Genomic DNA, 138955 nt, shown 5'->3' on the forward strand with positions numbered 1-138955 from the left:
TTTTTTTTTTGAAATTTTTTTCAAAAAAGACGAATGCATGAATGGAGTACTAAACGAAGTTTATTTGCAAAACTTTTTTACGGATGGGTGTAACTTTTCGAGCCGAATCTAATGAACCAAGTTCCACATAATTGGCTACAGTAATACTACAGTAACCATCCCTAATCATCCTCTAATCATGCGGTCAAAGGCCTTATTAAATACAACACATGCTACAGTATCATAGTTTAGAGGTTATTTTATGATTAGATTTTATTTAATACCTCTAATTAGTGGTCAAATGGGTGAAAAGTTTTCATGAAAATATTTTCACCCCCTAACCAAACATGACCATTATCGAGCTCGGTCCATTAAAATTGCAGCCTGTTTTGTGGCCCATTTCTTTTCCCGTTCAGCCCAACCGCCCAAAAAACCTTGCAGAATCTAATCTATACGCCCAGAAGGCCCAGCCGAGGTCTCTCTGGGGGCCCATCTGACATCCCACCTTATTCAACTTAGTCCAACCCCATTTATGGAGGAAAGCAGCTAAGCATGCCATCTTGCTCTTTTTGTTAGAGCTGCAAATTGGTGATATTTGGATACATCTCCAACTCTTTTAGTTCAAATATATATATTTATAATACTTTCTAAAATAAAATATCGTTTTTAAAAATAGTATAAATATTTGAATTAAAGAGAACCGAAGTATACCACCAATTTACACGCTGCTCTTTCCTTTTGCGACTCTCCTCCGTCGTCTCTCTTCCCCAGCTTGAGGTCCTCAAGTCGTCCGCACGTGCAGTCCTCGTGGATGCCACTGACCGTGACTCCACCGTGGCGAGCACGTATGTACCGGCTCTCCCTATCCTTGTATATGTGCTGTACAAACGTTCTCGTGTGGCCGGCATGCACGTCCCATTACCATCTATCATTCTTCTCCGTCGCAGGGCACGCATGCCGGCCAACGGGCAGCCCGGTTCGCACGGGCTGCTAGCTGCCTACACGATCGCCGCGGCATCTATAGGTGCGCGTAAGGATCATGGGCTTAGGCATCAGCATATACAGGCCGTGTTTAGATGTTTTGCAAAAAAAAATTGCGATGAAATCTTGTTAATTTGAAGTACTAAATGAAGTCTATTTATAAAACTTTTTGCACAAATGGGTTGTAAATCGCGAGACGAATCTAATGATATTAATTAATTCATAGTTAATTAATAATTAGTGGATGGTTACTGTAGCACCACTGTTACAAATTATGGATTAAGTAGGCTCATTAGATTCGTCTCGCGATTTACAGCCCATCTATACAAAAAGTTTTATAAATAGATTTTATTTAGTACTCCATGCATGTGTCGAAATATTCGATGTGACTTTTTTTGCGTTTACAGAATTTACGGGGTGGGTAAACAGGGCCATAATCGATCGCCTGAACGACCAGCTGATCGCACGCTCGCTCCTAGTAATACTAATCGAGAGCGAATCATTCTAGACAAACACCACTTTGCAGTCTCCCAATATATACTGTCGTTGTCGTTGACAAATGACACGAGAGGAATCGTGTCCACTTGCTTCTCGTTCTCGGCCTGTAGCAGTTGCACGAAGCCCCCCTTTTGACAATTAGACGCCGCGCTACAAAGCTATAGTAGTCGACAAGTTCGCTTCGCTGCTGACGGCTGCTAGCTCCGCGCCACCCCCAGAAATTCAACGAGCCCTGCGATCTCGTGCTGCTCATGGAACACAATTCGTCCTGGACTTTGGCTGCGGCGTTGGTGAGTCCCCCTGCTGCTGCGCTTAGAAATTAACAATGGCGGCGTCTCATCACCGCGCGTACACCTGTGCGGTAGGCAGTAGATTTACAGTGCCGGGGTCTCCGTCGACGAGATGGACGTGTCCGGAGTGAGCAATTATATAACAGCGCGTTCACGTTATCATCAGCAGTTAACCGGCGAGTCAAAGCCCAACCCGGACCGGATGCGCCCGCGGCCGGGGCGGAGCGGCAGTTCGCGATCGACGTGCCCCCCCCCCCCCCCCCCCCCCCCCCCCCCCCGATCGCGACCCGACCGCACGCGGGAACTGAAACGCAGGGCTAAACCGTTTGGAAATTCCAACACGGAAAACCGTCGTTGTTCAGACGTCGTATACGTGATACTGAATACTGATACCATTGCTCTTGCTCAGCAGGAACTGCTGACCCTGCAAGATTCTGCGTAGGATTCTGAGATTTTTCCTGTCACAAAGATGGCGAGATGCTAGCGCGCCCAGGTGTCCGTGTCACTCGTCAGCGACAGCGACTGCATTTCTGCAGAATACCTTGTTCGCGCAGACAGTTGGGTTTCAGGTCAGGGGGGTGTGGGTAGGGGTGGTAAAGGGCCCAACATTTTGAACTAGAAAATCTAAGGATCGGGCCCTAAAAGGGCCGGGCTCTAAACATATGTATTTTTGAACTAAAAATTTTAAGGGCTTTATTAGGCTGTGAAGAGGCCATTAGGGCCATGGCCCATTACCACCCCTAGGTGTGGGTTCAGATGGCGGACTGAACAGTGCTCCGGCACCGGCGGCGGCCACCCTTGCGTGCAACGGCGCATCAATCTCGTCGTCCGGCAACACAACCGGCGAGGCGGCGATGAATCCATTAGACAACGAGGGCCGCGAGCTCGCATAGTCGCATTCATCTCCGAAATGCGGGGGATAAAATAAAATCTCTGGCGTGAGCAACGTTGCCAAATCAGTTTTTGCGGCTGCGGCCGCATCAGGCATCACGGGTAGGGAGCTGGCATGGATTTGGTTTCTGAATGTTCAGGCTAGCGATGTGATCTGTTGACTGAGAAAACGTGCGAAAGGAAATTAAAGATGTTGGGGAGGCTGGATGAAAGAACGTGGCGAATTGAACTTTTGTATCCTGAAGGGAATTGGAGTACTTATGACCGGTCCTCAGCACACATGTTTGCACGGCTGTTTGCGTTCCTTTCTCATGGATTAAGCGTGTCTGATACATACTTTTTATTTCTAACTAGCAAGGTGATGGATTCTTTTTTAGTTAATATGGTAATTTTTAAATCATCTTGGCGAATGTGATGGCTTCTTTTAACACTTTTGTCGGTACCCTGTAACAGGGATACCCACTCTTACTGCAGCAAGACAGGACCCGCGTAGTTACCCGTAGCTGCGCGGGAAAGATGGAGTAGCCAGGCCCCACAGGCCAGGTTTTTCCCTCACCAGGCCAACGGCCCCGGACCGTTCCCCGCCTGAGGATGGGTCCGGTGACGCCACGTGTCTACACAAAAGGGAAGCTCCGAGCTGACCGCCGGGGCCTCGGACCCCCAGAGGGGTCCGGAGCCTCCTGCGCCCGTCCGGACTCCCCTCACCATGTAGGGGTCCGGAGCCGCCACGTGTCCCGGAGACGTGGGGTTGTGCGCGAGTCTTCCGCAGGAAGACTCGCCCACCTACCGCATTTAATGCGATGGACAAGGCGTGCTCTGCCACCGCGGTACACAGGACAGCCTTTTGACAGGCCCCGCTGCGCGCCGCGTATTACCAAGGAGCACAGTGGAGCCGCCTGAGCCGCGCCGCGCAGAGCCCGTCTGCCGCATTAAATGGATACGACGGCCCGACACTTTTCCATCATGCCGCCTACGCCGCTCCCTACATAGCCGCTCAGCTACATAACAGGCGATGCTACTAGCTGCGTCGCGCACCGTCTCGACGAGACAGCGCCAAGACATGATGGACGGAGGGCTCCGGGAGCAGGCGAGCGAATCCAAGAGAGAGATCTCCCTCGCCTGCAACGCCATAAGGTGTGAACACCTCGTTATTTTATATCGCATCGTTGGGCCCACCTGTCGGGGATCCAACAGCCGTGTACGCGCCCCCTTGAGATATAAAAGGGAGGTGCCCGCAGTGCACAGGACAATCTCCACAATCCAGACAGGCTGAAACTCTCGCACCTTCTCACTCTCGTGGAAGGCAATACAACACACAGTGGACGTAGGGTATTACGCTCCGGCGGCCCGAACCACTCTAAATCCGGTTGTGTTCATCGAGTTCTTGAGGAAGATTGATCTAAGACTAGCTAACCCCCGAGTACACACCCTCTGGGCTAGGGCGGGTGCCTTCCGCCACCCGGCTGTGGTTTGCAGCACCACGACAAAGTCTATATATAGTCCCGCTTTTGTCCCAGTAGCATAAATAAAGGATGAGGGGATTCAACTTCAAAGTAAAACAAGGAAATAGTACCAAATTACAGTTCAAAAACAATGAATTCAAACATACACTAGATGCAAAAAAAAATGCAAGTTCTTCTGTATATTGTGATAAGTATTAGCACACCACACCACACAAGACGAATTCTCATTTCAGCCAAGTAAGTACAGCTGGGTATGTATGGTGTTTCATTGCTGAATTAAGCAGTTTCATTATGAAGCTATTCAGTCTAGCCATAAAAACTGATTATCAAGCAATTTGTAAAGCAGCAAGTGGTCTGTAACCACACAGAATTATATCAAGAATGCATATAAGATATCAACAACAAACTTCAAGCATGAACACCATGTTTGCCGGCTGGTAACTGGTATACAAGTCCAAAGTCTGAACACACAAGAGTGCCAAAAGAAACGGTAGATCCAATTGCCAGGCTTACAATATGCAGATATGTCACGATGCAAACTAGATCCTAACTGAATCTTAGGCGTAATTTGCTAACAGAGATATGCGATTTAGCATCAAGTAACCGTCAGTACAATGTACTGACGGTTACTTGATGCTAAATCTATACTTGCAAATTTGGTTGGAGAAGCAGCGAGGACAAAAATTGATCCTGCCTGGAACAAATCTATACTTGCAAAAGAGAAAAAGAAGAAATAGCGGTCTGTACAGTGTAAGGAGCATGCGAGAGAAAGAAATTAGTAATCAAGTAGTAATAAATCACCTGTAGTCACATCACTGAAGTTTATAAGATGATGAAGAAGAGGTAAATGTTTATGATATGCATTAACATTATAAACAGTAGGCACAATATTACCAGTGGCAGTTATCTTCCTATGATATACTTTAAGCGTCTCTCATTGTTATCTACTGGACATATTATTGCATTAGCATATACTATATCCCTTGTCAGGCCCCATTTGATAACTCAAACAAGAATAACGTGTCCCATGCCAAAATAAAAGAAACATGCATATGTTTCTGCCACTTCTCCAAAGCAGAACAAACCATGAAACCAGAGCATGCCATTAGGTGATCAAGCCAGGTAAAATAGGCAGTGTGAAAAGAACATGCTGGAGTCATTTAGTACGTAGAAAAAAGTGCACATGGACTGCTCTACTAGCAACTACCAAGTAAGCAATGTGTTAAGCTCAATTGAACTGTACAGTTTTATTCACAGAAAGCAATTTATAATAGTATCATATAAGCTAATGTGCATATATGCACAAATTTACTAGTAACATGATTGCAATCGACAATAACGTGCAAAAAATCGTTCAACGATCATACAGTCATACTACGAGCAAAGATAATGACCTCAACAACAGACGTCAGATAGTGGGGTGAATTGGATACAGATCAGAGAAGACAGGAGGTCAGGAGGTGTGCAATACAAGGGTTTTGTCTTACCAGAGGAAGAGGAGAGAGAGGGCGGCAGCTCCCAAGCGTGAACGAAGCGGGTGGCCACGAGGTTCCTGTCCGGCGCGACCAGCTCGTAAACCTCGCACTCGACGACGCTGCGGGAGCGCAAGTCGACGCCGAAGAGGTGGTCCTTGAGGAAGAAGTAGACGACGGCGGGGTCCTTGGGGTGGATGAGCGCAAGCACGGGGATCTTCATAGGCAGACCCGCGGCCTTGTAGCTCCGATCGGCCCAGATGTCGGGGAGGCTGACCTGGTGCTCGAGCGTCCACTCCGTGGCGTCGGGATCGGGCTGCGTCCACACGCCGACCTGGAGAGCGCCGCGGGGATCACGGTTCCTGTACATGTCGACGAAGCGCAGCTTTCCGGCGCTAAGCCCCACGACGCGGTACCTGTCGAGCACTCGCGCAGCCTCCCCGTAGCCGAGCGCCTTGCCCGGAGGGAGCGGGTGTAATGCCCCGTGGCCGTGGTTGAATCGCGACGTGAGATTTCACAAGAGGATCAAATTCGGAGGGGGAAAGCGGGCAGGGCAGAGGTCCCTGTCGCCGGCAACCCAGACCGTGTTCTTCACAAGCAAAATCATGTCCTCTCCTTACAGAAACAGTGGGGGTTAAATCCCTCACCACGCCCACGCCACACCCGCGTTCTAAGGAGTAATACGCCTATTACAAAGTACGTTTTCACCTCCCGCACACACACTCGGACAGGGCATTACATCTCCCCCCGCCGAAGAACTGGCTTGACCCCAAGCCTGTGCACCTGGAAACCGTTGCTGCACGACGTTGTAGTCCTCCCACGTTGCAGATGAAGCAGGTAAAGTTGTCCACTTGATCAGCACCTGGGGAATTACTGCGTTCCCCTTCTTCACGAGCCGTCGATCGAGCACCTCCTCTGGCACCACATTCTCAGCCAACAAATCAACAGAATGAGGAAGGTTAGAGTATACCGGAGTAAAGTCAGGTCTGAAAGCTTTGAGTTGGGAAACATGGAAAGTAGGATGAACCATACTGTCTGCCGGCAGATCCAGTTTGTATGCTGTATTACCCACACATTCTAGTATTGTATAGGGACCATAGTATTTCATGGCCAACTTGGGAAAGGGGCGACTGGCTACTGAAGCCTGGACGTAAGGCTTAAGTTTCAGAAAGACTTTGTCCCCCACTTGAAAGTTAACATCTGTTCTGCGACGATCTGCGGCCAATTTCATGCGAACCTGAGCTCTGGCAAGGTGATCACGCAGGACCGATGACTGAAACTGCCGGTCAGCGACAAACTCCGCAATGGAAGGGTGAGGAATGACCGTGGAATCTGGCAGGGCACCAATAGTAGGATCATAGCCATAGAGGGCCTTAAACGGTGTGCAACCCAGAGCAGAATGAAAAGTAGTGTTGTACCAAAATTCCACTTGAGAAAGCCATGACTTCCATTGACGAGGAACCTCACTGATAGCACAGCGAAGGTACATTTCCAGACATTGATTGACGCGCTCCGTTTGGCCATCCGTCTGCGGATGATATGCTGTACTGTACTTTAGCTGAACTCCCTCCATTCTGAATAATTCTGACCAGACAGTACTAGTAAACACCTTGTCCCTATCTGACACCATTGATTGAGGCATGCCATGGAGTTTAATCACATTGTCATACAACACCTTGGCTACTGACAGTGCTGTAAATGGATGTTTGAGGGCCATAAAATGAGCATATTTTGTAAAACGATCCACCACCACAAGGATAACACTAAAGCCTTCCACTTTAGGTAAACTTTCCACAAAATCTAAAGAGATATCTCTCCATGCACCTGCAGGAATAGGTAAGGGCTGTAACAGACCTGCTGGTAGACTATGAGGGTGCTTAGCTTGCTGGCAAATGCTACACTGTTGGACAAAGTTGATGACATCTTGTTTCAGCCCTTTCCAGTGAAACAATCTGTGAACTCGCTGAAAAGTGGCCTTTTGTCCAAAATGACCCCCAATTGGACTGGCATGTAGTGCAGCTATAATCTTGGTCTGGATAGCAGAATTCTGACCCACCCAGATTTTGTTGTGAAGTTTGATAATTCCTGCCTCCAAAGAGAAACCCTGCTCATCTGGGCTGGAAAGGGACAGTTTAGCCAAAAGAGACTGAGCTTGCTGATCAGTTGCATAAGAATTAGACACTTCCTGAACCTATTTCGGTTGCACAGTGGAAACAGCTTGTATAGCTAACATGTGTCCTACTCTAGACAGAGCATCAGCTACAGCATTCTCCTTGCCCTGCCTGTAGATTACTTTGAACGGTAACTCCATGAGCCGAGTCATTGCTTTCCTTTGAAGATCAGAATGCAGATTTTGCTCTGTTAAGTAAGCCAAGCTCTTGTGATCAGTTCTGATAATGAATTCTTGCCTCTGCAAGTATGGCCTCCATTTCTCGACTGCCATGATAAGAGCTAAGAACTCCTTCTCATAAATAGACTTGGCCTTGTGAGACTCTCCTAAAGCCTTACTCAGAAAAGCAATAGGCATGTCTTTCTGCATTAGCACGGCGCCAATCCCTACATCAGAAGCATCTGTCTCCACCACAAACACCTCATTGAAATCAGGTAAAGCTAACACAGGTGTAGTAATCATAGCTTGCTTAAGAGCCTCAAAAGCTTGTTGGGCTGCATCAGTCCAAAGAAACTGTTTGTTCTTCAGCAGCTGTGTGAGAGGTTTAGCTATGCTCCCATAGTGCTGCACAAATCTCCTATAATATCCAATCAGCCCCCAAAAAGCTCTCACTTCAGTAACATTTTTGGGTATTGGCCAATCCCTCATAGCCTGAATTTTGTCCACTGATGTTGCCACTTCTTGTTCTGAAATGATATGACCCAGGTATTCAACTTGCAACTGAGCAAAGGAACACTTACTTTTCTTCATGTACAATTTATGTTGTCTCAGCACTTGTAACACTTGTTCCAGATGAGATATATGGGTAGAGAGGTCAAGGCTGTAAATTAAAATGTCATCGAGGAAAACCATCACAAATTTTCTGAGAAATGGAGCCAACACTGCATTCATAATGCACTGAAAAGTGGCTGGGGTATTGGTTAACCCAAATGGCATAACTTTAGACTGATAGTGGCCATGATGGGTTTTAAAGGCAGTCTTATATTCATCCCCTGGTTTCATACGAACTTGATGGTACCCTGACTTCATATCCAGCTTTGTAAAATATTTGCTACCCCCAGCTCTTGAATAATCTCTTCAATCAAAAGCATGGGAAATCTATTCTTAATGGTGAGGTCATTCAGTCGCCTGTATTCAATGCAAAAACACCAAGAACCATCATTCTTCTGAATTAATAGCACTGGAGAGGCAAAAGGACTGGTACTTGGAGTAATAATCCCAGCAGAAAGCATATCTTTCACTTGGCGCTCAATCTCATCTTTGTGCATTGGAGAATATTTATAGGGTCTAGAGTTCACAGGGATAGCATTGGGTAGTAAGGAAATGGTATGATCATACATCCTTTCAGGGGGTAAAGTATGTGGATCCTCAAACACATCTTTATAAGTCTCCAGCAGTTTATCAATCTCAGGATCAATTGTAGGTGGAGGAGCTAGCTGGGATGGTGTCACCACAACCAATGCCCATATATCATTGCCCTTGAGCCATTTATACACCTTTTCAGCAGACAACAGAGAAACATCCTGAGTGGGTGGTTGCACCCCCTTCAACTTAACTGATACATTTTTGTGAGTGAATTCCATAGTTCTGGCTTCCCCATCACACACCATAGGACTATGAGCTTGCAACCAGTCAAAGCCAAGAATGGCATCAAAGGCTCCTATGTCCAAAACTTTCATGTCAGGCAGTAGGGTAAACCCATCACACCACCACTCCATTTGTGGTACCCATTTATCAGATACTAACACCTGACCATTTGCTAGTTTGACTGAAGTAGGAACTGTTGGCAGAGGTGTAATACCCACCTGTTGCAAAAATTGAGAGCTGACAAAGCTGTATGTACTGCCACTGTCCACTAAAGTGAGCATAACTTTGTTGTGAACCAATGATCTCAGCTTCATAGCTGCCCCTTCCTCAGTTCCAGCCAATGCATTCAGAGAGAGCTGACAAAATTTAGTAGTAAGGGAATCTTCCAATTCTAGTTGAGCTACTACTTCTTCAGACAATGGGAGGTCCAGGTCATTGACCACCAAAGCATTTACCTGAGCTTTTGGTCTCTGAGAGCACACAGCAACATGAGCCGGCTCATACTTCTCCCCACAGTAGTAACAGAGATTGTTGGCTTTTCTATAGTTTAACAGTTGCCTTTCCTTGGACATGGAAGAAGAAGATCCCCCAGGTTTGGCATCCTGACGAGGAGGCCAATGCTGCTGCCTAGGTGTACCAGCCAACTTCTGTTGTTTAGCTTTGCCTTTCTCCAGAACCCTTTGCTGAACTTTGGCAAGTAAAATTGCTCTATCCACAGTCTGTGGTAACTGGGATTGAACCACTGCTCCTATGTCATACCCCAGGCCTCTCACAAACTGAGACACAAAGAACAAATCATCAAACCCTTCATTGTGCATGCATATTTCATACTGCAAGTTTTCAAAATCAACAACATACTGCTCCACAGTTGTTGTCTGAGTCAGCTCAAAAAGCTCCCCCATAGCATCCCTGTAATCAGCAGCCCCAAACTTTTCCTCCACCGCAGAAATAAATGACTTCCAATCCGTGAGACCATATTTCCTCTTAAACACTTGCAACCATTTCCCAGCATTGTCATCCATATGAAGAGAAGCAAAAGTTGCTTGCATAGCAGGCGGAACATTGTACAATTGAAAGTAATCTTGACACTTGGAACGCCACACACGAGGGTTGGAACCAGTGAAACGTGGGAAAGCTAACTTAGGGAGGGCGTGCTTAAGACGATGCAGCGCATCAGCACCACCGCGCTGACCACCTCTATCATGACGATGGGGAAGGACAGTATGAGATGTACCTTGGGGACCTTGGTGAAAAGGGTTGTTTGTGGAAGCGTCGGAGACCGTGGGGCATGGTGGCTCGCCGACGGGCGGCCTCGTGGAGTTCAGCGTCAATCGACCCACTGCTTGTCCCGTAATCTCGACTTGTTGTGCCAACACCTGTTGATCCTTCATCATCTGTTCGACCACCTTGGTTGTCATATCGTATTGTGCTTCTAACTTGATCTGAGTGCCGAGGATGTCGTCGACCCTGGCGAACAGCAGATCGAAGTTATTGGCGACCTGATCCCAGCGTTCCTGCGTACGCAGCACCGATTGCTCCATCGCCGAGAGCACAAACTGAGTCTGAACCGAAGGCTTGGGGGCGCTGTGTTGACCACATCGGAAGCAAAGCGAGCGCGACTCGAATTGATGTTACCCCGAGGGGCTCGAGAGCGTCACTAAGCCGACGGGATGCAGCAGTCACACACTGGAACCCACAAACCGTGCCGAGGAGTTCGACGCAGCGCCGCAATTTAGACCCAATTCACGAGATCGCTCTCTGCTAGATCCCCCAATTCCCCAAACTAAAACCCGAAGCGGCGAAAACAACTCTGTGGGCGACGGCGCAGGAGTAGCTAACCGTCGCTTGGCAGTGGACGCCGAGCTCGGAAGGGAAAACTCGGCGGAGCAGATCGGGATCACAGCGATGGAAGATCCAATCGGGGAACGGGATAAACGCAAGCGATTGGAGCGGTAGTGTGGCTAGGATAACCTGAATCTGATACCAAATGTAATGCCCCGTGGCCGCGGTTGAATCGTGACGTGAGATTTCACAAGAGGATCAAATTCAGAGGGGGGAAGCGGGCAGGGCAGAGGTCCCTGTCGCCGGCAACCCAGACTGTGTTCTTCACAAGCAAAATCATGTCCTCTCCTTACAGAAACCGTGGGGGTTAAATCCCTCACCACGCCCACGCCACACCCGCGTTCTAAGGACTAATACACCTATTGCAAAGTACGTTTTCACCTCCCGCACTCACACTCGGATAGGGCATTACAGCGGGACGAACGCCAGGACCGGCGCGTCGGCGAAGGGGTCGCAGGTGACGAGGCCGAAGGAGAGGTCGGCCCACCAGAGCCTCCCGTGGTGCGCGATCACGGCATCGGGGACCCACAGCCGGTGTGGGATCGTCCTCGGGACCACCTTCTCCACCCACTCGCTGACGTCGGAGCAGAAGCAGTAGAGGTAGGTGTGGTCGCGGCCGACGACTAGCCGGAGCTCGGCGACCACGTAGCGGTGGCCGCCGCCGGGGTGGAGGAGGAGGCTCAGGAAGGCCCGCTCCGAGATGAGCTTGGGCTCGGGGATGGCGAACGTGGAGGGAGGAGGCGGGGTGACCAGGGGCCCCGTGGCGCGGACCTGGTTGGCGTGGAGGAGGAGGCCGGAGGGGTCGGCGGCGAGGACGGCGGGGAAGTTGCGGGCTGTGGGGGCGTCCGGGAAGAGGCGCGGCGGGACGGTGAGGAGCGAGACGCGCGGGGACGGCGCCAGCGCGAGGGAGAGGTCGGCGCCCGGCGGGAGGTCGGCGTCCGCGGCGCAAACGCGCGCGATGCTGCCCAGAATAACCCACGACGGCGGCGAGGAGGGAGGGGCCGACGCCAGCTCGTCGCGTCGGAGGCACGCGGGCAAGACTAGTGGATGAGCGAGCGGAGCCGTCGAGGCGTGGTTGCGGTTGGGGTTTGGACCGCCGAATCTATTTCTCGCGCGAGCGATTTTTCGTCGCCGTGTCGCAGAAGCCTCCCTGTTCTTCTACCTTGCGACAGGGGAGGGAGCGCTGCCCGAGCGAGAAGGGGGAGGGGGAGGGGGCAGGAATGGGTGGTAGGTGGGCGGAGTGGCCGCCGGCGAAATCGCCGGCGGTCGGGGTGCTGGCGGGAGACGGCGGAGTTTTAGGGTTTCGGGTTGTTGGGGGTTGGGGCGGGCTCCATGGCTGCCGGACTTAGAGGAGAGAGCCGGGGGTGGCGGCGGCGGTTCGGCTGGCGAAGGGCAAGGCGCGCCGCCGGCCGGGCAGGGTAGGACCTCCGGTGTGTGGAGGCTGGTGGCGGGGATGAGAGAAGACTGCAGCGGTGGTGGATCGACGGTGCGGCGGCGAGATTGGTTAGTGTGGTGATGGTGGAGGGCGGTGGCGGAGGCGGCGGAGGCCGCCGGAGCCAGGGAGGTGGTCGACGGCGTGGACAGCAGGGGTACTCGCTTCTGCTATGAATTGGTCTACTCTTGTATAGTACGAGGAATAGACACCGCCGGTTTGGACAGACTGGCGGTTGGGCGTGGTTAGCAGTAGCAGACTAGCAGGGCTGCAGCCTGCAGGGGAAATTAAAATGAGCCGCCGGGCGCCGTTCCGCCGCATATATGGACGACGTAAGTTGTTTCCGCGCGGTGAAGTGGTTGTCTTGAGATTTGTGAAAGAATAATAAATTTTTTAATTGAAAATAATATACGGTGCATTATAATACAGAGAATATGGAGACATACGGACCCACATTATCATTTAAAAATAGAAAAGCGCTGCTAATGGCTATTGCTCCCTCCGCTCCCCCAAAAAATCTAGAGCCAGTGTCCCCATGGCTCCCTCCGCTCCTCGAAAAATCTAGAGCTAGCGCACCAGAGCTTTCCTCTTTCCTTTCCCTTGGCTGGGATCCATGGAGGCGGAGGGGATCCTGTAGTCCTCATCTTGATCCTGCACTAATGGATCCAAGTCTTGTAGGATGGGATCTTCTCGGCAACGACCGCAGTGATAATCGGCCCTTGCCGGCGCTCACATGGCCGGCCGCTCGCACCTCGGGCAGCCGCGGCCGTGTCGCTGCTCGGTTCGGTCGGCCGCGCCTCGGGCCCCCGCGGCCGCGGCGTTGCTTGAATCGACCGGCGGCGCCTCGGACCTCTTCAAGAAGACGCTCGGACCCGTCAAGAAGGCCATCGCGGACGCCAAGCTCAAGAAGACCGACATCGACGAGATCGGGCTCAGCGGCGGCAGCACCAAGATCCCCAAGGTGCCGGAGCTTCTCACGGAGTTATTCGACGGCAAGGAGCTCAACAAGCGGATCAACGCAGACGAGGCCGTCGCGTACGGCACCGCCGTCCAGGGTAGCATCATCAGCGGCGAAGGCGGCGCCGACCAACAGGGCCAGGACGACCAGCAGCGGCTCTTGGCGCGCCCCACCGCCGTCTTGGACTCGGCTGTATGCGCCTGGACGCGGTGGCGCAGCGTGCCGGGGCCAGCGCCGGTGGCCTCTGCAGGTGGGCTCTACGGCTCGTGCTCTACCGCGATGCAACCACGGGGGAGCCCACCGTCGTCAACATGTATGTATGTACGCGATGCAACCCATAATATTTGTGTTTGGAGATTTGTGATACTGCACAAGTTTATGAGTAACCAGTTGCATTGGTCATATGCAATTTTTTTTACTTCTGCAGTGTTCATCTTCCATTGGTGATGTTGAGCATTTTTCTTCAATCTTTGTTGATGTATACGAAGACCGGTGTTTCTTTGCAAAGACTAGTGCATTTCTGTTTCGAAAAAAAAGACTACGCACAAAAATATGTGCACGTCAATATAAACATCCTCATGTGCTCGTATATACTAAATATAATTCTTGTGATTTGCAAAAAGAAAAGTGCATCAGTTATGATTGGGTCATCAATTTGTTTCCATACTAAATATATAATACTATTTCTTACTATGTGGTTTCTATAGAACGTGCATCTAAAGATTTCAGGCAACAGTGCACACAAATTTGTGCATCTCACATGTTTAATAATTTTGACATTTTCTATCTGCATCAAAATTTATGCATAGTATGTACTGAGATAATTAAACAAAATATATGTGCATCTTGAACATGTTGCAGTAATTAAATTAATTCACTACGAGTTATAAAAATTATTGTAAATACTTTTTCCACAAATATATATGTGCCTATATTTATTCAACATTTATTACTTGTTTGCCTTGCACAAAAATTTATGCATCATTAGATGATTTTATTAATATTTTACATAGTACACAAATTTATGCAGATTATGTGCATCTTAATTTAGAGTGTCCCGTATGTGTATCTTGATTAAAAAAATATAAAATAAATATGGGCCGCAACCGCAATTATGTGCATCTTAATTCTTAATCAAGAATCGTGTGAGTGTACACCATGTATCCCCACTCATATTTTTTGCACAGTGATGAATATTTCAGCCTACGTACGCCGGGTTCATCCGCGTTTAGTTTAATCCTATTTGTGCCGTGCTGTTTAGTTAAATTTTGTTTGCGCCGTACGTGAAGTAACAAGATACATGCATCATGTATGTGAAGTAACAAATTTGTTATGTGCATGAACATGTACACATGTACGTCATGGTACATTATTGGAGCTTCCATCTCTAGAATACACGATGCACTGTTGATTTACAGTTTCACAATAATAAGTGCACCGTGTACTTTATATTTTTAGGATTTTTCTGTTCACTGCTTTGTTAAAATTTTATATTATTTTTTAAGCAGTGCTTACAAGGAAAATATATGTGCATTTTAGACCCTTTTACTTATTTTTTTCAAAGAGTGCTTATAAGGAAAAAAAATATATGTGCATTTTCTTTGCTACTTACAAAAAAGTGCATCATCAGACAATTTTGTTAGAAATGTACATACATCTTGAATAAGTTACGTTTCTACCCAGCTCTCTCTAGATTATTTGCTGTGAAAAAATATTTTACAATTTTATGAGCAAAAGTATAGATATCACCTTTTTGTGCATTTTCATATTTTTCACAAGAGAATGTGTGAGAACTTTTTCTCGTAAAGACTAGATGCACAACCATTCATTGATCAGTCCCCTAACTTGTTTTCTCAGTTCAAAAATAATTCAGCGCCATATACACGTGTAAATGTGTCCTAGACTTTAAACCTATTTGGAAGCAAATTGTAACTTTCATATTTTTTTTATTTTCCTTCTATATTTTTTTAATCTATTTGTACTGTTACAAGAAGAGGGACCGCGGTTCCGTGTCTCAGGGTCCAGCCACCAAATGTACTGTGCGAGATTCGTTGTCTGGAAGCCTCCAACCGAGCCCTTGGCTCCAAAGCCACGCGTCCACCTGCAACCTCGTTTCTCGTGCTTCAAAATATGACGTTTCCAGTGAAATACGAAGCATACTGTTATTAAGTACAGATCTCGTACGTTAGCTCGTAGCTCAAATCGCCGATCTCAATGTGATCCACGCCGTACAGATATCCGGCGCATCGGCGCCGGGCGGCACAAAATCCGCGCTCCTGCCTGCAGGGGAGCGCTGGAGGCCCGCCTGGAATCCTGGGAGCAACGCAGCAGAGGCAGGGCCTGAGAGCTGCAGCTTTTTCGAGTTTTCGTGCATGCAGTTGCGCACGGCAGCGTTGTTTTTTCTTGATCGCCACCGTACCCTTCCGCCGCGTCGTGAAAGCTGGGTGGCACGCGCCGGTGCGGTGCATTGGCACGGGTCAGTCGTGCCATATATCCCGCTGCCAAGGACCGTGCACTGGAGAGATCACCACCGAGGGCCGCACCAAAGGTCCCCGCCAGCCACCATCCGACCTGCTTTGCTTTGCTTCCCTATCCCTTTTGCCGATGTGGCTAGTAATTAGCGAATCGGCTGAGCGAGCCTCGGTTGGAGGGTCTCGGCGACCCAGGGGCCAAATGGGGAGAGTCCGGACGTGCTGGGCGTTTTATCGAGTTTTGGCGCAGTTACCTGCTTAGATGAGAGTTTAGGAAAGGTTGATTGTTTTGAGTTTTGTTATGTAAGTACGCTACCGAGTGAGCACGCTTCAAATACGTGAATGCTTTGAACATGTGCGTTTTCTCTCCTTTGGATAAAATTGAGGAAACTTTTTCTCTAAAAAAAATAGCGAATCCACTGCGCGTTGTGAACTTGTGATGGATCTGCGCGTAGTAATTATCGAATCCACTGGGAGTAAACAGCAACGCATTCCGCCGTGCCGCATGCGGCATGCCTTCGGAGTCCGGACTTCCGTTTTGGACTCGGTGCCTCGCTGCAAGCTCAAACTTTTTTTTTTTGAAATTTTTTTCACAAAAAGACGAATGCATGAATGGAGTACTAAACGAAATTTATTTGCAAAACTTTTTTACGGATGGGTGTAACTTTTCGAGCCGAATCTAATGAACCAAGTTCCACATAATTGGCTACAGTAATACTACAGTAACCATCCCTAATCATCCTCTAATCATGCGGTCAAAGGCCTTATTAAATACAACACATGCTACAGTATCATAGTTTAGAGGTTATTTTATGATTAGATTTTATTTAATACCTCTAATTAGTGGTCAAATGGGTGAAAAGTTTTCATGAAAATATTTTCACCCCCTAACCAAACATGACCATTATCGAGCTCGGTCCATTAAAATTGCAGCCTGTTTTGTGGCCCATTTCTTTTCCCGTTCAGCCCAACCGCCCAAAAAACCTTGCAGAATCTAATCTATACGCCCAGAAGGCCCAGCCGAGGTCTCTCTGGGGGCCCATCTGACATCCCACCTTATTCAACTTAGTCCAACCCCATTTATGGAGGAAAGCAGCTAAGCATGCCATCTTGCTCTTTTTGTTAGAGCTGCAAATTGGTGATATTTGGATACATCTCCAACTCTTTTAGTTCAAATATATATATTTATAATACTTTCTAAAATAAAATATCGTTTCTAAAAATAGTATAAATATTTGAATTAAAGAGAACCGAAGTATACCACCAATTTACACGCTGCTCTTTCCTTTTGCGACTCTCCTCCGTCGTCTCTCTTCCCCAGCTTGAGGTCCTCAAGTCGTCCGCACGTGCAGTCCTCGTGGATGCCACTGACCGTGACTCCACCGTGGCGAGCACGTATGTACCGGCTCTCCCTATCCTTGTATATGTGCTGTACAAACGTTCTCGTGTGGCCGGCATGCACGTCCCATTACCATCTATCATTCTTCTCCGTCGCAGGGCACGCATGCCGGCCAACGGGCAGCCCGGTTCGCACGGGCTGCTAGCTGCCTACACGATCGCCGCGGCATCTATAGGTGCGCGTAAGGATCATGGGCTTAGGCATCAGCATATACAGGCCGTGTTTAGATGTTTTGCAAAAAAAAATTGCGATGAAATCTTGTTAATTTGAAGTACTAAATGAAGTCTATTTATAAAACTTTTTGCATAAATGGGTTGTAAATCGCGAGACGAATCTAATGATATTAATTAATTCATAGTTAATTAATAATTAGTGGATGGTTACTGTAGCACCACTGTTACAAATTATGGATTAAGTAGGCTCATTAGATTCGTCTCGCGATTTACAGCCCATCTATACAAAAAGTTTTATAAATAGACTTTATTTAGTACTCCATGCATGTGTCGAAATATTCGATGTGACTTTTTTTGCGTTTACAGAATTTACGGGGTGGGTAAACAGGGCCATAATCGATCGCCTGAACGACCAGCTGATCGCACGCTCGCTCCTAGTAATACTAATCGAGAGCGAATCATTCTAGACAAACACCACTTTGCAGTCTCCCAATATATACTGTCGTTGTCGTTGACAAATGACACGAGAGGAATCGTGTCCACTTGCTTCTCGTTCTCGGCCTGTAGCAGTTGCACGAAGCCCCCCTTTTGACAATTAGACGCCGCGCTACAAAGCTATAGTAGTCGACAAGTTCGCTTCGCTGCTGACGGCTGCTAGCTCCGCGCCACCCCCAGAAATTCAACGAGCCCTGCGATCTCGTGCTGCTCATGGAACACAATTCGTCCTGGACTTTGGCTGCGGCGTTGGTGAGTCCCCCTGCTGCTGCGCTTAGAAATTAACAATGGCGGCGTCTCATCACCGCGCGTACACCTGTGCGGTAGGCAGTAGATTTACAGTGCCGGGGTCTCCGTCGACGAGATGGACGTGTCCGGAGTGAGCAATTATATAACAGCGCGTTCACGTTATCATCAGCAGTTAACCGGCGAGTCAAAGCCCAACCCGGACCGGATGCGCCCGCGGCCGGGGCGGAGCGGCAGTTCGCGATCGACGTGCCCCCCCCCCCCCCCCCCCCCCCCCCCGATCGCGACCCGACCGCACGCGGGAACTGAAACGCAGGGCTAAATCGTTTGGAAATTCCAACACGGAAAACCGTCGTTGTTCAGACGTCGTATACGTGATACTGAATACTGATACCATTGCTCAGCAGGAACTGCTGACCCTGCAAGATTCTGCGTAGGATTCTGAGATTTTTCCTGTCACAAAGATGGCGAGATGCTAGCGCGCCCAGGTGTCCGTGTCACTCGTCAGCTCCAATACCCCGATACGCCGGTGCATGGGCGTATCCCGTATCGGATACGTATCCGATACGGATACGCCATTGATACGTCACCGATACGTATCGGAGGAGTATCGGAAAAAATAATAAAAAAATCGGATACGTTATCCGATACATATCGCACACGCACACCGGCCCCCGTTCCGCCGCGGCCTCGCTCCGCCGCCGGATCCGCCCGCGCCGGGGCTGGATCCAGCCTCCCCGAGCACCGGCCGAGCTCGAGCTCAAGGGAGAGGAGCCGCTGCCGCCGTCGCTCGAGGGAGAGGGAGAGGAGTCGCGCGCCGCCGGATCCGCCCGAGCTCGAGGGAGTGGAGAGGGAGGAGCCGCCGCCGTCGCTCGAGGGAGTGGGAGAGGAGCCGCCCGCCGCTGCTTCCGCCCGCCCGCCGCTTCCGCCAGCCTGCCGTCGGTGCCTCGCGCCGGCCGCCGCGGCTCCCGCGGGCCACGCTCCCGTGCGCCATGCTCAGGGGCGTCCGCGTGGGCTGTGCGGCTGCGCCGCTGCGGCACCTCCCAGGCTTCCCGACCGCCGCGCACGGGTCGCCTCCTCCCCGCTGCTTCCGTCGCCGCCGCGCCCCGTCGTCCTGTGCGCGGGTCACCTACCAGAGGTAGCAGGAGAGGGAGGAATTGAGGTAGAGGAGAGAGGGGCAGCAGGGAGTGAGAGGGATCAGGGAAGAGGAGAGCTCGTATGAGGGAGCAAAGGCAGAGGATGCGATGCGGCTGACAGTCACCAAATGAGTGGACGAGAGGGCACTTGTGGCTGTGGGTAAGCGTCACTTGATTTTTTTTATTTCTTTTTTTTCCAACAAAGCGGTGGGCGGCTCCTGCAAGTGATGGACTTTGAGGAGTGGATCCCACATAAAATGATGATCTTCTATGGTAATTTACTATTTTGATATGTGCCATTATTTATTTATTTAAAAAATAGTAAAACGTATCCGCGTATCGGGTTTTTAAAAAAATTGTCGTATTCGCATATCCGTATCCTTCCGATACCGATACACGTATCCGTATTCGTGCTGCATAGCTGGTCAGCGACAGCGACTGCATTTCTGCAGAATACCTTGTTCGCGCAGACAGTTGGGTTTCAGGTCTGGGGGTGTGGGTTCAGATGGCGGACTGAACAGTGCTCCGGCACCGGCGGCGGCCACCCTTGCGTGCAACGGCGCATCGATCTCGTCGTCCGGCAACACAACCGGCGAGGCGGCGATGAATCCATTAGACAACGAGGGCCGCGAGCTCGCATAGTCGCATTCATCTCCGAAACGCGGGGGATAAAATAAAATCTCTGGCGTGAGCAACGTTGCCAAATCAGTTTTTGCGGCTGCGGCCGCATCAGGCATCACGGGTAGGGAGCTGGCATGGATTTGGTTTCTGAATGTTCAGGCTAGCGATGTGATCTGTTGACTGAGAAAACGTGCGAAAGGAAATTAAAGATGTTGGGGAGGCTGGATGAAAGAACGTGGCGAATTGAACTTTTGTATCCTGAAGGAAATTGGAGTACTTATGACCGGTCCTCAGCACACATGTTTGCACGGCTGTTTGCGTTCCTTTCTCATGGATTAAGCGTGTCTGATACATACTTTTTATTTCTAACTAGCAAGGTGATGGATTCTTTTTTAGTTAATATGGTAATTTTTAAATCATCTTGGCGAATGTGATGGCTTCTTTTAACACTTTTGTCGGTACCCTGTAACAGGGATACCCACTCTTACTGCAGCAAGACAGGACCCGCGTAGTTACCCGTAGCTGCGCGGGAAAGATGGAGTAGCCAGGCCCCACAGGCCAGGTTTTTCCCTCACCAGGCCAACGGCCCCGGACCGTTCCCCGCCTGAGGATGGGTCCGGTGACGCCACGTGTCTACACAAAAGGGAAGCTCCGAGCCGACCGCCGGGGCCTCGGACCCCCAGAGTGGTCCGGAGCCTCCTGCGCCCGTCCGGACTCCCCTCACCATGTAGGGGTCCGGAGCCGCCACGTGTCCCGGAGACGTGGGGTTGTGCGCGAGTCTTCCGCAGGAAGACTCGCCCACCTACCGCATTTAATGCGATGGACAAGGCGTGCTCTGCCACCGCGGTACACAGGACAGCCTTTTGACAGGCCCCGCTGCGCGCCGCGTATTACCAAGGAGCACAGTGGAGCCGCCTGAGCCGCGCCGCGCAGAGCCCGTCTGCCGCATTAAATGAATACGACGGCCCGGCACTTTTCCATCATGCCGCCTACGCCGCTCCCTACATAGCCGCTCAGCTACATAACAGGCGATGCTACTAGCTGCGTCGCGCTCCGTCTCGACAAGACAGCGCCAAGACATGATGGACGGAGGGCTCCGGGAGCAGGCGAGCGAATCCAAGAGAGAGATCTCCCTCGCCTGCAACGCCATAAGGTGTGAACACCTCGTTATTTTATATCGCATCGTTGGGCCCACCTGTCGGGGATCCAACAGTCGTGTACGCGCCCCCTTGAGATATAAAAGGGAGGTGCCCGCAGTGCACAGGACAATCTCCACAATCTAGACAGGCTGAAACTCTCGCACCTTCTCACTCTTGTGGAAGGCAATACAACACACAGTGGACGTAGGGTATTACGCTCCGGCGGCCCGAACCACTCTAAATCCGGTTGTGTTCATCGAGTTCTTGAGGAAGATTGATCTAAGACTAGCTAACCCCCGAGTACACACCCTCTGGGCTAGGGCGGGTGCCTTCCGCCACCCGGCTGTGGTTTGCAGCACCACGACAACTTTGTTTAAAATTCATATACAAATTAACTACTAAGTTTATTAATTGAAATTCTAAATTTAGCTATTTATTAATTAATTGAACATGAAATGTTTGAGAACTTGTAGTCCCGTTTATAATTCAAATTTAGGATTTATTATTTGCATTTGACCTAAACTATTTATTTAGTGATTCTTAATCATTATACAAACTAACTACTAATTGTTTTCTATATTTTAATTCTTACACTTATATATTTATTAGTTATATTCGATAAGGACCCTTTGGTGAACTGCTAATTTTCTTATATATTTAATTTTAAATTTAGCGATTTTTCTAATAGTAACTTTTTTATATCAAGTGCTAATGCTAATAATTCTAATTTTATTATTTTTATAATTACGACTTTATATATTTCATAATTGTATCCAACATAAACTCTTTGGTTAATTCCTAATTATCTTATATTCTTCTAATTCCGAATTTATAGCCGCGGGTAGCTAGTTTTTTATTGAATTATTTTTGTATTTTTACCTTAACAGAAAAGATGTATTTGCTTTTTTATTTACCTATCTTTCGTCCTCATTTAATATTACATGTACCTTTCTATGTATAGAAGTTTATATCAATCATTTATTTCTATACCACGTTTGCATATTTTAATACTTTAATATGCAAAATATCAATTTGAGCATCGCATTTAATATTGGGTCATGTTGAATAGATGTTTGACCTCAATTTGTACCTTGCAATATTTTATTATTCTTTAGCGAAAAGATCTCAAACCTAGTTGTTAGAATACTTAAGTAGCTTCTAGTAGACTTAGGTCTAGCTTATTGTGGAAGCAAATTAAACATAATTATGGATAAAATATTTAGAAAAAGGTTGGGCCTCTTTGCTGGCTTCGGACGAAACATATTATTTTTTATTCATTTTCATTTGTCCATACAAAATTTATATACATGCTATATTACTATATATCTATATATTAATTTCTATTCAGTGAAACCTATTGGTATTTTTCCCATTTATGTAGATTTTTTTATTTATTTTTAGCCCATCTGACTGATTGCATAATTAGTTAACTTCATACTTTTCATCTCGACGAGGTATAGCTCCAGACATATCTTCGCTGTTGTTTCTAACTCTTTTCTTCTGACTTCCATTTCCTTGAGCTATTTCGATTGATTTCTCCATCTTCCGCTTTTTTCTCCACACATTTGAAATCAATTAGTGTATTTCACGTCCGATGTACTTAACGGAGTAGTTCCCTGTTTAGTTCGACTCACATGCTGAGTTTAGATTGTGTCTCTTGCTGTTTTTTCCTAAGCGAAGAGGAGAAACAACACCAACTGGATTGAATTATTTTGTTGTAGGCTATCAACTTAGGGCTAGTTTGGCAGGACTTCGGCTATGGCTGAAACGACTCCGGTTGTAGCTCCGTTGATGGAGCAACTTCTCTAATGGAGATGGAGTTTGAAAAACGTTTGGTAAAACTACTTCTATTTTTTCATGAATACATGGAAGATGTTAAATATGCAAAGTGCTCCTAGGTTATGATTCTTTACAGATAAATTTTATTATTCTCCTACAATTTATAATATGATTTTATAATAATATAATTTTATATGAAGTAACATAGTAGTAATATAATAATAGAATAAGCCAAAAAATTATATTTTCTTCTTTTTTCCCCTCACTTTTGTTATTTTTCCACCCTTTCTTTTCTCTTCTCTCTTTTTTCTAGTTTTTTATCCGATCTACTTTGCTCCTTCTTTATCCTTTCCCCACACAAGTTATGTACAGATTATGGAATATGCAACATTTAAAACATGGTATAAGTCAAGACACTAATGGAAATATGGATTCTTATGCGAACTTTGTATTTGCTACGGGCTCTGTTTTGGTAATACGGACTTTGGGTAATTTAGAATATTGCATATTCATTGAATTCAACATGAACTCTTCTAGTTAGTTTAGACCACGTTGTGTCTCCTTTAACACTATTATATTTGATAATAGATAAATAGTTAATTATTATACTTAGAAAAGTTAATGTTTTCTTCATGTTAATGGAAATTAATGCTGTCGGTACCCCAGGACTGGGGTACCCCCTCTTGATATGTCTGGGCAAGGGTCTTGTAGTTATCCTTAACTACATCCAAACAGCCGGACCCCTGAGGTCCGGAGTCCTGTTCTCCCAGCAACGCTCCGGACCGTTCCACAGTTGGGAAAGGTCCGGAGACACCACGTGTCCCGGAAGAGGCAGGAACTCGTGTGTGAGCAGCCGAGGCTCCGGACCTCCCACGGAGACCGGACCCCCGCCGGGTCCCGGACCCTCATGGGTCCCGGACCCCCTGCATAATAACCGGACCCCTCACTAAGGGAAGAGATCGACGCCCCGCGTCGGGGTGGTCCGAGGCCGCCACGTGTCTGCAAGACATGGCCGTTTGGGTTTCCATACCAACGTTCACCCACCATTGCATTTATTGCGGTAGGTGAACGTCTGCATTGATATGACAGAAGCTGAGGCGTTTCATTGACCAGGGGATACTATTGATCGCGTATTACCAAGGCAGTGGAGCCGCTGGCGCCGCCCATACTGCGTCTGCCAGATGGATACGACGGCTCAGCTTCGCCCATTATGACGCTACATAATAGCCTCAGCAGGCCACGCCGCAAGCTACGCTACTCCAACGGGCGCCTAGTTGACGGGACAAGAAAAGACCCCCCTGAGTCAGGAGAGCAGCAGTAAAGATTCGCTACCACTGTAGCCACAGTCACGTTGGGCCCACCTGTCGGGGCACCAACGCCCTATGTATCCGCTCCCCCTTGATCTATAAAAGGGGGGACGCCGCTAGAAAACCTCAAGCTGAGCAAGAGCCAAGGCCAGCAGAGGATAGGTTCATACACAAGAACAATACATCTCCCAGTGGACGTAGGGTATTACGCTCCGGCGGCCCGAACCACTCTAAATCGTGTGTTCTTGAGTCCTCTTTCTCAGCGTAGATCCAGCCCCATCGCCTAGTACTTCCCCGAGTACTCCCTCACTGGGAATAGGCGGGTGCGTTCCGCCACCCGGCTGTGGGTACCCCTAGAATCCCCACTACATTTTGGCGCCGTCCGTGGCGAACGACCGCACTTCTCCACGCGTCGCACCGGTCCATCTGCTGCGCAAGTGCTCTGGTTTCCAACGGCGACGGCAGGGGGAGGGGGCCTCTTCCATTCAAAGCCGGAGAATTTGTCACATGCCATGTAAGCATGTGACAGCTCTTAGGCAAGGAGGGGTCCCCCGAGCTCCCGAGGTGATGCTGGATGATGCGGTTCAGGCACGTCCATGGCGCCTTCACCTCCGAAGAACACGCTGTATAGCATGCAGCCGTAGGTTACTCCTAAGGAAAGACTAAGAGAATTCCTCCTTTGTAATAACGTGGCGCCTACGTGTGTGTCCAGAGCGGTCAAGATTCGACCTTGTAAACCCGACCTCTGGCCTTATCACACAAACAGGCAAAACGGTCCGGAGCGGTGGAGGTCCGGCCTCGTAATCCCGACCTCTGATGTATACCGTGACAACCACAATAATAAAGGAGATTTATTTTCTCGGTTTTACCTAGGCTCCACCCTGATTACATTTATTCGCCTTGGTTTAACTATTCTTTCCTCTTGAACGGAGTTTACCTTTGTTGCTAACAATCCAAGCTAAGTTGCTGGCTTGTGGTCAGGAGAAGACACCCCTTCTAGCTGGAAGGCAGTCCGGACCCCTAGGGACCTGCTCTGGGGAAGTGGTATTTGTATCCTGGGGTAGAGAAGCTCCGTGTGGCTTAGCCTGGTAATGTACCCTAAGTTTACGTACTTCACTACCCTGTTACAAGTACTCTAGTATCCAAGACTGCTGTCTTTAGAGGTCCCGGGCTCTCTTCTAGTATAAGGCTTGGTTCTTTGCACCTTACTATGAGGTCCGGTAACATGCTTCATCGGATTGTCAGCAACGGTCGCTCCAAGTCCACTCCGGTGGCCCGCTCCGGCGGAGACCGCTCGCCACGGTCGCTCCAAGTCCACTCCGGTGGCCCGCTCCGGCGGAGACCGCTCGCCACGGTCGCTCCAAGCCCACTCCGGTGGCCCGCTCCGGCGGAGGCCGCTCGCCACGGTCGACAAGAGCCGGGTCCGGGAAGTGGTGCTTACTCCCTGAGCGATCCGAAGTTTGTGTAGCCGCTTAGCTTGGTTCCGTACCCTAAGCCTACACCTTCGTCGCCCAATGGGGAGCACTCTAGTACCAGAACCTGGAAACAGGCATGCCGGCCTCAGGGGTCCGGGATGCCGCTCTCTCCGTGAGCACACCAACGCAATCAACTTGCGTAGGAACACATCACGATGGTGGCCCCACCTGCGGGTTCGTACCTCACCCGAGGTGGGCCCGGGGGCCACTGTCGGTACCCCAGGACTGGGGTACCCCCTCTTGCTATGTCTGGGCAAGGGTCTTGTAGTTATCCTTAACTACATCTAAACAGCCGGACCCCTGAGGTCCGGAGTCCTGTTCTCCCAGCAACGCTCCGGACCGTTCCACAGTTGGGAAAGGTCCGGAGACACCACGTGTCCCGGAAGAGGCAGGAACTCGTGTGTGAGCAGCCGAGGCTCCGGACCTCCCACGGAGACCGGACCCCCGCCGGGTCCCGGACCCTCATGGGGTCCCGGACCCCCTGCATAATAACCGGACCCCTCACTAAGGGAAGAGATCGACGCCCCGCGTCGGGGTGGTCCGAGGCCGCCACGTGTCTGCAAGACATGGCCGTTTGGGTTTCCATACCAACGTTCACCCACCATTGCATTTATTGCGGTAGGTGAACGTCTGCATTGATATGACAGAAGCTGAGGCGTTTCATTGACCAGGGGATACTATTGATCGCGTATTACCAAGGCAGTGGAGCCGCTGGCGCCGCCCATACTGCGTCTGCCAGATGGATACGACGGCTCAGCTTCGCCCATTATGACGCTACATAATAGCCTCAGCAGGCCACGCCGCAAGCTACGCTACTCCAACGGGCGCCTAGTTGACGGAACAAGAAAAGACCCCCCTGAGTCAGGAGAGCAGCAGTAAAGATTCGCTACCACTATAGCCACAGTCACGTTGGGCCCACCTGTCGGGGCACCAACGCCCTATGTATCCGCTCCCCCTTGATCTATAAAAGGGGGGGACGCCGCTAGAAAACCTCAGGCTGAGCAAGAGCCAAGGCCAGCAGAGGATAGGTTCATACACAAGAACAATACATCTCCCAGTGGACGTAGGGTATTACGCTCCGGCGGCCCGAACCACTCTAAATCGTGTGTTCTTGAGTCCCCTTTCTCAGCGTAGATCCAGCCCCATCGCCTAGTACTTCCCCGAGTACTCCCTCACTGGGAATAGGCGGGTGCGTTCCGCCACCCGGCTGTGGGTACCCCTAGAATCCCCCCTACAAATGCTTTGCCTACGCATCAAGAATATCACACGTGTGTATGGTTCAGCATGGCGCATGGAGGGTATCGTGCTTTCGTCTTATTATGGATACGGGCTCAACCACATTGGTGCCTTGCTATTCGTAATGCGTGCTGCTAGCTTCTTGCTATTTGAATAGCTCAACATATAGTTTTGCGCACTCCACAGCATCAGAGGACAAACCTGCTAAATGCCTAAGTTGAAACAATTTAATAGGGTGCAGATCGATATGTGTAGGGCGAATATTTGAACCACAATTCCATAGCCTCCAGTACTGGCATATACAAGTCAGGCTGATCAGTTTCTGTACGCATAGCAAATAAAACAAATTAGGTTGTGTTTAGATGCTGAAAAAATTTGACAAAATTCACTGTAGTAATTTTCAACCTAAAGTAGAAGGACTAAACATGATCTAATTATAAAAATTAATTACACAGATGGACGGAAAATGGCGAGACAAATCTATTAAGCCTAATTAATCCATCATTAGAGGTTGTTTACTGTAGTACAATATTATCTAATCATAGTCCAATTAGATTTAAAAGATTCATCTCACAATTACACTCGGAGTTATGAAATGCGTTTTATTAGTTATTACATTTAATATTTTTAATTAGTGATCAAACATTCAAAATTACTGTAGGTCCTAATTTTTTTTGGAATCTAAACATAGCCTTAGGATGGAAGCTGTAGCACTCAAATCGAGCTCCTCATCCGCGGGATCGAGTTATTTCCTGCCTAAACGAAGTTCTCATGACTCAATTTAATTACTTCTTGTCCAAATTGATTTTTCTCATCTGTGGATTGCGGCCTAGCCAACCGTCCAACCCTATCAAGATCTTGTTCTTTATTGGATTGAACTTCTTTTCATCAATAATTATGTTGCTAATTCTTGGATTTACTAGCTTGCATCTATCTAGACCGGGTGTCTCATTATCTAAAATTGAGCTTGCATCTTTTTAATAATGTGAGCGACGTAGAGGACAGGATGGATGGGGGTGCTGTACGTGTGTGATTAGAGAAGGGAAACATAGAATCCATGTCCATGTTATCGTATTCGGCATGAACTCTTTGGTCATGTCCTAATTTTTTTAAATCTGAAAATAGCTATTTTCTAATTGTATTTGATATGGACTTTTGAGTTGATCTAAACCGATAGATCTTCATAAAATCTAACGGTGCAAATCTTCTTTTTTTAGATTAACGTGGAAATTTCTATGTTCTCTCGGAGAACGTGATGGCTTCTTTCGACTTCTTTTAACCTTCTCTTATTAATATAATAGATTAAGTGGCAGCTGCGGCTTTGCTGCACGTTTTTACATCTCTGATGAGGTGAGAGCTCACATAGTCACATATTCTCATATGACCATATCTTCCCTCACAAAAAAAGGAAATGATCATATCTTGAACATAACACGGCGACGTGTGCTTTTTTAGATGATGAGCTCGAGATAATTATTCTGTTCCATTATCTAAAGAAAAATCCTAACAGAATCACGAGTTATATAATGCGAAAACATTCTACAGTCTGGCTGGGATGTGCTCCTGTGTCGCGGACCTGGTCAGAAACGAGTGTAACCCATCGCCACCTAGCTAATAAAATTCTCTCTTTCCCACAGAAAAAATATATATAATGCGAAAACAAATACAAAACCAAAACCACAACTAGCACCAATTGACAAGGCTGGGCAACAGAAATGTGTCTATTTTCCACAGCGGAAAACAGGTACTCAGTTCTGCCAAAACGCTGGCGTCTATGCAGGACTATGGCATGTCTACTACAAGATAGAAAACGCTAATAAGTAATTCAGCCGACCAGGAGTCCATTTCTGGACCCATCCCCACGTGAGGTATAATTTTCCTTGGTCACTCTTCAAGTCAAGGTCCTCCATTCACATGGTGGCTTGAATCCATCGAGCAGCACTGCTAGGACAGTTGCAATGTGCTGGAGCCCCTCCGATCAGAGACTAGGATGCGTGAGGTTCTGATGAGTGGGCCCATGGAGATTGGAGAATTGTCAAAAAGGGCGGCGCCCAATACGTTTTTTTCCAAACTGCTGCCTCTACCATTCTCTTGTTTTCCAAAAAGGAGCTGCGAGATCAAAAGAGTTTCGAACGGATAAGCCATTTTTTTCCTTGAAAAGTCACCGTGCTTATGCTCACACTGCACAGCACTACAGCAGCCACAGGGCCTGCCGCTTTTGGATTGAGAAGGAATCCCGGAAGTCAGGCCCGTGGGCCGTGGAGCCGTCGCTGACTAGCCTAGCCTAGCCTGAGCCAGCCAAGCCGCGCCGGCCCGTGACTAGGGGTGGTAAAGGGCCCAACATTTTGAACTAGAAAATCTAAGGATCGAAAGGGCCGGGCTCTAAACATATGTATTTTTGAACTAAAAATTTTAAGGGCTTTATTGGGCTGTGAAGAGGCCATTAGGGCCATGGCCCATTACCACCCCTACCCGTGACCGGACTTCGGGTGGGTCCCCCCCATCGGTGACGTGGCGGCATCCGGCAGGTCGGATGCGTTTGAAATTCCTCCGACGAGCCGGGCTTCCCCCTCCATATAAACCGGTCCTCTCCCTCCGCTCCGGCCTCATCAGCGAGTGGTTGTGTGTGTGGATTCGAACACTTTGCCCGCAAGTACTTCTTCCATTCGAGATCGAGGGGAGCATCAGAGGTCGCCTCAGGGAGCCAAGATGCCGGCCGGAGGGTTCTCGGTGTCGGCGCCACCCGGCGTCGAGTTCGAGGCCAAGATCACGCCGATCGTGATCATATCCTGCATCATGGCGGCCACCGGCGGTCTCATGTTCGGCTACGACGTCGGCATCTCAGGTACGCCGGCGAGCTCCTCAATCTCATCAATATCTCCGATTGGTATGTCCTCTTCGTTGCATCTGCTCTCCGGATAAGGGTTTCCTTCCAATGGATAATTATTGGATATATGGTAATTAATCCATGGAGTTTTGCAATCTCGTTCGTCTTCCTGAAAACACGAACGGATACACATCAAAGGGAGTTAATGGTGTTTTTACTCTTATCCATTAAGGCGTTCCATTAACACCAGAACCGAAGATATTCCAACTTTGCGCTGCCTCCATTTTTGAATCTTTTTCCCTTTCAAGCTTGCTCTCAAAACGACAAGTACATAAGAATCTGCGAGGATCCCCATCACTATTATTTCTATGGGGGGGGGGGGGGGGGGGGAATATCGTGCTGTGAGCTAGCCACCTGCTTTGACAGCAGGCTGGCTAGTCAACGCATCTGTAAGCCTGATTGTGTGGGGTTTTTTTTCTTTCCTGGTCGATAAATCGTTGCTAAAAAGGAAGTTATTTATCCAAAAAATAAATAATGAACAACTCGTGTCTGAAACCGTGAACTGCTTAGGTCTACAGCAAAAGTATTTCCTTTTTCCAGATACCGCAAAGAAAATCTTGAGCAAAGAAGACATGTGTTGGGACCCCCTAGGTTTCTGTTGAAAATCTGAAGTCTTTTCTATTGTCACTAAATGCACGAACCCCATGATTATTTATTATTGGTGTAACTGACAATTTGTACATACAGTAGATACTACACAGTAGCACATGCCCCAAGTTGTATGCACATGCACACAAGAACACACGAGAAAATTATAATATATTATCTTCATGGTTATGAAAGTAATTGTGTATTGCAAAGGTCAAACGGTGGTACTAGCTAGATAGTATGATGCAAAGCATCCGCCTCATCGGTGAAACAAAACACATAAACTACTGCAATTATCTTACCTCCTTTTCAAGAGTAGTATAAGTAAGCAACAAGCATGCATTTTTTTTATCGTAGATTTTTTTTTGGTCGTTGTCTCAGTCAAACACCTTGAACTATCGCGTTCATGGCAAGAGCAGCAGGAGCTAGCAGCCATGACTAACAAGAAGCTAGTGTCTTTGAAAAAATTGCATCACCAGGACGACGAACTTGGACAAAGAATCGATGAAGTCGATCGCTCTCGTGTTACATACTGGAGTATATAGTAGTTGTGAGAAATAAATTAAATAAAATGTCATGGATAGATATAAATATAATTAATTATATATTTGTACATGTGGCAGGCGGCGTGACGTCGATGGACGACTTCCTGGGCAAGTTCTTCCCGACGGTGCTGCGGAAGAAGAACGAGGACAAGGACAGCAACTACTGCAAGTACGACAACCAGGGCCTGCAGATCTTCACGTCGTCGCTCTACCTCGCGGGGCTGACGGCCACCTTCTTCGCCTCCTACACCACCCGCCGCCTCGGCCGCCGCCTCACCATGCTCATCGCCGGCGTCTTCTTCCTCGTCGGGGTCATCTTCAACGGCGCCGCCCAGGACCTCGCCATGCTCATCGTCGGCAGGATCCTGCTCGGCTGCGGCGTCGGCTTCGCCAACCAGGTAATTAATAATTAACACAATATATGTAGCAATCCATCATCCAGCAATTATTATTACTAGCAGCATTTCTGCATGTTTGCATTATTATTGCTCGGGTGTTTGTTTTTATTTCGTCCTTTAGTTTCGCTCACGTTACGTTTCGTCGCTGTAACGTGTGATGTGAGATGGAAGAAGCATAATTCTCTAGTCAAAAAGTATCGGCAGGAAATACATTTCAGGTCAAACCAGTGGCCGGTTTCAGGATTTGTTAGCACGCGCGAGGCGTTATTTTTCTGCGTCCATGACGAGGACGGCCGTGTATTTTAGTCACCGTCCTTGGTCGGTCACATCCCGATCCGGGTCTTAAATTTGCACACGTCTAGGCCTAGCCAGTTCAGTGCTCCCTAAACTTTTTTTAAAAAAATACACACACACACTCGATGCCTTCGTATTTTATAACATGGCCCCGTCCGTATTTTCCGAAAATTTGGGGTCAAACACGTAGAAACTGCGTACAGCCTAGTAGTGTAGTAGTGCTACTATACCCCAGCAGGCGGACACCTGGGCATCGGTGACGGCGCCGGGTCTGCGTGTTACGGTTGACAGCAGCGGGGTGATAACCTTTTCAAGTTTAAGTTTCAAGATTCGCCTCAATGCTCGCATTTCACAATTGCTGAAAGCAACTACTTGGGCCAATGAGCAGATGATAGGTGTGCATCATGACTGTCGCTGTAAATTGGCTTTGCATCGTTTTTTTTTCTCGGAGAAAAAAAAACACTTGCGGCGGGAGATTTTTTGTTTTTTACTTTGTACTGGTAATACTACCACTGCATAATCCTTGCGCAATTCTTGTGGCTGCTACTAGCCTATACTACCTACCTGCTCTACTCTTTAGCTGTCCCAGTTGCGATCAACGGAAACGACTGAGGAATCTGCAACTTTGAGCTCGATAGCCATGCTGACTCTACGTGTAGGCCACACGGGCCACAGAGTAACTTGTGGTAGTCTCTAGTCCTGCACGAAATTACCTGCCATCTTCCTGGCTGCTAGCCGAAACATGGCTTGAACCAGTACAGTCTGCCTGGACTCTTCTGCTCCCGCTCCTGCCTGTCAAAGATTCTGAACTGAAGACGATGCAGCCAAACAACCACTAGCAGCCTAGCTAGATTCCTGATGAGGTCCTCCAAGGACGGAACCGGGGGAGCATTCGCGCATGGACCATTCAAAACATTGGCAAAATGCAGAGGCAAGATGCTTATCGCCGACGGCTGGACTGCTAATCATCAACCATACCATGCGGGTTCCCAGTGTAAGCCGGCATATAGGACATCCACGGCGCAATTATGTGAGGGCAGGCGAGACTAGCTGGGGCAGTGCTGATGTGATCAGTTTATTCAGCAGCAGCTTTTGGGGAAAACAAATGAGCTTGATGGAGGCATACGATCAGCAAGCAGCCCAAGTAGGAGGGTAGATGTGTTGTCCTAGGCATGTTGTTAAAGATTAGTGTATGCGTGCTTAGGTTCAAACGCTTCAACTGCTACGGTCGGACATATCTGCAGATATGCAGAATGTATGCACGGGTGCACCAACCGCTCTGACAATCTTTTCCGCCGTCAGTAGATGTTCATATGGGATGGTCGCTGGCCTTAGTATTTTGAGACTTTAGACTAGCTTTTGTTTTTTTTTTCTAAAAAAAAGGAATTGGAGTCAGGGCTGAACTGAATATTGAATAGTTGGCGCGTCTCCATTGGATGGTTTGGCTGATCCCCAAGTGGATAATATAGTTTCATTTCCCTATCTATTAGAGATTTAGTTTCGTATGGCCCAATGAGCATTTATTGAAAATCTCAGCCCAATGGACTTCCTTTGAACGAAACCTGACCCAATAGGCATTTTCATAAAATCTCGGCCCAATAGGCATTGTCCTAAAATATCGGCCCAATAGGCCTAAAATCTCGGCCCAATGCTATCGATGAGGTCGTCTCTGCTTTGCATTTTTTGTGTGGCACTGTCTGTCTCTGTATAGATATTCAGCAGCTCTCCCCATATCTGCATGCGGAGAGCCGGAGAATAATAATGTTACTATTTTTCAGAAGCTTAGTTGCATGTGTCGAAATTCTCATGGTATTCTGCATCCCAAACTGAGTGAGCTTCACCGATCCGTTCCTGTCGTGCAGGCCGTTCCCCTGTTCCTGTCCGAGATCGCGCCGACGAGGATCCGCGGAGGGCTCAACATCCTGTTCCAGCTCAACGTCACCATCGGCATCCTCTTCGCCAACCTCGTCAACTACGGCACCGCCAAGTGAGTAGTCACCATGCCCTGCGCTGTGCCGGCACTGACTGATGATGGATGATGGGACTGAACGCGTGCGTCTCTTTCTGCGCAGGATCCACCCGTGGGGATGGAGGCTCTCGCTGTCGCTCGCCGGCATCCCGGCCCTGCTGCTCACCCTGGGCGCGCTCTTCGTGACGGACACCCCCAACAGCCTCATCGAGCGCGGCCGCCTGGAGGAGGGCAAGGCCGTGCTCAAGAGGATCCGCGGCACCGACAACGTGGAGCCCGAGTTCAACGAGATCGTGGAGGCCAGCCGCATCGCGCAGGAGGTCAAGCACCCCTTCCGCAACCTCCTCCAGCGCCGCAACCGCCCCCAGCTCGTCATCGCCGTCCTCCTCCAGATCTTCCAGCAGTTCACGGGCATCAACGCCATCATGTTCTACGCGCCCGTGCTGTTCAACACGCTGGGGTTCAAGAACGACGCGTCGCTCTACTCGGCGGTGATCACCGGCGCCGTCAACGTGCTGTCCACGCTGGTGTCCGTCTACTCAGTGGACCGCGTCGGCCGGCGGATGCTGCTGCTGGAGGCCGGCGTGCAGATGTTCCTGTCGCAGGTGGCCATCGCCGTGGTGCTGGGCATCAAGGTCACCGACCACTCGGACAACCTCGGCCACGGGTGGGCCATCATGGTGGTGGTCATGGTCTGCACCTTCGTCTCCTCCTTCGCCTGGTCATGGGGCCCCCTCGGGTGGCTCATCCCCAGCGAGACCTTCCCGCTGGAGACGCGGTCGGCGGGGCAGAGCGTCACCGTCTGCGTCAACCTGCTCTTCACCTTCGTCATCGCGCAGGCCTTCCTCTCAATGCTCTGCCACCTCAAGTACGCCATCTTCGCCTTCTTCTCCGCCTGGGTCGTCGTCATGTCGCTCTTCGTGCTCTTCTTCGTGCCGGAGACCAAGAACGTGCCCATCGAGGAGATGACCGAGAGGGTCTGGAAGCAGCACTGGTTCTGGAAGCGCTACATGGACGGCGACAACCACCACATCGTCGACGGCAAGATCACCGCCAACAATGGCGCCTCGGTCTAATTGTTAACTCCAATGCATCCATCTGTTGATGCTTCAGAGACTTCATTCGTTCAGACTTGACTAGTGGTGGATCCAATCCAACTGCCGACAATGTACTGAAGGGACAGCACTGTTCGGTTATAGGAATGCGATGGGGCAAGTGTTTCGGCCGGAGTGCATCTCTTTGATTTTCTATATCATTTCGTGTTAGCAGAGCCAGGTTCGTCTGGATCGAAATCTCAACAAAGTCTTGTCACGGCCAAGTTTGTTTTAGCGTAGCTGCTGTGTATGCAAAATTTAAAGCCTGATGTGTGATTTATCATACTTGTAACCTGATCATGCCGCATATATATATATATATATATATATATATATATATATATCTCTGTTTTCCAGTGCCATTTCACAGGTGAATTTTCGTTCACTACACCTGTGCTACTTAATTCATGTACTAGTAAGCATCAATTATTCCATGAGGCCTGACAATCGATTAATCATCAGAAAGGATGCTAAAAGGCTAATCAGACTGGATGTCTGGACTCTGGAAGCTAGATTGACTAGGCAGGTAATGGTGAGAATATTGGCGACCAGTCAATGTAGTGATTCTTCTTGTCTTAAAATGAAAAACTATTCTCATGTGTGTTACAAATGGAGGCTTGTTGTATTGATAGAGGCCCAAAGGGCAATATATATAGAGTACATGAGACACCCCAAACCCTAGAATATGTGAAGTGACTAAACTACCCTTGACACATATATAGTGACTATAATACCCTTAACACCCCCCTCTCAAATGCAACGTGAATGCAATGTCGTTGCATTTGGAGAGTTGATACTAAGCACTAGACTCAAATATAAACATGAAAATAATACATCCAAAGTCCGAAATCAAAAGATGTCGTCGAAGCGTGCAACTCTTGAATTTGTCGATGTAGAAAATGATCTCCTCCACAAGAGGGTATCGCCTTCACAGCCGTACTTCAGCGAATAGCCCGAGTCTTCACAAACTAGTACGTCGACTCTTCAACATGAACCTTACTTTGGAGACTTTGAACTTGACAAAGTAGTGGGATGTGTCAAACCAGCCAAAAGTAGAAAGCACCACTGCAAGACGGCAAGTGGCGAGACAGGAAGGTGATGACGACAAATAGACGGCCATTGATCATGACGTGGAGCAAGACAGCTCCGAAAAGGACCAAGAGGGCATTGTCGCACCAACGATAATGATGTGACTAGCTAAATCGACGGGACTTAGCTAACCAAAATAAAAACAAGATATGGGCTGATTTGACAAGGAAATGGTGGACACGCACGGCATTGACGAACTGGAGATGTATAACTGGACTTGGATTGACACTAATGCAATGTGACACTGACTGAGATGCTAGCAGAAGGATGCAGCTGGGATACGATTCGCTGCAGCAAAGAACACATTTAAGCATCAAGCAAGGACTGCTAGCAGCTAATATGGATGGACACATCACACATGTGGACTGAATATACTGAAGAAAAAGGACTCAAGGCAGCAGCAGGCACAAGCAAAATATGAATTGCAGTAGATGGACACCAACAGCAGCAGAATTACGGAGCAACGAAATTGGACTTGGATTTCAGAATAGCAGAACAGAGGAAACAGAGGAACCTGCTACTCACGAGCGGAAGATGCAGGTGAACAAGCAATGGCGACCTCTGCGATGATGGGCGGCAGGATGACGGAGGAGCAGGCTTCTGCTGCTCCAATCCCGGCCGCAGAACACACTGGCAGCAGCATCCCAGCGAGATCCGCAAAGGCGGACAACAGGAAGGCTATGACGGGGCGAAGACGAGGCGCTGCAGAGGACGGCCGACGACTGGAGGCCGCAACGGCGGGAGCGGACGGACGGCACCGCGCGGGCCCGCGACAGGCAGCAGGCGGGGGCTGCTGCTGCGACGGGCAGCTGCTCCCCCTCTCGCGACAGCGGCTGGACGGGCGGGCGGCCGCGACGGGTGGACGACGACGACGGGGACAGAGGGGCCGCCGCAACTGGCGGCAGCGACAGGAGGCTGCAACGGGCGGCGGACAGAGGATGACGGCGACGGATCTCCCCTCTCCCCACGCCCGACGACGAGCGGGCGCGGCGGACGACGGCAGCGACGGGCCGCGCTGTCCGCGGACGGAGAGGAGCAGGCGAGGACGGTGACGGGACGACGGTGCGGCGGCGACGGATCCGCGACGGGCGGATCTGAGGCGGCCATGACGGCGGCTGGCGGGCGGGGCGACAAATCGAGGCGGGGCGGAGCTGAACTGGGTGGACGACGGCGCCCGACGGGGAAGAAGAAAAAAAAAGGGAATGGGTATGCTGCTCTGTGCTGCTGCTGTGACTCGATCTACGATCTGAACTTGGGTTTGGGGCTGAAGGAGATGCCGCCCCCAGGAGCAAGATCGATGCTCCCAGGGGCAGCGCAGCGGGATGACGAGGGTGGTGGACGGATCGAAACCTAGAGCTCTGATAGCATGTTACAAATGGAGGCTTGTTGTATTGATAGAGGCCCAAAGGGCAATATATATAGAGTACATGAGACACCCCAAACCCTAGAATATGTGAAGTGACTAAACTACCCTTGACACACATATATAGTGACTACAATACCCTTAACAATGTGAAGGGCAAGATCATAATGTGTTTCTCCAGAAACACGGCAAGAATGCCATCGAGCCGATATGCAAACAACAGTGATCATGCAGAAAAGGCGGAAAGCCCTAGAAACAACTGTGATGCTGTCATACAGTCCCAAACCCAGATGCGAGAAAACCACCAGCTTCATAACCATGGTATGCACGGGTTAGGAAACTAAATTTGCTGCTGCAGAACTGATACAACTAGTGGCCGCAGGAGGCCTTTTTACATTTATTACATATCATCATTATTATAAGAACCAAAGCCATACAAAATCATGCACAACGTCTGCTCAGTTGGCTAGAAGATACACTGAACTGTTCGTTTGAAAGGAAAATACAATGTCATCCCACATCTGATACCAATATAATATAATCATCCTCTAATTCAACTTGGGCCTGCCATTTTGAAGTGCAAAATGGCAGCAAATCTAGATTAAAAAGATGGTAGCAAGCGTTGCTGCTCTAAATAAGTACAAGTCTCCTCTCTCCATAGGTAGGGTCTATTAGTTTTGTCAGCAAAGTTTTAAAATACTAGTACATATCTGTAAATAAGGTCGCAGAAAATATTGTAATGGCCCTGTGCAGCTCAGGTCACAGAAAACAAGAACACCATACAGGAAAACATAAAATGTGCAAAATTATTGAGATTATATACAAGATCTAGAGTTTACAGCTCGTCATTTTCCCTGTGACTGAAATGATTGGAACGTTAAGGATCTATCACAATAATAGAGGAAAAGAATAATCTTACAGAAGCTAGTCCTAGAACAAGCGGAAATAAACACAAAAGAAAAAACTTACAACAATGTGTGCAGTCTTCCTTACATAATCTGATCAAACTTTAATTCCAGCAACGAACCATAGGTAGTAACCTCAGTTCATATGCTTCAATTTTGTTTCAGTGCCTCCATTTTTGACAATAATTCCCTAATGCTAGCAACCATCCTAGTTTTCATGCTGAGAAATTCATGATGCGTTCTTTCAATAACTTGGAGTTCTTCAATCCTCCGCTTGCGCCGCTCTTGTAACCCGTCTATGTCCAGATCAGCAACTTGAGTGGCATAATCTTCCTCGATTCGTGCATTTTTAACCATAACAATACGTCTCAGATTGTCATACTCGTTACGTGCATCATTTGCACGTTCCTGGTACATATGCGCTTCAGCCTGCTTTAACCTAATCAGGCTATCCAGTTCATCAATAGAAGCCTTATTATCAATTGTCACAAACTCGGCTTCACCAGATTTTCTATGCAGAGATGGGCTCCCTGTGGTAGAAAGAACAGCTGTTTTGTCTAAAACTGGAAGTCCCTCTAAGGCAAATGGTGTCCATGCTGGCTTCCGACTTGAACTAGGAATCCCATCTATAGCTTCAGCAATGCTGCAAGGTATGCCTTTCAGAGGTACTGATGGATTGATGCCCAAGTTAGTATCATCATCTGAAATTGAAAAGTGAATGAGTGAGTATAACTTTGTTTGCTGACAAATGAGAGCATGTCTATTTATATTTCAACATCATTGTCCTTGGAAGAGAAATTTGCAAAAATGGGACCACAAACATTGGTCTTTGCAGTTTTGCCATTGGCCCCACATTTCGTCCTTAGAACATGGATACAGGAGCTTTTGGCCCAAGGCTCTCATCAAATAGCTTTTATAGCCCTTGCTAGAGGTGTTATTTAGTATGAACTGGATGATGCCACTTTCAGTTGTTCACATTACGTAAAACAGAAATTTGCAAGCTGGTCTGTTACTCTTGCTACATAGAATTAGATCACACAAGTGAAGTATCCCAATTACTACTCTAATTTCTCCCAGGGAAGAAATCGTTGCCCGGGACACCATAATAACTGAACAAAGCAAGAAACTTAAACGAGAATGGATACGATGCTATTATTTTTCAATAATAACTATGATAAGTAGCTTACCAGAGAAGAATGCAATGACACATTTGACAACTTCAGGATGATAACCCTTGTTTTCCGACTTAATTAGCATTTGCTTCACAAAGTCCCTGACCCTCTTACCCTTTACATCATCACTTGCAGAAAAAATTCTTTCCACATACTGTAGCTCTCTAATCAGTGTCTCCATCCTCCAATGCCGCGCACATGTTCGGAATACTTCCTTCACAAAACCAAACATCTCTGATGGATGTCCACAGGCAGCACAGTGAAACTGCATCTCAGTAGAGCCATATGATCTTGAAGCACTTTGCCCCTTTCGAATAAGAGAGTGGCGTAGGCCACAATCCGTGTGGCACCAATGAAGGCATACGTCACAACCAACCCAACTACAAGTATTAGATGCTGAGTCAAACTTTGAACAGACAATGCACATGCAAGAACTACAGAAACCGGTCTTCCTTTGACAAAATTTACAGTCACAGTCATCCACTGGCAGAATGCTTTGGCATGAGAGATTGTGACATTTCAAGTTGAGAAAAATGTCAACCAAATTAGATGTAGCAATGCTGCTACTTTTCTTTATAAAATATGGAAGCCCAGTCCTTATAGCAACAAGTATCTCCATCAATACCCGTGGACACGTTCGCAACATATCACTATTCAAGTCAGATCTTTTCTTAAGTGCCTCCTGCAAAGCAATTATTTGTCCTCTTTTACTGGGATCAACTATGATTTCCGAAATGGCCTCCCTCAAATATGTTATAGAATTTTCTGTCATCTCTTGAAGCATCCTTCCTGTAAGATGCAAAGGTTCTGAAACAACCTTGGAAATAATCCTCTCAATGACACCAGCACCATTAATGACAAGCTGTTCTCCCTCCTGGCGTTCACCCCTTGTAAGGCTTCTGCTACTTCTCTCTCTTGTAAGCTGCCTTCTATGTCTATTATGTTCCAATCCAGAATCATGAGAACCACAACTATATGTTGGCGACAGAACTCCTTGGATGTTTGCATGCCTTAGGAGTTCATTGGATAGCCCATTGTTATATCCTTTTATCCCAGCCAAAGTGTTAGTATCTGGAATATGGTCATTTTGGAGTACTCTCTGAAGGAGTGGGGTAGCACTCCCCTTCTCTCTAGATTCACTAGACAGCTGAGCTTGCCTTCCTGTGCAATTGCTCGTCTGATCAACTCCCATAAAGAAAGGTTTGCTACCTACTGAATGCTCATAATTGTCTAATGACTGTTGGGTGAGTGAGCAACTAGGATTGTGGCCAAGTGTTTGAGAACTGGTCAATGATATGGAAGCTGTGAAACCATCTGAATTTGTGCGGAATGATGATGATGGTAACTGCTGAGAGCATGCTGGATGGACTAGAGAAGCAGGTTGAGGCATTGAATGCTTAAATTCAGAATACTGTAAACAACCTGACAAGCTCAAGGAAAGATCAAGCTTCCCTAGCTTCATTGTGTCCTTTTCCTGCTTTACAGAACTAGTTGAAGCAGATTTTAATGTTTCTGTTGGTTCTACGCCAAGCTGCAATGCTGAATCAAGACCTCTTCCCACTGAACCTGAACGATCTACTTTAACCTTCTTACTAAGGACATCAAATGCAATGCCATTTCCTTTATCTTCAGCCATCGACTCCCTTGTCATCAGATTTGCACCAGAAACATCTTCTTTACTATCCCCAGCATGTTCTTTCATTGATACATGGAACATACGAGCACCATCAGCATTGGCCTCAATATCAAATCTTTTTCCTTGTTTCTTGGCATTTTCGTCTAGAACAGCCACCTCATTTTCATCTATCATGGTTTCCTTTGACGCACTTCTTTGTTTGCATCGATCCATCGCAAGTGCTTCTGCAGGTTGAAATGTGACATATTCTGTTGGCTTATCCATCTCTTCAATCACAGTTAATTTGTCAAATTCCTTACTTCCAGGAGCCTGTAGCTCTAGAGAAGCTATCTCTTCTCTCTGCAGCCCAGTGAACGTTTTGCTCTCACCAATTGAAATAGCAGCATTCATGGTTCCTTCTTGTGCAGCTGCTTTCTCGTACATCACATCCTCCGCCACATCAGATAAATTACTTTGTCCCGCTATACCAGTGGCAATGCCAGTTGCATCCACCGTTGACTCTCCTTCATGAATAGCTTCCTTCAGCATACCAGAATAACTGACCGGTTCCAAAGTATCAGTATTATGGGCAGTTTCATCCAGTATTCCTGTTCTTTCCTGCGTTGCCTCCCGCAGCAGCTCAGAAGAAGTGTCAGTTTCGATTCTATCAACAGCACTGGCAGTTCCATCATGCCGCGTAACTTCTTCCTGAAGAACCTTCTGTGGCATACCAGATGAAGCGCTCTTCCCAACCTCATGAACAGCACAGGCAGCACTGTCTAACGCCAGCGCCTCCTCCTGCAGCACTTCTTGCCGCTTGACGGATGAAGTACTCTTCCTAACATCATCATCAGCGCTGCCAGTCCGGCGTAACACCATCACTTCCTCCTGCAGCACCCCTTGACTAAAACTGGATGGAGCACTCTTTCTGACATCATAATCATTGAAACTTTCTTCTCGTGTTGTTGCTTCTTCCTGAATAGCTTCCTTCAAATTACTAGAGGAGATGCTCTGCTCAACCACATCAACAGAATTATTAGTCTCTTCTTTTTGCTTCACTTCCTCCTGCAGCACTTCCTGCTGAATAGCTGAAGTGCTTAGCTCAAATTTACTTGCGTCACTAGTAGCCACATCTTGCGCCTGCACTTCATGTCTCCCACTGACTTCCTTTTCAACCTTCACTGAAGGCTTCTCCTCATTGTCAATTGGTTTTCCTGCTTCTGCCATCATCATAGCATCGATTCTCCTGCCCTCCTCCTTCCCTGCATTGTCAGGATCAGCTGCACCAGCCGATCCCTTACCTTGAGTTCCCGAATCCGCTGGGGCCTCAGGATCCAGCTTCTTCGCCTTCCCTCGCTCCGGTCCCTTCTCCTTAGCACGGCTTGGTTCAACCTGCTTGCGATGCTCAACAGCAGCAGGTCGGGCCCTAGGCTCAGCATCTGGAGCGACCTCCCCTTCCTCCATCTCACTGACGCCGGCCGTCTGCTTCTTCATTTTCTCCGCCTTCGCGACCTCGAACCTTCTTTTCGGCACACTGGGCGACCGCGATCGTTGCGGCTGCGCAGTCAGCGATGCCGCTCCCAGCCTGGCGGGTGCTTTGTACTGGTCAAAACACTCCGCGTCCCTCCACCCGCTTCCCGGGCGACGCCACGCCGAGCTGCCGTCACCGTCCCGCTGCGACCGGTCACGCTCCGACCGGAAACCCTTGGGGAACTCCCGACGGAAGCCGGAGAAGCTCTCGGACCGGTGCATCGACCGGTCCCCTCCATACTCACGCGGCGAGGGGTACTCCCGGTACCGGCCGTCGTGGAAACCGCCGCCGAACCCCTTCCGGCGATCGAACCTGTCGCCGTCGTACTCTCGCGGCGGTCGCCGCGGCGGCGGCGGCGGCGGGGGGCTGCGGTCGTAGAACCTCCGCCGGTCGTCGTCGAGGCCGTCGCCGTACGACCTCTGCCGCTTCATGCCGCCGCCGCCCTCGGATTCACCGGGCAGGGCGCGGTGTGGTGCTCAGGGGGCAGAGATAAGGAGAGCCAGGAGCAGCGCGCACGGAGGAGGAAGGCGTGCGGGAGATGGCTACCCCTCCCCGCCCGCATCCGCATCCGCAGCCGTCCCTCTCGGCGTCTCCAGGACTCCAGCCGCCTCCGCTTGCTTCCGGGTCACTCCTCTCGCTCGCTCCCGGCCACTGCCTCGCGCTCGCAGTCAACGGCCGTCGCCTGGATTTGGACCCGGGTCGGAGATTTCCACCCGCCCGCCCACCGCGGTAACAAAAAAATAGTATGCCCCGGGATTTCTACCGCCGACGGTGGGTAGGGGCGCGGAGCCGCGGACACGCGGCTCCTCCGTCCCATCGCCAAGCGCTCGGCGCGCCACTGACTTTCGGGCGCGCGGCCCGCCGGGGCCCGCCGTCATGGAGCGAGCGCAGGGCCCCGGTACGGAGAAGATGAGGTGGGGGTGGAGACGTGGAGTCGCGGAGATGTGCAGTCCCCGTCCGCTCCACGTGAGAGCCCCGGCGCGGACTGGCAAAGCGCAGGGCGGGGGGGATCCGGCGCGGGCGGGCCGAACAGGCGGCGCGGATTCGCGGCCGCGGCCGCGCGGCGCGTGGCTGGAGGACGGGGGCGTGGCCGCGCGGGATAGGCGGCGGGTTGTGGTGTGGGTGCGGATGGGGGTTTGTTTGTTCGGTGGTGGATGACTGGTGAGCGGTGGTGGGGTGCGGCGGGGGGAGGTGAGGTGAGTTGATGGCTCGTGGGTGGGAGGAGTCGGAGGGTGGGGGAGGGGTGGGTCAGCTTTTTGACCACTGCTTCCCTAGGTCGGAGAGAAGAGGAATCAGATCGGCGTTGCGCTTGGACCGTTTTGACCTCAACGGATGCGGGCCCGTCATGGCGTCATCCGCACTCTTCTTCCTCTCTCGGTGTATAGGTAATTGGGCCGGGTTCTGTTGGGTGTTGGCGCCCAAGTCTCGGATGGGCTCCCAATCATGCCTGACGGGCCAGAGAAAAGTCATTGGGTTACCGTTTTGAAATGACGGCCCAATCATGTTCTCGCCCAATAAGGTTGGTAATACAATGCTTCCAACCTACCTGGCCACCACTCCGTTCACCAAATAAGTGCTGATATTTTTGAGCCATCGTTTTCCAGTTTTTTTGCTTTGGATTTACCTTTCAGAAAAACAATAAGGACGTCTGAACAAAAAAGAAAAAAACAGAACTTAAGGACGAAATGTTGCGTATCTATGTCTGACCAAGTTTCAAATTTGGAATCACACGATACTGTACAGTGTAAAAGCTTTGCTTGGGCCAACCGCCTGCTCTGCAACTGCTACTGCATGCCCCACATGTCACTATCATTTCTTCTCCTCCTCTCATAGTCTGCAGCTACTTATCCAATCTTCCTGGAAAGATCAACATACGCCATCTCCAATCCACATGCTAGATCTGATCGATCGCCCATGCATGGCTTCCCTGGGCATGCTCACCATCAACGCCACTCCACATGTCCCGCGGGGCGGCAGGCCACGACCTGACGTCGCCGTGCCCAGGCCGAGATCCTACTTCCTCTGCCAAAGCCGGCTCCCGTCCGCGCCGCCGGCCGGCGGCGGCGGCGGCGGGGGAGGAGGAGGTGGGAAGAAGGGCCCGTGGTGGGCTGCCACGGCCGAGAGGCTGCGCGGCGACGTGGTGAAGGCGGGCATGGCGGCGCGGGAGAGCCTGAGCCCCAAGCGGAAGGGGGACTGGAAGGACGTGACGCTCATGAGCTTCTCCTTCGCCGTGTACGTGTACATCTCCCAGAAGCTCGTCTGCACGTACTGCGCCTGCGCGTGGCTCTCCATGATCAATCGCTAACTTCAGGTTGGAGGCTTGGAGTAATTGTATATACCAATTGTTGTTATTTGATGCGTATGTAGGCTGTATCTGTAATCTATTTAGCTCCAATAATAAAGCTTCAGATGTTACTGTTGCCTGTATGATTCTACTGGATTAAAGAAAAGGGAAATGTCCATCTCATTCCCTACCAAAAACTACACAGAAATTATGCTGGACTTCTCTACGTCATTTTTTTTATCCTTCTTTTTTTTTGCGAGTTTTTTTTTGCGCGGTATTTTTTTACCCTTCAATCTATTATCTTATTATTTGGCCAACAAACGGAGCCTCCACGTTCGCTCTCAATGCCTAAAAATTTCCATATTAATCGGAGAAAAATAGAAAAATAAAAATTAACCACCACTGCCATTACGATAAAAATTAGCCTAAAATACCCCTGTGCCTAATTAAAAATCACCCACCAATGCCATTATAAAAAAATTAAATATAAAAAACCATTTAGCTATATATCAGTTACAAATATACACCATTAATAAAACTAAGCTAACAACAATCAATCAAAATAAAATGAAAATAAAAATAATTATCTGCATAATATTATTAAAGCTCAACAAATCAAATTGTTATTATAGGTAGATCATAGTTGAATTGTTTTAATCAACAATAAAATATAATTTACGATAATGAACAGGATGATGTATGGTAAAAAAAGATAGTATAAACTTTAAGTAAGGATACAACGACATGCAAATTTTTAAATTTTCAATACTAACCGTGCAAATGCGCGGGCTATACACCTAGCACTGATAATACCATGAGCACGATGATGAACATGCAGCCACAGAACACAACGAGCAGATCGGCTTGGGAATTTGGCAGAAGCAGGAACAAAATTGCATATGCGTAGTACTAGCAAAAAAGAAGCATTAGCGTTAAATACATATCTGACCTATTCCTCGGCACTGTACTGCGGCCTCTGGGCAAATTGACTCCATCTCTCCCAGTTCACCTACTGGCTACTTAATTACTACGGATCTGACGAGAAGTCAGGCCTCGTTACTCATCAGTGGGGCGTGGATTATTATTTATTAGATGTTGATCGATGCTACTGGGGAGGCCAAACTGAAAGAGTTTTCTCTTCCGCTCAGGCCTGAATCCTTCACAGCTTCACTGCAGCAGCCCATCACTCAGGTCTCAGCAGACAACAAACTACCCATCCTCCTCGGTCCTCACCGCTGCCGCGGCAAGGTGATGTTGCCGATCTCCTGGAACGGGGAGCGCTTCGGGATCACGCTGCTGGGGGAGTGCTTCACACGGCAGATGAGGACGTGCTTCTTCTCCTCATTGCCGCATTCCTGCGAACGCTGGTGCGGAGGCTTTGTTCTTGGGTTGTTCTCCATCTTGCACGCTTCAGACCATTGATCTTGACTAGGAATAGCAGCTGGGGTTGGGAAGTGAGGTTTGAACGTGTGTAGCTTGCTTTGGAGCTCTGAAATCTTCATCTGCAGCTCTTCCACGCGCTGTTCTGACACTTGTGCCCGATTTTTCCACTCCAGTATCTGCCACATGTTAAAATTTTCGATTAGATTGACTAACTGGCAAAAGCATGAAGCAGTACTGAGATGCATATTGAAGAAGTCATTGTTGGAAATATTCAGTGTTCAATACTTCAGTCACAAACCAACAGAAGTGCAGTTAACTTATTGTGAAATAGAGAATTAAGCAGTCTTCAGTGAAGGTAAACATATTGTTCTCAGTAATAAAAATACACAAACGAGTACTATTATGCCAGTTTTGATAAACTGCAAGTAACTCCTCATTTGAAAAAGTGATACTTTAGAATTTGAGCTGTTTCTTTCAAAACTGTCAAATTTGACATATGAAATTTGTATCGCTAGATTAGTCGTCTAAGTAGATTCAGTAACTGCAATTGTATTAGTTTCTGTTTATTAATATATACAAGTAAGTGGCCAGATACGTAAAATGCTATGTGGAAAACAAGAGCAAATAGAGTAGTTCAGCAATAACTCAGGAGTAAGAACTACGATACCAAATGCATTACAATTTCAGTGCCAAAAATAGATTCATAAAATAAACTATTGTACAGTAGTATGAGGTACTCCACACTTCATGTTCAAAGTCCGAAGGAAAAAAAAAACGCATGTCTATATAAAATGCAACGAATAAGTACTAAGTGCTTTTATCATTCAGCATAACCTCCACTATGCAGCATCTGCCTCTGCTTTGACATGATGGAAATAGAACACAGACAACGCTCCGAATTATGTTACTTAGAACTACACAGAGTACTTCACTGCATTTACATTAGACATGAGTAACTTCAAATCTTCAATTGTTACTGCATAAGCAAAGCTAGGACAACTACTTACTTGAGAATTCAAGGAGCGCAGATTGATGTCAGAAGCCATAGCACGATGCTGCCATGTATCCCTGGACGACTGCAGCTCTTGCATCTCCAACCTAACCTGCTCCAACATATCTTGCATCTCTGTCCATTGCTCTGATTCTGCCTTTACTTGCTCCATTATCTTCCACACAATCTCCCTGCAGTCGCAGCAGCTTCCCGAGCTCACCAGTTTGCACTCTTCAGCCATAGTCTGTTGGGAAAAAGAAACAGTTGCTACTTAAACTTTCTGCGAGCAACATTGAATACATATCCATGCTCTGAATTTAGTCTGAACACGACGATGATTTAGCGCACAACAAATCTATGCAAGAAACATCTCTGCGCTGTGCACAGAGGCAGGTTGCAGAGATGGGAGAACGCCATAAAAGTTTACCCAGTTTGTGTCGACAAAATTTGAAACCATTGCTGTTCCTCCAGACTGATGAAGCCTACAATAACTTAGCATACTCCTAGTACCAGTTGCTTCAGATTTGAATGCATTGCCTCTTCAACTGGCTTTCCTGTCAATGCATAGTACCGGGTTGCCATTCAGAATTGGAATCCCAACCAACTTAGTCTACGCACGCAGAGCAAGCATACGCGCATCAGCTGATGATCAGACATGGTCCAATTTGCGAAAGCCACTCGACGAGCACATGCCCTGGTCCGTGGTCCCTAAGCCTGGCCCAGACCCATTGCACTTGCCAGGTAGTAAAAAAAAAAGGATTTGCTTTCTCGTTGTGGGGGCAACATATCCTATGCTAAGGTCATGCTTGGGCCCGATACGTCATGTGCCGGCTTGTGTGTTCAAAGCTACGTGTACGCCTTTGCCAAAGTGGGTAGTACTTGCGTTCCTGCTACGGCACGTGCTTGTTTTTGTCTTGGATGAAGTTCACCTACTTTGCAGTTTCAAATATTGAATCTTCGCATGCATTCAAACGTCCCCATTCGCGCCAAATCATTCATTCCCCGGAACAATGCATCGTCATGCTTGAGACCCAAGTGACTGCATTTGTTGGACGAGATGCAAATGAGCCAATGCCATGCAGACAGGATCACAGGACACGTACATGCAGTGGCCAAGTTCAGATGCGGGTCTAGAAATTAGCAACCACGATTACAAAACAATTTGAAGACGCGCAAGTGCAACCAAAGCCTCTCTAGCGGGCCCACCTCTCGCGTGAACAGTAACAACAAACATAACTAACGAAAAGCTCCAGCCCTTTGGCCCAGGAGGCCAGGACCACTGGACCAGCTGCGCCGAGGAGACGGCGTCGCTGACAGTCTGGGCCGCCCCGCAATCATTGACGGTTCAAATCAGGGGAACACATGCTAAAGCTATCTTTTGAACGCTATATACTCCACTTCTAGTGGTAAGCAACTAGCAAGGTGAAGCAAAGATAATACAAAAGGCTAACAAAGTGCCAAGGTTTCTCGGAGATGGTCCCATCCGCAGCGAAAGGAGAACAGTGATTCTCTCCAGCAGCATAGTATCAAGTATTCCCAAGAAGGCACCCATGACCATAAATCTATAATGTAGTAGGCCGGTTTCAATAGGGAGTATCATGGCACGCTATGCCATCCTCCCTCTCACATCCCATGAAATTTCTCGTCCTCTCTACCATATCGGCAAATTTGCTAATTTGCTAATGTGACATGATATTTAATGTTCATGGTGCTCTGGTAACATTCCTACTAAGATTGGTCTCGGCTAGCTGCCGATAGCATCGTGCCAATCCATAGATCCGTGTGGCCCCAGGGGATCATCGGCCAATTACTCACCTCCCTACAAACCCAGTCGCAGTCTTGCAGAGCCCTGTGCGAGTGATCCCCACGCCACAGCGACGACCTGCCACCCGGTGCTGTAGCCTGTAGGCGATTTCAAAACTCGTCTTGCTCAATCCACGCTCACCCCGGATGAGACAAAGACCCGACCTAATCGTGGTTGGATCGGTAATGGCGTCAAGTGGAGTGGGAGCCGCTGACCAGCAGTGCCCCCAGGTCAACGACATCCGGGCGCCCAAGGCTAACCGCGAATCGCTCGCTGGTAATCATGCTTACCGAGGAAGCGAGGAATATCGAAGCTGGAGTCATGAATGGGCGAACGAACGGACGAACTGAGCTGCGGGTTATGAACAGTGATTTGGGGTTGGGGGGGGGGGTGCGGAAGTTTGAATTGCACCTTGTGCTGCTGACGATGCTCCGCCGCCGCGGCGTGGCGGGTGCGGCCGTGGGGGGCGGCGTCGAGGGCCGACGGCGCGGTGCCGTTGCTGGCGGTGCTGCCCCCGCTCCAGCTCCTCTGGCTGCCCGCGCTCGCCTTGCGGCTGTGGCGACCGCCGCATTTCCTGGACTGGCAGCCGGCGGTGCCGCCGGAGGCGACGGCTTCCAGGCGCCGGCTGTACTCCGCCATCCGCTCGCGCATGCCCTTGGACATCCCCTCCATCTTCATCCTCAGCATTTCCACCTTCAGTATGCAGAGTACGCAATGCACGTTTAGCAATCCTCATCCTCAAGCTTTGCGTATTAATTAATATCCGGACGCATTACATCGGAGGTATTGGCGCTGTGGACGCGGTCATCGTCGTCGCTGTGCCCGGCCGGCGGCGCGGCGATGGGCAGGGCGATCTCGCGGATGTCCTTGACGCAGGGCTCGGGGTCGGCCGGCGGCATCTTCTCGAGGCGGCGGCGGAGCGAGGACGCCTGCCGATCGAAGTTCCGGCCGTGGCTCCGCTGCAGCTCCCGCGTCCCGCTCATCGCCCTCCTCCCGCTCTCCTTCTCCACCCGCAGCTCCTCCATCATCTCCTCCAGGTCCTCGATCCCCTCGTCCAGCGCCGCCGCGACGCCCACGTCGCCCTTCCCGTCGATCTTCTTCCTCCCCTGCCGTTGCGCCCGCTCATACGAGCATCATCAGACCGGTGCAAGTGCAACGTACAAATACAAAGACTTTGAGGTCGACGATTGATTGATTGGCTTGAAAGATTCGTGTTTTGCATTACCGAAACAAGCGTCTCGACGGCGGACTTGAGCGCGGCCTCCATCTGGCCGCGGTGGCGGTCGAGCTTGCGGAGCGCGATCTCCCGCTCCATCCGGAGGAAGTTGCACTCGGCGCGAAGGATCTCCGCCTGGAACCGCCACTTCTCCTCCTGCTCCCCGTCGTCCTCCTGCGACCGTGCCGGCGCCCGGGAGCACGGCGGCGGCGGCGACGCCGGCGCGGACTCCAGCCCGCGCACGCGCCGCTCCATCTCGAACAGCGCGCCGAGGTTGACCGGCGGCGGCGCCGGGCGGTGCTGCGCGCGCCCCGCGCCCCGGCCGGGCCTCCCGCCGGCGCCGGACCTCCTCGCCAGGTTGAGGTTGATGATCCTCGGCGTCGCCGCCGCGTGCTGGCCCTTGGCCGCCCGCCGCGCGGACATCGATGCCGCTCCGGGCTGGCCGGCCCCCGGCCCTTCGAACCGAACCGAACGGTGGGCCGGCGGCGAAGCGTGCGCGGATGGATGCCGACGGGTGGGGTGGTGGGTTCGCTCCTCTTTTTTCCTCGGGGTGAGGCGGCAACGGTCGGGTGCTTTTGGTGCCGCGGGTCCGTGGAAGGTGTTGGTCGGAGGGGGAAGGCGTCGGGAGGAAAAAGGCCGCGTGCAGGACAAGCGCTCAACTGCTCAAGGAAGGAGGGGGAGGAGGTGCTCCTCGTATTTCGTGAAAAGCCACGATTTGAAAGGATCTTCGCGGCGAAAATGACCGGATTGCCCCACGCGGCCTGCGATTCGGCAGCGACGCAAACGATTGCGCAATGACTGCCGCGTGATGGGGGATGACCGGATGATGGGCAATCGAGAGGTTGGACAAGCGGCCCGCAGCGGTAATTCGCAAGCGGGTGAACGAACATTTGCGTTGCAGCGCAGGCGCGACTGCGAGAGGCGGCCCATGCTACGAGGAAAGCAGCCAGCCAGCCAACCGTGCAGTGCAGTGCAGCATCTTTACCATTTTGAAACACGTCTCCGGTCTGTATTTGCTCTGCTCCAGCCTCCAGGCCTCCAGCATCTGTTTCTGGCGACGCTGACGGTGCGTCATGGGAACAGTTGGAAGTCGGTTATACCATTTAAAATATTCGAGCCGAGCATTCTCCCGTTCTTGCAATCTTGCCTGCCGTACAGTGTTCATGGGGCATCTTGTGTTGCACCAGGGCCGTGTTTGGTTGTAGGGTGAAAATTTTTTCACCCTGCTTTGACCACTGATTTAGAGTATTAAATGAAGTCTAATTACAAAACCACATCCACAACTCCTGTGTAAATCGCAAGACGAATCTAATGAGGCTTTTGGGCGCGCGATTAGAACAAGGTACTGTAGCATCACTGTAGCAAATCATCAATTAATTACTGTCATTAGATTCATCGCGAAAAGTTACACCCGTCTCTGGAATTTTTTTTAAATAGACTTCATTTAATACTCCATGCATACGAGATTCTCTTCTCGAAAAACGTGCGCGAAAAATTGGCTCCTTAACCAAACACGGCCCAGGTTGTGTTGTTTGACTCCACGATCGAGGGCTAACACCGGCTTGCTATGATGAGTCGATGGCACCGTATTCCAAAGAACATGGCAGTAGTTTTTTTAGCAGAAAACAAGTACGACGAGAACTTGAGCATCTTAAAATGTTAATCGAGGATTCTCCGTAAACCACGGTTTAGTGGGCAAGAAGTTTATTTTGCGCCCTGTTACTCTGCAGTCAAATTGGCTCACCCACACTGGCAACGATTTCCTTGTTTGCTGGAGAATTTTGGCAGGAAAGGGTAGGCAACAACTTGTAGAGTACTATTGAGCATCTACAACTAAATGTGCTTATGTACGAGTGCTTCAAGGGAGAAGATTGCTCCATCATTAAGCACCAGCGTAAAAGTTAAATTCTATTGGTGCTCCGATAGCCTCAACTTTCTTGCTAGCACACCTTAATAATAAGCTCTACTTTCTTGCTAGCAAACAGATGCAGCGCAGAACAGTTTACTATAAACAGAGTACAAACAAGAATGACATTTATTTACTCCACCGGTCTCGTGCAAGCCAGCATCACATATGCAGCTAGCTTACTAGCTGGCACACGCCATGCAAAAGCACGTACGGAGTAGCTTCGTCGCACTCCACTAGTACTGCACATTCATTCACCATTGCCCGTGCCACGGCCGAGATGGAACATCCTCCCCCAGTCCCAGCGAACCTAGCTAGCCGTGGATCAGCAGATGAGTAGACCCCCCTGGTAGGCCTGCCGGCACACCGTACAATCCCACAGTTTGAGGTCTGGTCGTCAGTGACGGAAGCGATGATGACGACCCGGCGCATACAACAGAAAGGCTACCCCGCCTACCGTCCGCGGCACCGCGCCACCACCGTGCACGGCGCCGCCCGTCCTCGCTCCTCGGCAAGCTTCCCCGCGCCGGGCCGAGCCGCGCCATGTCACGCGGCCGCCGCCGGCAGTAACTTCCCCCGCACCGCTCTACGTGGCGCCGGCGGTCAGGGCCTCGTGACCCATGGTCCGCTCCCTGCCTGCCCGCGCGCCATGCAAGCGGCACGGCAGGAGGACGGAGGAGAGGAGCAGGAGCCGAGCAGAGCGCCAGCAGAGCCCCTGGCAAGGCAGCGCCTGGCTCTCTGCCTGCGGTTACACGGGCGTGGGGGGTGGGACCCCGCGCAAATTTTAAACCCGAGAACCCCCCCACGGGCCACGGTTTGTTAGCTTAGCTCGACTCGAGCCGGGTATGGTCCTAGTTAACCATGGCCGTTCGCCCGTCCTGTTTTGTTTAACCGCGCAGGCACGCAACCCCCGTTCCGCCTCGGGCTCCGCCGGCCCGCTTCCTGCGCCGCGAGTGACATGCGGGGCCGTGTCGTCTCGGCGCGCGGGCGCGGCGCGGCGAGCCCAACGCAACCAACGCTGGCCGGTTTCAAACCGCGCGCAACGGCTGCGGCTGCGGCACCCGCCTCATGCGTGCGCCCTGTGACAGACATGTGGGGCGGCTAGCCTGGGGCTGCCTCTGAACGGGGCTTACTCGTTGGTTGGTCGAGAGTTGTACGCATGCGGCGCGGCAGCGGCGGCCAGGAGGCAGGCCGCGGCCGGTTTTGAATTGGCGGCCACGGCCAGCCCAGCCGGCCAGGGAGGTCGGGAGGATATGGCAGCAACAGCCACCAGGCAAAGGCTGCTGCAGCAGCAGCCCTCAGGCCAGGGAGGCAGGGGTCCGTTAATTGTACGCCAGCGACGGGGCATACGGCCACCTCAGCCATGCAGCCAGGCAAGGCTGGGGTTCGTTCAAGCCCTTAAATTTGAAGTTGTACGTACGCCGCACCAGCCGCCGTCACCCTGATCGCCGGCTGCCTGCCTGGCAGCCGGCCTGCCACGACAAGCCCAGAGAGTGGCTAGGATCGGACGATACGAGTAGATAGATCAGATCCTAGCTTCGTTATCCACCGCTGCACTGCAGAGTACTCCGAGTTGCGATGCGTGCCTTCTGACTTGTGGGATTCTATGGCCTCGGGAGCAAAATTATAATGGATCCTGGTAGTTCTTCCTTCGCCTTCATGTCCTGCAAACGTTTGGGGGTAGTTGCCTTAAGTAAAATTTGAATTTTTATTTTTTTAGAAGAAGAAAAGTTTCCTTCTCGCTGCACGAGTTTACCTTGTTCTGTTCTGCTTTCTTGGTCGTGCATGATGGCAGAGTGCAGCGTACTAGCCTGCGTTCACATGGCGTTCACATGGTTACTTGTCGCTCCGAATAGTCTGCGTTCCGGCACATGTGTTTGTGCGTGCTCATTCGATATTCAAACCAGTGTCATACAGTCGTTTGCACATATAAAACTAGCAAGTAACCAAGATAAACTCTGCGCTCGCACTACTTGTCAAATTATAAAAAAGTAAGACCCTAGTCCTTGACAAAAGAAGAAGAAGAAGCTAAGAAGCGAATAAGACCCACTTATAAAGAATTCAAACCCAGAACTTTAATCTCTTATTGAGTACAGTACACAATAATGTACGTTCTATTGTTCAAGAGACCTGCTACGTTGTGCCACATCAAAATCTCGTATTCTAAATTCCTAAATGAATTGAGTGCATTTTTTGCTACTGTTTTCTTAAAATGCTCCAAATGAATAAACATGTACAACATGTGCTATGGTACTACATTTCCGCGCCGCAAAAGGGGAAGCTATACCCTAATTGTACAACTGTGGCGTTCTTGTAGGAACATGTAGCGTATCTTCCTTCTCCAACCAAGTAAATATCTTGCATCTGTATTCCATCGCAACAGACAACTTCGCTGCAAATAAAATTGATGGCAACTTTTGAAGCACTGGTTCCATATATGTTTCTGTAATGTATATTGCGTACAGCAATAGCCGATCCCTACACGGTACAAAGTAGCAAATGTCAGATAAATGCTGTTTTTTCTGAGGATGTAAAGTAGCAAAGAAATTTGAATCACTGTAGGGATCAATACCTGTTCATGACAAGATTTATCGGAGTCGCAGTAATTTTGATCAATAATTATCGGATTGGTAACATTATGCATTGATATATCTTGAAAAGTTATCCTTTCGGCATAGCCATACCCACCCTAATAATGAAACCAAGAAGCATCTCTAAGTAAAAATAATAAAATATGTATCACCACAAAGAAATATATGTTTGCAAAATTATATGGCTTGCTTTCAGGAGGACTTCATTCATTATTCTATACAAATATGTTGCCATCTCCAAACACGAAAGCGCGTCCGCGCTCCGGCCGATTCCCAGGCACCTCAGAGGGCCACGTCGCCCGAAAAAAGAGCGGCCGTCCGATCGGCCATCCAACGGCCACGGTAATCCCCCTCCTCCTCCGGCGCCCGCCTCCACCGCCACAGCGCTCCGCCGCTGCCCGAGCCCCGCCGCGCGCGCTGCTGCTGCCTCCGCTCTGGCCGCCGCGCTCCGCTCCGTCCGCCCGCCGCGCAGGGGATGGGAGTGGAGGAAGCAGGAGAGCCCGATCCCGCCAGGGAGATGTCCTACCGTCGCCTGCTCCTCCTCGCCGCCCTCGCGGCCACCGCCACCGCGGCCGCAGGCCCTCTCCGGCCTCGCCGGCCGCCCCCGCTCCGCCCCCGCGCCACTTGCCGAGGATCTGCTCCCCGCCATGGCCCCACACGGGCACCCGCCATGGCCACTGGCTAGGAAGGGGGGGAGGAGGGCGCGCCAAATCGGGCCGCCACGGAGCTCGAGGAGGGCGCCGCCACCGCCGTAGCCGGATGTCGAGGCCGCCAGATCCGGCCGCCGCTGCCACGGGCCGAGCTCGAGGCCGCCGGATCTGGCCAACCCCACCGTCTCCCCGCCGCGCAGCCGTCCGCCAGCGCCGCCGCCATGGAAGGGCACTGGAGGAGGGAGCAGGAGAGGGCGGAGTGCCGGGCGCCGCAACTCTGCCGCTACGCTCGAACTGGAGCGCGCACGCACAGCGGCGCTGCCGTCCCCGAAGACCATGGCGAGGAGGCGGAGGAGGTGAGGGCGGAGGGGGGGGAGGTGGAGGAGGCCAGGGACGGGGAGCGACGAGGGGAGCGCCGGCGCCGGCGTGCTCCGTGGAGAGAGAGAGGGGGGAAGGGTGTCAATGGGGAGCGAAGAGGACGGTGGAGAGAGAGGGAGGAGGTCGCGCTGTGCGGTGGTCGAGAGGGTGGCAGGCGGCAGGGAGGCTGGGCGGCGCACAGCATGGGGCGATGCAAGTGGTCGGCCACGTGAGAGAACTGCGAGAGAGACAAGTGGGAAGAAGAAGAAACACGAAGAGAGCAGACAATTACTTCCTGCGTGCGCCACGGGATGCACAGTGCCTACTGCAGGCTGCTTGTTTTTTTGAACGAGACTCGCCATGCGACGGGAGAAAACACAATCCGTGGGAGATCTCATGGGAGGCGCTGATTGGTGGGACGGTTGAAGCCAAGGATCGCTAACAGGGTGTTTCGGTCAGGGCCAGGGCTGGCAGTGACCGACTGGTGTATTGTTATGTGTGGGTTCGTTTGTCTTAATGGATGTCAATTTGGTTTCAAAGGAAAAGGGGAAAGAAAAAAAAAGAAAACGAGAAAACAACAGAAAAAGAGAAAAAACAAAGAAAAAAGAGAGAACAAATTAGGAAAAAATATTTTATTTGATTAAAAAATTATATTATCAAACTATTGTAAAAGGGAAAGAAAAAAACGAGAGGAGATGGTAGTTGCAAATGGTTGAATAAAATATGTGCTAATTGGTAGAGAGCGAGATATAGAGTATGGATAGGTGCAGAACAACTGGATATAGAGGAAAGAATCACGATGACCCCGAAGAAATATTCCTTTTACAAGATGAATTTAAAGTATGACAAGTACGGACAGCCTAACACAGCACAGCAGCAGAACAGTTGCAAAAACAGTACAACAACAAATATTTAATTTTAATTTGACAATTTCAAGCTCAACATTAATTGTATCTACAGTTAACGAGAGCTCCAACAACACGACAGGTGCCGAAGGGATACGTAGATGCCCAAGTAAGAATGTGTTGTGGGGATTCTAGGGGTACCCACAGCCGGGTGGCGGAACGCACCCGTCTATTTCCAGTGAGGGAGTACTCGGGGAAGAACTAGGCGATGAGGCTGAATTTTCGCTGGGATAAGGACTCAAGAACACACGATTTAGAGTGGTTCGGGCCGCCGGAGCGTAATACCCTACGTCCACTGTGAGATGTATTGTTCTTGGTTGTGTGTATGAACCTATCCTCTGCTGGCCTTGGCTCTTGCCCAGCCTGAGGTTTTCTAGCGGCCCCCCCCCCCTTTTATAGATCAAGGGGGAGCGGATACATAGGGTGTTGATGCCCCGACAGGTGGGCCCAACGTGACTGTGGCTACAGTGGTAGCGAATCTTTACTGCTGCTTTCCTGACTCAGGGGGGTCTTTTCTTGTCCCGTCAACTAGGCGCCCGTTGGAGTAGCGTAGCTTGCGGTGCGGCCTGCTGAGGCTATTATGTAGCGTCATAATGGGCGAAGCTGAGCCGTCGTGTCCATCTGGTAGACGCAGTATGGGCGGCGGCAGCGGCTCCACTGCCTTGGTAACACGCGATCAATAGTATCCCCTGGTCAATGAAACGCCTCAGCTTCTGTCATATCAATGCAGACGTTCACCTACTGCAATAAATGCAATGGTGGGTGAACGTTGGTATGGAAACCCAAACGGCCATGTCTTGCAGACACGTGGCGGCCCCGGACCACCCCGACGCGGGGCGTCGATCTCTTCCCTTAGCGAGGGGTCCGGTTATTATACAGGGGGTCCGGGACCCTATGTGGGGTCCGGGACCCTGCGGGGGTCCGGTCTCCTTGGGGAGGTCCGGAGCCCCGACTGCTTGCGCACGAGTTCCTGCCTTTTCCGGGACACGTGGTGTCCCCGGACCTATCTCAACTGAAGATCGGTCCAGGCCGCTGCTGGGAGAACAGGATTCCGGACCGCAGGGGTCCGGCAGTTTGGGTGTAGTTAAGGATAACTATAAGATCCTTGCCTAGACACAGCAAGAGGGGGTACCCCAGTCCTGGGGTACCGACAGTGGCCCCCGGGCCCACCTCGGGTGAGGTACGAACCCGCAGGTGGGGCCACCATCGTGATGAGTTCCTACGCAAGTTGATTGCGTTGGTGTGCCCTCGGAGAGAGCGGGCATCCCGGACCCCTGAGGCCGGTATGCCTGTTGCTAGGTTTAGGTACTAGAGTGCTCTCCATGGGGCGATGAAGGTGTAGGCTTAGGGTACGGTACCAAGCTAAGCGGCTACACAGACTTCGGATCGCCCAGGGAGCAAGCACCGCTTCCCGGACCTGGCTTTTGTCGACCGTGGCGAGCGGTCTCCGCCGGAGCGGGCCACCGGAGTGGACTTGGAGCGACCGTGGCGAGCGGTCTCCGCCGGAGCGGGCCACCGGAGTGGACTTGGAGCGACCGTGGCGAGCGGTCTCCGCCGGAGCGGGCCACCGGAGTGGACTTGGAGCGACCGTGGCGAGCGGTCTCCGCCGGAGCGGGCCACCGGAGTGGACTTGGAGCGACCGTGGCGAGCGGTCTCCGCCGGAGCGGGCCACCGGAGTGGACTTGGAGCGACCGTGGCGAGCGGTCTCCGCCGGAGCGGGCCACCGGAGTGGACTTGGAGCGACCGTTTGCTGACAATCCGATGAAGCTTGTTACCGGACCTCATAGTAAGGTGCAAAGAAACCAAGCCTTATACTAGAAGAGAGCCCGGGACCTCTAAAGACAGCAGTCTTGGATACTAGAGTACTTGTAACAGGGTAGTGAAGTACGTAAACTTTAGGGTACATTACCAGGCTAAGCCACGCGGAGCTTCTCTACCCCAGGATACAAATACCACTTCCCCAGAGCAGGTCCCTAGGGGTCCGGACCGCCTTCCAGCTAGAAGGGGTGTCTTCACCTGACCACAAGCCAGCAACTTAACTTGGATTGTTAGCAATAAGGGAAACTCCGGTCGAGAGAAAAGAATAGTTAAACCAAGGCGAATAGATGTAATCAGGGTGGAGCCTAGGTAAAACTTGAAAAAGAGAGTCTCCTTTATTATTGTGGTTGTCACGGTATACATCGGAGGTCGGGATTACGAGGTCGGACCTCCACCGCTCCGGACCGCTTTTGCCTGTTTGTGTGATAGGGCCAGAGGTCGGGTTTACAAGGTCGGACCTTGACCGCTCTGGACACACACGTAGACGCCACGCTATTACAAAGGAGGAATCTTCTTAGTTTTTTCTTAGGAGTAACCTACGGCTGCATGCTATACAGCGTGTTCTTCGGAGGTGAAGGCGCCCTGGACGTGCCTGAACCGCATCATCCAGCATCACTTCGGGAGCTCGGGGGACCCCTTCTTGCCTAAGAGCTGTCACATGCTTACATGGCATGAGACAAATTCTTTGGCTTTGAATGGAAGAGGCCCCCTCCCCCTGCCGTCGCCGTTGCCGATGGAAACCAGAGCGCTTGCGCAGCAGATGGACCGGTGCGACGCGTGGAGAAGTGCGGTCGTTCGCCGGCTTGTCCTTGGTGCTAGCGCCAGGGGCCCCCGCACGAGGAGGCGGGGTCCTGTCTGCAGCAACACCGAGCAACGCTGAGGTGGATCTCCGGCGTTGGAGACGGCAGGACGACACGGTCAACTTCCTCCGGGATGGCCGTCGGCTCCAGGCTCCATGTTGAGAGAAAGCCTTGAGCCGACACCATGCCACCGCAGAGGAGGCGTGGCCGTTGCTTGAGAGAAAACCTTGAGCCGACGTAGGGGCGGCAGCGCGCAGCGGCGCCTCCGCTGTGCGCTGCCACGCCGGCTCTGAGGTGTCGCAGTGGCGACGCACAGCAGGCGTCGCTGCCGTGCGCCGCCGCACCGAGGGCGTTGGAGCGCCGGTGCCATGGCATGTGAAGTGAGTGTGGCGCTGCCTTCCTTCATCTTTTCGCTCGTCGTTGCAGAGGATGAGCACGGCCCAGAAGCCCGAAAATCCAGCCAACGCCTGTCGTCCCCACGGACGGCGCCAAAATGTTGTGGGGATTCTAGGGGTACCCACAGCCGGGTGGCGGAACGCACCCGTCTATTTCCAGTGAGGGAGTACTCGGGGAAGAACTAGGCGATGAGGCTGAATTTTCGCTGGGATAAGGACTCAAGAACACACGATTTAGAGTGGTTCGGGCCGCCGGAGCGTAATACCCTACGTCCACTGTGAGATGTATTGTTCTTGGTTGTGTGTATGAACCTATCCTCTGCTGGCCTTGGCTCTTGCCCAGCCTGAGGTTTTCTAGCGGCGCCCCCCCCCCTTTTATAGATCAAGGGGGAGCGGATACATAGGGTGTTGATGCCCCGACAGGTGGGCCCAACGTGACTGTGGCTACAGTGGTAGCGAATCTTTACTGCTGCTTTCCTGACTCAGGGGGGTCTTTTCTTGCCCCGTCAACTAGGCGCCCGTTGGAGTAGCGTAGCTTGCGGTGCGGCCTGCTGAGGCTATTATGTAGCGTCATAATGGGCGAAGCTGAGCCGTCGTGTCCATCTGGTAGACGCAGTATGGGCGGCGGCAGCGGCTCCACTGCCTTGGTAACACGCGATCAATAGTATCCCCTGGTCAATGAAACGCCTCAGCTTCTGTCATATCAATGCAGACGTTCACCTACTGCAATAAATGCAATGGTGGGTGAACGTTGGTATGGAAACCCAAACGGCCATGTCTTGCAGACACGTGGCGGCCCCGGACCACCCCGACGCGGGGCGTCGATCTCTTCCCTTAGCGAGGGGTCCGGTTATTATACAGGGGGTCCGGGACCCTATGTGGGGTCCGGGACCCTGCGGGGGTCCGGTCTCCTTGGGGAGGTCCGGAGCCCCGACTGCTTGCGCACGAGTTCCTGCCTTTTCCGGGACACGTGGTGTCCCCGGACCTATCTCAACTGAAGATCGGTCCAGGCCGCTGCTGGGAGAACAGGATTCCGGACCGAAGGGGTCCGACAGTTTGGGTGTAGTTAAGGATAACTATAAGATCCTTGCCTAGACACAGCAAGAGGGGTACCCCAGTCCTGGGGTACCGACAGAATGCATACTAAAAAAATAAACACATGTAATACGAAAAATAATGCATGTACAACTCAAATAGCCCGTCCACTCGCCGCACGCAGTCCGGCCTTCTCTCCCAAATAATTTAAAAAACTCAATATTTTTAAAATTTAACGTGCAGCCCAACCTTTCCAGTTCATGGAAATTTGTAAAGAAAATCTTAGATTTTCTTAAAATCAACCCGCAGTCCGGATCCTCACTCAATAGTTGCTTTACAAAAATGCTTGGATTTTAATTAAATCAAATCATAACCTGTTTCATAAAATCAACATTATATGTTCAATTTTAAGTTTTTAAATCCAAAACGCACTAAAATCAAAAGTTGTCCAAAATGAAATTTGATCAATAATTTAAATACTAAAAATAATTGTACATCAAATTTAAAATTCAAATATATACCATGACAATATGAAGTTCAAATATATACCACATGCAAAAACAGGCTGCAAACCATGACACCTACGTAAAAACAACGAAACGACGGATTTGCCTTACCTATGCAGATGCAGCCTAAAAAAATTATAGAGCTACCTGCCTAAAATAACTATTACTCTATATATTAGTTTACGTAACATCAAAGTTGAAAGTAATAATTATAATGTCAAGTTCACTAAAAAATAAATTACTAACACATGCAAGAGATATCAAAATCAACGAAAAAGAAGCTGCAGTACCCATCCGACCCATACCTACCTCAACTCATCGGAGCATACGAAAAATCAGGGGCCCATCTGCAGTAGACACAGCCCCACACTGGCCCGGCGCGGCAACGCCGCGCCCCAAGATTTCTAGTCCAGTACTATAATGAATGCAGAATACACATGTATGCAGAATATTGTTTTGGGACTATAGCATAACATTATCCAAAAGGACTACATGCGTATTGTTTAGTGCTATGAAAAAAATATATAAAAGATAAGTTACTTAGACATCTCAAGTGTTCTGTGTTTTTCACCTACATTGTTTCTGCCTCTTTTTCCGATGAACATTGATTTGAACCTTTACTATGCGATCCTCAGAGAAAGTTGTTGTATTGTACCGTCCCATACATATAACACGTAGCCCCTGTTCTACTGTACAGGCTACAGTCTACCGGGCTTGTTGGAAACAAAGGAACAAGGGATTGTGAAAACAGAGGAACAGAAGGTTGTAGACCTGTACTGCTCCTTTTGAGAGCGTCTTTTTTCCTCAAAATTCAAAAAAAGGCTGGAACTGTCCAATTTTCCATGCCGATTAGGCCATCTTTACCCGTAAACCCCATAAACGCAAAAAAATTGTCACATCGAATGTTTCGACACATGCATGGAGTACTAAATGAAGTCTATTTACATTTTTTTTTCATAAATGGGCTGTAAATCGCGAAACGAATCTAATGAGCCTACTTGATCTATGATTTGCAACAGTGATGCTACAGTAACTATCCGATAATTATTGATTAATCATAGATTAATTAGTATCATTAGATTCGTCTCGCGATTTACAACCCATCTGCGCAAAAAGTTTTGTAAATAGATTTCATTTAGTACTTCAAATTAGTAAGATTCAAACACAAATTTTTTTTGCGTTCGATCTAAACACGGCCTTAGCGAAAATGCCATGCATTACCTGCCAAGTTTTGATCCGCACACCGTTGGTTGTGCCCAGCAGCGTGGCCTTCTCCACCAGCACGTCAGAGACATGGGCCCACGAGTTGTTTGCTCCTAGGCTACCAATGCTGCAGCAGCAAACAACGCCAAGAAAAGCACCAGAAATTCAGAAGCCTTCATACAGCTTGTCTCAAAACTCTCAATGTCCTTGCAAATGCCAAATTTGAAACATGGAATGCCTACTGTTAGCATTGGATGTGGCATTGGTCAGAAACACATGCAAAGTTCAAATTTCCGTGGATTGTGATCATCTGAATCTTTTTTTCTTTTATACGAGGATCATCCATTCTAGGTTTCTAGCATATAGTTTGAGTCATGTACGGCCGTACCTTATTCCATGGCCTGGCCCGCAAAATATGCCGGTCACCCGTACAAACATTGAGCCAGTCACAATGGATATACAATCGTCACCTGCACTAACTCAGAAGCAACAACACAAAACAGAAAATTAACCAATATTTCGTCTGATCACAAAGTACTCAATGCCAGGTTTTCCTATTGCATCGTCCTTTGCACAGGATGACAGGAATCCATTGTCTCTACTGTAACCAACTTCTTGAACATAAGCAAGGACAGCGTTGTGACGAGGCGTCACAATGGGATACTACCTGTGCTGATGGTGCAGTCGCTTATGGACACTTCCTTGCTGTTGGATACATGGATGCCGTCAGTGTTGGGGCTCCATCCCGGCGCAGCGATGAACATCTTCGACACGAGCACGTTCCAGGAGTAGGCGATCGCGACGTGCATCTGCATGCTGTCCCTCACCTCCAGATCCTCCACGACTAGGTGCGTGCATCTTCTGAAGTAGATCGCCTGCAGGTTGCCAACTGAAAAACTCATCGCGGATGCACGCTACTTCAGGCGCAAAATGCAGGGTCAGGGAGGTACCGTCGGGCCAGTGACGCATCGCTGATGGATGGAAATAAAATTTATGCCCAAAATAAAAAGATCATCGAGTGAGAAGACATGGTAAGTTCAAGGACATTTTTTTTCTGAAAAAAAAAGTTTACCATGGATCTGTTGAGTTTGCACGAGTTGATCCACCATTGCTGTCCGTTCCCATTGAGCGTCCCGCCGCCGAGGACATGGAGGCGATCGATGCCCTCGAACGTGATCCATTCCTGCAGGTTGCGATCCAGCCAGACCGATCGGTTGGACGGAGCCTCCAGCGTTCCCTTTATCTGATCATTCGCAATGAATCAATGGACATCACAACACAGATAATGCTGAACAATGCTCAACAATTCGTGCATTAGAATAGCAAGTTCACCATTGCAGTGATTGAGATAGCTCTGCAGGGGCCACAGAAGCTCACGGGCATCAGGAGGTAGGTCTTCCCCTCGGGCACGAGGTACACGGACCGGTAATCGGAGGAGTTGCAGGCCTCCCTCCACGCCGCAAGAAACGCCTGAAACGCTTGCAGCACCGATCAGAACAGCCGGAACAACCAGCTTCCTGGCGGCAGGCGCCGCAAGAAGATCGCACAGCGACGAGCGATTCAAAGAGGAGGCCAGGAGGGCAGCTCTCAGTTTCACCTCGGTGTCGTCGCAGCCGTTGGCTCTTGCCCCGTAGTCGTCGACATCGACGACCCTCGGCGGCGGCCCGGACCTGAGCCACAGCTCGTCTGAACTTTCTGCCGCCGGGCCCTCAGCTTCCAGGAAGATTTCCTCCGAACTGGCAAGCGGTAGCAGGATGGAAGGAGAGATCCACATGGCAACGATGGAGGCTAGAAGCAGCCTCTCTAGACCCATGTGAAGCAGAAGCACTCGGGCGAAGAGATTAATCCAGCGATTATGGGGGAGAGGAAGGGACGAGCATTAGCATCCTAGCCCTGTGGAGGGAACGAAGTTGAAGAGCATAACTCTTGCGTTGCTAGCGAGCTCTGCAACTGACAGGCGGCCGGCGTCGCAATTGTGATGCTGCTAGAGCCGAAGTGGCCTCGTTACACTTTGGTTCCAGTGACATGTGGGCTCCAGGAGCTTGTCTGTTGGGTCCCACCTTTACACAATCTCAGTTTGGATGTGCAGATGTTGTTTTTGTTTCAGCTGTATATTAGGAATTTTTTGGGAGGAATTTCTCATTTGGAATATAATCAATTACCTTCTTCTCTGATTTGCAATTATTCCATCTGATTTTAAATATATGATGTTTAGGATACGTTAATTATAATTAGAAAAGGACTTAATTGATTGACTCATTTTTTGACAGGCGACTATACTCCCTCCGCTATAGGCCGTTTTGACATTCGTAGATGAATAATTTCTAGTATCCATCTAGATATATACTGTGTTTAGGTATATAACAAAACTATGCTACCGAAAACAACCTATAATTCGGAACAAGCGAGTACTAAACTAGTAGTCTTTGTAACACACGTTAGTCCTTCTTGAGAGGAGACTCGTAATTAACCTGTCCCTACTATCACAGTTCTCTTGGATATCTCGCCTTACCCAGCCACACCTCACACACTTGACAGTTGACACACATGATCCTCAATGTTCCTGTCTTTTTTTTTTAAGATTACATCAATGTTCCTGTCTATGCTGCCTAAAAAAAAAAGAATGTTCCGTCTTGGAGGCCCATGTGGATCCCATCAAGGATAACTGGCGGCCCATTTGCACTAAGATTTGGGCTCTAATATCTCACATCTCCTTTTCAGAATGGATCGTTCGGCGCCTGCAACTGCCGTGCGTGTACTGGAAGCAAGCTATCCATGGCGGGGCGGCATACGTGCGGCGATCAGTTAACGCCGATCATCGTGACGTCGTCGTCCACGGCAAAATCCGTTGGCCAAAGGCCTCAACAGCTTCCCCTCTGGCCCTTCCACGAACACCCGCGTGGCGATAAAAGGTTTCTTCAGGCTCAATGGGGCAGCATGAGTACGAGACAAACAGGATAAATCACTGGGGCAAAGATTTTTTTTGTCTATCCAGTATCCACTGCCGCCCTTATCAGCGGGGCCTTTCGCATGCTTTCTTTCGGCAAATCGCAGCCATCTATGAAAGTATCCACCTCTGTGAAAAGAGGCCATCACTTTTTGACTGGGATGCAGAGGAGGTTACTGTACTTACTGGCCGAGGCGACAGCGATTCCTGAACAACATAACACGACAATGGAATTGCTTTTTCACCTCTAATTGTGCACGTACCACTGTCCTTTTTCCAATTCTTGCTGGCCCCCCCTTCTTCGATCATGCGCTAGATGTCACCACCCATCGCGCTCTTTTTCGGCGTTCGATGAACTAGCAAGTGTAAAGAGCAAACGAGTACATGGCCAGCAGGGAGTCCACAGCGTGATTGGAACAACAAACAAGCCCACTCGAGAAACTGAACAATCTCGCTATAAACAGGAACACTGCACCGAAGCACTCTGGAACTTGGATAGGGAATTCCCCCCACTTGTCCAATAAAGCAAGGCGTGTTTGCAACCCCTTTCCGGAAACGACAGAGTTGATATGAACACTTGCATTTTCTTTGGGCAGAGTAGAGAGATGAATGCAGGAGTTGGGATCGAAAATGCTACGAGTTTGGCCATGCACAATCGCACACAGAACTTTTCTCTAGCTTCTAATTGTATATTTGCGTGTGTAGCTAGTGTGTGAGGTTGGGAGCTGCCTACCGTTCAACTGGCCCGGCAGCACGAATAGTGCCGCCTCCGCCTAAAGTGGCTGAAACACACGGAGTCATTCAGGCCAAAAAGTTAATCAATGGATCAGCTTATCAAGGCGGCGCAGTGCTCCCCGCAAAGCGCTCCAACTCGGGCTCGCGGGAGATTAAAAAAGATACCCCCGGCGCGTGCACCACACTGGGTCGCTGACTCGCTGCCACTCCCGTCCCTCTCCCCTTCGTAAGGCCGGCCCGGCCGTAGTAGTAGAGAGACCTAACATTTCCTCCTCTAGTGCCCCTCCACTAGCAGGCCCAATCACCAGGCCCCGCCGGAGAGGCGACGAAACCGGCGGCGGCGGGCGGGGCCGAGAGCGACGTGGGCTGAGATAAGTGGGCCAGGCTTTCCATTGTCGGCCTTTCCCTAATCCCTACTGCCCTTCTTTTTTATAAGGGCATGTAGCTCAGTGGTTACAAGAGTCTCGGTAGTATTTGAGGTCCTGGATTCGACTCTCCATGAGAGTGAATATTCTGAGATTTAACGGCGTTGTGCATTAAGTGGTAGGCGATGTTTCTGTCGACAGCGAGGCGTCTGTGGTGACTTCGTCAATCTCGAGAATTTGCCGGCTCAGTCTTCGAAGATGCTCATAGAGATAGAATTTGTGTATGTGTGTTCACAAGGGTGTGAGTATGCGTGCGTCGTTAGTGTCTGAGTTGTACTGTGTTATCTAAAAAATATATCATCCTTCGTTTCCACACTGGAACAGGCACAATTGGCACGCCAGCCATCCGCCAATGCGGCGGTGACACGTCAGGTACGGGACCGGTGCTCGTGCTCCGCCCGGGGCGCGCGATCCGGCGGGCGGGCGGCGACAAGCGCCGGGCTCGTGGAGACCACGCGGCGCGCGAGTAAACAAACCATTTTTTTTCCCGTCCCCGCTTTTGCGAGTCCGGCCTGGACTCCAATTCTGCCAAGCCAAACAACTGCAGGGTGGTGGCAGGGAGCCTGCCTGCCTGCCCGCCCGCCCGAGAATCCGCCGGGCCCTCGAGCCGTCGCGCGACCGCGCGGGCAAGTCCACGCGCACCCACCCGGCCTGCGCACTCCTCCGCCTTTGCGTTTTGCCCTTTTGCCTCTGCATGCCGCCTATTTATACAGCGCACCAGCCAGCCCCGGCAAAGCAAGTGAGCACTGAGCAGCAGCCAGCAGCCAACAGAGCAGCCGAAGAAGCTCGACGTCAAGAGTGCGAGTGCGAGAAGGAAGCTGATCGAGCGGAGGGTCCGGTGGGCACCGGGCGGCCGGACGACGTGTGGGTGCTAGCCAATCCGATCCCCAGGACACAGGTACGTGCCGCTCCACCGCGATCTCGGCTCGGGCTCCCGTTCCCGCCGCTGCTTTCCGAGCATCGTCCCGCCGTGTTCGTTACTCCGGAATAATCGCCAAGAGATCCACGAGGATCGCGCGCCCGGCCGCCGCCGCGAAGTGCACACGTACAGGGCGTGAGCACACGCGCTGTCGCGCGGCGTGCACGTGCGCCCTGCGGCGACGTTTCTCAAGTTAGGTGAACGCTAGCTCGGCTTTGGCGGTGAAGTCATTTTCGTACGTGGCGCTAGAAAAAATGTGGTCATCGCCGAGCAGGTTCCCTTGCGGCTACGGCTCACTGACTGACTGATCTCTCCTGATCCTGGAGTCATGCACGTTGATGGCGTGAGTTAACTGGCTCTCTTGCGCCGTTATGCATGTCGCTGTTTTTTTTTATAGGTGCATGTCGCTGTTTGTTGGGGGTTAGGTTTCTATCTATTTTTAAAAAAAGAAAAATAGCTTCATTTCACTATGCTCATCTCGGTTCCATTATCGAAACATTTTTTTTGAAACGGAAATTCGAAACATCACCGACAAAAGTTTCATTGGCGACAATATCGATCACGCGGCGAGTTCCTGCCCACGTTGTTGGGCCTCAACAGTGACTAGCTAGTAGCTAGGGTTTGTTTTTTTGCAACGAGCCAACGAATCCGCAAGTGGCCCACATTTCATTTTCAGGAGATGCACGGCTGGCGCGAGCCTAAAGCTCGCCCTGACGTTGTTGAAGAAAACAGCGTCCACAGGCTTGGGCGCTAGGCGCACCGCACACGCGCACGTCACGGTGTATAGCCGCTCGCTCTCTGTTTTATGCGAAAGCCATTCGCCCCCTTCTGCTGGCTCATTTCGATCGCACATCGAAAAGCCGGCGGACACGAGAAGCGTCTGGATGCATGGAGGGCATTAGTTTCCTAAAGGCGCTTAACTTGGCTGTGACGCAGCTCGCACATTTTAGTGAGCTTTTCTTGGGTATAAGAACCGTGATCGGCATTACATTCTTTTTCCCCCCCTCCTTTTGCTGCTTCTAGATAGAGTGGCTAAATAGTCAAAAGATTGTTGCCACCCCCTGATCTGACCTTAAAAAAGGATCAAGATTTTGCTTCTTTCTTTTGGTGATCGAATCTTCGGGGACATCCTCTCGCTGGGAGATCGATTAGAAGGGCATGCATGATGGAATAACAAGTGATCACTATATATGTTGAAACTTGAAAGAGAACCCAAACAGTTTTCATTCTAGTTTGGTGGTTTATGTACTTTTCTTGTCTCGCCACTAATGTTGAACATGGCATCAGAGAAAATACAGAATATGAACCTGATAACATCAATCGATCCTGTATAGTACTGCACTACTGAACACGAAGAAGCACACTTTGTGCCGCCAGAGAAAAGGTACGAGTTGCCGAATTGATGACTTGAAAATATCCATCGCACCTCATAGTCCAACTAATTAGTTCCGAAATGGGGGCACAAGCATCTTTGGTTATTTATGGAACTGAGGACATCCATTTGAACCAAAATATAATAATTTAGATATGTTGTGGGTCTATATGACTTCTTTAATTGTTTTCAGACTTTATTTGCATGTATCTTTTTTAGAAAACCACAGACATCTTACTATTACTAATTGGAGGCTCATTTTGAAGCCTCCAGGTGAAGCCACCTAATATCCTATGAGGACAATCTAAAAAAATAGAGAAATCCTACAAATTCTCACAAAAATCAGAAACATCCGGCCATCAATTCGGCAACTCTAATCATAATAGCCATTGGATTTGTTATTTTTTTAATAAATTACCCACCTTTGCTATTATAAAAATAGACTAAAGTAACCCCCTAAACATGTATCTAAATTACCCACATATGCCATTATAAAGAACTAATATAAAGTAACCCCTTAACCTTCATGTAAATTACCCGCTTATGCCATTATAAAGAACTAATCTAAAGTAACCCCCCAATCTTCATGTAAATTATCCACTTATGCCATTATAAATAATATCAAATAACCCCCTAAATTTTTATATATATTATCCAATAATAACATAATAAAAGGTTAACATAACCCTAAATTTGAATCAAAATTATGTTATTATAATAAAATATTAAAGCGCATCAATATAAAATTCTAAATTACTATTCCTATCATTGTTAATATATTATTTATCTTATTATTTATACAAACATACTAACCATAATGTGTTTGTCACTATATATTAATGTATAAGAGAAGAGATAAGAATATCAATTTTCATGTTGTTCACATATCTCAAATAAAGTGTTCAATTAAACACATATCAAATATATATGGAGGTGTGATGTGAAGTGAGAAAAAAATATTAGTAACTAAACCTATCACATCTATTACAATCACATAATGATAAATATGTATCTTTGCAGTACTGGATTAGAATATTTAATTGGTTAAAGAGAGTATGAGATAGATAATTATTAGATATCTTTATAACTAGCACGTGCGGGAGCACGGGTTGATAGACTAGTTTTAACTAACGTGTGTGCCCCGAGGAGAAAAGGAAAAGAAGAAGAGGAACCAAGTGCCTCTTTTTTCTCAATTTTTTTTTGGCGGATCAAAGTTATCCAAAAGATCATACACGAAGTTCCGTAAACCAACGTGCAAAATAATTGAGATCGGGACAGCTAGTTGTAGACGTATCTATATTACTATATATTGTCCCATCACTCAAACCTCGCTCTGGGATGTCTTCATTTTTTGGGACCTAAATGCCTATAACTTATTTGACGAGACATCCTCATCCATGAACAAACACTAAAGCGTGCTCAATGCTCGCACTTTTGGCATTGGCTTAATGGAGTATACATCAAGTGGAAACAATCCCTTCGGTGGAATTACCGCATGGTGCCTTCTGTTGCTCTTACTTGTACGGAGATACCCAAGACAACTTTTTACCATGCACGTTAGGAACGTACTCTTTTTGAAATAAGATTAGGAACGTACTCATGACCTTTTTTTTCTTTTGACTTGGAACGCATATAAAAATGATTCCACTTGGATGTCCAAATTATGTATGTCCTAGATTAGCAACGTCCAACAGTGCCAGTCACATTGGCAAAGAGCTGCCCACTAACCTTCTTATCATTGCAATAATTTACGTCCGTGCTCACTCCAAACATTGCTAGTGGATTAACATCATGACTGCACTAATATGATAGTGGAGTCAGATAGATGCTGTTTTTTTTTCTTTTCCTTTGCCAGGGATTACAAGATTCACGTATTTTCCTTTTTTTTTTGGGGGGGGGGGGGGCGGGGGGGGGGGTATTAGTTTGCTTGGCAATGTTAACAGCGAGAGGTAATGATGTTTTGCCTTTTTCGAACTGAGTATGAAAGGATTACCGATGAATGAAAACTAGTGCAGCACACTACAGATAGAGAATAGACTAGCAATCTATCATGGAAACATGTTTCGACAATAGGGAAAAAAAACTAAACAGAACAGAGGAATGATAGTCCTCCACTTTTCATCTTTTTCTCCTTGGGAGGAGTGAGCGATGGAAGAGCTCCACTTCAAGTGGGCAAACCAAGAGGATTTGCCTCTTTTCGTTGCTCCCAAAAGGAGAAAAGGAAAAGGGGGAACCCGCAACGCGCTACTAGAACTTTCAAGGAAATAGAAAGCACCTCGAAAAACTCAGGACCCTACTCTGTTCAGCGCAGGATCTTTTTGGCAGATGGTCTAGGTGACGGCTCCAGACCGGCAAGAAGGCCATTACGAAAATATTTTTGAAAAAAAAGGAAAGAATCTTCGTTGTGGATCGCTAATAACTTAGCGAATTTCTTCCCTGCAAAATTACCTGAGTATACTGTAAAACTCTGTAAACACGGCATGAAACAGACCTGAAACGTTCAGTTTTGCATCCAAACATCCGGAGGTTCCCCTCTGCAAGAATCTTCAGAACGACCTTTTATCCCCTCCGCAACTCGCTGCCTGCCTAGCGCCTACTGTTGCCCATGTCCCGCTGTCGCCGTTGATCCGAATCTTTATCCGGTCGCCGAAGCGACGCCGCCGGATATGCGGTTGTGCAGGCGGCGGCTACCTGATCATCAATCCAGCGCCGCCGGCCGGCGCCTGCAGATTCCCTCGGAGCGGTAGCCAGCAGTTCCACATTCCCGGTCCCTGCATCTGCATGCGGTTCAGCCTGGGCAGGCGCTTCCCGTTTCCCCGTACGAGAAAACAGGGTCAGTTGTGTTGAGGACAGAGCAGGCTTTTTTTTTTTGAAACCGAAGAGCAGGCTTGTTTTGTTTAGCAGGCATGTGACTGGAGTGGAGAAACCGGCCAGCCTCGGCGGTCTCGAGCCTCCTTTGTCACTTGGTGTTGGTGGGCTGGGTACCGGAGACCCGGAGTCCAGCAGAGGCCGTCGAAACCGGCACACACGCCGCTGCCCTCGCCGGCCGTCGCGCCCGTACGTATCATGATCATGACACAGCACAAGGCAAGGCTCGAGAGCGAGCAGTCCTAACGGTGGCGTGTGCAGGAGTGGCAAGTGCGGATGCTCAAGTGCAGGGGTGCAGCCGTGCGCCCGTGCAGCAGCAGCGACGCCGCCGCGGCCAACCGTGACACTTGCACCGGCAGGCACGCAACCTAACAGCGGCCGTGGATTCCCACAGTATCCCGCAGCCCACGCCCCCCGCGCATGCCGATGCCGGCCAGCCCCCAGCCCCGCCCGCCGGCGCTCCCCTCCCCTCCCCTCCCCTGCCGCGTAGCCCCGCCCCGCCTCGGCTCGCGTCCGTCCGTTCTCGCCTCGAGTAGCTAGCAGCTACTGGCACGCACGAGGCCCCGACTCGGCAGCATTAGCCCCACCCCCGTCCCCCGGTGAGAGTGCGACGCTGCGTGGCGCACGTCACGTTCGCCTTTCATTTTCGGCGGCGCTCGCGGCTCGCTCGGCGGGGTGCTAGCTGTAACTGTAACCGATGCTACTGTTCTGCGCTGTCAGAGACGAGACGTGAACGCGCCTGACACACCCGCCTTGCCGTTTCCCCTGTGGCAGCTGCTGATCGGGGTGATCGCCTCCTGATAAGCCAAAGGCAAGCGCGGCACGGCACGCGCGGCGCGGAGGTGTATAAGTACGGGAGCGTCCTCCGCCACCGTTGCTGCGACGTCTCCCCCCTCGCTCGCTCCCGCCGACTGCTCGACCGGACTCGAGCGAGCGAGGAGCGCGTCGAGCCACACCACACCGGCCGGTCGGAGCATGGAGGAACACGGCGCCGCGGCTGCTGCTGACGCTTCTGCTGCGACGAGCGTGCCGGCCGAGAAGCACGTGGCGATCCCCGCCGCCGCGGCGGCGGCGGCGCACGGCGAGGAGGACAAGGCTGCGGAGGAGGACCTGCCGCCGGCGCCGGAATTGCCGTGCGGGCCCAGGAAGACGGGGCTCCATCTGTTCATCATGAACATCAGGTGCGTTTCCTCGGGGTATTTACTCGTGCGCTGGTCGATCGACACGATCATGCTTGTGTTGTGCTGCTGATGCCTGATTCGGTTGGAACTTGTTTGCCGCAGGAGCGTCTTCAAGCTCGACGAGCTCGGATCCGAGGTGCTCCGCATTGCGGTGCCCGCGTCGCTGGCTTTGGCGGCCGATCCGCTCGCCTCCCTGGTGGACACGGCGTTCATCGGCCGTTTAGGTAACTAACCTTCCAACTCAGCATCTTCCCATCTACGAAGATTCGTCATTCATCTGCGCATTGCTCTCATTATTACCTACTCGTCCCCTTCCTGTTTACATGTCAGTTCCTGCAGTTCCTGTGAATGGGATCCACGATCGTTAGCTTTACTTCATTTTTCGATGTCAGCCTCGCAGTTCCTGTGAATATTCGCCACTTCTTTCCTTTTTTTTTTTTGTCATTTTGGCAAAGTAACAAACTTCGGCATTGATGCTGCAATGTCCCTTTCAGTGTTATATATATAGAGCCGGCCAATTGAATGAGTACATCCTAAAACCTTCCAAGACGTGTGCCTGCTCTCGAACGTCTCATGTCTACTAACGATGCTCACTGGGTCGTTTTCTGTTCTTGTCAATGTTGGTGAGATCTGACCTGAAGGTCCTCACCTAGACGGCTAGACCTATTATTGATTCCACAGCATTCCACTTGTACTCTTTCTTCCTTAAGCTTCATCTAGATAGGCAATTGTACATAGACTTTCATCAGGAGCCTTCAGGTAACTGTCCTTTTCTTTTCGCATATAGAACTCCGTCGGCAAGCTTATGTCGTTTTACCTATACATATCACAATAGCGTCCTTTCTGTATCTTCCTCCATGTGTGCTGTTATTTCCACATTACGATTGGTTACCTCAGATAGGACCAGGTCATGTGCACGCCAACAGAATCATTTCAGTTTTGTTCTTTCTTTGATATAAGAAGGTTATCGTTTCCTATTTGTCGAATTGCGCCATAGTAGCCTCTTTCACCATTTTTCCAGTTTTACAAGTTTATACTCTTCTAATTTATCAGCTCGGCAACTCAAGTTTGCCACTGAACCTGCAAGCCATAAGTGGAAGCACAAAACCTTTTTCAGAAATACTATAGCCGATAATATCAATTAACCCGTGTACAATCGATTAATGATCAGGTTCGGTGGAGATTGCTGCTGTTGGTGTCTCAATTGCCATATTTAACCAAGTCTCAAAAGTCTGCATCTACCCTCTTGTTAGCGTAACAACATCATTTGTCGCGGAGGAGGATGCTATCATTAGTAAAGCTATCGAGGAAAACAGCAGCCAGGACCTGGAGAAAGCTTCCCATGTAGATTCAGAAACCAACAATTTGCCTGTAGCTGGTACCTGCTAGTTCTTGGCACATCATATGGTTTCAGATTTTGAGTCGTAACTTATTTCATTCACCTCTGCATAGATCTAATGTCAAGCTTTGTTTCCAGGTCCTGATATGGCAGAATGTGTCAACTCATGTATCCCCACAGAGTGTACAGATCTCTCTAACCATGGGAGCAAGAAGTACATACCTTCAGTCACGTCAGCGCTAATAGTTGGTTCAATTCTTGGGCTGCTTCAGGCCATATTCCTGGTTTTTTCAGCGAAATTTGTACTAAGCATCATGGGTGTGAAATCTGTGAGTGCTATTATGTTACCTTTTTCTGCTCAACCTTAATTTGCCAGTATAATTTCATACATCATAACACTTTTGTTTTGTTTCTGCTGTGCTATTCAGGGTTCGCCAATGCAAGGGCCTGCAGTTCGCTACCTAACAATAAGATCACTTGGTGCACCTGCTGTGCTACTGTCACTGGCCATGCAAGGGGTTTTCCGAGGTTTCAAGGACACAAAGACACCGTTATATGCTACTGGTAAGAACAAAGAACAGTGTCCCTCACCTGCAGTACCAATGAAACTGATGAACTGTTCATTCATCCGACAAAATTCAATGTAGCAAGCTTAAAATGCAATTTTCTTTTCGAAATTGAGCTCTATAGTGCAAGTCACTGCCTGCTTCAAATATATCGTAGCTAACCAAGTAACCTTTTCTTTTCAGTGGTTGGGGATGCGGCGAACATCATACTAGACCCGATTTTGATGTTTGTTTGCCATATGGGTGTCACCGGCGCAGCTGTGGCTCATGTTGCTTCTCAGTAAGTTTCGGACAGCTTCTTGTTTTTCACCAGAGAAAAGCAACAGCTTCTGTATTTCGATGATAAGCTTACCCTGACTTCTTTCTCCTTGTCGCAGGTACCTGATAACATTGATACTGCTGTGCCGGCTCGTCCAGCAAGTTGATGTTATCCCGCCTAGCATTAAATCTCTGAAATTTGGGCGATTTCTTGGATGTGGTGAGATACTGTTGGAATCCTGAAAGAAGATAACAACTCTAACGGATCCTCGAAAAAGGACTCTGAACTTTCTTTCTGTTTCAGGATTCCTACTGCTTGCAAGGGTTGTGGCCGTGACGTTCTGTGTCACCCTGGCGGCGTCGCTGGCTGCCCGCCATGGACCAACCATCATGGCTGGTTTCCAAATCTGCTGCCAGCTCTGGCTCGCCACGTCTCTTCTTGCCGATGGATTGGCCGTCGCAGGACAGGTCAGATTACGGTTTCGTTATCATGTAGACTGGCTCACGGAGAAACTGCTGAACAAAGTCCATTACCAACTGAACTGTTTTGTCAATGACTGATTGCAGGCTGTGCTTGCAAGTGCGTTTGCCAAAAATGATAACAAGAAAGTAGTAGCCGCAACATCTCGTGTGCTTCAGGTAATTCGCAGTTTATGGGAGTAGTAGCATTTACCAGATTCTTGTCAATTCTTTTCCTTCTACTGCAAATTGGGTTCATGGTAATAGCCCTCTCCACCTTGCAGCTGAGCATCGTTCTGGGCATGGCTCTCACTGTTGTGCTGGGACTTGCAATGAGGTTTGGAGCTGGAATTTTCACGAAGGACCTGCCCGTGATTGAAGTCATCCACAAAGGCATCCCGGTAAGAACCAAGCCTGGCTGTTAAAAGAGAGTTCCGTCCGTGAGCATTTCTTAAGATTCGGACACTGAAAGAAAGTGCTATTTTTGGTTCAGTTTGTTGCCGGCACGCAGACGATCAATGCCCTGGCCTTCGTGTTCGATGGCATCAACTTTGGAGCATCAGACTACACATACTCTGCTTACTCCATGGTAAACTATCTTCACATGTGATAAAACATCACCCCATGTTTCAGCTCTAAAACTCTGCGCATCAATCAACCTCTGAACCCAATGAGAATCTTCAGGTTGCCGTTGCATCTGTGTCGATCCCATGCCTGGTGTACCTTTCCGCGCATAACGGTTTCATCGGTATATGGATCGCATTGACAATCTACATGAGCCTGAGGACCATAGCTAGCACCTGGAGGTATGATACTACCGCCTTATCCTCCTCGCTCTGCAGGGCCTCCATTTCTTCAGTAGCTGATAGCTCTGGCCATTAGGATGTACTAGGACTCATCTATGCTGTTGCTTTTATCTACAGGATGGGGGCAGCGAGGGGACCATGGAAATTTCTCCGGAAGTGATGACCTGATGATGTATTGACTTCAAAGAAGATCTGCGGCACGCTGCTGATAGATAGGCTGCGCATGCGCGTCTCATGTAAAATCAGCACAGTATAGTATGTGTCGTGTTGATGTTCAAGCTTTGGATATTGAAGGTAGATGGAGCCAGTGCTTCCTGATCGTTGACGTGTGGAGAGGGTTTACATTGCCCCTGTGATTCATGATGCTGTAGTACGCCAGTGATGACAGTTTAATACATCGTACTACATGAGTACATTGGTCTTTCTAGCAATTCAACTCTTTTTTTTTGTTATATTCTTATTTGAGATCATGCAACAACTGTCTTGCTTCGTGGAAGGAGCGATACAACAGTGGGAGACGAGAGAGATGTAAGTTCCTTCTCAGTTCCAGTTCAGGGTGAAAGCGTTAACCAGACAATTCAAACTCCAAATCCTACTGCTACCACAAACACGCAGGTTCTGGAATTCCAAATCCTACTGCCTAATGAATCTGGCGAACTGAGGGCCAATTTACAGATAAACAGTACTGCACCACGTTGTACTGTATAGTCAAATCATACTCGTTTTACTAGGTCCAGAAAGATTTCTGTCCATGTATAACGGCTTTCAACCTACATCTGAGAATATAGAAAAGGTGGAAACAACATGAAATCATTCTAGTTGTATACATTTTGGAACAATTATATGGATAATATGATATAGCAGCGTGGCCGGTCACATTATAGTATCAGCTAAGGAATATTGAAGATAAGACAATTCGATTGCTATGTTCTCCGGAATTGTACCTTTCTTTTGCAAGATAAAAAAAAACTCAAATAGCAATGTATCAAAGGCTCAAAGCTACAATATACATCAGCAATTTCTGTCTTGATTTATGTCAAAATTGGCAGTTGGAACAGCTTGAGTACCAATTACATGCAGCAATTTTGAGGCCACAAAAGTGTATTGATTTGCAGTATCACAGACATTGCTTGGGCCACAACTAAACTTCTATAAGTTTGGCCTAATTTTGGAACCTGACAGTGACCAAAAGAGACATCAGGCTCCAGATGCGAATGGCCTACCTCTTAAGCTATCCTTATCCTCCAATCGTCCGCAATGCGAACATTGGGCCTCCGGATTGTTGGTGCAACCGGACTAGAACCACTTCTTAAACTAACCGGACCTAATTCAATTTCCACTTCTAGGTTTCCAGGCTCAATAATAGCCTTCTTTGCTCCCGATCGTAAGCCAAGGATTATAATTCTTTCAACCACACAGTCACTTGTAAATTTCTTCTTACCCAAATTATCAGGTGCAATATTCAATGAAGTTAGCTTACTGTCTGCAAAAACAAAGCGGCGATGGATGAATGCCCCTTGCTGGTAATCATAACTTTTCCCATCATCCACATAGAGTTCGCCTTCGGCAGCATTTGAGCTATTGAGGGCTATCACCTGGTCAATGCAATGTAAATATGTAATACAAGTTAATTAGTTTCTTTGGATATACTTGAGACTAGATTGTACCAATAGCGTGGCTACTTCAATCAAACAGGAATACAGTGTCAAATACGCAGCTGGTATACAATTTGAGGAACTTATGTATATATCAGTGTTCTACTTCAAAGCAACAACTCACGTGTGCCCTTGTCTAAAGACAAATGAATCTGGTACTTCAAACAAACATTGGAAATTGATGTATTATTTGAGCATCAGAACAACTTGCGGGAAGGTAGCTATCTAGTAAGGTTTACATGCAACTTGCCTCTAGTACAAACAGTACTATCAAGAAATATCAGCCACAGGATCTATATTTAGCAACTATTTGCACGTCAGTGAAATAAACAAGTCTATGGAAACCCGATTATATACAAAATAAAATAAAAGAAGGCGTGTTGAATTGATTAAATGCTTTTTGACATAGGAAAGCATGTATACCAGGGTGTATGGATCGTTCACCATCTGAGTAGAACTGCGCCTGAATCTATCCTTTCTTGGCACAATTGTGCCACCCCTTTGGAAGCTGGGAATGCTATCTTCTAGAACTTGTAGCTTGTGTGACACACTTCCCTTGTATGGAGATCCATTCCTTAACTCATACCATGACTCCTTCCCAGGAAGGTAGACAGACACTGATTTCTGGCCCTGCATGAAGGTTGGCATATTACCTAAATTATTTTATTATTCAGCAAATTATACATTAACATGAAAACATAGTACTTTTACTTACCTCTTCATATATTCCTTGAGCTAAAAGGCTTGACCCCACCATAAACGCCTCACCATTGTTATATGTTTCTTTGTCATAAGGGAATTCTAACCACAAAGGACGCATGACAGGAATTCCAGTTACACTAGCCTCTCTGAACAGCGTGTAGAAGTAGGGCAACAATGAATATCGCACATGAATTGCTTCCCTTATGATGGCAGTTCTTCGCTCTCTAAAGTAAGTAAGAAGATTATGTTAGAATATTGCAAGAGCACATAGAATAAAATTTATGTTTCACAACCTAGCATCTAAACAAGTCTAAACCATATGAGTGAAATCAAATCCTGTGACTTCTTCCCACCTAATATCAGGCATGTCGGAGATAAGTTACAGAACCTCAAAATAGAAACTTTTACAAATTTCAGTATCTGAAGAATTACCCGAATAACCATGGCTCGCGTCTCTTGGTGTCATGATGAGCGTGACCCCTAAAGAAAGGATAAAAGGCCCCTACTTGGTACCAGCGCACCAATAGGTCAGGTTCTGGATTTCCAAAGAATCCACCAACATCCGCACCTGTTGAAGCATCAAATGTTAGTGAGGCTTCTAGCATCAGGATTGCTGAAATGAAGATTCAAGGTAGTTTGACCCACCAGAGAAAGGCAAGCCAGTAAGACCAAGAGTTAAAACCATCGGAATAGAAGATTTGAGGTGATCCCAGTCCGCGGAGTTGTCGCCTGTCCAAACTGCACCATATCGCTGAGTACCAGCAAAGAAAGCCCTTGACAAAACGAACGGTCTGTCTTTCCCCTCGCCTCGCTTGAGAAGCCCATCTGCAGTAGCCATATGGAAGTAGTACCCATATGCATTGTGCAATTCTCGGTGTTCAACATCTCCATAGTGCAGTGCATCCCTAGGCATGGTGACCTATTTGAGGGGGAAAAACATTTTAGCTTTCCATGTTTTTTCTATATACTAAATTATCACAGCTCACACGAGAATGCAAGGGCATCACATATCAATGACATACCTCAGGACCATTGAAGACAGATGGTTCATTCATATCATTCCAAATGTACAGTGTTGGAGTTGATCCCTTGTAGCTTTCATAGGAGAACTTGTCGGCCCACCACTCACGTATCTCAGGGTTCAACATGTCAGGATACGATGATGATCCAGGCCAGCACCACCCATCATAGTCATTCCCATTAGCATCTTTCACATAGTACCCCTTCTCCGTTGCCTCCTGGTGGAGATGGAATGAGCCGTCCCGCTTGATATGGGGATCCACGATGGTCACCATCTTCCTCCCTTTATTTGCTATCTTCCGCTGCATCTCCTCTGGGTTGGGGAAGGCTGAATGGTCCCATGTAAAATAGCGCTTCCCATCAGTATGCTCAATGTCGAGCCAGAGCACATCATATGGAATATCATGCTCATCAAAACCAGCATCCACTCCATCAACATCTGCCTCATCTCGGTAGTTCCATCGGCATTGGTGATACGCTGTAGCAAATTGCTGTGGCATTGCGGGTGCACCTGTCACACTTACATACTGCTTCACCACATCCTTCGGCTCAGAACCAACAAAGAAGAAAGCATCAATGACACCAGCCTCAGCCATCCAGAGAGTGTCGATCCGCCCATTCTCCAGGGTAGTGGCCCCATCCCAACCTGGTGCAAGCACGTCGATCTGCATCTCCGCAGCGTTGAGCCAGAAGAAACCTGACGACGCCCGAGCGCCATGCCCAATCATGAAGGGGATCGAGCCATACAGGCCGAAGGGCGATTCGTGGAGGTACTCGAACACGTCGAGGTTGAAGAGGCGGTACGGCTCGGACTCCTCGACCCCCGGGCCGCGAGTGGGACGGAGGGCGAGCGAGGTGGAGCCGTGCTCCGGGAGACCGTAGACGAAGTCGGCGCCATAGAAGGAGACGTCGAAGGTGATCGACTGCGGACCGCGGGGGCGCTTGTCCGTGTGGCTCCGGAAGTGCTCCTCCCAGGTCTCGTCCTCCGGCTTCGACTCCCGCAGCGGCTCGAAGTCGAAGAGGCCGTGGGAGTTGAAGGAGAACACGGGATCGCCCGACCCAGCTCGGCGGACGGTCAGCTCGAACGGATCGTGCTTGACGACGACGTCGAGGTCGGAGGAGAGCGCGACGGTGGAGACGCCGGCGGCGGTCTTGGGCTCGGGGAGGTGGAGCGTGCGGGCCTCGAGGTCCGGAAGGAGGACGTCGGGGACGTGGAAGCGGCGGTGCAGCGGCGTGGCGGCGGAGTAGTCCTCGTCGATCTGGAGCCGCAGCGCGTGCGGGGGCAGCGCGGAGAGGCGGAGCACGAGGGGCCGCGGGCGGGACGGGTGGGAGAGCTCGGCGGAGATGGAGCCGTCGGGGGAGACGGAGAGGGAGCCGGCGGCGAGGGAGAGCGGCGCGTCGAGCGAGTGCGGGGCGCGGGTCCGCGCGCGCTTGCAGAAGGGCGTCTGGTTGCAGTTGCGGAACTCATCCTTCTTCCACGCGCGCGCGGCGGGGGAGGACGCGGCGAGGAGCAGGAGGAGGAGGAGGAGCGGGGCGGCTGGCCGCCGCGGCGGCGGATCCATGGTGCGCGCGGCGGTGCCGGGGGGCGGGTGGGTGGGATCTGGGAATGGCGACAGTAGTAGACTGCCCTGATGGAGCCTCGTTGTTGCCTCGGCCGGAGTTCTGGAAGGAGGGGTCGTCAGCCACGCAAGAGAGCGGGCTGGGCTGGGGATCAAGCGATGGAGTTTTTAGCCCGTGATTGCGAAGGCCCGGTTCGTGTCATCTTGGGCTAAATTCGAAGATGTTTCGTGGGCCAATTCGAGCTAGGGCTATAAACCATTTCTCTTTCCGCCGTGATTAACGAAGGCCCGGTTCGTGTCAGCTCACTGCGAATCTGTGATGTTGCCATCATGATGTAAGTGTAAGGTAATGATGGCTCATGACTTCATGAGGCAAGTGAAAGCCCTTTGTTTTCTTCAGCTATCATCTGTTCTGCACGCACACCTGCACCTGCTGCCTTGCCATCTAAGTCACTCGTCGTCGCATCGCCGGAGCAGAGCACATGCACCACGGTTGCCATCCATGATGACGCATGATGGTGTGGCGCCGGCCGGCCCGGGGCATGCATGTCGTCCGCGTTGTTAATCGTCAGGCTTGCCAAAAAAAGCAAAGATCTCCGGATCAGATAGCAGCGGAGAACCCACCAAACCCCATTGATTTGCCGGACAGAGCTGAGTAGAGCAGTATTCAAATGGATTTGTGTGTTTCATGCCCAAGAAGGCTAGTCTTTCTATCTAGCCATGTTTTTTTTAGTTAAAATTATCGTTGCAAATCGACTGCCATGCTTGGTTACCCATCATTCGGGGCTGACTCGCCGGCACGTTCCTCGTTAATTATTCCTGCTCGAAGTGGGAGGTTTGGCCATCATAATTAGGGCAAGCGTGTATTCAGAGGGCAAAGCCCCCGGCCAGAAGGTGAGTGAGGTCCATGAATTTCGGCATGGGTACTCATCACCTAGCCCCGCCCGTTTCTTCACTGCTAAGTGCGTTGCATCATGGGCATTTGCCACCATGCCTGCCGGGCTACTCGATGAAATCCTGCCTGTCATACATGAAAAGTAATCTTAACTGTTTTTTTAAAGTAATTATATCCCTACTCGCGTCTATATCATGCCTACGATCTCTGAAAATCAACCCCCCTTTTACTTGTTTAACTGTTAAAAAAAAAGTTGGAGCTCTGCTGTCGTTCAGTTTAGCCACCGTCGCTTGACCGATGTGTCCAGCGAAGTTCAGAGATGCATAGGAAAAATTGAAAGAAGAAAGAGTAAATCTACCTAGAATCATTGCCGTCAGGCTCCAACTCCAAGCAGCTCTTTTGCTCCTACATAAGCGATCGCAGTTCGTTTGGCATAGCAAGGCAAGCGGCGCAACCAATTGGCGCCTTTGGCAGCAAGTGGCGCGCGCGCGGAGCTCGGACAGCACAAAAAACTGTCGCCATGGCAGCTGCGGCCAATGGCGCGGACGACCATGAGCTGCCGCTCTTCCACCCGTCCCCTCCGTGAGCGCACTACTACGTGCAGAGCCCCTCCGCGGCGTCGCACACGCTCAGCCACCCGGCGTCCGATTCCATGGCGCTCATCCTCTCCCCGTTCCCCAACCTCCACCACGACGCCGACGACGCCCGCCACTCCCGCGACCACGACGGCGAGGAGGCCTCCCGCCTCACCCTGTCCCGCTACTCCTCCTCCCGCGGCTCCAACAGCTCCTTCCCCGCCGGCGACAAGAAGCCCGGCCGCCGCCGGCAGGTGCTGAGGGTGCTGTCGGGGCGCTCATCGGGCGGCGGCGACGACGCGGACGGCGAGGCCCAGCGGAGCGGGGCGTGGCGGTACGTGAAGCTGGACCCGGAGGCCCCCTGCTGCTGCATCGCGTTCCAGGTGGCGTGGCGGGTGGCGGCGAGCGCGGCGCTGGCGCTGCTCGTCTTCGTCCTGGCCACCAGGCCGCGGCACCCCGGGGTGACCTTCCGGGTGGGCAGGGTCCAGCGGTTCGCGCTGGGCGAAGGCCTGGACGGCTCGGGCGTCGAGACCATCTTCCTCAACTGCAACTCCTCCGTCGACATGGTGGTCGAGAACCACTCCAAGGTCTTCACCCTGCGCGTCCGCCCGCCGCGGCTCGAGATGTCCTTCGGCCGCTTCGTCTTCGCCGCCTCGCAGGGAGACGGCGGGGCGCCGCACGACGTCGGGCCGCGCGGCACCTCGACGGTGAGGCTCTTCGTGGCGGCGAGGGAGAAGCCCATGTACGCGGCGGGGCGGGCGCATGCAGGACCTGCTCGAGTCCAGCCGCGGCCTGCCGCTCACCATCACGGTCAGGGCGCGGTCCCGGTACCGAGTGGTGGGGAGCCTGGTCAGGCTCACGTACCGCCACGACTCCCGGTGCGTCGTGCTCCTCAGGAGGACGCCCGACCGGAGCAACGGCATCGTCGCCGCCGCCGGCAGGGCCACCTGCTCCGCCGCAAGCTAGCGCGCGCACGCGTGTTTCGCCTGATTCCTTATTACCAGGATCGAGTACAGGAGCAGAGCAACCGGGATTTCTAGACGTACCGTAAGAGGCATGGCCGTGGATGTGCAACCATGAATTGTGATGCATTGTAGTGTGTGACCCTTGACAACTGTGATGTGTCGTGCGTGCACAGTGCATAGTGGCGTGTCTACTCGTTCGCTCCGCTATATGTTTGTCCATTAAGGAGCAAAAAGAATTTCTAGTCGTGCCGAGGCAAGATCCGCCGACATGGCCCACGGGCTGCGAACTTCTGGCCGACCCCGAGACATTCTGAGGCAGTCCACCACACCACGTCCTCGGCAAGGACAGCGTCTTTTTTATTTTTATATTTTTTTAAAATAATTTTTTACAGAAATATATTTTCGATTTCATAATTTACAGTTTTGTACCCCTACCGCCTGGCTGCGGGGCGTACCCTGCCGCCAACTGGCGGGGCGATAGGGACTTGAATGTAAATAAAATTTATTTTTAATCGCATTTTGGCCACTGGGGGAGCCTGCCGCCCCCCTGCCGGGCGGCAGGGTACCTACCGCCAACTGGCGGGGCGGAAGGCCAGGCAAAAAAATATTTTCTTTTTAGTTTCCAGAACAGTGAACTTCTAAATTCAATTAAAAATTATAGAAAAATCAAAAAAAAATGCAAACTAAATTTTGATAGGTTATTAAATCAAGATCTACAGAGAAAAAATACTCATGCATGTGAAATGTCAATTTTGCCCCTCTAAAATTTTAGGTTGTGTTTAATCTAGTTTATTTTGTATCTGTTGTTCTGTTTGTCTAAAAATCTTGAAAATTTTGTGGTAGCCTAATTTTTGTATGTGTATTTCACTAGAAAAATTTCAGGTGCATAGCCTAGGTGCATGTTTGTGGATCTATTATTCTACTGCTAAATGATGGAAATCCAACAATAATAGATCCACAAATATGCACCTAGGCTATGCACCTGAAAATTTTCCAATGGAATACAAATGAAAAGAGTAGGCTATCACAAAATTTTCAGGATTTTTAGACAAACAGAACAACAGATACAAAATAAACTAGATTAAACACAACCTAAAATTTTAGCAGGGGCAAAATTGACATTTCACATACATGAGTATTTTTTCTCAGTAGATCTTGAATTAATAAACCTAACAAAATTTAGTTTGTATTTTTTTGATTTTTTTATAATTTTTAATTGAATTTAGAAGTTCACTGTTCTAGAAACTAAAAAGAAAATATTTTTTTGCCTAGCCTACCGCCCCGCCAGTTGGCGGTAGGTACCCTGCCGCCCGGCAGGGGGGCGGCAGGCTCCCCCAGGGATCAAAATGCGATTAAAAATAAATTTTATTTACATTCAGGTCCCTACCGCCCCGCCAGTTGGCGGCAGGTACCCTGCCGCCCCGCAGCCGGGCGGTATGGGTACAAAACTGTAAATTATGAAATCGAAAATATATTTCTGTAAAAAATGATTTTAAAAAATATAAAAATAAAAAAGCCGCACAAGGACACCAGCCTCCGGTTCAGTCGACCCAGCAGGCCCACAGGCTAGGACCTTCCCCACCAAATCACAGACTCAAACCAGTAATGAAATTCGGGCGTTGCCCATGGTGGAAAAAAATCAGACTCAAATCTCCGAGGAGTATTCCGCGAAAAAGAAGGAAGGGGCAGCCGAGTACGGTGAGAGTCCGAGCAATTTTGATGCGGGACGAATGATCCGCCCGCGCGGGGACGTGGTGTCATGGACGAAGCGCGTCTCGGCGCTGGCGCGGAGCGGCCGCGCGGCGGAGGCGGTCGCAGCGTTCGCCCGGATGGACGCGCAGCCGAACGCGCTGACGCTCGCGAGCGTGCTCCCGGCGTGCGCGGCCCTGCGTAGCCTCAGCGCGGGGCGGGCCGTCCACAGGTTCTGGCTCCGCCGCGGGGGCGCACCCGGCGCGAACCTCATAGTGGACAACGCCGTGCTGGACGTGTACATCAAGTGCGGGGCGCTGGGCAGCGCGCGCCGCCTGTTCGACGGAATGCCGGAGCGGGACGTCCGCTCCTGGACTGCGCTGGTGTGGGGGCTCGCGAGGGGCGGCAGCCCCCACGACGCCGTGGGAATGTTCCGGGCGATGCTCTTGGACGGCGGCGGGGCCGCGCCGAACGAGGCCACCGTCGTCAGCGTCCTGCACGCCGTGGCGCGCACGGGCTCGCTGGCCTGCGGCGAGGCGCTGCAGTCGTATGCGCTCAAGCGCGGCCTCGCCGGCGAGCAGGTCGTCGGCAACGCGTTGATCAACGCCTACGCCAAGTGCGGGGACGCCCCGATGGCGTTCAGGGCGTTCTGCGAGATCCCGGAGAAAGACCTGGTATCCTGGGGCACCGTCACCATGGCCATGGCCGTGAACGGCCGGTGCAGGGAGGCGCTGCTGCTGCTCTTGCTGATGCTGCGCCGCGGGGTCCAGCCGGACAGCGTGGTGTTCCTGGCGCTGCTCTCTGCTTGCTGCCACGCCGGGCTGGCGGACCTGGCGCTGCTGTTTCTGGACGCCATGGCGAGAGTTTACGGGATCGCGCCGGGGAAAGAGCATTACACGAGCGCGCTCGACGCCTGCGGCCGAGCGGGGCGGCTTGACAGGTTTGAAGAAATTGTCAGCCAGCTGCCGGTGGAATACGACCAGCAGGTGCTTGGAGTCTATTACGCCTCTGCAAGCAAGTGGGAGCCGCTCTGGGAGCGGTTTCTCGACGTAGAAGTGGACGCCGGCGGAGGCATGTACGCGCTCATGTCCAAATCGCTGGCTGATGCAGGGAGATGGGAGGATGCAAGTGCTGTCAGGGAGAGGATGACTGCAAAAAGGATAGAGAAGGATGTTGCATGTACTTGGATTTAAGTATAGAACAAATGTTCTGATGATCATAAAAAACACAATTTACTTTCGATGCAGCAAGATAAAAGAACATATATGAAGTTTCATACACAATTCCAGATCGATATGTTTCATAGAAAAATTACATTCGACGATGAAAGATTGAATGATGACCCCAAACATTATTATCCTTTCCTAGGTTCGACTTCGAGTGAAGGTTACAATAAGGCAGACCCAGACAAGCAGATCAACCTATGCGTTGCTGTAGTTATGCTAATTTTTTATTCATGTATAACTCCAAATATACAGCATCCATCAGTACTTGTTACAACTTATGCATCCATCAGTATAAGTTACAGTGTCAATCTCGTGAGCTTCATATTACAGCAATTTATACTTGCTGGCTCAGTCCATCAAACCTACCAAACGATTGATACAACAGGCCTGATCCAAGTGGTAGTAAACAAGTAGCTAGTATATACATGAAAACTATTTGGTTACGGACCACCTCTGAATTCGGAAAGCATGAATGCAGCACCATCAAAACGAGGTGATTTGCCAGGTCCTAAAAATTGAAACAGGGTCAAGAATTACTACAAGATCATGACACATTCGTTGTAGTAGTCGTTGAGAACCTATTTCTGAAGTATAACTATTGGAAAATTTTCAAGAATCTACACAGTTGCACAACCAGTGACTTGAAACCTGAATGGTGACAATAAGATTTTGCAGCCCTAAATTCGGAGTGTAAGAGAACTACAAAGATGGTAGATTTCAATATACGAACCCACTGATCAATCACCTACCACTAATAACAGTTTCCTCTCAACAAGCTGGTAGTCAATAACCTTGCTCCTTAAGATCACTAATTTCTTCCTCTAATGTAACCGCTGGACCCAAAACAACAAGAATGATAAGCCTAACAAATCATAGAGATGAGGAAAATGGAAAAGGTTGAGAAGCACATACAGAAGATGATGTAGCACATCTATCCAGTTAGACCGTATCCCAACGCTTCAAAACATATTCATGTGAAAAATTTCAATAAGTGTCAAACTTGTTTCTCTCTGAAATCAGAAGTTAATCTCAAAGAGGCATTGATAACTCGTACAGTAAAGATCCTTGAAAACCTCTGACAATACAGAATCCATCACTCCCATGTTCCATAAGTATCCATAGACCTTTATTATGTGGTTGTGTTTTATACCAACAGTATTCAACAATTTGACCATTGTATCAACCTGCACCAATTATGCCATCGGTGAAAATGTGTTCAATTCCATCCAACGCGAGTTGAGGTGAAATTACATTCATCCAATACCCGCATTTAATATTTTACAAAATATACACACATCGAGGACAGTGCAACTCTGTTTTATGTTTGGTTCTTCAGTTTGTTCCAGAGGTGAATGATGAAATTCATAAAAAAAAAACTCTCATAGTATAGCATGTAGAAGACGGATCGTAAGCATAACATGAATCATAACTCTAGACTAACGAACACCGCATCTTCAGTTTCCTTAGCAGTGTCAATTGGATGAACAATAATACAAGTAGCACAGCCACAGCCAATTGTGATATTATTGTCTATTTGGTAAGGATTATGAGATATAATGATCAGGTAAGCAATACGCTTGACTACTGACTAAAGAGTAATACATAGTTTAGTAGCTTACAACAAAGAGGCATGCTGAACCCTTTTAGTTGACATCGAAACTAATTTACAGCATAATGTCAGTTTAGAGGTTACAGGAGCAGTGGGAGCATACCAGAATCTCTATGTTATACAGTACAAATGTGACCATGAGAAAATTAATCTCCCACAGCATATAACACCAACATGATTAAAAATCTCTTCGACAAAAAGCAAAAGAGTATGACAAAAAATAATGATGTATTTTGCCCATAAGAAGCAAAAGAGTATACCTTTATGTCAACTTAATAATCTTGTTCCGACTACTTGAATCTGCGTGCCCCATAAAGTGGTTTGCTAGCCGCAACTCAGCTCCTTGCCTGAAAAGTTAAATTGGCATCATGTATAGGTCTAATAAAACATAGCAACAGGAAACTTTGCCATTATCAGTGTTAACTGACCTTGTAGTTCAATCTATCAGTGGACAGCTAGTTGAATAGCATAGGGAGGATGAGACAGCAAACTAGATTTTGCACTAGTTGCATCACTGGCTGACTTATGTTGTTTGCTGGCTGGAGAGGCATTCCAGCATACTGTCAAGTATAAAAGAAACCTCATAGAAATTCTCATGCTTACAGTACCCTTCCCAGCAAAATATCCTAACCAGTGAATTAAATAAGAAAACATCTAGTGCAAGACCTTCAGAACGTATCTTACGGAGAAGGATCAGTACATATCCCAATCCTTTTGCTTTTACCAACCAATTAGTCAGGCGAATGAAATGATCTGGAACCAAACATTTTCTCGAAGAGTCAAGACCAAGAACCAAACATTTACCCAAAGATTCATGACCAGGAACCAAATATTCTACCGATGGTTCAAGAAGAAAATTGATTGCTGTAAGAAATTTTTTCTGTTTGCATAAACTGTCGATTACCATAGCAATGGTGAAGTTATTTGGAATAACATTCCTACTGGTCATGTCCATATAAATTTCTATCACTCCATGTAAATCCCCAACCATGCATAATCCATGAATTAAGGTATTGAATGCCACAACATCATATGACATTGCCTCATTATCCAGTAGGTACTTTGCCACCTGAAACTTCCCAGCCCCACAGAGGCTCCGGATTGCAATAGTAAAACTGAACATATCTGGCCCAATGCCCTTCTTTATAAGATCAACCAATAGCTTCAAGACCCTAGCAAAATCACCAACCTCACAGAGCCTACTCATCAGTGTGTTATAGCAGAACACATCAACCTCCCAGCCCAGCTCTCCGCTGTATTCCAGCAAGCACACTGCTTCAGAAAACCTCGCGTCTCGGCACAAGCAATCAAAGAGAATATTAACTGTCTCAAGCGTCATGGACACTCCTCTGCTCCGCATAATATCTACTTGCCGGAATGCCTCATCCAAGAATCCCATTCTGCAAAGGGCAGACATGTAAATAGTATATGTGACAGAATTTGGCGTCCACCCCATCTCCTGACTCTCTTCTAAAACCCTTTCCACCTTGCCGAATTCCCCTACACTACAAAGCCCCTCTATGAGCACGCTGTATGTGATGACATCCGGCGGACACCCTACTTCGATCATAGTATCGACTAACCTCTCTGCCTCGAGAATCCTGCCTTGCTCACAGTACCCGCGCAGGATCGTGGTGTAGGAGCGAATAGTGGGCCAGATGTGGTTGTCTAGCATGAGGTCAAGGACGCCGCAGGCCTCATCGACCCGCCGGAAGTCGCAGAGCGCCGAAATGAGGCAGTTGTAGACAGCGGCGTCGGCGGTGCAACCCGCGGCGGCCATAGCGGCCAAGAAGTCCGAGAAGAAGTGGTACACGGATTCGACCGAGGCTGTGCGGTGGGCCTTGAGCAGCGCGGTGAGGACGGAGGTCGTGGGCGGGAGGCCGGAGACGAGAAGGGAGGAAAAGGCGGCGCGCGCGGCGCGGTGGCGGCCGGAGTCCGCGAGGGAGGAGATGAGGGTAGTGAAGAGCGGGGCGGTGGGCTGGAAGGGGAGGGAGCGGAAGAGGCGGAGGACCTCGTCGGGGCGGCCGGCGCGGGAGTAGGCGGACATGAGGGCGTTGTAAGCAGCGGGGGTGGGAGCTGCAGGCACTGCGCCGGCGGGAGGCGAGGGCGACGGCTTGAGGGGATCGGAGAGGGAGGCGACGGCGGCCAGGAAGGAGGTGAGCTTGCGTTCGCGGGGGCAGCGTCGCGGGAGCGTGGGGCGGAAGGGCATAGGAGGAGGCAGCGGCGGCGGCGGCCGGCGAGGGGGGCGGCCGGGCGGGCGTGAGGAAACGGCAGGGCTTTTGCTGGGATTATGGGTCGTTTTCGGGGAAAATGCAGCCGCGCCTCCCGCCCGTCCACGAGCTCGAGTTCGAACTCTGGAGGAAATCAGCCCGCCAGATTGTTGGGCCGGGTGAGTCGGTGGTATTGGCCTCTTTTAACTTTTGATCCAAGCCTAGATTCCTTTTTTTTTGTTTCCAGCATAACAATTCACTACGCTGAAAAAAACGTTCAAAATAGCAAGGACGGGGCAACGCACTGCCAAAGAGCTTGTCCATATTTTCTCATATGGTTAGACTTAGACCGGCGTCTAATAAGCCATAGCGGAGCCAAGAGTGGTTTCTCCCTGAATTTCTTTCCACAGGCACAGGCTCGTCGGCGGCAAGTTTGGACACCGGCCCGTCGTCGTCCAACTAGCGGCGGCACATGGATGGACGGGAGTAGCCGCAGCACTGTAGCGCTTAGATTTTTCACGGGCCGGGTTACCTACCTTAAACTCGTGCGTGGAAAGGGCAACGCAAGCTAGTACAGCAGTACTCCTCCCTACAGTCTCTTCCGTGCGGACGCGAACGAGGGATGATTTGGGGCGCTGCCTGTTGGTCAACAGTGGCGCGAAAGCGGCGGCACCGTAGGGCCGGGGCGCCGATTCGTCAATCACGTTTCTCAATGGCACAATCAATGGCGCCTCTGACGACGCTGCACCCCACCGTCGCGCTCGCGCGCGCGACAGCTAAACGCCAACCGGAACTGTCGCCCGCGCGGCGCGCGGCAGGATGCTCGCCAATGGCGCAACGGCCGCGCGCCGCGCCTTAGAGCAAAGCTTATAAGCGCGCGACCGCCGGCTGCAAGAAGGATCCGATGGTGGCGGACCCCACTAGTTTTTAATGCCCAGCACCATGCTCCAGCCAATAGAAGTCGGCAAATGCCTCTCCGCCCGCAGTCAGTCGACGTTTCACGAGTCGCCCGTATCTACTTTCTCTCTCCACGTAGGACTCTACGCCGGCTTTCAGCCACTCACTATACTTGCTCTTATCACCCCGCGCACGCCGCACGCCGTCCGTTCTCTCGCTGTCTAGCTCTCGATCGGCTCCCGGACATGGCCATGAGCTCCCATGGCCCACGGAATTTCTGCCCAGCAGAGACGACGGACCCTCCGCCTCCGCCGCTCTCCTCTCCGGCCAATCGATCGGCAGCCGCTGTTGCGGCCGGCCGGGCGGGGCGGTCACGCGCGCAAGCTAGCTAGGCCGCCCTGGCCCGCGCCCACTACCCGTGCCCGAATTGAACCCCCCGGCGCGCACGCGAGGAGCTGAGCGATCAATACTGCAAGCCTCGGATCCAGCGGCAACGTACGAGGCGCGCGCGCGCAGAGGCAGAGCGGTGGCAGAGCTACGTGACCCGCCAGCGTACTCTGGATCTGGCAGCCGGGGGCATCGGGATTGGCCGGCACCAGGCACCACCGTTGGCAGCAGCAGCAGACCGGCCGTACGGCGGCGCTGGGAGATACAGCTAGCTCTAGCTCGCCGGGCCGGCCTTCTGGGCCAGGGCGCGCACATCGACCGCGTCGCGTCAGCTTCGTCACGTACCCCTCATCGATCTGTCGAACGAGCCAGAGGCCCAGAGCCCGCACCTGGAGAGGCCGTACGTACATGCATGTGTGCTGGCGCCAGGGTTAAAAAAACCGGCCGGAACCGGTCCGGTAACCGCGGTTACCGGTCTAACCGGCCCGGACCGGTTCCGGTTCCGGCCGGTTTCAAACCGGCCCAAATTTAAATTTTAAATTTGAATTTCAAAACATGGAAAAATCCCAAAAAATTCTTAAAAATACTTCAAGTTGCGACGAATCTAATGGTGTCAAATTTTTTCAAATATTCGTTCATTTAGTATACTTTGCGAGCATTTGAAGTTAAACAAAAAAAACATGCATACAAAAGTATACAAATACAATGTAAAAGTAGTACAAAAGAGAGTTGGAGGGTTCATTTAGGCTAAAACATATTATACAAACATTCATTTAGTATACTTTGCGGGCATTTGAATTTAAACTAAAAAAGAAAAAAAATTTGAATTTAACCTAAACCGACCGGTAACCGGTCAAACCGGACCGGTAAACCGGTCTAACCGGCCGGTTAGATGTTCGAAACCGGTATAACTGTGGGTTTTGAATTCAAATTTGAGTTTGACCGGTTTTAACCGGTAACCGGTCCAACCGGTCCGGTAAACCGGAACCGGTGGCCGGCGGTTCGGTCCCGGCGGTCGGTAAAAAAATCCCTGGCTGGCGCTGCCGGCGGCTTGCTCTCTGCTACTAGCCGATCGAATTATTCCTCCGATGGAGAGAGAGAAGAAGAATAAGAAGAAAAAGGGAGCTACCTGAATTATTACCGGGATCGATCGATCGGTTCCCGTTCCGTGTCGTGGTACCCTATTCTCGTGGTGCTGCAAACCACAACAGGGTGGCGGAAGGCACCCGCCTAAGCCTAGAGGGTGTGTACTCGGGGGTTAACTAGTCCTAATTCGATCTCGCTCAAGAACACGATGAACACAGCGGGATTAGAGTGGTTCGGACCGCCGGAGCGTAATACCCTACGTCCACTGTGTGTTGTATTGCCTTGCCTCGGGAGAGTCTGCGAGAGCTTGTTTGTGTCTTGAGTGTACAGCGAGCGCCTCCCTTTTATATCTCAAGGGAGGCGCGTACATGGCTGCTGGGTCCCCGACAGGTGGGCCCAACGATGTAGTATAAAATAACGTACTGTTCATACATTATGGTGTCGCAGGCAAAAGAGATCTCTCTCCTGGATTCCCTTGACTGCTCCTGGAGTCCCCCGTTCAGCATGTCCAGGCGCTGTCTTGTCGGAACGGTGCCAGATGTAGCTAGCGGCGTCGCCTGCCACGTAGCTGAATGGGCTGTGTAGCTTGCGGCGTAGGCGGCATGATGGAAAAGTGTCGTGCCGTCGTATCCCATTAATGCGGCAGACGGGCTCTGCGCGGGTGCGGCTGCACTGTGTATCTCGGTAATATGCGATACGCAGTGGGGCCTGACAAAGGCTGCCCCGCGTGCCGTGGTGGCAGAGCACGCCTCAACCACCAGCATTGAATGCGATGAGAGGTCGAGTCTTCCAGCAGAAGGCTCGCGCTTGGGCCCGCGCCCGTGCCTCTAGGACTCGCGGCGGCTTCGGACCCCCCGGCGGTATGTTGGTTCTACAGCACGGGAGGTCCGGACGGGTGCAGGAGGTCCCGGACCCCTTATGGGGGGTCCGAGGCCCCGGCTGCTAGCTCGGAGCTTCCCTTCCTCTGGGACGCATGGCGTCTCCGGACCTATCCCACGCGGGGAACGGGTCCGGGGCTGTTTGCATGGTGAGGTAAGAGCCTGACCCGTGGGGCCTGGCTGCTCCATCCTTTGGGAGTAGTCATGAATAACTACACAGGCCCTGCCTTGCTGCAGTAGGAGTGGGTATCCCTACTACAGGGTACCGACAGTGGCCCCCCGGGCCCACCTCGGGGGAGGTACGAACCCACAGGTGGGGCCACTACTGCGATTTGGCTCTGCATAGCTTGAAGCTTCTTACTGCAGGGGTCTTGACCGGCTTTGACCATCTATCGGGTTGTTTGCTGCCTCATCGCATCGCAACGGCTTACTGACTCATGGTCCCCATATACAGTGGTTCACCTCGTCACGCGCGCGACGCTCGGCATTGTTGCGGCCGGAGTAAACGGGATATTTACTACCGGCGCAGTTTCCGAAAAGCTTGGCCATGCCAGAGTTTAATACGCGCACGTCAGCTCAGCTTCCGCCTCGCTTCGCGCGCGGGCGACGGTCCAGATCCCGTCTTTTCACACCCCTGTTGGTTACCCGCTCACCCTGACAGGTGGGCCTGGGCCCCCTTGTCAGGGACTGGGCGGTTAACACCAGGTGCGGGCGTCGCTTGGGTTCCAGCGACGGTTCCGGGGCGCGCCGGTTGAGTCAGGCTTTATAATGGGGCAAACCGTATACCGCGGTTACTTTCCCGCATTCGCCTTCTTCCTTCCAACCTTTGCGCCCCTTTGCCTTCGAGCTTTCCTTGCCCCTTGCTCCCCCCACGCAGGCCGCTCCTCACCTCCACAGAGAGATGGCATCCCTTGCTCACCCCCGCCGTTTCCAGTCCGAGGAGGAGTTGAACATGGTGCGCCGCCTGCTTGGGTGGAGTGCTCTGGAGACCGGCTGGGGGGTCCGAGCAGGCTCGGTTCCCCTTGGCAACCTCCACGCCGGGGAGTTTGTGCTATTCACCTCGCACATCTCCACCGGCGTGGGGCTGCCAATCTCTTCGTTCCTGCTGCTGCTGCTGGAAGACTTCGGCCTCCAACTTCAGCACCTGACGCCCCACTCCCTCCTCCTGACGTCCATCTTCGTGCATTTGTGCGAGATGTTCGTGGGAGTGCGGCCCTGCGTCATCCTCTTCCGCTACTTCTTCGTCCTGGTGAAGTCCGGAAGGAGCAAGGACGAAGTGGGGGGGGGGGTAATACTTCCAGATGAGGAGTGACCTGCCGACGCCTTACATTCCCGGCCTTACTGGCGGGAAGTGGGAGGAGTGGCGCAGGGATTGGGTGATCGCCACCACCGAAGCCAACGAGCGCCTCGCCCTGCCGACCGAGGGACCCGCCACCGACCGTGCATCTTGGAGGGCCAAGCCGATCCTGCAGCCGGATTTCGACTCTGTGCTGGGCAAGATCAGGTCGCTGGCGGAGAGCGGCCTCACCTCGTGGCACGTGCTCGGAGATTTTCTGAAGCACCGGATCGCCCCCCTGAAGCAGCCCCCGCGCCTTGCTTGGAGCTTCACCGGCCTCAACGACTGCAGCAGAACCCACCGCGGAGAGGGGAGCGACCTGACCCAGGAAGCCTTGGAGGTCCTGGTGCGGGCTGTGACGGGGGACGCCTTCATCCCGGAGAACCTGATCCTCCCCCAGGGCATTGTCCCCCTCTGCAAGGACTCCGCGAGGGTGGCGGTGCTGGCTACCCTGCCAACTCTTGACAACGGGGGGGCTGGCCCCACGCCAAACCGGAGGCGATCCGAACCGTGGGCTCCGGATCCCTGGCGCGTCCGGGGATCAAGCTACGCTGAGCACTGCGGGGTCCGGGCCTACTACGAAGGGGAAGCAGGCCGTGGCCAGTAGCACCGCCACAGCCGGTTCCAGCTAGGTGCGGGGCAGCTCCGGTGCGTCGTCGGGAGACGCAGGCCGGCGCAGGTTACTCAGGGGCGACGGGACCCCGGTCACGGAGTCCGCCGTGAAGCGTCAGAGGACCGCCGAGGGCGCGGGCCAGGGTAGCTCCCGGGCCACCGGCCCTCGCGGGTCCTCCGGGGCGACTGTGTCGCCACCATCGGCGCCGAGAGATACCTCCCACCGGCAGCAACAGCAGCAGCAGCAGCCGCGGGAGCAGCTGCAGCGGGCGCGTGAGCGGCAACAGCAGCAACAGGAGCAGCCCCGAGTTGCGCCCGCGTCGCAGCCATGGGAGCAGCAGCAGCAGGAGGAGCGGAAGTCGGGCCTCCGAGGACGCTGGGTACCCGACACTTCAGGGTTAGTGTCATTTTGCTCTCTTCCCCTGTGCCAGGTGCTCTGCATTTTGCTGAAGGCTTCTCCACTTTGTTGCCAGGGCTCCTCGCCCCAGCAGTTCTTCTACCATCGCCGGCTCGTGCCCAGGCGACCGAGACCTCTGCGACAACAGCGGGAGCGACGGCGGGAGCGGGAACCTCAGGTGTAGCGACCTCTGCTAGCCCGGTGGTGCCCGACGCGGTGGCGACGGGTGCAGCGGCGGCGGAGGCGCCGGTGCTGGGCGCAGCCGCGCCCGACGCAGCGGCAGCGGAGTCGCCGGTGCTGGGCGCAGCCGCGCCCGACGCAGCGGCAGCGGAGTCGCCGGTGCTGGGCGCAGCCGTACCTGATACGGCGGCGGCGGAGGCGCCGGTGCTGGGCACAGCCGCTGCGGGCACAACGTCTACTGAGGCCCCGATGTCTGTACCGGAAGCTCCCACCTCCAGCTCCGGTCCTGTTGCAGAGGAGGAGTTGGAGGTGGTCTTTGGCAGACAGCTCCTGCAGCTCCAACCCCCGGAGGAGGAAGCGACTCCCCTTCCCCAGGTGTTGAACCAGGTCCGGCGATCGATAGTGGAGGCAACCTCCTCCGCCGAGGCGACCTTCCGGCGGGAGTGGTCTGCCCTGGAGAGCGAACGCCAGCGCCTCTCTGACTGGCACACCCGCCTGGAGGCGCACACGAAGGCGGAAGCCTCCCGTGCTGCGGAAGCCCGGTCAAAGCTCAAAGCCAACCAAGAGGCCTATCGAGCCAACCTTCTGAAGGTGTTCAACCGGGAGCTTGCAGTATCGAGCCGGGAGAAGGCCTTGGCCCAGCGGGAGGAGACCTTCGCCCTGGAGGTTGTTAGCTTCGCCTTGCGGCCCAGCAGTCCGAGCTGGAGACTCGCAGTCAGAGTCTCGAGGTCCGGAGGCAGGAGCTCGACGTCCTCTCTGCGACTCTGCAGGGATGGCGCGAGCAACTGCAGGAGAGAGCCAGCAAGCTGACTGTTTCTGAGGCGGATCTGGTAGAGGACCGGAAGTCCCTTGACAAGCGGGAGTCCCACGCCTCTAACATGGAGAAGGAACTTGGGCGCCAGCGGTACTCCCTCAAGAAGCTGAAGGAGTGGTCGGAGAAGAGGAAGGCCGAGCTCGAGGAGAGGTCCCGCGAGGTGGATGTGGCCAAGGCGGCTCTGGACTCCCGGATGCAAGAGGCGGTCCAGGAGGCGGTCCGGAAGCACCAGGAGGACCAGCGCGTGGGGGCCCAGCGGATCATTGACTGGGCGGCCGAAGCGAGCCTAGCACTGGTGCCACTTGGAATGAGCCCAATCCAGGTGGCGGAGCCGCCAGCTTCGATAGCTGACGCCCTCCCAGTGCTGAATTCTGCTTCGGATAGGCTCCGGCGTCTGGAGCCGGTCCTTGCTGGCCAGCTCGAAGCCGAGGGTCGCGGGCTGATCCGGATGGTGGCAGAGCACATCCTGACCTGCCTCCGGAGCCATGACCCGGCCATCTCGCTGACGCCCGTGGTCGATGGTCCTGTCGCGGAGACGGAGGCTGCCGCTCGGGACAGCGTGCGGGAGGTCGTCGACTTCGTTGCCGCCTACTTCAAGCGGGAGCCTGCAGACCCTTGAGCTGGGCATTGTATCTTTGTATCTTTTGCGTTATGCAACAAACATTGTGCTGGTTGAAAATTTTGAAATAGAAGAAAACTTCAACTTAGTTGTTTGTCAGTTGCTGATTTGCGGTATGCAGCACCCCGGCGCCCTGGCCCCCTGGCGGATAGGTTCAGTTGTTTGGACCTGTCTACCACCTGAACTGTAGAAGATACTCCGGACCTCCTTGGGCATAGGTGCCGCATAGTTTGCAAGGCTGAAAGGCTCGATGGACCAAGAGGGGGGGGGTGAATTGGGCCTTTTTCAATTTCTAAAACACAATAAAGCAACCTTAACCTATGCAATGCTAGTAAGGCACCAATTCACCAACCGGATAACTAAGCTACCTACACAAGCTAAGAGAGATATAAAGAGAAGTAAAGCCTAGCAAGGTAGAGCTAAGTTATGATCTCTAAGTCAAGCACATGAATAAATTGCATGAAAGAAAATGCTTGAATAAAGAGAGTGGACAAGAGACGACCGGATTTTTTTCCCGTGGTATCGATGTGTTGGCACACACCCCTAATCCACGTTGTGACACTCACAAAGAGTCTTGTCACCTCCCAAGTCACCGAGACGAGGGCGCTCACTAAGAGTCTCCGTTCACCATCCCGGCGTGGTGGAGATCAAGCCACGTACAATCTTCTTCTCCAGGCTCCCACAATCCTTGGCAAGCTCCGCGAGAAACACCTCGATCACCAAAATCGCCTAGGTGATGCCGATCACCCAGAGTAACAAGCTAGGGCCTTCACTTGAGCAAGAACCGATCACCAAGAACGGATGCACACAAGCTTCTCTCTACTCAAGTCCTTAGCCTTGCTTCTTGAATGATTGAATGATCAATTTGATGGAAGATGAAGCTCAAGGTGGCTCTTGACTATTGTATAAGTGTATGGATGTTGCCTGGTGTCAAGAGTGACAAAATGACCCATTGGAGGGGTATATATAGGCAGCTCACACGGATAGAGCCGTTGGAGAAAAAGCTGCCAGAAAACTGCGTAGCGCCGGTTAATCCGACGTACCTCCAATAGTCATCGTCGGTTTAACCGATGAATGTAAACTGTCCCTTCTGAAAACTAGCCGTTACAACTTGGGCAGATTAACCGACGTATCAACGGTTTAACCGGTGAGTGTAGTTGTCCACTGATCAACTGAAAAATCAAGTCTCTGGACAACTGCACCGACGTTAACTCAAAACCATCGTCGGTTTAACCGGTGAGTATAACTTCAGAAATCCCTGGAAAAACCATCTCCCTGGTCAATTGCACCGACGTCTCAATTCAAACATCGTCGGTTTAACCGGTGAATAGAACCTTGAAACACCCTGGAAAAACCAACTCTGGACTAATGCACCGACGTTCAATTCAAACACGTTGGTTTAACCGGTGTATTGACTTGTCCAGACTCTGCTGACTTCGTTTAACCGACGTATAAAAAAAAGAGCGTCGGTTAAACCGGTGTTAAAGACTTTTTCTGATTTTGCCTTTTCTGATTTGAGTCTTGAATGAAATCCAAATATTCTTGACATATAAGTTGAGAACCACTTATTTGAACTTCTAGGAACCTGAGTGACCATAGTGTGCATCCATTTTTGATTGACCATGTCCATGCTCAAGTTACTTGGTCTTAACCCCTCTTAATAGTGCGATCACTACAAAACTATAAAACCTATACTAACCTAAGTGTCCTTCTCAACCTTATGACACTTAGGACTAGAAAGATCCATAGTCTTGACATATATATGAGTTGAATACCGAGATCGTCTTTTTGGATAATGAAATTGAGGGGCCTCTTTTGACATATGACCAAATGAGCGATAATGATATATTAAGCTGCACAAACTCATTAGTCACAATAATGGTTGTCATTAATCACCGAAACATACCTTGAGGGCCTAGATGCTTACAATCTCCCCCTTTTTGGTGATTGATGACAACACAAATATAAATAACGAGAGAGCGAGAAAGATAAAACAGGATAAACACAAGCAAACTCGAAAATAAAACAGGATAAACACAAGCAAACTCGAAAAAGGACCAAAGAGCTCAACGGCTCAAACGAAATCCATAGATATGTCTCAAACCACCACAGCATACTCAAACGACAAATGTACATATCCATGAACTAACACCAAATGAGTTACAAAGCATCAAAGTCCTGATAACTACGAGCTCTCTCTAACTCTACCCTCCCCCTGACTCCAACTCCCCCTGACTCTCTCCCCCTTTGGCATCAAAACACCAAAAAAGGCGAGCTACTGATCCGGCTATCGCGGCACGGCGAGGAAACAGTCCGGGTCATCATCGTCGTCGTCGTCGTCGGACGGTGTACCCTCAGTAACAGACGGGAGCTACTGGTCAGTACTGCCTGCTGGATCTGAACTGACGGGGGGTGTAGCTGTCGTCGAGGCTCTCGTGCTGGCACTTCCTGGAAGAGGGTCCGTAGACGTGGTAACCGGCTCAGCAGAAGATGTGTCAACATCTGAAGTAGTAAGTGCTGAAGCTGCTGGCTGTGTCGACTGCTGAAGTCTTGCTTTGTTGCATATCACCACCCCATGTTCATCTTGCTTGTTTCGAAAGACCCACTTGGTGCCGATTATGTTCTTGTCTTTCGGAGGAGCTTCGAGGACCCAAACTTCATTGCGGGTGAAGTTGTTCAATTCTTCTTGCATGGCCATCACCCAATCCGAGTCCTCAAGCGCTTCCTCTATGCTAGTGGGTTCAATACAAGAAAAAAATGAGTAATATTCGCAAAATGAAGCATGCTTGGAGCGAGTTCTTACTCCCTTGGAAGGACTACCAATGATTTGACCAATTGGATGATCCTTGGAGATGCGACCATGCTTCACTAGCGGTGGTTGCGTGGATGCTTGTTGGGGTGGATCGTGGGTGACTTGTACTTGTGGTGGAACACTTTGCTCTTTTTGTTCTTGGACTTGGGGTGTTGGCGTTGGCACATCTTCTTGAGGTTGAGTATCATCTTTATCTTGATCTTCATCCACTTGGGGTGCCATGGAGGTGCTTGGTGTAGATGAGGAAGGTCCTCCCCCTTGATCATTGCCTTCATGCACCTCTTCCGGCTTGATATCCCCAATGGACATCTTCTTCAAAGCTTCTTCAATTTCCTCATCACCAACATTGTCATAGCCAACAACCTCCTCTTGGGAGCCATTAGATTCATCAAACTCCACATCACATGTTTCTTCAACTAACCCGGAAGTTTGATTGAATACTCTATATGCTTTGGAGTTTGATGCATAACCAAGAAAGAAACCTTCATCACATCTACTTTCAAACTTACCGAGCCTTTCTTCTTATAAATGAAGCATTTGCAACCAAAGACTCGAAAGTAGGAGCTGCTGAGTTGAGTTCGCGGGGAACGTGTTGCAGTTCCAAGGCGTCGAAGTCCTTCTCGAGCTTCCTCACGTGTATGAGGTATGCCGCGAGCTGGGGATTGTTGCAGCTGCAATCCCCTCAGACCTGCTTGATGATTAGCTGAGAGTCCCCCCTTCACCAGAAGCTGCCGGACCCCCAGACACAGGGCTTACGCCGGGCCAAAGATCAGAGCTTCGTACTCCGCCATGTTGTTGGTGGCCCTGGGTTGCGAGGGGGATGGGTCCTCCTCGGAACGCGCAGCCTCCGCCGCCAGAGCATGCAGTCTCTCGACTGCAGCGACAGCAGCGGTGCTGTCACCCTGCACGGTGAGGACACGGCAGGGGAAGGCATCTTCAAGACCAAGTACCCGTAGTGAGCTATGGCCATGAAGCGGTAGAGTGCCGGCCGGCCAATGATGGTGTTGAACGGGAGGTTCACTTCTGCAACATCGAACAGAACGCTCTCTGTGCGGAAGTTCTCCTCGGTCCCGAACGTGACCGGTAGTGTGATGCTCCCCAGAGGGAACACCGGATGTGGGCCCACTCCAGAGAATGGCGAGAGGGAGTCAGCTTGGACTCCAGAATCTGCAGCTGCTTGAACGCTGTATAGCTGATGACGTTGAGGCCAGCCCCACCGTCGATCAGCACGTGGTAAAGCCTCATGTTGGATATGACAGGGGCGGTGACTAGAGGTAGTACACCGGCCCCAGCCATATTCTCCGGGCAGTCGGATGGCCCGAAAGAGATGGTGGTGTTCATCCACCTCTGGTGCGGCGCCGCCTTCGGGACCCCCGGCTTCACCGAAAGGACCTCCCGGCGAAGGGTCTTCACGTCCCGCCGGGAGACGAGCTCCCAGCTTCCGCCGTACATTACGTACAGCTTCTTGCGGCGGTCGCTGTTGTCAGAATCGGAGTCGTCGTCGTGGTAGACGCCCTTCAGCTCCGGAGCGGGGGACTGGTACCCCAGCTCCTTCTCCCCAGCAGCGGCTCCGCTGTCGGAGGCCTTCTCCTTGCCAGGCCGCTGGAGGACTGCTCACGCCGCCCACTGACCCGCTTCGCGAGCTTCTGGATCTCGCGGCAGTCAGCGGCGCTATGGCGAGCGGTGGGATGCACTGGGCATGAACCTCCGCTTCCACCTTGCGGGCGAGGGCGTTTGCCATGTGTATTCTGGCCCCCAGCCGCTGCTGCAGCCGCCGGCGCCGCCGCTGGTGCTGCTGCTGCAACGACTGGTCCACCAGAATGCGGCTCCCCGCGACTCCGGTTCTTGTTCTTCTTCTTCTTGCCACCGCCCTGAGCGGTAGCACCGGAGCCATCAGCCTTGGCGTCTCCGTCTTGGGGGGCTGAGTGCCATGCACGACCCTCAGCGGCCCTGGCACACTTGTCTGCCAGGGAGAAAAGCGTAGTAACGCTTTCCACCTCGTGCGTCGCCAGCTTCTCGAGCATCTTCTCGTCACGTACCCCCTGGCGGAAAGCAGTGATAATAGATGCATCGGAGATACGAGGAATGGTACCCCGTACCTTGGTGAAGCGCGAGATGAAGGCCCGGAGTGTTTCTCTGGGTTTTTGTCTCACGGCGTGAAGGTGTGCCTCCACACCATGCTGCTGGTATGCGCTGGCGAAGTTCGCTGTGAACCTCGCACAGAGCTCCTCCCAGGACTGGATCGTCCCAGGTGTGAGGTTCATGAGCCAAGTCCGGGCTGGCCCAGACAAGGCTACATGAAAGTAGCTCGCCATGACGGCGCTGTTACCACCAGCTGCTGTGATGGCGGTAACATACACCTACAGGAATTCCGACGGGTTAGTGGTACCGTCGTACTTCTCCGGCAGGTGCGGGCGGAACTTGGACGGCCATGCCATGGCGCGGAGGTGCTCCGCCAGCGCAGCGCAGCCCACCCCAGCCACTGGTGCGCCCGACTGTATCCGGGCGTTCACCGGGGGCTTGGGTGCCACCACATCCAAGTCGGCGTTGAGGTTGCGACCCTCAATGTTGAGACGGCGCTCTCGCGCCCTCTCGACGGAGATGCAGGCATCCTCTCCCGCGCGCCGCCGGTTGAGCTCCGCCCGCAGGTCTTCTGTTCGTGCACCCCTCACGGTGGGGGAACGCACGGACGCTGACGCACCGCCCTGACGCTGGCGGTAAGGTACCACCGCATTGGTAGGCGGAGGTTGTTGCCCAGTCCTTGCAGAACTAGGGGAGGCCTGAGCCAGGTGGAGGAGACGGTCAACGTCGTCCCGCCACTGCCTCAGGGTGTCTGGCGAGCTGCAGCAACCGGGGGGTTGCGAAGCAACTCCCTAGCCGCTGCCAGCGCTCCGCCGCTCGCAGCTTGTGAGGGGGCCCTTGATGGGCGCCCTGACTCTTGCCGGCGAGCAGCGCGCGCCGCCGACGGTGGCTGCTCCACAGGCACAGTTGTAACGTGAGAGGTGTGTGGCGTGGAGGACGCCACACCCTCCGTCATCTCCACGTCGTCCACACGAACCATGGAGACGAGGAAGAGATGAACTACGACCAGCTAAATGCCCCTACCTGGCGCGCCAAATGTCGTGGTGCTGCAAACCACAGCCGGGTGGCGGAAGGCACCCGCCTAAGCCCAGAGGGTGTGTACTCGGGGGTTAGCTAGTCCTAGTTCGATCTCGCTCAAGAACACGATGAACACAGCGGGATTAGAGTGGTTCGGACCGCCGGAGCGTAATACCCTACGTCCACTGTGTGTTGTATTGCCTTGCCTCGAGAGAGTCTGCGAGAGCTTGTGTGTGTCTTGAGTGTACAGCGAGCGCCTCCCTTTTATATCTCAACGGAGGCGCGTACATGGCTGCTGGGTCCCCGACAGGTGGGCCCAACGATGTAGTATAAAATAACGTATTGTTCATACATTATGGTGTCGCATGCAAAGGAGATCTCTCTCCTGGATTCTCTTGCCTGCTCCTGGAGTCCCCCGTTCAGCATGTCCATGCGCTGTCTTGTCGGAACGGTGCCAGATGTAGCTAGCGGCGTCGCCTGCCACGTAGCTGAACGGGCTGTATAGCTTGCGGCGTAGGCGGCATGATGGAAAAGTGTCGTGCCGTCGTATCCCATTAATGCGGCAGACGGGATCTGCGCGGGTGCGGCTGCACTGTGTATCTCGGTAATATGCGATACGCAGTGGGGCCTGACAAAGGCTGCCCCGCGTGCCGTGGTGGCAGAGCACGCCTCAACCACCAGCATTGAATGCGATGAGAAGGCGAGTCTTCTAGCGGAAGGCTCGCGCTTGGGCCCGCGCCCGTGCCTCTAGGACGCGGTGCGGCTCCGGACCCCCCGGTGGTATGTTGGTTCTACAGCACGGGAGGTCCGGACGGGTGCAGGAGGTCCCGGACCCCTTATGGGGGGGTCCGAGGCCCCGGCTGTCAGCTCGGAGCTTCCCTTCCTCTGGGACGCGTGGCGTCTCCGGACCTATCCCACGCGGGGAACGGGTCTGGGGCCGTTTGCATGGTGAGGTAAGAACCTGATCCGTGGGGTCTGGCTGCTCCGTCTTTTGGGAGTAGTCATGAATAACTACACATGCCCTGTCTTGCTGTAGTAGGAATGGTGCTACGGTAGAAATGGATATCACTGCTATAGGGTACCGACACCCATCATTCCTACCCCCGGCAAGCTCGGTTAGCCGCCAGTGTTGGAAAAGGGAGGCCGGCCGGGCAACGTAAACCTGTCGTGTCGATGTATCATGCGGAGCACATATTTGGGGGCGGCCTGCTGCCGTGCTCCATGCAGGCGAGCATGTGCACGTACGGCAGCTTGATTTCACAGCCGTGTAGTTGTCGATCGGGAGGCGTGGTTGTGTAACTTTTTTTTATTATAGAGTTCTCTGTTCGCGGCCGGACCCGACCTGTTGTGTTGTGGCTCTCGAACTTGGAGCTGGATCTCGATCAGCTGCTGCATGCGTGCGTACAGTGGACGTGGGTAGTACGTACGTACGCACGCATCCAACTAACTGTTGCAGCATGTAGCGCTGTAACCTGTAAGCCTGTAAACTAACAGCACATACTACCCACACTGTCGGCCACGCTTTAAGTACGTAGTCCAAAGACGCGGATACAGTGACATGATGGAGTACACACACGTATACGTACCCACTGTAATGCGGGACCCACTCTGTACACCGCCGGTTCCGGGTGCTGCAGGCGGCGCTATACCAGCGCCAGCATGCATGCAAGTACGTCGATTCCCCGCCGATCGATGCCATACACTGCCACCGTGCACGTACACGTATAGTACGTACGTACGCGCGCGGTTGTGGGTCAATTGAACAGTCCGCCGCCCGGCCGGACGGACACACGCTAGATAGTCAGCTAGCTAGAGCTCGCGGCCGGGGTAGCGTGGTGGTCCTCTGCGTGCATGCGCGCGAGGTCTCTCGAGATCTCTACCCCGACAGGGTCACAGGCCTATAACGCCGTGCCCATCGACCCGGCCGGCCGCACTGCCGCAGCGCCAAAGCCTTTTTTTTTTTTTGCGAAGACCGCAGCGCCAAAGCCTGTGACGGGGATCAATTCGGACGTAGGCACACATTGATGGACGGGAGCGGCCGCGGCCGGCCGGCAAGGGTCCCCATGCATGCAACTGCGTGCAGACGATGCGCCCCCTTGTGCCCCGCCCGCCATGGAACCCATGATGCATGCGCGCTGTAGTACGCGTACGCCGTCGGCGTCGTCGCCTCGTGCATGCATGCATGGACCGGCGGGGGTGGGACAGTGGAGCGGCCAAGGCTGGCCGGGAGAGAGCGGGCGCGTGCTATTTTATTGCCGCATGCATATCAGTCGACCTTAATGGTTCCAAGGGTTTAGCTAGGCATGTTTATCTTCTTTTAAATGAAGAGGGGGACTTTGTCACCAGTCACCTGCCTCCTCGTTAGAGCGCCAGCGGCATGGGCTTCGGTGCAGTACCTGGTTCTAACGGCTAATTTACAAGTACGTCCGGCAAAGCGAAAGACCCGTTTATTTCCGAATATCCTAGATAATGGATTCCAAAATAGGATTCTATTTTGGAGAAGCAATACATAATTTTAAATTAAAGAGGGTTCGAGATGTAGAGTCACCAATTTGCACCCTGCCATTATTACAAGCAAATTTGAACCAAAGAACGGTCCCATAAATCAGATACTTGAATTTAGCTGTTAAGCATCCCACACCAGTGCAAATCCGCAACTTTGCATGGAGCGAGCCTTGTGTAGTTGAAATATGAGCGTTATTACTAATACCATATGAGTTTTCCATGATGAATCGGGGGTGGAGTTGAGGAACATCACTTTGTTCATAGTATAGGGTGTATTAGGAGTGAAGGAAGTCAATATATAAGTCATACATGAGTTGTAATATTTGAAATATCTTTCAGTAATATTTTAGTTTCCTACCTATCAGAAGAGTGGGCTAGTGCTATGATAAAATTGATTGGTGGGGAAATAGACATTGGCCATAGATCTGGGTTTCTGATCAGACACGATTCGAACCCCTGTAACTATTACACTATTGCTCTGTTGGTTATCAACCAAGCATAACTCGATTTGACCTCACCAAGAATGCAAGCGAATCGAAGAACACTAGCAAGAAAATGATAAACACACAATCTAAAATTGCAAATGTGTATAAAGCAAACATGAATACGTGTTTAAGCTTTGAACACAAGGACTAATCGCCACAATGGTGTAAACAAAAATGGAGGTCCTGATTCACAACAAAAGGACTCGACACCATAGTTATAATGAAAGATGTATGTTTCTCGATGGAAAACTAGAACTAAACAAAATCCACAAACCCTAATATGGCGATGGCTACAGAATATATGAGGGTTAGGTCGTGGATGACCCCCCTGATGCGCCCCTATGGGCTCCAACACGATACGCGGGCGAACTACTCAAAAGACGGTGGCGCAACACCCAGATTCTGGACGTCCACTTATTTCGATGATTCCCGTTGACTCAGACAAATTTTGATGTGGGGCCAGTGCCAATAGAAGCTCTATAAAATTTCCTTTCCATTCATATAAAGAACATCCAAAACAGACTCCGTATATGTGGACGTCGTTATTTGTGCGGGCCGCTCCTGGACTACGAGGTGGGCTCGAACTTGAATTGCTTTTTGGGCCTCCACCTGGAGACTCGAACTGAAGTGTCGAGCCTCCTTATTGACTTGGACACTTGCTAGACTCCTCTTTCTCCATACCATGCGCCAATCATGGTTGTATGTATGAGTGTCATGTCCTCATCAAATATATTTTAGTTTCATAGCAATCGACAACATATATATTATAGGAGATTGATGATGGCCAAACTAAGACTTTCTCATTTCCTAATAATGTGTCTTGTAAAAACTTGGGGGCTCTACTAAATTGACTGCGTCCTGTGTGGCTTGATTACTGAAAATATTTCCAAACCTGCAAGGAGAATCACATAATGATGAAGTGGATAGTGGTAGACCTTTAAGGGTTCATTTGGACAAATATTAATTTCCTCCCGAAACAAATGAAATGGATATTATTTCCTCCCGAAACAAATGAAATGGACTGGAGAATAAACTAGTTTCCCTACCGATCCCTCCCAATACATATACATAAATACATAATTAACCTCTATCCAAACTAAGTTTAATTAAGGTGTGAATTTACAAAAGAATTAGACATGCCAGGTGCTGTGAACTTACAGCCTATAGTTGCAAAGTTGGTATTGATCGGTGTTCATGCAATTTCTCTAAATAAACTGCGTGTAGGTGTTGCTGTCTAGTCAGATACAATAATATAACTTACAATGATATTCAGCTTCTTTAATACGGGTCCAACTGGTAGCTGTTGAATTGCTGATAGCTAGTAATAGAAATTCTCCTTTTACCTGCGGGCGGGAAAGGTCAACAGAAACTTCTCCATCTTGATCCAAGGGTCCATGGTCCATACACAAATCCATCTAGTTGTTGATATCTGCTTGATTGATGAGGACATCCCAACATATATAGTAATACCAGATCCAGGTGGGGGATCCTCTCCCCCTCCGTTGACCCGTCAAAAAAAAAGTAATACCAGATAGACAGTCCTGGAATTTCCTTATCGACTTTAGATTTGGCATTGCACTGAAGCCTCAAGGGCCAGAGAGAAGTTTTTTGGTTTAGTGTCAGACTCAGACCCACCAAACCTCAAAATAATCTAAGATCAAATGTCATGTTAATCGAGCTGCCTGTGTATTGGAGACGAGGTGGAAGCGGTTCAGGAATCAAGATCCCTCTCGGCCCCAAAACATTGCAGTGCAGCTCGTGCCATCCAACTTAAGTCACCGGAACTTACTTGTTTGTGATTTATAATTTTTTAAGCTTCCTTGTGTAAAATGGCATGTAGTCAATTTCCCAATGAAAAGATTTCAGCTCCTTGAGGGCATTATGCCTTAAAAAAAGAACGAACAATGTACACCATGTACGCTAACAAAACAGGTAGGCCCTCGACTGGCCAATCTATTGATGCGAGGCTGCAGGCAAGTACCTTGTTCCACCGTCTAGCAGACTAGCAGGGTAGCAGAGCTGGGGAGTGGTTGCGCACCTGTGTGCTGAGCTGAGCTGAGCCTGAGCAGCCGAGCCAATAGCTAGGCTAGTGTCCATGTCTCACAAGCCCACCAGGACAGTGGATGGGAATGCAGAATGGAGAGCAAGTGTGAGCCTTTATGCTAGGAGGAATAATTGCATATGAGTCAGGAATTGCATGACTAAAGCAGCCACATCGTTCACAGTTTATATGATCATCAGTCCTGCGTGAAAGTTTGGGCGCTGGCCAGTAGTGGTCAGTAACATAGGTTTCATATCGGTATGATATTCATGTCGAAATGACCATGATTACGCCAAATTCTGGGTTCACACTTCACAGCAAACATGTTCCCAGCGTAAAATGCAATAGTGTCAAATATTTTTCACCAGTCAGTATCCTCGCGTTCCATTTCCTCAGTTTGTGCCAAGTGACATTTTAGTATGCAGAAACAGCCATAACTTTACTTTTACAAGCTTTACTGTAAATAGCTAAAAGAAACAATCAAAATGCACATGGATGGTTATGGACACTCCCACTTTATCAATATAGTATGTAAAAAAAATCGTAATGTGGGAGGCCCCATGCCTTAATGATCAAGTTGCTGCTTTGGTAGGAACAAATGTAACCCACAGTCAAAAAAAGTCAGTACCCACGCATACTGCGCATATGAATGAGAATTGATAGCGAAAGAGGAGCAACTGGCAGTTTTTCCCAAAAGAAAATGAGAGAGGAATGAGCAAATTGCACAAACAGCAGTCCTTTAATATCCTTGCTCCACTGGACTGCTGACAAAAACTGACAAGGTTCATTATTTTTCTCTATCTATTTCCATATGGCCCCACCACCAAGAAGAGCAAGTTCCTCACGAGGACAAGGATGGTGGCATTTTTCCTGGGAATGGCAGGGAGGTCCCTTTCTCATTAGCACAAGTAGCTGTTGATCAAGTGCTGCGGAGTGCTGGTGAGATCTAGACCTGTAACCAACCACACAACGATCTGTATGTTTTTGGCTTTGGTCAAGTGAGTCTTGATCAATCAATTAGCAACTATTCTTTCTGTCCGGATCATTTAGTACGACTGGTTAGCAAGTAGTACAACGCACCTAGCATGATTTAGTCCGCAGACTCCTGGATAGCAACCCCAGCTGCTGGATCTAGACAGCTTCTACACGCACAGTTAAGCAGGTTCAAGTTCACCGCTATGGTGTGAACAGCTTTAATATTTTCACAGGAACAAGCAGAAGGCCAATACTGGTACGGTGTATACTACTATCGGAAAAAGGACTAGTATATACGCCACATCTACATGCACATATGGATACTTGTCGAGAACTTATGTCCTAGTTCAACATACGAACTCAGCGCACATAGCAACCTTCTTAAAATTTGTCTGCAAGCTAAGTGAGCGCTTTAGTTCTTGGGCTCAAAACCATATAGTTATGATATGCTTGCAAAATGATTTGGGTGACAGCAGTAGTGGCAGTGCTTGCGAAATGATTTGGGCGACAGCAGCAGTGACAGTGCTGGTAACTAACTAATCATTCTGGGGCCATGTCTACATCGATCCTCAGCTGCTGCCGACTATTTCCCTTTTCTTGGGAAGCTATAACAATCCCCAAAGCCAGGATACGGGTGGACAAGATGAGAAAAGTATCTACTAGTTGATCTTTTAACAAAGGTTGTTATGCTTCACAAAAACAAAGGTTGTGGAGGAGCGCACCTTTCGATATAGCAGAGCAGGCAGCATACACGTTGCTGCAGATCAGCAGAATAATCCCCTTCGCCCAGGAACGTGACTAGCCGGCAAGAGGAGAAACAGCCATCTGCCTTTCTCACCTGAAGTGATAATATATTCTGGACAAAATGTGAGAGATCAATACCATGACCTGTTTTGCTGTAGTTATGGCTGGGGTAGCATCTATCATTGATTTGAATTTTGCAAGTGGCGAATGGTTCAATTCCCTTAAGATAATGAGACGTACTATATGACGAACCAGCAGCAGACGGAAGGGCGATGAAACGGCACCAGTCCGTGTGATTTTTGTTTCAACTCGCGCTTGGATGATGGATGCTTGGGAATGGGTTTAATTAACTCGAACATTCCTTTCTTCCTCCAACCAGTGCGCGCATCTGCAAAGCATGCATGTGTCCCATACATCAGTTGAGCCTGGCTTTAATCATATGGACAAAAAACCCAAAGCGAGTGGAGTAGCTTGATTATAGCAAAAGGGCAAAGCAAAACATTGGATGATGAACCTAGTTATAACATCCTGCTGCACTGATCATATCGATCTGAGTACCTATATGTAGGTCTCTCATTCTGTCTAGTCGATTCATTAGGTTACCAAGTTTTATTACTTAACAACCTAGTCAGGTGGAGGCTTGCTCTCTGATGAGTGGTAGTAACAGGAGAGATATTTTAGGACGTTTCCATATGGGGTATGACTTGAGGGAAAAACAAACAGGATAAGAAACGACTAAGGCACAGACTCCTTAGAGGAGGTAGAGAGAAATCAGTCACGCACAGGGGCAGCAGCTGAGGGCAGTAAGGCACAAGGCTACAACTAGATCTGTACGCAGGACCACTTCCAAACACAAGCCTGCAGCTCCAGATGTAAAGAAGCCAACAGCTATAAAGAGCATCCATAAAACAGCCAGTACCACCCCCACATATAGCTATATAGCGCGACAGGCCCACGCTCAGAGCTTGTCACGTATTCACTGATGCTTACACATGCATGAAAGCCAGAGAAATGAAGAAAGCAAAGAAAAAAAAAGGAGAGAGAGAGAGAGAGAGAGAGAGAGAGAGAGAGAGAGAGAGAGAGAGAGAGAGGCTACGTCTGCTAGTGCTATGTGCTGTGCGTATGCAGAGAGAGAGATGGCCTGATGGCCTTTCCTCTCTCAGAGACAGGTACTTGTTTGTTATGAGAGCTCAAAAGCCTCCGAGTGCAGTAGTACTTGCCAGAGCTAAGAGCTTACTGTGTACTATGGCCACCCGACCCCTGCTCAAGAATTTACTACTACAACACCACCGTGGACGATGTATCCACACCTCCCATCCTTTCCCCCTATCCTCCCGGCAGGCCCACCCTCCTCCTAACTAACCACGATATAGTAAGGTGACAATTACCCTGCCTGCTCCACAGTACCCATGCAAAACCTATCACTCGTATACATTTGGCAGTTGGCACTCCTTTGAGCAACACGAGCACAGGCCTCCCTGCTGCTCTTTCCATTCCCTAGCTCCCTTGTCTCTCCCCTCCCCCCAGTTCCTCTCTCCTTGCCATCGCCGAGGAAGAGTGCTGAGAGGGTTCCCCAACCTCATTGCTAGCTAGACCAGCTTAGACACCAGCCAGTTACTTTGTACTGCAAATTAAATTATTCTCCACAAAGACACGAGAAATTCTGTACCTTCTTCCTCCACCTGGCTTGCATGGGCAGCGGCAGCGAAGGCGGCAGCGGTGGCGCCGCGGCGAGCGTTCGGGAGCCTCACGACTTCAGCAACGTCGCGTCCTTCTCTGAGCTGCCGTTCCTGCGCTCCGCTCCTCTTCGTGAAAGCCCCAACTCCGGTATCCGCATCTTCGGCATTGACGTGCCGCATTCGTCACCGGAGAGCAAGGCTAAAGAAACCACAGCCACCACGGCCGCCGCCGCCGCCGCCACGCAAAGCAGCAGTGGCGGCGCCGCTCCCACCGACAGCAGCCGCAAGTTCGAGTGCCACTACTGCTGCAGGCACTTCCCGACGTCGCAGGCGCTCGGCGGCCACCAGAATGCGCATAAACGCGAGCGGCAGCACGCCAAGCGGGTGCAGATGCAGTCGGCGATGGCCGCCGCAGCGGCGGCGGCTGGCGGCGCGCACCACCACCACCTCCTCGGGTACCCGCAGCATCGCTTCGGCGTGGCAGGCCCTACGGTGGCGACATTGTACCCCTCCTGGCACACAATGAGGGCTCCAGGCGCCGGCGCCGGCGGTGCCGTCGCCATCGGCCCGCAGTTCTACAGCGGGGTCGGGTCGATCGCTCAGCCGATCAACGGGAACCCCCTGACGGCTGGGCTCTGGAGAGGACCGCCTGCTGGGCACGGGAACACGAGCATGCCGCCGGCTGGAGAGCGGCGGCCAGTTGCACTGTCCGTGTTCCGCGAAGATGAGCCAAGGGCTTCAACGTCTCTTTTGGCGTCACCCTCCTCTTCTTCCTCTTTGCTGCTGTCTCCACAAGGTCAGTTTGTTTGTGAGCAGCCGGCAACCACCGCAGCCGAAGGCGTGAGCTTAGATTTGCATCTATAATTGTTACCTTTTCTCTGCTGCTTTTAGCGGATCAACCCAAGAACTCATTTCCGTTACCTTTCCCATATCTACGATTACTCTTCACTGGGCCCAGATCTTGCCTTATTTTCTGGCATAGTGCAAAAGAAGTCCATTTATCAAAGTATGAATCTTTTATTTGCGTGTGTATACATATAGAAAGATATTCAGATTATATAATTAGGGTTTCGGGTTTTACCATTCAACACAAGACATCAATGAATTTCAACTAGGCAACATGTACATACTCAACTGTAGATTTCAGGAAACTTACAATGTTCTAGACTCTAGAGAAAATAGGCTAACATCGAAAAGTTTCTTGTTTAATTCATAGAAGCATCCTAGGCAAAAACAGACTGCAGGCTACAGTATCTTTCAATAAATACCTGGGTGAATTAATACCCCACATAGATAAAAACAATATCTCAGATGACATAATGGAACATGATCTATTTATTGTATTATGAAATATTATACCTTTTATGTTGCTTTGCTAACAGTCTGCATCTGTGTGCATACTATGCACGCTAGCTAGAAAAGATACATGAACAAAAGGTGAAATAATAAAAGAGAAATTGAAGGCCCCCACAAGTTATACCTTGTAGCTTTGAATAATTGAACGTATAGATATACAGTTACTGCTCCATGCTGCATAGGCAATGAGGCAGTGCTTTATAATATATATTAAGAATATCTGCAGCTGAAGCTAAATATATAATTATATATACAGATATTAATGACAGCTGAACGGAGAGAGATCATAAAAAACAGTGTAAGCTCTTATCAGTTGACTTCCGGAAAGTTTTTTGATAGTGACTTCTGAAAAGTTTGAAGATGTGCAGTGTTGACTATATATATATCTAAAAGGTTGAACATATAATTTTAAATTCATCAGTCCTACAAAAGAATCAATTAATATTATATAACAAAAAGATTAAAGCGTCTACACACTTGCAACAAGGAAAGGCAAGGAAAGTACAAGTATGAAGAGGGAGCAGAAGGGATAAAGAGTGCAAATTGACTAGGCACATGAGAAATGACAGATCAAGCTGGTCATAAAAAAATGACCAGATCTGATAAGGCCAACCACCCCCGGTTACTCCCACACTAATTCCAACCAAGATTGGCTTCGTACTGTTAGTGACATATAACTGGGATTACGGCCACTTATCTCCTGCAACTTAATTTTGCCCTAGCTAGGATTTCGCCCTCAACGAAGCTCTAAACTGTCGGGCTGAAAGGATAGCCTTATCTAATGTCTAGTGATAGTAAGAACGAAGGCCTTGTGCTTGTTGTGGGGTTTTCTCTGGCTGAAGAACTGTTGTTTTATTCTTTGAATATGCAAGCTTTATATTGTATAAAGGAGGAAGGCAACAGTAGAATACAGCACAAAGGCACCCAGAATATATACTGGAAACACGAATAAGGCTCCACAAAAAATATAGCAACAGATTTTTTTTATTAGCAAATATATAGACCAAATGTTACTTATCAGCTGGACTAGTATAATCTGGTACTTGAACCCATGAGACAATTGGTTATTTAACTGTATGTATTATGAAAATGGCTATGGAGTAAATGAATGTCAACCAACCATGGAACAGGTAGCTGGCACCCAGCTTCCTGCCTTAAGCAAGTGGTCTCAGAGTAGGATATCAAATGAGTGTCCTGCTTTGGAGCTTTTAACGTTCAATGTTATCATTTTTGATGTTGCTGCTCCTGTTTCTGCTGCACTGCTGTTCCTGTCACTTTTTTTTTGTGGAGTGGAAACAATAGGAGACCCCTACTGTCGTTCCTGTCACTATTGTTGGTGATAGATCCAATGCAACTTCAGGATGTGTCGTTTTCTCCCTCCTGCATGCAAATACGAACTGCCTACAAGATTCAAAAATATTGGGGACAGAATCTAGCACTTTTATCTTGCATGCAGGAAACCTTTGTACTATTCTTGGAGTTTGGACATGCAACATCTTATTTTATCAAGCAAATCACCAATGAAATGAACACCATGAATACTCTACTGCCAAATGCCAAGGAGTCACAATTTTGGTTAAAGATGCAACCGGTACCATCAGATAAAAAAAAATCTAAAGCAGGTGCGACTATGAAGGTTGACAGCAGAGTGAGGAAAAGAAGGAAACACCTAGAGGCAACATTTCAGGCACAAACCTCCCATCAGGCCATCACCAGCAGTTTCCCAAGACATGATTGAAATTGCAACCCTAGCTAGTCCAATCGCTTCTACCTGTGCTGCAACTGTACTACCCCCATGTTATATACTACAGCTAGACTTTTGCTCCTAGACCATATATAGGTCCTTGCCTGGACAACACGCCTTTCTTTTCTCCAATATTGCAACCACACAGATTTGTATCTTGTACTGCATGTATAGCTCACTCAGTCTGTACTGAATCTAGCTACATAAATAGCCTAAATAGGTGCGCACCACCTATCTTTGCCTATGGGCAAATAGAGTCCAATCTAAATTGTAATGATAATTGAAAAGTAATGTTCAATCTAATTAAATGGTACATTTCTTTAATTATTTGAAGTGAGTATATGTTAGGCCTGGGAAGTCTGGAGATTGAAATATGAAGGCAAGAACCGTGCATCATGTCAGCCCCAAAAGAAAAGGGCTTCACAATTTAAGGCTGTGGAAGATGGCAGTACAAATTGTACAATGCTTGTATACTAGATGGCAGGCTTTGGCCCAGGGTGCGCCAGTTAAATCCTGGTTCTTCTGCTCGAGACATACACAAAAAGCTGGGCATGTAAACAGGTAGCAGCAGAGAAGGAACCCACACGACCTCCTGACATCAAAACACTTATCTTCTAGTTCCATCACACAGCAAAGCAGATCAAGTATGTGTTTTAAGGCCAGAGTTAACAGCTGCTTACCCTCGTAGCACCATGAATCTATAATGGTCACTACTCTCTGTCAGGGCAGGAGCTCTGTGCTGTCCAGTGGATGACCGATGTGATGCCGGTGCAGCTCTTCTACATCGACTGACGTTTCTGTTTTGTATACACATAAGAAAGCCAAATAAGAGGTTAATTAAGTACCAACCAACAGTTAGAGAAACTGAAGAAAACATGTCACGTGAAAGTGAGTACAGTGACAAGAAATGTTTCTGTCCACTAACTTCCCTGAAACAATGAGTACGTTAAGTTTCAGATGGCATGGTATGCAATTCTTAGTAGTTACGCATCTCTGAATCAACTTTCTAGTGCTGCAGTCATGTTGAGCTTAAAAGCTTCTCAGGCTAAGCTTGTGGGCTCATATGACTGCTTAAGGTCAGCATCGCAAGATATTGAAAATCAGCACAGTTCACCTTGTCAGGTATGGATGGGCCAGCACATAGATTGTTCACTACTGATGCCTTTAGATGGGATCCTGAAGAAACAATTGGTTCATCTCCACTACTAATAGCAATGCATTTCAGAATGACAAACTTGGTGTGAAATCAGTTTATGCTTATCTGTTATCACCATAGCATCCTCCTAAGTTGACTGTATATATTCTGAATTAAGGTCAACGATTGTGACTTCACAGGCATGGAAAAACAGCCGCAGGAAAATGTTCTTGCGCAGACAGGCATATACATAAATGGTGTGTGGATATATACCAATGGCTCAGTGAAGGTGTCATGTATCCTTGCAGCAAGACACAAAAAAACCTTTGATCCATCATCCATGTTCCTTATTCATTCGACTGACAGGAATCCAATGTGCAAGTGGCACATATATTTGCAATGGCCTAAAGAAAGAGGGTTATTCTAGGTCTTCAAACTTTTTAAGCTTCTGTGAACCTTTAAACTAAATAAACCTTTTACCTTTTAAACAAATGATAAAACCTGCTCGCAAAAGGCGGAGTTGAGAATAAAGTCTGCAAAAATATAGGTAGTTCAAAACATTTTTTTAAGCCCCCATTGGTCCCGGGACCACTTGTAACATTACATATGGAAGCTTGCAAAGGATAAATAACAAACAGTATTTTAAATGTCTCCATTGCAATAGGTAGTAGACAGTATTTGTTCACTGCTTGCAGAAAGTTAGTCAATATTGCTCACGAATATAATATATAGAGCAAGGAAATTGGTACTAGCATAGATTAGTGCTTGGATACACAAGATTGAAGATGACAATGATACCTCCAGTTGTGCAAGTAAATACCTCGTTCTGATCACCCACGCTTAATTATGAGCAAAGATTACTAATATCAAGGACAGAGCATTGTAGTGATACCAATGTTCTGAATATGACAACCAAACTTGAAACAGATTTCTGTATTTGATACTACTAAATGGAGTGAAACAATAACAGTATCAATTTGATGGCATAGTTTTTATATGCTAATAAGTTCACCAGCACCATGATTAAGAATGATCACGAATAGCGCACATTATTTGGGGACATGATTGAATGCTTCGTATCATACTGATACGCAGATGTAACAAAGAAAAAGAGAGATTCACTGACTGAATGAGTTGGCATTCTGCTTCCAGGCAGCAGCTATAGATGTACAGAACTTGTGATGATGTTTCCCACTCTTGGCAGCAATCAATATTCATGATAAATGAGCTCAAGCTTGGATGCGAGTGAAATGATTATACAATTGCATGGAGAATAGTGCTTCTAGCTTTGAGTTACTTCATCTAATACTGCATAGCAGCAGAAAGAAGATTAGTTTTTTTTTCTTTATTTTATTTAAGTGTAAGAAGATCAGTCATATAAGGGTCACAGTTGAATGATACTTTGATACTAGAAGGTTTATGTAGGATTAGGGCAGCCTGCAGCAGTATATGTGCCTCTAAGGCATCCTCAATGCTCCTTGAGTCCTTGTTGGCTTAGTTTTTCTCTTCTTTACATACTATTACAAACCTCGCTGAATCTAAACTTTTGTTATAGTATGCAGGGTTAATCTCAACTGAAAACGTAAGCACAACTACTAGTCAAGTAGCAGATACCAAGGTAGGTGACCTACTATAACTTCAAGGATAGCCCAGTTACAAGAATTTCCGTAATTGATGGTTATTTTTTAATCCACCAAGGTTGCTTTCTAGCGATGCTCAAGAGAAGATGGAATAATAGGTGAAGTATTATTTCTATTGCCATTTGCCACTGTAATGTCGCAAACAACATGCAGGTGGATGCTGTGCTTAAATCTGAAAGAGAAAATGGAAATTCTAAATGGAGGGCATCAGAAATTTAAGTAAATGTTTCCATTAACCAATAGATATATTAACCTCAATGTTTCTATGAACCTACAAACAAGGATCAGAATTCAGCAGGCATAACATGTAGGTAAATCAATTTGACAGAACCTCAGCAATCAGCATGACAAAGTGGAACTTCAACATTTACAAATTACAAATAATCACCCTTGGGTGGGATTATAGGAAATTCTTAATGTAGGGTGCCCAAATTTCAGGAAAGTAAAAGGGCGCATGACAACTAGTTGTTTGTGAATTTAAAACAGATCATCTATTGTATTCCAAAAGAAGCATACTATCTAAGGATTTTATTTAGATGATTGCTGTTCAAATTGTATAAAAAAAAGGGAAAAGGCGGTTCCTACTTTCTACGTGACTGCATAGTACCCACAAAATAAAAAAGATGGACTCTATAAAATAACCTGTGAAGGGAAAGTGGGCGATCGTGTGCTATAGAATCATCACCTCTCTGAATTTGATCATGTTATCATCCGAACTCGCAAAACACTGATCAGCCAATCCGGGAGCGGGGCAGAGCACTGCGAGACTCTAGAACACGATCGATCTTCGGGAGAGGCATCCGCCTCGCCTATTTCATCAAACACCTGGCGCGCGCGCCCTCGAGCGAGCTGATGGTAGCCCCCACATACACTACCAAATTCGAGTCCATCCAGAATCTAGATCGCACAATGTGCCATCCACCTCCCTGCAGCGGCGCACGCGCGAGAGCAGCCCGAAGCACGCGGCCGCACCGCACGGCAAGCGGCGGTAGGGCATGCGCGATTGCGCGAAGCGGACGCTGATCTCGCCGTCGCAGCGGTGGAGCCGAGAGAAGACGGGGAGCGCATCGCGTGGTTAAGCGGCGGACAGTCAACGGCGGTGAGTAAGCGGGTGGGAGGTGGACGGAGGTGGGATCGGCGGCAGCGCCGTTCCGTGGATTGGCGTGCGAAATTTCAGGCGAGCGGCGGGGCTGGCAGTTTCAGAGTCTCGAGGGGAGCGGGCGGGAGGGAAGAGCCATCTTCTCCCGCACGCCGTTCCTCTGTCGTCCCCCACGCCCACTGACACGTGGGTCCCAAGATCTGACAGACAGAAAGGCCCAGCTGCGTCATCACTCGTCACGCTCCCGGCCACTCCCCAGTCCCCACCCCCAATCCACTCCACAGGGAGCGGCAGCAATCCATGGCTTCCCTGCCTCTTTGCCGCTCGCCGCCCTCCCTCCTCCCCTCATGGCCTCACCGGCCAATCTCCGCCTCCTTCCACCCCAAGAACCCCTCCTCCCCTGTCGCCGCTCACGTCTCCGTCCAGGACCCGCCTCCCCAAGACCCGGCGCCTCCCTCTGATTCCAGCCCAAATGGCACCAGGCCCAGCAGCAACACGAGGTACCTGTGGGTCAACCCCAACAGCCCGCGCGCCGCCGGCGTCGTCCGCGCGCGTGCCGGGTCCGGCCGCCGCTCGCGTCTCGCCTCCGCCGCCGCGGTGCTCGGCGCGTGCGAGCCCGCCGAGGCGGCCGTGGCGGCCGCGCTTGAGGCCGCGTTCCCCGAGCCGCCCTCCGAGCAGGACGCCGTTATCGTGCTGAACACGGCCGCCGCCGCCAGGCCGGAGACTGCCGTGCTCGCTCTCCGCTGGTTCCTGGGGAACGCCGGGGTCCGGAAGAAGGTCATCCTCTACAACGTGTTGCTCAAGCTGCTGCGCAAGAGGCGGCGCTGGAGCGAGACTGAGGCGCTCTGGGCCGAGATGCTGCAGGACGGCGTGCAGCCCGACAACGCCACCTTCTCGACCGTCATCAGCTGCGCGCGCGCCTGCGGCCTGCCCAGCAAGGCCGTGGAGTGGTTCGAGAAGATGCCGGAGTTCGGGTGCTCCCCGGACATGCTCACGTACTCCGCGGTGATCGACGCGTACGGCCGCGCCGGGAACGCAGAGGCGGCCCTCCGCTTGTACGACCGCGCCCGCTCGGAGAAATGGCAGCTCGACCCTGTGATCTGCTCGACGGTGATCAAGGTACACTCGACCACCGGCAACTTCGACGGCGCACTCAACGTGTTCGAGGAAATGAAGGCGGCCGGGGTGAAGCCAAACCTTGTCGTGTACAACACAATGTTGGACGCCATGGGCCGTGCAATGCGACCATGGGTGGTGAAGACTATACACAGAGAGATGGTTGATCAGCAGGTGCAGCCCAGCAGGGCAACATACTGTTGTCTCCTGCACGCTTACACCAGGGCGCGCTATGGTGAGGACGCCATGGCTGTGTACCGGCTGATGAAGGACGAGGTGATGGACATCGACGTGATGCTGTACAACATGCTCCTATCTATGTGCGCAGACATTGGCTATGTCGATGAGGCTGAGGAGATCTTCGGTGACATGAAAGTGTCCGTCGATGCCCGGTCCAAGCCTGATAGCTGGAGCTACTCATCAATGGTGACTCTGTATTCCTCCACTGCCAACGTCCTAGGCGCGGAGGGCATACTTAGCGAGATGGTGGGGGCCGGCTTCAAGCCGAACATCTTCGTCCTCACCTCGCTTATCCGGTGCTATGGCAAAGTGGGGCACACCGACGACGTCGTCAGGTCGTTTGACATGCTCGAGGACCTTGGTATCAGCCCCGACGACAGATTCTGCGGCTGCCTTCTCAGCGTGGCGGGGAACACGCCACCTGAAGAGCTGGGCAAGGTGATCAACTGCATCGAGAGGAGCAATGCTCAGCTTGGCGCCGTGGTAAAGCTCCTGGTGGACAGGAGCGCCTCCTCTGAATCTTTCAGGAAAGCAGCCAGTGAGCTGCTGAGCAGCTCCCGCGGCGTGGTGAAGATGCCTTACTGCAACAGCCTGATGGACCTGTGCGTGAACCTGAACCAGATGGAGAAGGCCTGCGCGCTTCTCGACGCCGCGCAGCAGCTCGGCATCTACGCCCACATCCAGACACGGACCCAGACGCAGTGGTCGCTGCACCTCAGGGGCCTCTCCGTCGGCGCGGCACTGACCACGCTGCACGTCTGGATGAACGACCTGGACACGGCGCTGCAGAGCGGCGGCGAGGGGCTGCCGCCTTTGCTGGGGATCCACACGGGGCAGGGGAAGAACACGTACTCAGACAGAGGACTGGCTGCCATGTTCGAGGCGCATCTGAAGGAGCTCGACGCGCCGTTCCACGAGGCACCCGACAAGGCCGGCTGGTTCTTGACGACGAGCGTTGCTGCCAAGCACTGGCTGGAGACGAAGAAAGCGTCTGAATTAGTAGCTGTGTGAACTGTTAATTTAGGGCATTGGATTTTGGGGGTATAATCTGCAGGTGCTCTCCGACCCTATACCTCCTCGACAGATTTCTGCTGGTAGATACTCTATTGCTTCCTTGTAGTTTCTAAAGATCCCTTATGTACTGCTTTCATCCAGATGGTAACAGACCAAGGAGTACCAGCTTCAGCTCACCATTCAATTGAGAAAGTAACAATTGTTTTTTTTTTCAACATTAGCATGATGTTTTCAGAACACAAATGCTTGGTCACTAGGTACTGGGAAGCAAAACTTGATCAACACCAAGCAAGTAAAAATGAGAAACATAGTGCTCGAGCGTACAGCTGGTCGAAATAGCTCCTTGAAACCATTTCAAAAGGAAAAATGTATATATTGCAGTTCTTTGCAGTAAAGATGCTCAATGCAGCATTCTTTACTGAATACAGCCTCAATAATTATATTGAAACAATAAGAATTAGAAAAAGCTGGGCTATCCAAAGCCTATCAAATGTCAATGCCTAGTTATACTATTATTAGTAATTAACATACATCAGTCTTTCGTCCATTAGGGTTTGCTTACTGTAGGCATAATCTCATGCTGTGAGCTATTCAGTGTTCACTGCATCATCTCAGTCACAGGGAGCCAACATTACTGATTTGACAATTCCTGTGAAATTTGCTCATTTATCGAGATATTCTAGACCAGTAGCTGTTGGTGTCAATCCATGATCAGCCAAATACTGGTCATTGAAGAACTTGCTTAGATGCCTCATCCCACTGTCACAGAATTGTCACAATTGTATGCCCTGGACCCAAATCTCGGGCAACTCTTACAGCTCCAACGCAATTCATGGCTGAAGAACTCCCAACAAATAGTCCATCATTTCTCAGCAAGAACCTAAGTTATGTTCCAAGTAAATTGAGGTTAGATAGTCTGTATTTTGCATCCAATTCTGTAAGATGAAATACTAAACATTTGCTAGCTACAACATAAGCTTCCCATTCATTGCTCCCAATTTCTATTAAGTGGGATGTTGATAACACTGATTGTTACTTCTAACAAATGCTTAATCCAACAGTTGATTAAGGTTACCACTGAAGTCAGGGTGTCCCAATGATGAGAACTCATTGATCCAAAACAGATATCAAAAGGCATTCCAGCTTCAGGGAAGCATGACACAACCAATATCATTGTTGTGATAAGATAAAGGCAGAATGCAACAAGTGAAGATATGTGGAATGCTGTAACAAAATAAAAAAATGCTTCTAGTTGAATATATTAACAGGTAATACGAAGCAAAAATTGCAATGCTGAGCTAACTTCTGCATGCCCATTGTTATAACAGATCAGAACCCTTGGACATTGACAAAAAATTTCAACTGGGTGTGTACCTTGACATCTCGACAGCTTCCCTATCTGTTCCTCGATAAGCTCCATCCAGTTCCGCCATCATGAAATTTCTAGTAACCCTGTTGATCCCTATTCCTTCAGTAATAGTATCAAAGGGGTTCTTCAGCCTTTTCCCCTCAGCCTCCTCTTTTGTGTACATTACCCCTCTAGTAACCTTATTGAACAGACCAGATCCAGGCGGGTCCTTTAGAAAACATTTGATGCTCCTGTTCTTTTCCTAAGCAAGGGGTATCATAGTTATAAAAAATTATTTACCAGAGAGAAAATATATAAAAAAATAAATAAGCATCTAACCTTAAGATATCGTGAGACTCCAACAATTGTACCACCAGTACCAGCTGCGGCAACGAAGGCATGCAGGGATCCTTCAGTTTGTTCCCATATCTCAGGACCAGTCCATTCATAATGTGCTCGGTAATTTGCCATATTCTCAAACTGGTCAGCAAAGAAACCTCCTTTTGAATCAGAACTCAAATCACATTTACTGCTGTGTGGCATTTCCATACTGACATGTGCTGGATCATTATTTTGTGTCTTTTTCGACTCACTCTGCATAGTTGCCAAGTTATCATCCATCATCTTAGTATTGACATGTGCTAAACCATTAATTCGTGTCTCATTAGATTCTCTCTGCTCTGCTGCTAATTTGTTTGCTTCTAATGCCCTTCTTCTGGCAATATTGACAAAATGGTCTCTGTGAGTGATTGAAACAGGGTGCACTCGTTCAACTGTAGCTCCAAGCGCCTCAATTATTTGAGACTGGAAAACAATATCATAAGTAACGTAAATTATATGCACAGGAACAAAGCAACAAACATTCCAAATGAGAATTGATGACTGCTAAGCTGCATAACCTCGTACGGAATTACAGCCACTAGCTTGACAGTCTTAGCATAAATTCAGTTCAACACTTCAACTAGTCATATCGAATGCTACAAGATAGAATGTTCTACGAAGCCAAATAAAAAATTCTCAGAAATCATATAACTTCCCTACCTTCTCAATGGCAGCATCATCAGGAATAACAACATGACACCTACAGCCATAAGCAGGAGCAACAGTAGCCAAGCTAATAGCTGTGCTTCCAGCACTCCCCTCTGTTACAGTACCACCGCAGATGAGATCTTCAGATTTATTGCTACACCGTGTTCGGCAGGCTGGAGATGGAGGCTGGAGCTGGAGTTATGTGAGAGAAAAATACTGTTACCTGGCTGGTGGCTGGAGGCTGGAGGGATGGGAGAGGGATTCACTGTAGCGCTGGAGGGCTGCTCACCAGCCGAACACAGTGGATGATAAAAGCTCTACTGTCATTAAGTTATAGCAATAAATAGCAGAACAATGAGTGGATATAGCAAGGATCCTATGACCCATCAACTCAAAAAAATAAAAAGGTGAAATAGAACATAATTGTGCCTAGAGAACTTTTTCAATTGGACATACGAGGTCGAAATTAAAAGTTCCGTGCTTTCTCCAGAAACTAAAAGACGTAACTCAATCCACCAACATGCTAAGTACCAATTCTGCGACTTCTCACCATGAACTCTGCAATTATTCCCCTCCTACCAAATCATTTTTTCGATCTAGATAGAATCGCGGAAGTTACCTCCTCAATGATCTTAACCGCAACGCGGTCCTTCACGCTGCCTCCCGGGTTCAGGAACTCGGCCTTCCCCAAAATCTGCAACCCAAGGAAGAACAGTTGCAATTCACCCACCTCCATTTTTTTTTTTGAGACCAAGAACCACCTCCAGAAATTGCTCAGGAAGCAAAGCCGAGAAAAATAAATAAAATCCCCACATGCCTACCTCGCACCCTGTGGCATCGGAGAGGCTGTTGATGCGGATGAGAGGCGTGTTGCCGATGGCCTCCACGAGACCCCTCCGTCGCGTCCGCCGGCCGCTCGCGCAAGAGGTCCTAGCTTTTCGAGCCGACGGGACCTTGAGGATACTATTGTGGAAGAGGAGATAGCAGGTTCTCAGGGAGACGGCGGCGGCCGCGGCGGCTGCTCCGGCCGCCGTCGCAGCCGCCATTGCGAGCGAGCGAGCAAGGAGCAAGCGAGAGAAAGAACCAGCGTTTCGACAGCCGTGGTATAATGGGCCAGCTGAAGAGGACTAACGGACCGCGGTATAAGTAATGGGCCAAGAGCGTTGAGGCCCATCCCACTATGACGGTTCAGCTTTTTTTTAAAAGGAAATGACGGTTGTTGTTTGTTCTTTTTCTTTTTTTTGAGAGGAAATGACGGTTGTTGATTCAGCTATCTCTAAAAAAAATTTTGAGCCTAGAATAGACGTAAAGACATACTCCCTCCATTTCAAATTATTAGTCATTTTGTCTTTTCTAGATTCATAGATTTCTAGAATAAAAGGAGTAACATGGAATTATTTTCGAAACAAATAACATAGGTCTTGTGTTGATCCTATTTCGTGGACACGGAAAGAGATCAGGGAGGAATCAAGTTGCGTGCCAAGATGAGGATAGCTAGGGCCGTGAACAATTTCTAAGAGAGTAGGTAGGATTATAGGAATTGAAGTAGAGTATAGTATCTCCAGCATACTATCTATCCTTCTCCCTAATATCAAAAATTTATTTTTTGGTAATAAAAGGTGCGCCAACACCAAAAAAAATTGGCAATCGCCAAAACACACCTCTAACTTGCTCAAATGTAGGGGGTTCCTCCCTATTCTTTGAGTAATCCACTACGACACTTGCTACAAAAATATAAAAAATATTATTGGTGATAGAGAGAGAAAATATATAGAGTACGAGAAATAAGCAATCTGCTGGAGATGCTCTAGGTGAAGGAGATTGGAGAGGGGAGGTTATTAGGTAGGGGTTCTATTTTTAGGAATGATAATAAACTCATAACAATTTTCTTTAGATTTCTAATAGGTAAGAATACAAAGTTCCGAATCGAATCCAAACATGAAAATTTTGGCAAAATCACTGCATATCTAGGAATAGAAGCTTAACTCCTTTTGTTACTATATAAAATTAACACCTTTCATAAATCGATAGATAAATTCTTAACTATATGACAATGATTTTTTACCAAAAAAGGGTGTGATTTCGGGTGGTAATGTAATTTGTATATTTTATATGTAAATCATACATACATTCTCTATTTGTCATATTAAAAATTTTATATATTTGGATACATGTAGTTTCATAATAGATGAAACTCACAGAAATGATGGATGAAAATAGCAAATGAGAGTAGCTAACAGAAAATGATAAGATTCATCATTTTATTGATTCGACAATGTCACACCATTCACTTCTTTTTTACTGCTTCCATTACATTAGTAACAACTCTTATTTGACAAAATGAACAATTTATCAAAAAGGACACAAATTTCTCTATTTCTTTTCAGCAGTCACACAAAAATAACTTTTGTAAACTTTGAGGCATAGGTATAGCTTATATGTACAGAAGATTACAAAGAAACAAGACAAGGTGACGAAACCACAGCTGGTTTTGTTGTTCAAACAATATCCCAAACGGAATGAATTACGCTGTAGATGGGTGTGCACACTCCTTAAAATAAGTCAAATGTTGCATCTGTAATAAAAAAAATGAACGATGTCAGCTAAAACATTGTAGGTGTCACAAGGTTTCGTGCAAAAATCTTTGGAACCAACTGTTCAGCTTCCATGGTCCCAAAAAAAAAAGTTCAGCTTATCAATCCCATAGTGGTGAATTGAGAACTCTCACCTGTACATGACAATGTTATTTGTACTTCTATTAGACTATTATAGGTAGTCTCTTGCAAAAGGAAATCCCCAACATCCGAGCCTGCAATGTTGTCCTAAGGGCTACCAGCACTGGAGTTGTTTGCATTTCTCTCATTCTCCAGAGCTTCTTGATGTTCGTTACATTGAACTCCACATTCGTCATTTCCATCGAGCACTTTTGTGCTGCCATGCCCTTGTGAATGTGAAACATTCTGATGCGCCTTGGGATTTGGGTTTTGTTCTTTGTTTTCTTTCCCACCATCGGAGGGCATTTTGCTTCTTGGCGCCCACAGATGATTTTTCGTAGGACGCTCACCTTTACCAGCCACCGTTCTTGCTCTTGGGCTATCGAATCGCTTAGAAAGCCTAGTCTTCTCAGCAGATTCTGTTTCTGAATTAGGTTGCTTCAACACTTTCCCTGCTATTGATGCCCTTGGTTGAGATATTGGCCTTCTCCTGTTAATGGCTTCAGGTGAGGATGGTTGAGACGACACTCTAGCTGTGTTGGGTTGTCTTGGTTGAGATGTTGATCTTCCGGGAGTGACTTTTTTGGTAATTTCCTTTGTAGAGGAGTTGGATATTTCATTTCTCATGTCTTCTTCGAGTGATTTCAGCCTCCCTTTTAGTTTGTCCTATAAACAACCAAAATTAAAGAAATCACTTCAAGAACTGGATGGTTTCAGTAGTTTGAAATTGTTGTTTAGTACGAAAAATACTAGCTATTTTGTATTGCTTACGTTAAGCTGGGCTTCAATCTTTGCAGATTTCTCTGCTATTGTTATCTTGTCACGCAGTCGTTGTATCTCTCCCTGCGCATGATTGTTAAATGGTTAATTCTCCATGTACAGTAATAACAGCATCTTTCGTTATGATGCCATTGTTTAAAAATATAATACGGCATAGGGTACCTGCAGGAGCCTTCGTTCTTCAAGCCATCTCTTGACAGGCATCAGCTTATCAGAGTCGTCTTTCCATTCATTCGCCGCTGTTGATGCAACACGATTGACATAAACCTTGGCTCGAGCTAGCTCCCTCTCAAGAGTTTTCTTTTCCTCCTACAAATTATAATATCTTCTGAATAAACAACAAATTGATGGAATCCAGCATATAAATTGCGTCCTCTCTAGTACTGCACTTACCTTCAACTTGGCAACCTGATTCTGATAGAAGTGCACTGCATTGGCAACCTCACCAGTCGCAAGAATGGACTCCTCAAGCTCAATAATGGTATGCGTGAGCTTCTCGACCTCCAGCACCTTCTGTCTGTTAGCCTTTTCTAACAATTTGTTCTCTTCCTACAGATGAACACAAAAAATAAGGATAGTACCACAAGATTGCACTAGCACACATAGAAAGATATGATTACTATGCGAGTAAACAATGGGAAATGTAGGTACATGGTATATCTCCATCTGTTTCTTCAGTTCGATGTTCTGGTTCTGAACATCCTCTACAATCAGTGCCCTCTCAAGTGCGCTACGCAAAATGTTCCCTGCTTCGACAAGCGCCACCTCCTTCAACTTTACATGTCGTTCTAGGGCCTTGTTGTCGTCCTGGAGAACTGCAATCTAGTGACCAGAAAAGCATCCATACACAAGTTTTTAAGTAAACTATGGACTTTTGTTAGTGGTTTCAATGGTTTTTTTTTGAGGGGTCAGTGGTTTCAATGGTGAAAAATATTCATCCAGAGTTTCAGGCTACCTCATGCCTGTACTTTCTTATGTCTGACTCCAAGGGTGCAATGATGGCATCGAAAGGAACTGACTCCTCGTCCTTTTGAGAAGAGTGGATCCTTCGGAGTGTTGCTTCTGCAGCGAACTGTGCAGACAATGCTTCTTTACGCTCATTGCTTAATCGTTTCACATCCAAATTCTGCCATATCAAGTAATGTTGTTACATACTTACAACAATGAGTAATACTGTAATAGTAAAGCAGACTTCAGTTTCTATGCAAAAAAAGGAGAACTCAAGCCAAAATGAAACTAATCAACCTTCTGCTCAAGCTGTTTTTCCAAACTTCTCATCTTCTCGTCCTGTTTCTTTAGTTCCTTGCTCAGCTACAAAATACGAAGTTATGTCAATACAGTAAAAGACTAGGCACATACACTTTGCCGTGAAGAAAAATGGAAGTTTACTTGCAGTGGACAATGCAATGCAACGCAACTCAAGCAAAAGGGCTGAAAAATAACTGAGTAGCTAGGTGCTTTCTTGTTCCATGGTGAGGCCCAAGATTTGTTTGGTGTGTTGGTGGATGGTGTTTGGTATTTCCCCTTATGGAGCGTCCACCTTGAAGGGTGACGTGATTTTTAAACAATATACTATCTTTTAACGAATGATAAGCGGTCCTGCTACCCTCTTCAGAAAAAGGAAAATACACTCAGGCTGGAAGTTAGCTCGTTGAGAAAATTACCTCAGCAATAGCCTTGTCCTTCAGAGCTTCCGTCACCTTTAAGCCTTTGATTTCACTGTATGCATTTCCTAGCTCTCGCTCCTTTTCTGCATGAACTACAAAGATTAGTTTCAGATAGACATGGCATCAACCTTTTTTATATCTATAGCATAACCTTTATCAAAATATATTCTTTGAAAGCTTATGTGGTTCTGCTTGACACTTACCCTTGGAAGGCTTGGCAAAATAAATAAATAAATGGCTCTTGTTATATTATTAAGATTTACAATTTTTTATTTGAACATCCTTTTGTAGTCACCAAGAAGTAGTTTGATAAATGTGGAGTGGTTGAAAGAGACATGCCACAACAAACGATTTGGACAAGGAATTTCTGCACTGAAAAGTTCAGAGTACGGCTATTATATATAAACCATTAAAGTTAAATATGATGATTCTTCCTTGCAGTATAATATTTAATAAAACAGGTTGGGTGAATCACTATTATAAAGGTTAAAATTCAATAGCATTTCAAATCTTGTAAAATTACTCCCTCTGTTTTATGAACTAATTAGCTTGTACTAATCATCATATATTTAAAATGGAGGGAGTATTTGCCTATGAATTAAACTTGACACCATGTAATTCATAGGTCACAACACTACCAGGGCCTTGCTCTGTCAACAGACACATGTAACTGTCCCAATTCTTGATGATAAACTAGGCTACAACTATACTTCGGGTTGCATTTAATCGAAAATCATGAACCAATTAAAATGGGTGCTGATAGACATCCTACCAACTAGGCATGCTTATTCTCCATTCATTTCCTTGACGTCCCACCAACCATGCATACACGGAAAATTTCCAAGGTTTTGTCACAACTGTAACTTAGAATCTGAGCAAATCTCTCCACCAACTACAGAAATAGGGTTACTTGTACCACTCTGTGTTCCTTTTGTACAGCAGAAAAGGTAGTTTCATCCGACTAAAACTTTTTATTTAGAATCTAGAATCACAATCATCCAATTAAAGCGAGCATGTTAAACTTTTTATGTGAATAAAATGGTGTTTCTAAAGTAAATTAGGATGTTTTACATAATAGCTAATGTACATGCATCAGAGGTATTTTCAGCATGCTGCATACTGCGTCAGAAGTCTGCCAAGTTAGTTCCAGTAATGTTAAATATGGAGGGGGGAACTGAAACTGACATGTGATTTTTTTTACTGACAAACTTTAGTCTTTTCATGTAATAAAATTAGGTGAGTTCATCATATTGATCGATCAGCTAGCTTAATCTTCATTCATACTGATTGATCAGCCAGTTTAATCAATCTTGCATCAGCTGGGTCGTCAGAAGTTTCTACTAATACATCTTCCCAAGACAGTCACACACTTGAGTAAAATGGTGCGCTTGTTTAATTAGCCTTAGACGTTTGCACACATATGAAAACCTCCTTCCCAGATTCCAACCTAACTGTAAGACTTAGTTATAACTGTGCGAATGCAAATTACTTCAAAAGAAAAGGGATCTAGAAACGTGCATGACTTCGGTGTATATGTTCCTCTAGGGCTTTTAGGCCATCACTCCTGGTTAAAAAAACTGAGGCATGAATTAGGTGATCATAAGGAATTGATAATAACTGAAACCAGGAAGACGAAGTACGCAAATTCCTCAAAAGTATCCATGGTTTATTTGTACTATGCAAGATCTGTAGTGGTGCACTGAGTCATAGTAATGGAAACCATCGTAAATTTATTCATCATTCATGTTGCGCAATGCACCATCACTGTGGAATTATGGAAGCAAAGTGTAGCATAACTAAGATGACGGGTACAGCTATCAATCTGACGACGAGCACATGCATGCATGCATAGGAAAAAACAAACCTCTGAGGAGATTCTCCAGCCGGTTGAGCTCGTCGACGATGGGATCAGAGTGGCCATGGCCATGGAACTTCTCCTTGCCATGATCAACCTCTCCCAGGCTACCCATCTCTTTCTCCCCCGCAATGCTAATAAGGAAGACTCGACCACAAGCTAGCTATAGCTCTGGATGCTACAGCGCTAGCGGTTTCTGCTGTTCTCACCTAATGATAGGAGGAAGAGCTAGCTGCACATCCAAACGAGCCAGTGTGGTTGGATTATATGGCGCTGCAGGTTTCTTCAGGGGCACCCCATTGTCGCCACTCAGCTTACGCGAGGAAATTGACCTGCGGAGTGGAGGCCGGATGAGTGCGGTTGAAGAGAAGGCACGGCGGCCGGGCCGCGGCGACAAATGGAGCCGTGTCCCAAAGTCACCCGTGTAGCACAGAGCTGGAATGAGAGTGACGCCGATATGATTCTGGTGACCTTTTCTTGGAACCGAATTACACTGCAAAACAAACATTTGAGCCAAGCAAGCATAATCAGCAGATGATGAGCTGTTGAGATAGGACATCTTTATATGCTGGTTTGGTATATACCAATTTAAATAAGCAATTTTCATGCTTTCAATATTCATGTTTCACTGCTAGAATTCTCAAGACTACGGAATGATGTAACGTGGCACCAGATTTAAATGCTGGTTAAATATTTCAAAAAGGTTTCTCGAGATTTTTAAAAAAACTAGATATGATTAGTCGAGACGATCAATCTTCTCTGTGAACACAGCATGACATGACAGGACAGTGTGTTAAATACAACGTTGAATGGGCAATGGATATTGTAAGGAATTAGCTGAGCACAAAAGGATCGCTTTTAAGGTACAAATGCACCGCACCCCATCAGAACCCAAAAGCCGCTGTGCATCGTAACCGTTACTGAGGAACCATAGATATATTGACGCACACTGAAGCGTGTAACGCCCCACTGCTGATGTTGACTAGGGAAGGAGCCTTCCCTTTGTCGTCTGTGTCGCCGCAGAATTACTCATCGGATAAACTGCAAGGTTCCAAATGGCAGAAGGGAGAAGCATTGCAGATTTGTGGGCATAAAGTCTTTTAAGGTAAGAAGAGGAGGCTTTGCTTCTCTTATCTCTTATCTCTTATATATATATATATATATTCAGCCTCTCTTACTCTTAGCAAAAGGTGGAGCTAGCCAACAAAATGCTAACCTACCCCTTCGTGTGATACACTCTTAATCTAACCTATCAGTCAGTAGGTCATGCACATATATACATATATTTTATTTTGAGGGGGGTTGTTCATGCGCATATTTTGCAGTTAAAATCATTTTCGGAGATAAAGATAGAAACAGAGGTGGTTTCAAAAGTCAATATAATTTGGAGATATTTTTTTTTTCTTAAGAGGGTTCATGAGTAAGTCTTCTCCGCAGATATTTTTCAAGATAAAGTTAGTAACTAGCTTACGTGGGGAAGTCGACTCAAAATAGTTTGAAAACTAGTATAGGGTGAGGTCTAGGCAAATCATAATCTATTCTGGTTGTTCAGAACGTGTGGACCTGTTCTTGTGGTTTGTGCTCTTTTCCAATAACTTATTGTTGACACAGAATTGCGCCAACGCACTCGAATGCGCTAGAACGCGCGACGATCGTCAAAACGATCAACACCAGCGAAAACCATGGGCGGACCGGTCTGACCGGTTTCGCCGACCGGTCTGACCGGTGCAGGCAGGGAACTCGCGAAGACTTAGAACAGCGAGCTCGGGAGGGATCCCGTCGGAGCTCGTGATCGTAGGGTTGCTCTGAGGTCGGCAGGCCACTCAGAACATCTTCAAACGCCGTCGGGACGAAGGAAGAAAGCAATCTAGGGTTGGAAAAGACTAGAGTTTGAGAGATAAAAGTAATGCGATTTTTTGTATTGATTCGACTTGGGAATAACCTCAATCGGCCTTAGCCTTTATATTTATAGGCCGGGGAAGACGTACCCCTTCACGAGTAGGATTACATGAGGACTCTTTACAAAAACCCTAATTCTACTCGGACTGTACAGACCAGACCGGTCGACCTCAGCAGGTGCCAAATTTGGCTGTCAACATATGCCCCCCTGCTTTTTGGTGAGTTTCACAAGCCAAAAAGCAAGAACTATCTTAGATGTACATGTTTTACACAGAGCATACAACTCTAAAAATAAAACTAAGGGCGATATTCCAATACCAGCCGTCTTCGTCTTCACGCACTTTGCCAAAAGCTAGGATAGAATTTCTTCAGTATCTCCCATTGAAAGCCCTGGGTAGACGTTCACCTTGCGCCGTCTCCACCATATACGAATTTCCGGAGATAACTTTGACAATCTTGTATGGACCCTCCCAACTTGGCGACCATTTGCCAAACTTGTTGTTTTTCATCCCAAGAGGCAAAATTGTCTTCCAAACCAGATCCCCAACATGAAAAGATTTAAGTTTTACTTTTTTGTTGTAAGCTCTGGCCACCCGAAGCTTGTCTTTCTCAATCTCCTTCAAAGCCTTCAAACGCTTAGTCGGTCACCTCATCAATATTATCCATCATCAAATCATGGTAATCAACAGCGGAGAGGTCATTTTGCTTTGCCAACCTATATGCGTCCAGGTTTACCTCAACGGGTAAAACAGCCTCTTGACCATACACAAGCTCAAAAGGAGTAACCTTAGTAGAACCATGTCTAGATATACGATGAGCCCACAATGCTTCGGATAACACCTCATGCCACCTCTTAGGATTTTCTTCTATCTTCTTCTTGACAAGTTTGATCAAAATCTTATTACTAGACTCGGCCTGTCCATTGGGCTGAGCATAGTATGGAGATGAATTGAGCAACTTAATCTTATAAGATTCGGCAAAGGCACGCACCTCTTTTGATATAAATGAAGGACCTTGATCCGTTGTCAAAGTTTGTGGAATGCCGAATCTATGAATAATATGCTCAGGTAATAAACTCAATTACCTCCCTATGTGTCATATTCTTCAAAAGGAACTGCTTCGGTCCACTTAGTAAAATAATCTGTAGCAACTAACACGAAGCGATGCCCCTTTGAAGATGGAGGATTAATTTGTCCAATAAAATCCAACTCCCAATCTCGGAACGGCCATGGTTTAATAATAGGATGCATCAACACAGCAGGCATCAATTGCAAATCACCAAATCGCTGACATTCTTCACACCCTTTATAGTATCTAAAACAATCAGACAGCATGATGGGCTAATAGAAACCAGCTCTTCTGAGTAACCACTTCATCTTGGGAGCCGATTGATGAGTACCACAAATACCTTCATGAACCTCACCCATAGCACCCCGAGCCTGATCCGAGTCTAAACATTTGAGGAGCAAATCTTCGGCAGTTCGACGATAAAGTTCATCGTCAATTAAAACATACTTGAAAGCCAAACGCAGAATATTTCTCTCTGCGCCACGACCAGGATCTCTCAAATACGACATAAGAGGAACCCTCCAATCCTGGGCTTCGGCCGAGACGATTGAATCATCTTTTTTGGCCGAATCAGAACCAACAGCTGCATCACCGGTCAGACCGGTCTCTAGGACCGGTGTGACCGATCTGGGCGGTCTAGATCGGTTTCGCTGACCGGTCGGACCGGTGCGTCCAGAACCAGACACTCGGCTTTCGTTTGCATCGGCTTGCGAATGTTGAAATATTTTTTCGTAACATTATAGCCAGATGCTTGTTGCGCCAGAGTATTTGCCTTTCCATTCTCCTCCCTCGGAATATGTTTGATAATAAATTCATCGAAAGAGGAAATAATATCGAGGCATTTATCAAGATATGCATTTAGAGAACTATTATAACACTGGCATACCTTATATACTTGCTGCACCACCAGAAGAGAATCTCTAAAGGCTTCAACATGCTTCACGCCCATGGATTGCAAAAATTCCAAGCCAAATAGAAGAGCCTCATATTCAACTTGGTTATTTGTGCACTCTTCTTCCAATCGGTTTGAAAATTCAAAAACAGCATCATTCGGAGAAATAAGAACAGCACCAATCCCTTGACCATCATCACAAACCGATCCATCAAAGTACAACTTCCATGGTGTGCAAGTAATATAGCCGACTTCTAAATCATGCTTGTCATTAATCCGATGCTCAACAATAAAATCCGCTACAATTTGACCTCTCATAGATTTTAAAGGTTCACCAGCCAAATCATATTTAACCAAAGCATAAGCCCACTTACCGATTCTACCACTCAAAATCGGTTTCTGTAACATATGTTTGATCACATCGGTTTGACATACTACTATGCAAGTAGTAGATAGTAGATAATATTTTAATTTGGTACAAGCATAATAGAAAGACAAATATAACTTCTCAGTAAGAGTATACCTTGTCTCCACATCAATAAGTCATCGGCTTATATAAGTGATGACATACTCTTTGTCTTCAGTTTCTTGAGTCAAAACAGCCACAATGATCTTGTCTTTAGCAGCCACATAAAGTCCTGAAAGGAACCCTTCTCTTAGGCGTCTTGAGCACAGGTGGTGAAGACAAATAAACCTTGATCTTTTCAAAGACCTCTTGCTATTCTGCCCCCCAAGTAAATTCGGTTTCATTCTTTAACCGAAGAATAGAAGTAAGAGCATCAATATGTCTTATTACAAATAGTTTGCCAATTTTCTAGCTCGAATTGAAAAACTCCTAATTCGGCTTTTATCAGCTGATGTTGCAATTTTCAACCAGCTCAAGACCTCAAATACAAGATCAAAGTCTTGAGAGCCCCTTGCAAACTGATCTGTTGCATAGAAACTTCATGAGGTAAATTATCATTTGCCAATATTTTGCCCCCCGAGCACTTAAATGTCGTCGAGCTCCATATTGCTGCTCTCTTGGTGTAACCTCATGATCCACTAGCTCCTCATTGCCTTGTACCGAGAATGTTAGCGGTGTTTCTCCATCGCAAGGAACCGAAACAGGCATTGCCGATTCGGCTTTCTGTTCTGCTGCAACCTTAACCGGTCTGACCGGTTGCTCTGGGCGGTTAGACCGGTCTCTTGTACCGGTTAGACTGGTCTCCTGAGGCGGTTTGACCGGTCGTGCTGGCTGGTCAACTGCTTTGACCCTCCATACCTTGCCTTGAGGGACCATTGGTTTGTAGTGGTTGGATTGTTTGTCCCTCAGCCTCTTGAACTCTTTTTCCTTCTTCTCCTGAGCACGTATACGTTGCAGCTTCCTTCTTTGAGTACGAGTCAACCCTGAAGGACACCATCTTGGTTGAAAGTACTTTGATATCGAGTTACTGCTGCTGGCCTCATGATCATTGGCCATGATCGGCCTTTGGATAGAAGGATTGACCGATTTACCAAAAACCATCGGCCTTGTACCCGCATCATTGACAACCACTTTGATATTGCCGATTTGCACAACATCATCGGCTTTAGCTTTCTCTGGATCAATAGTGGGTTGTACCTCTTCTTTCTTCTCCTTGACACGGTAAACCTGTCTCGGAGAATGAGCTTTGCCCAGCCTCTGATGAGACCGGTCTGACCTGTCAGCGGCGACCGGTCTGACCGGTGCAGGCTGTCGCCTCTGACCTGATTGGTTGGATCTCAATCGGTCATGCACTGGTCGTGCAACCTTGCCGAACACAGGCCTTCTATGATCCTCCTCCCTGTGGTGAGATGGTGGGTATAGCATCGGATAACAATACATCCAAATTCCTTCATGCCCCCATGTAGGACAAGAAAAACCCGATGCCGGTGACGCCCATGACGTAGCAGCATACACCTTCTGAGGAGGCAATATTGTAGTGCTATCACCCCTACGCTTGCTGGATTCTCCCCTAGGAGAAGAACGCTTTCCTTGACGCGGAGGTGAACTTGGTTCTTTTTTTAGTGGCCGATCTTTTGGAACGACCTTTGTGTATTTTGTGCAGTAACTGAGCAAAGGTGAGCTTCTGCTTTGTAAAACTCACCTGCACCTTTGACTTATTAACCTTCTGAGTACCTCCTTCCGGCCGCTTAGGCTTGAAATTTCTAGGCCGGCCATTTGTCTGACCGGTCTGACCGGTTGAGGCGACCGGTTTGACCGGTCGTGCCTGAGTTGCAGGCCGACTCATCTTTTGAGAGGAACTTTCTTTCCCCTCGGGCCTTGAAGTTTTGACAGTGATCTTCAATGACTCCTTTCCATCAGGAGTTTTCTCCATCGTCACTTCTCTAGCCTGAATCTTGTCATTGATATTTTTCGGCCTTGGCTCACCAATGATAACATTTTTTTCTTTTGCTCCTTCGGCTTGTTCGGGCCGAATGAGTACCTTGACATTATCCAAATCAATCGTATGGACAGGGAATGACGCCTTGTCATCTTTTACCTCATGCATTACCAATCGTCCTTCATTAACGGCCGATTGGATTTTTCGACGAAAGATATTGCAATCATTAGTTGCATGAGAAAAAGTATTATACCACTTGCAATATGCATGCCGCTTCAGCTCCTCAAGCGGCGGTATGACATGAGACAACTTGATGTTTCCGCTCCTAAGCAATTCATCAAATATACGATCACACTTAGAAACATCAAAAGTGAAACGAGCTTATTCTTGCCGATTTTTTGGAATCGGCTTAAGCGATGAACAAGAATATGACTTTGCATCTGATGGCCATATGAATTCAGCAACATAAGCTTCCTTTTTCTCATCGTCCGAATCAGATTTACAATCGACATGTATGGACCGATGAGTATTATGGGCATCTTTTGTGCTCTGGAGTCTAAATTCTAAACCCAAAACTTTTATATGCAAATAATTAATAGTGTAGTACTCAAAGCCTTCGAGTTCTTTTTTCAAATAAGAACGCAAACCATCAAAAGCCAAATCAGCCAATTCCTTTTCAGAAACTGTTAAATTGAAACATCAGGTTCTTTATATCTTTAAACCTTCGGAAGTAATCCGAAGCAGGCTCATCTTGGCCTTGCCTAACCGATGCCAAATCCGACAGTTTAGCTTCATTGTGCCCATTATAAAAACGATCATGAAACTTACGTTCCAACTGATTCCAAGATTGAATAGAATTCGGGGCTAATGAAGAAAACCAAGAAAAAGCGGTTCCAGTCAAAGATAATGAAAATAAGCGAATGCGCAAAGCCTCATGAAAACCAGCTTTTCCCAAGTTGTAAGATATATTGGTCAATGTGCTCCCAAGGTGCTTTATTATCATCACCACTAAATTTCACAAAATCAGGAACACACCAACCAGCAGGAAAAGAAACTAAATCAAATTCAGCAAGATATGGCTTTTGGTATAATATAGAATTACATATATCCACACCGAATTTAGTTTTCATCGCACTAAGCCGGATCCTCTTTTAACCTAGCGGGATCGGCTTTGCATCTACCACTCGTAGATGCTTGTGCTACAGAAGTAAGACGATGTTCTATAGGATTATCTTGTACCATCGTCTGAATCGAACTTATTGGTGCATGCCCCGCAGAATTTTCATGTACATTAACAAAAATCGGTTCATGTGGAGAACCAGATTCTTGTGAAGGAGAAGGTTGCACACAATTTGTCATCTCATTGGTTCGGCTAAGGATTGCCGAGCAAAGAGTAGACGTGTTCGGTGTAGATGTTACTGGGCTGACCACCATCGCACCGGTCTGACTGGTCTGTTGGACCGGTCTGACCGGTCCAGCCGCATTCGGCTGTACCAGCTGCAATGGTGATGTTTGCCCTGCAAAATAGCTCGTCGGCATGCCATATAGTGGTTCTTGAACAGATGCTAGCATAGCCGATGAATTAGCAGTTTGGAAAGCACAATTATCATATACAGGATTTGCCTTTTTTCATGATATCTATTTGATCTTTTAAATCATTCATGGGCTTATATATATCAGCAATTTTCTTATCCATAATAGATGATAATTGGCTAAACAAGTCGGAAGATGAAGTGTTTACATTGCTTATTACCTCGACTTGCTTATTCTTGAGCGTGAAGGAGGGCATCACGAAGTCTTGAACCCTCGTGACCTGGCCTTGCTGATTTTTCTTGAATCCCTTCAAGAATTGTGCTTTGAAGTGCTCCCTGACCACCAAGTACTCTTGGCGCTCCTCCTCACTGAGTTCCTCGATAGATGTGGAGATGTTGCCTTCGTCGAGGTCGGTGATGACGCCCATCTTCTTTGAGAACTAGATTAGATCGGTTTAAAAACCAGATTAATCTGTCCCCAGTGGAGTCGCCAAAAAGTGTGTTGACACAGAATTGCGCCAACGCACTCGAATGCACTAGAACACGCGACGATAGTCAAAACGATCAACACCCGCGAAAACCCTGGGCGGACCGGTCTGACCGGTTTCGCCGACCGGTCTGA

The 138955-nt window shown here is 49.1% G+C and overlaps 14 protein-coding genes and 2 pseudogenes across 25 annotated transcripts; 8 read left to right on the forward strand and 8 right to left on the reverse strand.

Annotated features, from left to right (window-relative positions):
* Nucleotides 1-4723: 4723 nt before the first annotated feature.
* On the reverse strand, nucleotides 4724-13220 carry LOC120648217. Its single transcript, XM_039924951.1, has 3 exons — nucleotides 13182-13220; nucleotides 11592-12184; nucleotides 4724-6047 (listed from the first exon to the last, which is right to left on the reverse strand). The coding sequence occupies exons 1-3, from the start codon at nucleotides 13218-13220 to the stop codon at nucleotides 5498-5500; spliced, it is 1182 nt and encodes a 393-aa protein (XP_039780885.1). The 3' UTR covers nucleotides 4724-5497.
* Nucleotides 13086-15619, forward strand: LOC120646841 (ribosome-associated molecular chaperone SSB1-like). 2 transcript variants are annotated; one of them, XM_039923330.1, is made up of 2 exons: nucleotides 13086-13880; nucleotides 13991-15619. In XM_039923330.1, the coding sequence occupies exons 1-2, from the start codon at nucleotides 13339-13341 to the stop codon at nucleotides 14268-14270; spliced, it is 822 nt and encodes a 273-aa protein (XP_039779264.1). In that variant the 5' UTR covers nucleotides 13086-13338; the 3' UTR covers nucleotides 14271-15619. The 2 variants fall into 2 exon arrangements, with proteins under 2 accessions (XP_039779264.1, XP_039779265.1); XM_039923331.1 differs by having other exon boundaries at nucleotides 13086-13876.
* A 14023-nt stretch (nucleotides 15620-29642) lies between these two features.
* LOC120646844 (sugar transport protein MST4-like) lies at nucleotides 29643-35111 on the forward strand. Its single transcript, XM_039923333.1, has 4 exons — nucleotides 29643-29885; nucleotides 31139-31458; nucleotides 33615-33739; nucleotides 33825-35111. Exons 1-4 carry the CDS (start codon nucleotides 29750-29752, stop codon nucleotides 34795-34797), a joined length of 1554 nt encoding a protein of 517 aa, XP_039779267.1. The 5' UTR covers nucleotides 29643-29749; the 3' UTR covers nucleotides 34798-35111.
* A 2938-nt stretch (nucleotides 35112-38049) lies between these two features.
* On the reverse strand, nucleotides 38050-43267 carry LOC120646843 (protein OBERON 4-like). Its single transcript, XM_039923332.1, has 2 exons — nucleotides 39360-43267; nucleotides 38050-38873 (listed from the first exon to the last, which is right to left on the reverse strand). Exons 1-2 carry the CDS (start codon nucleotides 42919-42921, stop codon nucleotides 38323-38325), a joined length of 4113 nt encoding a protein of 1370 aa, XP_039779266.1. The 5' UTR covers nucleotides 42922-43267; the 3' UTR covers nucleotides 38050-38322.
* Nucleotides 43268-44218: 951 nt separating this feature from the next.
* Nucleotides 44219-45000, forward strand: LOC120646845. The gene has a single exon (XM_039923334.1). The coding sequence runs from the start codon at nucleotides 44382-44384 to the stop codon at nucleotides 44793-44795; it is 414 nt and encodes a 137-aa protein (XP_039779268.1). The 5' UTR covers nucleotides 44219-44381; the 3' UTR covers nucleotides 44796-45000.
* Nucleotides 45001-45652: 652 nt separating this feature from the next.
* On the reverse strand, nucleotides 45653-50830 carry LOC120646846. Its single transcript, XM_039923336.1, has 5 exons — nucleotides 50178-50830; nucleotides 49729-50058; nucleotides 49364-49645; nucleotides 47165-47392; nucleotides 45653-46333 (listed from the first exon to the last, which is right to left on the reverse strand). The coding sequence occupies exons 1-5, from the start codon at nucleotides 50589-50591 to the stop codon at nucleotides 46004-46006; spliced, it is 1584 nt and encodes a 527-aa protein (XP_039779270.1). The 5' UTR covers nucleotides 50592-50830; the 3' UTR covers nucleotides 45653-46003.
* Nucleotides 50831-54231: 3401 nt separating this feature from the next.
* Nucleotides 54232-64201, reverse strand: LOC120646847 (polygalacturonase-like). The gene is made up of 9 exons (XM_039923337.1): nucleotides 63932-64201; nucleotides 63667-63804; nucleotides 63407-63577; nucleotides 63285-63305; nucleotides 63002-63209; nucleotides 62723-62804; nucleotides 62353-62461; nucleotides 54647-54763; nucleotides 54232-54552 (listed from the first exon to the last, which is right to left on the reverse strand). Exons 1-9 carry the CDS (start codon nucleotides 64145-64147, stop codon nucleotides 54328-54330), a joined length of 1287 nt encoding a protein of 428 aa, XP_039779271.1. The 5' UTR covers nucleotides 64148-64201; the 3' UTR covers nucleotides 54232-54327.
* A 2739-nt stretch (nucleotides 64202-66940) lies between these two features.
* On the forward strand, nucleotides 66941-76640 carry LOC120646849 (protein DETOXIFICATION 42-like). Its single transcript, XM_039923339.1, has 14 exons — nucleotides 66941-67339; nucleotides 72375-72781; nucleotides 72884-73005; nucleotides 73953-74159; nucleotides 74259-74449; nucleotides 74549-74684; nucleotides 74870-74966; nucleotides 75064-75164; nucleotides 75249-75412; nucleotides 75512-75583; nucleotides 75688-75804; nucleotides 75897-75992; nucleotides 76088-76209; nucleotides 76327-76640. Exons 2-14 carry the CDS (start codon nucleotides 72576-72578, stop codon nucleotides 76367-76369), a joined length of 1674 nt encoding a protein of 557 aa, XP_039779273.1. The 5' UTR covers nucleotides 66941-67339; nucleotides 72375-72575; the 3' UTR covers nucleotides 76370-76640.
* Nucleotides 76641-77192: 552 nt separating this feature from the next.
* Nucleotides 77193-81281, reverse strand: LOC120646848 (probable glucan 1,3-alpha-glucosidase). The gene is made up of 6 exons (XM_039923338.1): nucleotides 79589-81281; nucleotides 79212-79485; nucleotides 78999-79134; nucleotides 78580-78790; nucleotides 78288-78494; nucleotides 77193-77804 (listed from the first exon to the last, which is right to left on the reverse strand). Exons 1-6 carry the CDS (start codon nucleotides 81146-81148, stop codon nucleotides 77436-77438), a joined length of 2757 nt encoding a protein of 918 aa, XP_039779272.1. The 5' UTR covers nucleotides 81149-81281; the 3' UTR covers nucleotides 77193-77435.
* Nucleotides 81282-82294: 1013 nt separating this feature from the next.
* On the forward strand, nucleotides 82295-83581 carry LOC120646850 (annotated as a pseudogene).
* Nucleotides 83582-85159: 1578 nt separating this feature from the next.
* Nucleotides 85160-86600, forward strand: LOC120646853 (putative pentatricopeptide repeat-containing protein At3g13770, mitochondrial). Its single transcript, XM_039923350.1, has one exon. The coding sequence runs from the start codon at nucleotides 85206-85208 to the stop codon at nucleotides 86460-86462; it is 1257 nt and encodes a 418-aa protein (XP_039779284.1). The 5' UTR covers nucleotides 85160-85205; the 3' UTR covers nucleotides 86463-86600.
* Nucleotides 86601-86605: 5 nt separating this feature from the next.
* LOC120646851 (pentatricopeptide repeat-containing protein At5g65560-like) lies at nucleotides 86606-90404 on the reverse strand. Of its 9 annotated transcripts, none has more exons than XM_039923349.1 (6): nucleotides 89688-90404; nucleotides 88533-89504; nucleotides 88365-88451; nucleotides 87408-87679; nucleotides 87245-87328; nucleotides 86606-87003 (listed from the first exon to the last, which is right to left on the reverse strand). In XM_039923349.1, exons 1-2 carry the CDS (start codon nucleotides 90311-90313, stop codon nucleotides 88628-88630), a joined length of 1503 nt encoding a protein of 500 aa, XP_039779283.1. In that variant the 5' UTR covers nucleotides 90314-90404; the 3' UTR covers nucleotides 86606-87003; nucleotides 87245-87328; nucleotides 87408-87679; nucleotides 88365-88451; nucleotides 88533-88627. The 9 variants fall into 9 exon arrangements, with proteins under 9 accessions (XP_039779283.1, XP_039779277.1, XP_039779280.1 ...); XM_039923343.1 differs by having other exon boundaries at nucleotides 87408-87452; nucleotides 87550-87679; nucleotides 88533-90393; XM_039923346.1 differs by having other exon boundaries at nucleotides 87408-87452; nucleotides 88533-90393.
* A 20932-nt stretch (nucleotides 90405-111336) lies between these two features.
* On the forward strand, nucleotides 111337-115273 carry LOC120646858 (zinc finger protein 8-like). Its single transcript, XM_039923355.1, has one exon. It carries the CDS (start codon nucleotides 111873-111875, stop codon nucleotides 112722-112724), a length of 852 nt encoding a protein of 283 aa, XP_039779289.1. The 5' UTR covers nucleotides 111337-111872; the 3' UTR covers nucleotides 112725-115273.
* A 3799-nt stretch (nucleotides 115274-119072) lies between these two features.
* Nucleotides 119073-121419, forward strand: LOC120646855 (pentatricopeptide repeat-containing protein ATP4, chloroplastic). Its single transcript, XM_039923352.1, has one exon. The coding sequence runs from the start codon at nucleotides 119135-119137 to the stop codon at nucleotides 121199-121201; it is 2067 nt and encodes a 688-aa protein (XP_039779286.1). The 5' UTR covers nucleotides 119073-119134; the 3' UTR covers nucleotides 121202-121419.
* Nucleotides 121420-121531: 112 nt separating this feature from the next.
* Nucleotides 121532-124703, reverse strand: LOC120646857 (annotated as a pseudogene).
* A 1122-nt stretch (nucleotides 124704-125825) lies between these two features.
* Nucleotides 125826-131089, reverse strand: LOC120646856 (microtubule-associated protein 70-4-like). Of its 3 annotated transcripts, none has more exons than XR_005664626.1 (10): nucleotides 130607-131089; nucleotides 128740-128825; nucleotides 128321-128386; nucleotides 128031-128201; nucleotides 127727-127897; nucleotides 127469-127624; nucleotides 127238-127384; nucleotides 127067-127138; nucleotides 126310-126961; nucleotides 125826-126156 (listed from the first exon to the last, which is right to left on the reverse strand). XR_005664626.1 is itself a non-coding variant. In XM_039923353.1 (9 exons), exons 1-9 carry the CDS (start codon nucleotides 130710-130712, stop codon nucleotides 126404-126406), a joined length of 1533 nt encoding a protein of 510 aa, XP_039779287.1. In that variant the 5' UTR covers nucleotides 130713-131089; the 3' UTR covers nucleotides 126163-126403. The 3 variants fall into 3 exon arrangements, 1 of the variants encoding a protein (XP_039779287.1); XR_005664627.1 differs by lacking the exon at nucleotides 130607-131089 and adding an exon at nucleotides 129515-130440; XM_039923353.1 differs by lacking the exon at nucleotides 125826-126156 and having other exon boundaries at nucleotides 126163-126961.
* Nucleotides 131090-138955: the final 7866 nt, after the last annotated feature.

This window comes from Panicum virgatum, chromosome 9K (assembly GCF_016808335.1).
Source record: "Panicum virgatum strain AP13 chromosome 9K, P.virgatum_v5, whole genome shotgun sequence".
In the NCBI taxonomy this organism is placed as follows: domain Eukaryota; kingdom Viridiplantae; phylum Streptophyta; class Magnoliopsida; order Poales; family Poaceae; genus Panicum; species Panicum virgatum.

Coding starts and splice junctions, on each gene's coding strand:
- LOC120646841 (XM_039923330.1), top strand. CDS start 13,339: ATGGCCGGCCGCTCGCACCTCGGGCAGCCGCGGCCGTGTCGCTGCTCG. Junction 13,881..13,990: donor CCACCGTCGTCAACATGTAT/GTATGTACGCGA, acceptor TTACTTCTGCAG/TGTTCATCTTCCATTGGTGA.
- LOC120646846 (XM_039923336.1), bottom strand. CDS start 50,591: ATGTCCGCGCGGCGGGCGGCCAAGGGCCAGCACGCGGCGGCGACGCCG. Junction 47,393..49,363: donor AGCATCGTCAGCAGCACAAG/GTGCAATTCAAA, acceptor TTTTCCCAACAG/ACTATGGCTGAAGAGTGCAA. Junction 46,334..47,164: donor TGCGCTCCTTGAATTCTCAA/GTAAGTAGTTGT, acceptor AACATGTGGCAG/ATACTGGAGTGGAAAAATCG.
- LOC120646848 (XM_039923338.1), bottom strand. CDS start 81,148: ATGGATCCGCCGCCGCGGCGGCCAGCCGCCCCGCTCCTCCTCCTCCTC. Junction 79,486..79,588: donor CTGTCTTCAATGGTCCTGAG/GTATGTCATTGA, acceptor CCCCTCAAATAG/GTCACCATGCCTAGGGATGC. Junction 77,805..78,287: donor TGAACGATCCATACACCCTG/GTATACATGCTT, acceptor TGCATTGACCAG/GTGATAGCCCTCAATAGCTC.
- LOC120646853 (XM_039923350.1), top strand. CDS start 85,206: ATGGTGGAAAAAAATCAGACTCAAATCTCCGAGGAGTATTCCGCGAAA.
- LOC120648217 (XM_039924951.1), bottom strand. CDS start 13,220: ATGGATCCCAGCCAAGGGAAAGGAAAGAGGAAAGCTCTG. Junction 12,185..13,181: donor AAGGAAAGAGGAAAGCTCTG/GTGCGCTAGCTC, acceptor CGACGCGACGAG/CTGGCGTCGGCCCCTCCCTC. Junction 6,048..11,591: donor GCGCCGGTCCTGGCGTTCGT/CCCGCTGTAATG, acceptor CGGGGCATTACA/CCCGCTCCCTCCGGGCAAGG.
- LOC120646844 (XM_039923333.1), top strand. CDS start 29,750: ATGCCGGCCGGAGGGTTCTCGGTGTCGGCGCCACCCGGCGTCGAGTTC. Junction 31,459..33,614: donor GCGTCGGCTTCGCCAACCAG/GTAATTAATAAT, acceptor CCTGTCGTGCAG/GCCGTTCCCCTGTTCCTGTC. Junction 33,740..33,824: donor GTCAACTACGGCACCGCCAA/GTGAGTAGTCAC, acceptor CTTTCTGCGCAG/GATCCACCCGTGGGGATGGA.
- LOC120646843 (XM_039923332.1), bottom strand. CDS start 42,921: ATGAAGCGGCAGAGGTCGTACGGCGACGGCCTCGACGACGACCGGCGG. Junction 38,874..39,359: donor TGTCATTGCATTCTTCTCTG/GTAAGCTACTTA, acceptor TTTCAATTTCAG/ATGATGATACTAACTTGGGC.
- LOC120646855 (XM_039923352.1), top strand. CDS start 119,135: ATGGCTTCCCTGCCTCTTTGCCGCTCGCCGCCCTCCCTCCTCCCCTCA.
- LOC120646847 (XM_039923337.1), bottom strand. CDS start 64,147: ATGGGTCTAGAGAGGCTGCTTCTAGCCTCCATCGTTGCCATGTGGATC. Junction 54,764..62,352: donor TGCGGATCAAAACTTGGCAG/GTAATGCATGGC, acceptor TTTCATTATTAG/GGTGGGTATGGCTATGCCGA. Junction 54,553..54,646: donor ATAAATCTTGTCATGAACAG/GTATTGATCCCT, acceptor TGTACCGTGTAG/GGATCGGCTATTGCTGTACG.
- LOC120646856 (XM_039923353.1), bottom strand. CDS start 130,712: ATGGGTAGCCTGGGAGAGGTTGATCATGGCAAGGAGAAGTTCCATGGC. Junction 127,898..128,030: donor TAAGAAAGTACAGGCATGAG/GTAGCCTGAAAC, acceptor TCTGGTCACTAG/ATTGCAGTTCTCCAGGACGA. Junction 127,139..127,237: donor AAGAACGAAGGCTCCTGCAG/GTACCCTATGCC, acceptor AATCATGCGCAG/GGAGAGATACAACGACTGCG.
- LOC120646845 (XM_039923334.1), top strand. CDS start 44,382: ATGCTAGATCTGATCGATCGCCCATGCATGGCTTCCCTGGGCATGCTC.
- LOC120646849 (XM_039923339.1), top strand. CDS start 72,576: ATGGAGGAACACGGCGCCGCGGCTGCTGCTGACGCTTCTGCTGCGACG. Junction 74,685..74,869: donor GACACCGTTATATGCTACTG/GTAAGAACAAAG, acceptor TTTTCTTTTCAG/TGGTTGGGGATGCGGCGAAC. Junction 75,584..75,687: donor CAACATCTCGTGTGCTTCAG/GTAATTCGCAGT, acceptor TCCACCTTGCAG/CTGAGCATCGTTCTGGGCAT.
- LOC120646858 (XM_039923355.1), top strand. CDS start 111,873: ATGGGCAGCGGCAGCGAAGGCGGCAGCGGTGGCGCCGCGGCGAGCGTT.
- LOC120646851 (XM_039923348.1), bottom strand. CDS start 90,313: ATGCCCTTCCGCCCCACGCTCCCGCGACGCTGCCCCCGCGAACGCAAG.